The sequence below is a fragment of the Acinonyx jubatus genome, chromosome B1 (assembly GCF_027475565.1).
Source record: "Acinonyx jubatus isolate Ajub_Pintada_27869175 chromosome B1, VMU_Ajub_asm_v1.0, whole genome shotgun sequence".
NCBI lineage: Eukaryota > Metazoa > Chordata > Mammalia > Carnivora > Felidae > Acinonyx > Acinonyx jubatus.
Window position 1 is genome coordinate 164,449,425 of NC_069382.1, and position 121,896 is coordinate 164,571,320.

Here is a 121,896-nt window from a genome sequence, read left to right on the forward strand (position 1 = left end):
TCAGGGAAAGTGACAGAGAGCATTCACTGTCATGAACTAGGACACGCTACTGCAAGAAAGAAAGGATGTCACAGTAGCTGCCATGGTCCCTAAACACATATTCTTTGCTTAGTTCAAAGGAGACTGTCATACCACCAACTGGTTTTATAAATGAGGTTCACTTTTGTAATTCAATCTGCTTCTCATTCCTGACTCCTATGTTTACTGCAAGTTTACCAGGAATAAATAAAAGAAACCCAGTTTTATCACCCTGATATTTGAAGGCTTTCCCAAGTCTTCCCCATTTCATATCCTGACCCATATTTCTCAACCCTCTCTTAAATTTAGCCTGTGCTGGTATCCAAGTGACCTCTGTGCTGTCCACAAACATACTCTGCCCTCCTTTGTTTCTTCACCCTCATTCACCTCTTTGCTGTCTGCCTGTGCTTCTTGCTCATAATCTTGACTCTTCCAAAATCTTACCGGTCCTCCAAGTCATGACTCCTGTATCCAACAACTCCAGAAACTTACTATGATTTTTCTTTTTCTTAAATTTCCTCTCCACATTGTATCTCACTCTTGTCACTTATTCCACTCTGCCTTCTACTGAAGTTTTCATCTGTTGCCAAGGGTGGGGAGTGGTGACCCGGGGACAGGGGAAATAGGTAAAGATGGTCAAAGGGTACAAATTTTGAGTTATGAGGTGAATAAGTACTGGGGATGTTATGTACAGCATGGTGAGTTAACAATATTGTATTGTATATTTTGAAGTTGCTATAAGAGTAGTTTTAAAAAGTTCTGACCACAAAGAGCAAAAATTATAGCTCCGTGAGGTGACAGATTTATTAACTAATCTCATTGCGGTAACCGTTTTGCAGATGATATAAATATATCATCATTACATTGTACATCTTAAACTTATACAATGTTATATGTCAATTATAATCTGAATAAAGTTGAGGAAAACATATTTTAATAAAAAATAAAAGGTTTTATTTGTTTTATCCTTAACTTCCTTATACACTTCCTGAGGATACATGAATTTACTCTTTTTCAATATAGAGTCACCAAGAGTAGGAAGTGTACCGGATGAGTGAGATTAGAGCTTTGCCTCTGCCAATAAAAAGTTCAGTTTTTATCTGTTTCACTTAACAGTCTATACACTTCCACAGAATACATCATTTGAAGGAAATGTTCTGTCAATTTAAAAAATGTTCAAAAATTTTACTTACTTTTTCATCCTCCCCATTCCAAACACAATCCCTATCCCTTGGTGGTGGGTAGAAATATATATGAGCTAAAATTAGTAAGATGATTAAAATTGTTCTCTACCTGCCAGAATGTAACAATAAAAGGATATCAAGTATGAGAAAGCTCATATCAAATCAACAGACATATATTATGGATTGCAAAATCATTTGCTGAAAAAACAGAAGTGGCAACTCAGCAGAAAAGCAAGTACTTAAGGTGATTGCCAGTGATGAGTTCCACTTGTATCAAACAGTTATAGAGAAGCATGATCAGAACTTACTAAAATGATTAGAACTTCTTAAAATAAGTAGTGAACTGAGATGTGAGCAAGTACTAAATTGTAGTGCATATTCACCCCTGAGCTCTTTACCTAAACAAATAACCATAACTATATGGTATAATTGTATACCACTTACGTCCTCTATTTTTGCTTTACCCACTATGGCAGGCAAAATAATGTGTCCCCAAAGATGTCCATACCCTGATCTCTAGGACCTGTGAATATGTTATGTTACATGACAAGTGGGTTACAGTTGCAGATGGATTGAAGATTGCTAATCAGCCAAAATTACAATAAGAAAATTATCCTGGATTATCCAGGTGGGTCAATGTAATCATAAGGGCCCCTCAAATGGGGAAGAGGGAAGCACTGGGGTCAGAACCAAAGACATAGCATCATGAGAGAGACTCTGCCGGCTGTGAAGGTTGAAAGAGGCCATGAGCCAAGGAATCCAGGAAATCTGGAGAAGCTGGGAAAGACAAGAAAATGGATTCTCCTGTGGAACCTCCAAGGAAGAAATGTAGCCCTGCCAATACTTCAATTTTAACTCCGTGAGACCCCACTTCATACTTTGAACTCCCAAACCTATAAGATAATACATCTGTGTTGTTTTAAGCTATTAAGTTTGTGGCAATTTTTAACAGCAGCAATAGGAAACTAATATTCCCGTGAAAATTATTCTAACCTTACCCAAAGTGCAGAAATCCTCCCTTATCAAATATCTTTTCCTATTTCAATCACTTGTCAGTACTCCCAAACTATCTTTATTTGGAAGATGATAATTATAATCTGATGAGATAGTGACGTTTTCTATAAATTGCTTTGTCAAAACAATTACTAGGAAAGATATTGCCGAAGACTTAATGAATATTTAAGTCATAATTATACACCTATTTTAATTAATGTCATTCAGACACAAATTTAGAATCAAAATATATTTTAGACCCTCAAATAGCACACAATTTTTATTAGATATTTTATTTTTGAGACAACAAACCTCCTGTTTTTTGTTGTGAGTTTATCTCTTCTCTAAAAACAAACTATTTAAGAAAATTAGGCATTGTGTGTTTGATCTTCCAATAATAGGTATGTGAGTGAAGCATAAAAGAAGAAGGAGAATAAAGGTGTTATCTCACTTCTAACACAATTTCACCAAGATAGTAAAAATGTGTTTAGGTGTCTATGAAAGTCAAACACAGTTGGGAACCGGCAGAACTCAAAGTAATATTCATGGGTATACAGATTGCTTTTATTTCAAAAATTCTCTCATTTCAGTAACTTTTAAAAAAGTATGAGACTCTTTTTATCTAAACAATGAAAAATTCATCACCAGATAAGATCTGGCAATGTACTATGAGTCCCTCTAAACCTCAGTTTTTCTATATGAGTTTACCAGGCCACCCCCCACATGGATAAGTTCTGAGGATCAAATGAGATACTGTATTTAAAGCAACTTGTAATGTGCCAAATCACTTTTCCCCCCTCAGTTCCTACTATAGGTCAAACACCAAGACAGGCACACAAACAAGAATTAGACAATAACTGAACAATTAATATACAATATAAGACACAGAATGCTATGAGGATCCATGGCTAACACAAATTGGAAGGGGGATGGTGAGGTATTTCCATTCCTGGGAAATCAGAGTGCCTGCTGTTTGCCAGGTACTATGCATACTGTTTCATGCATATTATATCATTTAATCTTCACGATAAACCAATGAGGTAGTGTTATTTTCTCTTTTAACTGATGAGAAAGATAAGGGTTATGTAAAAATATGCTAACTAATTTTTCCAAGGCCCAAGAAAAATGAAGGATAAGTCATAGGTCATTCATTGTTTTCATGGATTTATCATTGAGCACCTACTGTGTATGAGACATGTTCCAGATCCTGAGGTTACAGTAGTGAAGACAAAAGATAAAAATACCTACATTTGAGAAACTTATATTATAGAAAGGGAAACAGAAAATGAACAAGATAAAAAGTACATATATACACATATATATGTGTATATATATATATATATACATATACATATATATACTTTTTATCTTGTTCATTTTGTTTTATATTATTATATTTTGTATTACACTATATATATATATATATATATAATAGATCATGATAAATGCCAATGAAAATAAATGAAACATGGAAATAAAATAGAAGAAAGTGAGATTGAAATTTTGATTAAGATAATCAACAAATTCCTCATGTTGAACATGTTAAATTTGACATACTTGTTAGGTATCCAAGTATATATATTGTTAGGCATCCAAGTATATATATTATATATATAATATATATACTTGTTAGGCATCCAAGTATATTTGTTGAGTAGGCAGTGAATATACAAGAGAAGGCAACACTGGAGTAATTGCTTAAAGGCAGTGAAGGAATTGGACTTGCAGACATTGAAGGGAAAAGTATCTAAGGAAGAATAAACAGCAAACAGAAAGGTGCTGAGATGGCAGGTTGGTGTGGCTAAAGCCAAGTGGGAGGGGGGAAGAACAACAGTAGATGAAATCTGGATGGTAATGGTGGAGAGGGGCAGCTCCTATACTTCATAGTCAGTTCTTTGGCATTTGTTCCTGACTACAAAAATTGGGTTTTGATCCTGGGAAGACATGTTTTAACAGGATCACTTTGGAGAAGTCAAACACAATCTGAAGAGAGGAAGGAGAGAGGCAGGTGAGAACATGTCTTCAATAGCCTAGGCATCAGAATGTAAAGCCTTGTGTTAGCAACACAGAAGTGGCAAGATATCTCAACATAGTATTTCAAAATAGAGCCAACAGGATTTGCAGATGGACTGAATATGGGGTACAGGAAAAAGAGAAGAATCAAAAATAGCAACAAGATTTGAAGCTTGAGCAACCAGAAAGATAAGTTGCCATTAGTCTTTGGGAGAAAGAGGTTTGGTGGGAAATACCAGGAGCTTAGATTTGGATATGGTAAATTTGATATTATATGTACTTGTCAAGTAGGAAGTTGTATATGCCAGATTGGAGTTTAGTGGAAAGACTCTGGGCTGGACAAATAGATTTGCAAGCCATTGACATTCAAATTTAATTCTAGATCAGTTTGATTCCTAAACCCAGCTCCTAACTGTTGAAAGCAATTTTCCATTGCATTTCTACATGTCTCATATCACCTTTTTAAGGATGTTTACACACCCTACATCCTTAGAAACTGGAGAGAGTGTCTCTCTTCAGGTTGAAAGGCTGATTTGTTTCCTGATCAAGATAATTAATGTCTCCCTTGGAAGCAAAGATTGAACAGATTGGCCTGCAGCTTGGAACTCCCTTGTAACTGGTTTCCTAAACTCAGTGTTCCTCAGCTGTGACACAAACCCATTGTATGCACGATGTCTACCAAGACCTGTTTTGCATCACCCACAGGTGATTAAGGGAGCACAGGAGGGACCAATGCAGTCATGAAGTTTGTGCTGTCTGATGCCCCATGAGTAATAAACTGTCTTGATCCACTTAAGCTCAGTGTTTCTGTACTGACCAAATTTATGGAAATGTAGGAACCAGGTCAGCCTATCAACTGAAGTAGTGGCTGCTGTCTAAGGGCTGTTTGACCACTTAACCATAACTATTAAGTAAGAAAAATCATTGAAAATTTTTGTAACAAGAGCAGAACCATGACCTGGCTTGAAGTTTGAAATTAAAATCCCTCTTGTACTGGAGAGAAAATTGGACTGGAAAAGACGAAACAAGAGTGGAAGAAGATAAATCAGTCAGATTGCTGTTGCAGCAATCCAAATAAAAAATTATAAAGGCTCAAATAAAGGTATTAACAAATGGATCTGAGAGAAAGGCACAGATTTAACAGACATTTTGGAACTAAGATCAATTGACATTCAAGTCATATTTTTACATCTTTGAGTTAGAATAATTTTAACTTTAAGTAAGAGAAAAATTAGGGATCCCTCACTTCTATAAAAAGAATGGTGATAGGCACAGTTGCTACATCCCTGTCAGAACTCTATTGACTTCTATATGCCTTGCTCAAGCAGCAGCTTGGAACATCACATCCTCAAACAGTAATGCCCATAACAGGAAGGAGAGAAAGGTCTTTCCCAGAAGCCTTAAAGTAGGTTTCCCCTCATGTTGCATTAATCAGATTGGGCCAAATGTCCATGCCTTAAATGCAAGTAAAGTTGAGAAAATGAAATCTGGCCCTTTTAGCCTCTATAATGGTAGGAAGGTTCTAATAGCAGTGAAAAGAAGCCTGAGATTGGCTATGGAGAGACAACCAATAGCGTCTTCCAGAGTGGCTGATTAGATATGGAGGCTGAGAAAGAAGAAATTAAAATAACTGCTTAGACACCTGGCTTGGACCATTGTCCAGATGGTACTGCCATTCACTGAACTAAGCAATGCAGGGAACACATTTTTTGAAGAACACATTTGAACACATTTGAATTTCTAGTTAGAAAGCCCCTAGCTCAGTTTCATAGGGGTCTAGAATTCAAGATTGAGAGTTAAGCTAGAGTTATAAGTTTGAGACAATATAACTGAAGTCACAGAGAAAAAGTGTTTGTCCAGAGACAGTGTGTGAATCAGTTAGAGAAGAGAGCCAAAGAGGAAATCTTGGAAAGAGAATCCCATTTGAGAGATGGAAAAGGAAGGTCCATGAAAGTAATAAAGAAAGCAGGAGAGATAAATATTTTAAGACGGAAGAGAGTTTGATGGTACTAAGTGCTTCCCAGAAATCAAGTAACATGAAGAGTGCCTACCAATATAAGCAACAAGTATGTCACAGTAACCTTTGCCAAGAAAGAAAAACACATAGTGGGGTAGTTAGAAAGAAATAGGGTTTTTAAAAGTTATTTCTTATGCTGTTATTTGTTTATGAGGGCAATGTAAGCCCACAGGAAGGAGCTGGAAGATAGGAGAGTATGAATGATCAATAATGGTAATACAATTGTAACATACAACAGCCAGGAAGTGTCTGTGCCTTGGATCACTGTAGAACAGCACAGTCACCTGCCAAAAACCTGGGATGGTCAGTAGAGCTCTCTCCTTCTCCCCACATATAAAATATTGAGAGTCACTTCTCAGTTCTACCTTTTGCTTTTTATCACTATTTTATATTATGAAGAATGCATATTTATTTATTAAGGTTAATTTTCTTACACTAATTTCCTTCAGTTCACTACTCCTAAAAATGGAGAAAAATGAAATTTAAGGAATATGCTAACCAAATAAAAGCCAATTCCTGTGGCAGTGATCTGAGACAGAGTCCCAGCTCATGTGGAAGAGTTGCTATTCACAAAACAAGATCCTAAAATTTTATATCACTCTATTTTACGTTTTTCTTTTTCTGTTCTCTGGTAAATCTTTAAAATATTATACATGAAAGTAGATACTAAGTTTTATATTATAGTAAATTTCAGTTTAATGGACTTTTTTATAGTCTCTATTTTCTGTTATGGCTATGCTTTAGAAGGTCAGCCAGAATGAGCTGCTATCTATAAAGAACAGCTGGAAAAAAACAAAACCCACACTATAAGAAAATGCTGCTATCAGCACAGCCTATTGGATATCAGGTTCAATCATGCCCTCTTGTGTATAAGTGGAGCATAGCAGCTCCCATTTTAAATTGAAAAATGATGAAAACTAACACCCACTACGTTGCAGGTTCTATGCTGGGTCCTATGCTGAGGATACACCTGTAGATAAGACCTACAAAGTCCTTATTTTCAAGGAGATTATTTAGGACGTATTTTAATTATTACAGAAGTGTAAATTCTATATGAAAATCTGTGTATGAAGGTTAAACATTTCATTATATGGTACAAATAGTTGTACCAGTTACAAAAGAAATATTGTCAATAATTTCTTAAGCCTACAATGTTAAATTATTGATTCAGTTTGGCCCTAAACTTTTCTCCTTAACTTCTAGTGATAAAAATTTCATAACACACTGACTTAGCATTATAGCTATTATTTACAAAGATATAATCTTCAATAAAGTACGTTGTGATGTTTAATTCTAAAGCTGTTATTTAATCTCAGCGTTAGTTGTCATTGAGAAGTCTCTCAGGCTATAATTTCACAGTTTATAATCCCAGGAAGACTTTCTTTATTATATTACCAACAAGAGACAATACTTTAGTCTATGTTATTAAAACTAAAATTCCCTAAATCTCATTATATGTTCTTACCATCTGCATTTTTATGAATCTTATCTAAAAAAACAAGAGAAATCTCAGTGCTGATATAAATTCAGCAAGGACAAAAGTCCTTGCTTTTATTAAAGGAATGGCCAATCAATTGTGATGGCTACATATTGATGACATATTATGTAGCCCAGAATTAACCTTCCTATAATGAATACAAATATAAGATACAAACCATGGCAGGCATATTTGGGAGAATTTGACTTTAATGAAGCATTTAAATCAATACTCATCCATTCTAGCTTTTGATTACACAAAGACTATTTTTTTCACCCTTAGCAGTTAAATCAGGAGATTGTGCTGTCATTCCTAAGTGGGAAGACCCACCAGGCATTTCTCATTTAATCAATTGCTCAATTCCTCTTACTCTTACTGTAAGAGTGTTGTCTTATTCTACTGCAATGTTTTGGGGGAGTATCTAGTTAAGGCTAGTCCTATGAGTGGTGACTTTAATGCTTCTTCGTGTATCAAAGCCCAAATGACCCCACATAAACTTAAATTCTAATTTAAAACAATGAGCCTGCTATGGAAACATAGCTTTAAATCAAGTTCCCCAGTCTCTCTTTACAACTAAATGACTGACTAAAACTCCCATTTACATTAAAATATCTAAATGCCCGCACTGCCCTCTCAGACCTTGTAAATTTTCTTTAAGAAATGAATGATATGAGCATTTTCCATTTTCCCTTAGGAATGCTTTTGCCCATCTTACTGTTTATATTTAAATATCTTGCTAAAATCATGAATGAAATCTTGTCAACTTTTAATGCTCCTGCAATGCCTGCTTTCTCTTTGGAGGTCTAAGTCTTGAACCAAAGAACTTAATTTGTGGAACATTTACTCCTGTGTGATGCAAAAGGGAAGACAACATCTCTGCTTGGAAGTCATGAAACCCACTTCAGCAGGTATTTCCAACAACTGTACAAGTTTTGTCATGTTTGAGTGTGGAGGGATCCATACATGATCACATTCTTTCTCCAATGCATTGCAACAGATGTATATCAGTTAGCAATTGCTATAACAATGATGTGAAATAAGCCACCACCATGCCCAATCATATTAGAAAAGGTGCAGATATAAGGGAAGATAGAGAATTGAAGCCATTTCTGCAATCAGTATGCCACAAGATATCCAGTAATAATGACCATAAAATTATCTCCTTTATGAATCAAATCAGACCTTACTTTTGCTTTAATTATAAACTCTAAAATTAAAACACACATGCATGCACACATAAACTTTCTGGATGCCCCCACCAACACTCATGAGCTCAATCATGCTAATTCCTATCTCTCCAGTTGCTACTTACAGCAAAAGATCATTCAAGATTTAGACTCACTTTCCATGTAAGAGCTTACAAATGTTTTCATGTAATAGGACACATTAAAAAAGATCATACACATACAGCACACTGAAGTAAACTAGAGGAGTTTTGAGGACATTTATGACAAACTACTGGAAAATTGTATTAACTTCTTTATATTACATAATTCAGAAAAGAAAATGGCATATATATAGCATTAAAAAAGATACTAAATTTTAATTTTGTATAAGACTTTCAAATAAAATCTTTTTTATTTTTATTGGCTGAGGAATTTGAACTTGATTCCATGAACATAACATGTTTTTTATTGATTTTTATGTTTAGCTATAAATAATCCCTGATAATGACTTTCTAATGAAGATGTCTCTGAAAGTTTAATAGTCACTTCTATAGGAAACAAATAGGTTGTAACACTGACAGAAGAAAATGTATTACTTTTCCACTAGCCACAGCAACTCACTTCTCAGCATTAGACAGAATTGGAGTAATAAAATTTCATTAAATGGTATTTCAAGGATCCAACCATTCTTTAGAACTAGCTGAGATGGATTCAGAGAGATCTGATTCACCTTTCTGATTTACACACAAAAAAATGGACAAAATGTACAAAATAACAGCTCTCAAAACACTGCACATTACTCAATGAAGGACAGTAATCCTGGAGTAATGGGAAACAGTGAGCCCTGAGATTGTCCCAGCTTAATGCCTGGAGAAAATTCCCACAATGTAACACAAGGAAACAGAATTCAGGCAGAGACTCATGGTCTCTTTGTATTCAGGAGAGAGAGTTGGGAGTCCAAGAAAGCCATTGTAGCCACAGGTGGTAAGGCAGATTACCAAAGAACAGCAAAATGCACAGAGAACTCAAAAGATCTCTGGAATGTTCCCAGAATATTTAGTTCAGTACCAATCAGTACAAACTTGTGAGGAAACTACCCGAAGCTGAGAACCACCTGAAAGGATTAGAGGGAACCAGGTCTGAAGCATACATAGGAACAGACATAGTTCCTGTTTCCACAACTAGAATAGAAATATCATAATTCATGAGGTAAGGTTATAATACTAATAAGGTTCTTGCCTTACAAGTAGGGGAAATTAACTTTAGTAAAACCCCTGCTCTATTCCTACCTTAGAAAGCTTAAAAGCAAGACCCAAAGGGAGGAAACTATTTCTAAGTAGCTTAGCCATGTCCCAGAACAAATCTCAAAGATAGTTTTAGACAATAGTAATAACCAGCACACATGATGTGAAAGTCAAATAAAAATTACCAAGAATGCAAATAAACAGGAAAATAGGAACCATAATAAGGAGAAAAATCAATCAATTGAAAGAGAACCAGATATAACACAAGTGATAAACTTAGACAAGGAAATTAAAGCAGTTATTAGACTTATATTCCACATGTTCAAGAAACTAAAGATTGAAGATGTTAAGTAGAAACATGGAAAATATAAAAAAACCCTCAAACCAAATGTTTAGATATAAAATCTACAATGTCCAAATTGGAAAATACCCTGCATTTTGTTAGTTCACAATACATGTCATAACAGACTTAAGAAGTTGAAAACATACCAAGCATCTTCTCCAACCATAATGGACTAAAACTAGAAATCATAACAGAAGGAAAATTCACAAATATTTGGACATTAAACAATACCTTCCTGAATAATAAAGAGACCAAAGAAGAAATAAAAAGAGAAGTCAAAAAATATCTTGAGACAAATGAAAATGAAAACACAACATACCAAAACACATGGGATGCAACACAAGGAGTTCTAAGAAGGATGTATATAGTCAAAAATGCCTATATTAGAAAAGAAAAAAGTTCTCAAATTTACAACCTAACTTTACACCCCAAAAGAACTGGAAAAAGAAGAATAAATCGAGCACAAAGTTAGCAGAAGGAATGAAATAATAAGTTCAGGTATTTACCTGAACATAATAAAGGCCATATACGATAAACCACATGCTAACATCATATTCAATGGTAAAAACTGGAAGCTTTTTTTCTAAGATCAGAAACAACACAAGGATGCCTACTCTCACTACTTCTAAACATAATACTGGAAGTCCTAGCAAGAGCAATTAGGCAAGAAAAAGAAATAAAAGGCTTCCAAATTTTAAAGGAAAAAGGAAATTATCTCTGTTTGCAGATGACCTCATTTTATATGCAGAAAACTCTAAAGATACCACAAACTGTCAAAACTAATAAATGAATTCAGTGAAGTTATAGGATATAACACCAAAATATAAAAATTAGTTGTATATCTTTACATTAATAAAGAACTATCCAAAAAGGGAAATTAACAATCCCATTCTCAATATTATCAAAAAGAATAAAATAATTAGGAATAAATTTAACCAAGCAGGTGAAAGACACACATTTTAAACTACGATAGACTGATGAAAGAAGACAAAAACAAATGGAAAGACATCTCATGTTAATGGACTGGAAGATGTAGTATTGTTAAAATGTCCAGACAACCTGGGGTACCTGGGTGGCTCAGTTGGTTGAGTGGCTGAATTTGGCTCAGGTCATGATCTCATGGTTCCTGAGTTCCAGCCCCACTTTGGAGATGACCATGTGGAGCCTGCTTGGGATTCTCCTTCTCTTCTTTCTCTGCCCCACCACCATTTACACTTTCTCTCTTTCTCAAAATAAACTTTAAAAAAAATCCATACAACCCAAAGCAATGTATAGATTCAATGCTATACTCATCCAAATCCCAATGGCATTTTTTATAGAAATAGAAAAAAAAAACAATCCTGGGGTGCCTGGGTGGCTCAGTCAGTTGAGTGTTGGACCACACTCAAGTCATGATCTTGCAGTTTGTGAGTTCCAGCCCCACTCTGAGCTGAGAGCTCAGAGTTTGGAGCCTGCATCAGTTTCTGTGTTTCCCTCTTTCTCTGCCCCGCCCCCTCTCACAAATAAATAAACATTAAAAAATAAAAATAAAGCAAAACAAACAAAAACAATCCTAAAATTCATATTAGACCACAATGTCTCCAAATAGCCAGAGCAATAAGAAAAAGAACAATCCTGGAGGCATCACACCTCCCAATTTCAAAATGTAATACAAAATTATAGTAATTAAAATAGTTTGGAACTGGTATAAGATAGTTATATAGGCAAATGAAACAGAATAGAGAGCCAGGAAAAAAGCCTATTCATACATCACACAGTCAACTGATCTTTAATAAAGGAACCAAGAAACAACAATGGGGAAAGAATAGTCTTTTCAACAAATGATGCTGGGAAAGCTGGATATCCACATGCAAAATCAAAATTTGACACAAAAATCAACTCCAAATAGATTCAAGACTTAAATTTAAAATTTAAAATTGTAAAACTCCTGTAAGAAAACACATAGGAAAAGCTTCTTGACATTGGTTTGGCGATGATTTCTTGGATATACCAAAAACACAGGCAAAAAAAACAAAACAAAACAAGCAGGACTCTATCAACCCCAGAATTTCTAGACAGAAAAGGAAATAATCAACAGAATAAAAAGACAGTCTAAAGAATGGGGGGAAATATCTGCAAACCAATTATCTGATAAGAAGCTAATATGCAAAATATATAAGGAACGCCAACAACTCTATAATTAGATAACAAATAACTCACTTAAATAATGAGCAATAGATTTGCATAGACATTTCTCCAAAGAAGACACAGAAACAGGCAATGTGAAAATGTGCTCAATATCACTAATCATGAGGAAAATGCATATCAAAACCATAATGTGATATCATGTTATACCAGTTAGGATGGCTTTACCCACAAATAAACAATATAACAAATGTTAGTAAGAGTGTAGAGAAATTGGAACTTTTGGACACTGTTGGTGTGAAGTAAAATAGTCCAGCCACTATGGAAACAGTATGCAGATTCTTCAAAAACTTGAAATATAACTACCATCTGATCCAATGATCTCACTTCTGGATATATATCCAAAAGAACAGAGATCAGAATCTCAAAGAGATAGCTGCAGTCCCAAGTTCATTGCAGCACTATTCAGAATACCTCAAATAAAAAACTAACCTAAAGGTTCATCAACAGATGAATGGATTAAAAATGTGATATATACATACAATGGAATAGCACTGAGTCTTGCAATGAAGGAAATTCTGCCTGTGCAATGACATGAATGAACCTGAGGCACATAATGCTAAAAAAGTTAAGCCAGTAACAGAAGGGCAAATACTGCCTGGCTCTACTTTATATGAGGTGTCTAAAATAGCCAAACTCATAGAAGCTGCCTACCAAAGGCTGGGGACAGGAGGAAATGGCAACGTTTTTTTGTTTAATGTTAAGATTTCAGTTATACAAGATAAATAGGTTCTAGAGATGCACTGTGTAATATACTGTGTATAATATTAAAAAATTATTAAGAGGGTAGAATTCACATTAACTGTTCTAACCACACAAAAAACTAGGGAGCAGGGAAGAAAATTTTTAAAGGTGATGGAATGTTTATTTCCTTGATGGTGATGATGGTTTCATGGGTGTATGCATATACCCAGACGTATCAAATTGTGTACATTAGATATGTGCAGTTTTCGGATATCACTCATACCTCAATCAATGTAGTTCTTTTTTAAAGAAACAAAACATAAATACATGGATAGGTTAAAAGTAAAAGAATGGAAAATACTTACCATTTGAACACTAATGAAAAGAAAGTTAGAATGGTGATATTAATGTCAAAGAGATAGGAGAGCAAAGAGTACCACTGTGGATAAAGAAGATCCTTTCATAATGACAAAGTGGTCTATTCACACATTCTAGGTAGTTTCACTATAAGCATTTTCACCACATAACTAATTGGCCATAAGGCAATTTTGCTGTAAAAGATAAAATCATAAAAAAATAAAAAGTCATTCATTAAAAAAGACATAATGAAACACAAAAAGTAACAAATTAAAAAGACTTGTGAAATATGAAATATTTGAATATACTTAAATGTGTGTAGATTCATGTCAATGTTGTGCAAATAAGCACCGATTTTATTTTGGTGCATTGTAACTAAGCACTTTTCTTCAAAGTCTTTCATTCATAGTACTATACATTTTTTTTTTTTTGCTTGTTAATTTGTCTTCTTTTTCAGCATCACATTTTTTTTTCTTTTTTTAGCTCAAATTTCTTCCTTCATTAAGAGAGGTATCAGTTTCCAGATACTAGGATGCATATTTGTAACTTGAGTGTTGTATTGTGCTGTGAAAGTCTTCAATGCTATTGTTTGCTCTTGGCATATTGTCATATGTCCATTAATGGGTGTTGCAAAGGTCTATGGAAAATGTGAGTTCACAGGGTGCCTGGGTGATGTGGTCAGTTAAGCATCTAACTCTTGATTTTGCCTCAGGTCATTATCTCACGATTTGTGAAATCGAGCCCCATTTCAGGCTCTCTCTCTCTCAAAAATAAATAAACAGTAAAAAAAAAAAAAAGTGAGATCGACACTCTGTTCTACTATACAGATCATTATAAGGGTTCAGATTTTTATCATACAAAAATGGGAGTAGTGTGCTAATAGAGAAATGAAATGAAACCAAACTTCAACCAGTTGATGAAACCAAACTGTCAACCAGTTCTTTTTTTTTTTTTTTATCTTTTATGGAAAAATTTCCTTATGGCCAATTCACTGCAATTATTAGTTATGCAGTGAAAATGTGTGGGCATGCCTATGGAAAAGATGCTTACTGTGGAAATACTGGACATGCCTTGAAAAAAGCCACTGAAAGTCCTGTCTGTATCTTGTCAAACTCAGAATTCCCCTCTAGGGCTACAGCTAGTCCTGGGGGGAAAGAGCATTTGTCAAAAACTTCACAGCCAAGTGTTTAGTAGCTTCTGGTTGAAAGACCATGACCAAGAAAAACCATGCCCAAGCCAGGTTTGTCTCAGCAATGCAAGGTATATTTAACATTCAAAAATCAATCACTATGATTCATCAACAGACTAAAATGGAAAACCACACCATTGTTTCAATAGATACAGGGAGTATTTGGTAAAAACCTAATGTCCATTCTTGATTTAAAAAAAATAATAAAAACTATCAGCCTTAGTGAAATGCCTGATACTAGAGCTGGGGCAGGTAAAATACAAAATGAGCCTAATCTTTCTATGTCTGAATCTTTGTTTCTACAATACAGTCCTTGCCATTCTACCTCTTCCTAAAACACAATCTGTTAGTCTCTTACCGCATTCATAAAGTTTACATGGCTCCCCACTGACTACAGTATAAAGTCTAAGTCCTATGCATAGTCTACAAGGTACTTCATTTCATCTCCATCTCTCTCTCCAGATTCAATTTCTGCTAGTTAATGAAGTCGTTCAGAATTCCCTATGCATCCTTTTTCCATTTCTGTATGCATACCTTGTACAAGCTATTTCCTGGGCTTAAAAAGTCCTCCTCTGTATTCTCTTTCTGAAAAAAATCCAGCTTACCCTGATCTACTCCTGACCCAATTTCAACCTATATTTTACAGGCATATAGGACAATTTTTGTTTTACATACAAATTTGATCATGGTATACCCTACTAAAACATCCTGTAGCATACAGAAATCTCATAAGCTGTAAATTCCAATATGCCAGTATGACTTTTAATATATCTATGTAACCTATGTCTTTAATAAAACTTTTACTTAAAGCTTTCCCTCAAGCCCCATTCTCATGACAACAGGAAACTTAATTATTTTCAGGTTCACTAAATTGTCTTAGTATTTACTTAGTCATTTCAAATATAAATGTTGTCCTTTCTGAGTATCCCTCATCCCTACCTTTGATACAGGATGGCATCTAAGGTAGAGAGATCACTGGTGTTTACATCCATGGAGGCATATGTAACTGGTGTCATTTTCTCTTCTCTGCTATCCACTAAAATGATAGTCATCTCTACCTGTGTATTTTTAGTCTCTTAGTATATATCCCGATTGATACCTGCTGAAACATTTTTTGTCCGTTGGTCTCCATTGGCATGATCCATGTTAACTAAAATACCACTTCAGGCTCTATGTCAGCTAACCTCAGCTATACATCAGTTACTCAGGATTACAGGTATGACTGTTGCCTGATGCTTTTCTCAGTGCCCTGTAGTAGACCAGTGTTGTCATCAGGCACATTTTCCTGTCACTTACATAGCCACCTCTACTGTAATGCTCCTATACTACTGTAAATCTGTCACTTTCCTTGGGTGACAGCCTATTAAAATTTTTCTTCTAAACTCTTCATCCAAAGCCTTGGTTCAGGGGACCTTTATGTTGGGGCTTTATTTGGAGAAGACACAGATCCTTTCTATGCCCAGGTCATCCCCACACATAAAGGAATACCTTAATTATAGTCTCATGACCAAGAATACTTGGCCTTTTTAGGATTTACTGGGTGATTTCTATATTCCCACAAGACTTAGTTTACAGCAAGGACTGTGGTCTGTTTTACTCATGTTGGTGTCTGGCACATAATAGGGGGTTGGCAAGTATTTATTGAATGGACAAATAAATAATTCAAACGTCCCTGCCCTTGTCATAAGTAATTTTCCATTTAGTATTAGGTACTTTTCTTTTAATGAAAGTAACTTCTTGCTTTGATCTTGGTACAAAGAGAATGGCATATGGGTTGCAAGAGGTAAGAAACACCAACTTGAGAGAAAAGGAAGACAGGATATGATATAGGACAAATAAAGCACATTAATCATAGTCAGTACTTAGAGACAGAACTTATTTTTCTAGTGTCAGAAACACATAAAGAAGTAAAACCATTGGGAAAGAATACATTACACAAATATCTTTCTATGTTCTAATAATACTCCCTGAAAAGCTCTTTTTTATTAATTGAAGGTCTTTTTGACCACAATAGATGTACAATAGATTTTGTTAGATGACAAGTAGAGTACTGGGAAGGTGTCAAAATTTGCTTCTGTAAAACAAACTCAAGGCTCTAGTACTAAGAAATCTTGTCTTCTGATCAGTTCAGGAAAATCAGTTTCCTGATACCATTGAGAATGCAACACCCACTCTCACCTAAAGAATTTAAGCAAGGGGGCATCATTTGACTCTGAGAAACAGGCTGGATTAACAACCCATGTGCAGAACTTCAGATAAGTAGTTTACGGACAATTCATTTATCCTAATTTTGTCATGTCCAAGGAAACACTACCTTGAGTCTACCTGTCACCCCATGATTGTAGTCAGATTGTATTATTCCTAACAGCACCTAAACAGTGTTTCTAACGGGACATTAATAAGGCCACCCAACCTTCTTTTGAGTGATTGCTGTCTTAACAACAACTTCCCTATCCGTGCTTCCATCATTCCCCATCCTGAACAAAGATCTATGATACCCAGTTCATAGCTGATTCCACTTCCTCTACCCCTCTTAGAATGATTCAGCACAAGTCCATATCCTATTACAGTCTTGTAGGAGCCCAGGACAAGCCGCCTGGAAATGTACCACAGTGGTATATTAATTATTTTGAATTGAAGCTACTTGGGGAAAAATCTAGTGCAAGGATACTGAGACCCTCGTGTATCACCCCCAAAGCAGGAAACCACTCTGCCATACTCCTCCCTGTACTAAGAAATAAAAAGACACCTTTATCCCCAAAGATAGGGATTTTAAAGTAGAGAAAGCTGCAGAAATAATTCTTGTTACATTTTGACCAATCTACTACCTCAGCCCCTTAGTAAGCTCCCAAACACCTGTTTTCCTTATTCTGTAAATTCCTGACAATTTTATTGTGTTTGTCTAAAATGTATAAAAACTGCCTGACTTGGTCATTTCTTTGGGTCCCAATTTCTGTGCATGGGTAATAAAACTTTTATTTTTCCTCCTGTTATTCTTTGTCACAAAAATTGAATTCTTAAGCCAGCTAGCTGAAAGACTGTGAAGGGTAGAGGAAGAATTCTGCCCTACAGTGTCCTACAGCTTATTCCTATTGAGCCACTCCAAGGCTTCCCAAGGTATACGCTTCGCTTTTCTGCAACATGTAACAAACTTAACTTTGATGAGCTTATTGATAAAAGGCTCTTAGCTGTGCGTGCACAGTAAACATTCAATAGCTTAGGGATGAATTCATATTGCCATTATAAGCGACAACTTAAGTAATGCTTATGTATGAGCACTGCAGCCCTACATACTAAGTTTCATAAACCCAAAGAATCTACCTCAATTCAACCTCTGAGAGTTGATAAAAAGAATAGCGGCAAGGTGATGGCCCAGGAACCGGAGAGTCCCAAGTAGGATGGGGCTCCTGCCTCACGGAATTTGTCAGGACCTCAGCACAGCTCATCCCTAGAGAACTAGAGGCACGCGCATGCGCAGCACCCTCAAGCTGCGCTGCCGTTCCTTCAGCGCCTTGGGTTACATCCGGGTCTTTGGGCTTCGCGCTACTCTAGCCGGCTGGGGTCGCTCAGGGTTGCTGGGTGTTGGTTGTTTCCGCTGTTCCAACGTCGGAAGTGCGGGTGGGTGGGCAGACAGGTGAGTCGGGGCGGGGGGGGGGGGGCAAGAAGGGGAGTCGGGGCGGGGGGGGGGGCGGGTGGGTCGTTGCTCCCCCGAGTGGGATTTGTGCCGAGACGGGGACGCGCGGCCCGGCTGATTGGGGTCCCGGGAGCGTTGAGGCGGGGCGGAGGGTGGGCCGAGGCTGTTGGTGCACTCCGAAATTGGGCCTCCGGGAGGGGCTTCCTATCTTTGTTTCTCTGGCGGCTTTCTCCTGACACTTGTTAAAAATCAGTAACAGCCATCCTCATTTGTATTCCTTATAGTTTGCGGACAGATAGGGCCCAGCAGCCATGCAGTTGAGGTGGGTTTGCAGCCCTGGCCTTCCGGGCATGGACCTCAGCCTTCTCTGCTGCTTCTCCCCCATCAGGGATGCGGCTTCCGCGTCCTGCACTTAAGCGACCTTTTCAGGTCAGGTTGTAGGAAACAAGCACAGAGCAGGGATTTTGTAAATTTAGATGCTAGTGTAGATTCTAGACTAACTGCAGCCTAAGTCGTGTGGAAGTTCCCATCCAGCTCTGAAGTTCTGAGATTTGTATTCAGCTGCCCAGTCTCCAAGTTAATGCACATTCAGAATGAATCAGCACCAGAGGAAAATGAGGGAATGGAGGGGGGTGCCTTGTCATTTTTTGCGTGTTATCTGGATTTGATGTCGGAGAATTGCCCAGAGCCACAGCAGTTTGGATTGATGAGGATTGTCAAAAAACTGGCAAAAACACATTTTTTAATCTGCATTAATGTGGCAAAAGCATTCTGATTTCCTCCGCTTGGGAGGTTTTATTTGAGACTTTTGTAATGAACTCGGAGCTGTCTGAGGAGTTTAAAACAAACAAAACTTGCCTGTACCCGATCTAAGAGACTTAAGAACTTCTTTTAATGAGGTCGATTCCTGTGGTGTTTTTTTTGAAATTTAGCCTGATTTTAATAATCAACCTGTGAGATTTCTAAAAGTGCAGATTCCCTTGATCTCATTTCACATCTGTTGAAACACTGTGTCCAGGGAGAGGAGCCTGGGAAATCTAGATCTTTAAGGAGCATCCTAAGTGATTCTTACATAGCACATCTGGAGCATGGATCTTTCCGTCAGAAAGACCCTCTACCATTAATAGCTTTATAACTTAAGCAATAAATTTCTGAGTTGCAGTTTTCTGTATCTGAGAAAAGAGGATGATAATTTCTATCTCAGAGACTATTCAGTGATCCTAAGCCCTTTAATAATAGGGCCCATATCTAAATCATTTTTGTGACTACAGAACTTGGTGGTTGGCATTTAATAGGCCCTCACAAGTATGTTGAACTGAGAAAAAGAGATCGTATTCCCAGAAGACAGAAAACACTTGGAAAGCTCTAATGCCCTCCCTCCGTACCTTACAGTTTTTTTTTCCTTTTTATGAATAATGAGTATGCTGAATATTATTAGAAGTAAGTGTATCTCTTGATGGTCATACTTGTTAGAAGTAAGTATACCTCCTTATGGCCAGAAAATATTTCTGATTCTTGGTGTAACTTTGAAATTGTTTCTAGCATTAGATCATTAATGAATTTAAATACAGGCAGCGTCCATTTGTTGAAGTGAATTTATGACTTACTATGTACATTATTGTCTGTAAATGCTATTTGTCTCTTGTTACTGTGCCAGAATTCTATACCATAGTGATCATAATTTCTTGTTACTATTCCAGAATTCTGAATTATTTTGTTCTCAAGAATTTCATTCAGATTTCATATATTCACTGTATATGAGTTGTATATTCATATGAATTGTATTTTCATATGAATTGTATATTGTATATTCACCTACTATTCCCATTAATTTCAGGAATTTGATTTATTATCGTATGGAAAGTGTATGGGAACTCAGGATTGCTGAAGCCATTTGTAAAAGGATTGGTGTGGGTGACAGATCCATTTAAATATGAAACTAAGAATTAAATTCTGGAAACTATGATTATAGAACACAGTGTACATATTACAAATCTTGTCAATGTAAAAATAATACATTTTACAGAAATCAGGGGTTGTGAGGAAGTGTAAGAGTACAATTTTCATATCTCTCATGGTAGTAGGTCAGTCTACATTGTCTGAAGTGGAATCATAGTTTTTAAATGACTTCAATCTTTAATATTTATGCAGCATTTTGTCTTAACCTTAGAGTACTCTCTAAGGAACTAAAATTGCTTTTTTGTTTTTAAGGAACTAAAATTGCTTTTTTGTTTTTAAAGAACTAAAATTGCTTTTTATGAAGAATTTTTTTTCTTCAGAGATCAACAGTTTTAGTTCACTTTTTCTTTTGTTTAAATTCAGAAAGAATGAAGTGTTATGCTTTTTATTAAAAATGGCATGTCTATTATGATCTCATTATTAAAAATTATTTCTATACATTCTATTTATATGTGTGCATTAAATAGACATCTGGAATGTTATACGCGTAATGATAATAGTTTTTTATTTCTGAGTTAGGATTTGGGTTGATTTTTTTCTTCCTCTTGTACCTTTCTATATTGAAAGAAATTTTTAAGAAGTGCAGGCATAATTTTTATAAAAACATTTAACACAGAGATGTTTGGTTATTATGGTATTTACAGAGAAAGTTCTGGATTTTAGTAAGTAACCTAAAGGTTGCTGAGTAATCATTATTAACATTAACTTGCCTTTAAAAAACGAGAACTGCTTTGTTTGCCTTTAGGTTTGTTTCATGTTGCTTTATATAATATCTGTCAGGACAGTGTACTATGCTATCTTACAAAGACTAAAATTTGCCTTGATATGAATTCTTTGTCATTTAGTAACTATGTGACCTCAGTTACATTGTGTGAGCCCTTCTTCTCATCTAAAACTGGGTGTTGTAAATATTTACTTTAGAAGATTGTTGTATGCATTTAAATTACCTAGCCCACTCCCCAGAACCAATGTCTGTTCAAAAGAGAGCAGCTGTTATTGCTATTTTAAAAGTACGTATTGTATTTATATATATATATATACGCATGTCTTTCTTAAGTAATGTTCTTAAAGTCATTAGTATATTACATTTCTGTTTGAATATCTGCAAATTACTTAAAGTGTTCTACAATGGAATTTTCTCAGGTTAGAACTACGTGTCCTGGAAACTGTTCATCACCATAATGAGGCTCGTAATTCTTGATAACTATGACTTGGCTAGTGAATGGGCAGCCAAATACATCTGTAATCGCATCATTCAGTTCAAACCTGGACAGGACAGATATTTTACACTGGGTTTACCAACAGGTAATACACCATTTTTTCCATTTTAGATACTGAAGGTCATGGGATTGAAGGGTTTCCTTTAGTAAAATATGTTTCCCCTTTATTTCTTGCCATATCACTGATTGAACATGTTAGTGTATACAGCCAGAAATGTGTATATCTATCTAGTATCTATGTTTCATTATTGTTTCTTGTATGAAAATTGTATATCACTTACCACTCTAAAATGCAAAAGGAAATTTCTTGTATTAAAATTATACATCACTTGCATCTCCAAAATGCAAAAGGAAATATCCTAACTTAAGTGATGGTCATAGTATTTTTTGTACCTTTTTCTAGTAGTCTTTTGTTTTTAGGGATTTTTTTTTTTAATTCTCAAGTTAGTTAACATACGTACATACATGTAGTCTTGGCTTCAGGTAGTGATTGATCTCTTAAATATGACACCCAGTACTCATCCTGAAGAGTGTCCTCCTTAATGCCCGTTACCCATCAACCCTCAGTTCTCTGTTTTCAAGGGTCTCTTATGGTTTGCTTCCCTCTCTGTTTTTATCTTATTTTCCCTTCCGTTCCCCTATGTTCATCTCTGAAGTTTCTCAAATTTCGCATATGAGTGAAAACATATGAATCTTTCTCTGACCGACTTATTTCATTTAGCATAATACCCTCCTGACCCATTCACATTGTTGCATGTGGCAAGATTTCATTTGTTTTCATCGCCAAGTAGTATTCCATTCATCAGTTGATGGATATTTGTCCATCAGTGTATCCATTCATCAGTGGATGGATATTTGGACTCTTTCCATAATTTGGCTGTAGTTGATAGCACCGCTCTAAACATGGAGGAGTATATGCCCCTTCAAGTCAGCATTTTTGTATCCTTTGGATAAATACCAAGTAGTGCAATTGCTGGGTCTTAGGGTAGTTCTAGTTTTAATTTTTTAAGGAACCTCTACACTATTTTCCACCGTGGTTGCACCAGTTTGCGTTCCCACCAACAACAGTGCGAGAGGGTTCCCCTTTCTGCACTTCCTTGCCAACATCTGTTGTTTCCTGCGTTGTTAATTTTAGACATTCTGACAGGTATGAAATGATTTCTCACTGTGGTTTTGATTTGTATTTCCCTGATGATAAGTAATGTTGAGCATCTTTTCATGTGTCTGTTTGCCATCTGGATGTCTTTAGCAAAGTGTCAACTCATGTCTTCTGCCCATTTCTTGACTGGATTATTTGGTTTTTTGGGTGTTGAGTTTGGTAAGTTCTTTATAGATTTTGGATACTAATCCTTTATACGATATGTCATTTGCAGATGTCTTCTCCCTCTCTGTCAGTTGCCTTTTGGTTTTGCTGATTGTTTCCTTTGTTGTGCAGAAGCTTTTTGTCTTAATGAGGTCCCAGTAGTTCATTTTTGCTTGTATTCCCCTTGCGTCTGGAGACATGTCTAGTAAGAAGTTGCTGTGGCCGATGTTGAATGAGGTTTTTGCCTGTTTTCTCCTTTAGGAGTTTGATGGTTTCCTGTCTCACAGGTCTATCATCCATTTTGATTTATTTTTGTGTATGGTGTAAGAAAGTGGTCCAGCTTCATTCTTCTGCATGTCACTGTCCAGTTCTCCCAGCATCTTTTGCTAAAGACACTGTTTTTTTCCATTGGATACTCTTTCCTGCTTTGTCAAAGATTAGTTGGCCGTATATTTGTGGGTCCATTTCTGGTCTCTCTATTCTATTCCATTTATCTGTGTCTGTGTTTGTGCCAGCACCATACTGTCTTAATGATTACCGCTTTGTAATACAGGTTAAAGTCTGGGATTGTGATGCTTCCTGCTTTGGTTTTCTTTTTCAAAATTACTTTGGCTATTCAGGGTCTTTTGTAGTTCCATACAAATTTTAGGATTGTTTGTTGTAGCTCTGTGAACAATACTGTTTTTACTTTGATAGGGATTGCATTGAATGTGTAGATTGCTTTGGGTAGTTTTGACATTTTAACAATATTCTTGTGATCCAAGACCATGGAATGTTTTTCCATTTCTTTGTGTCCTTTTCAGTTTCTTTTATAAGCTTTCCATAGTTTTCAATGTACAGATCTTTTACCACTTTGGTTAGGTTTATTCCTAGGTATTGTATGGTTTTTGAGGGATATTGCTTTTCCTATTCATATAATTAGTAGAATTAGTCTTTTCAATAATCATTAAGAGGTACCAAAAGTATGTACTATTGTCTTTTCATTTCATCTTCTCTGCCTCATATACTTTTACTGTCTTATTAGCCCTTTACTATTTCTGTGTGTATTTTCTTTTTATTATAGAAGTATTAAGAGTGAAAAATTGAAGACTGATATGTTTTCATGACAATAAACATTAAGTATTAATTTCATGTTTTATTGTATTTAGTTCACTATTAAGGTTTTTCTTAAAAAATAACCAAGTAGTGTTATTGATCTCATGATCTCACTTAATTTGATATTGTTGACTTCCACAGCAAAGGGTATTGGACCTGGAATCAGAGCTGCTACTTTCTTGGTGACTGCAAGGCATATATTCCTCACCCCTGATCTTTGGTTTCCTTACCTTTAAGAAAGATGAGGCTATTAATAGCTGATAATGCTGTTTGAGGCACAGATAAGGTGGTGCTCGTTCCACTCCTTTGTGTACTTTAATACTATGTGAATTTAAGGTTCCCATAAGTGTGTCTTATTTAAAACAGTATTTTTTTCCTTCTGCTCCTTCCCCCATATGTGCTAACTACATAAAAGCTACAATCATAATTTTTTCCATTTGTATAATTTTCATGAAAGGTATTGTTTAGCTCATTCATTTGTTATTTTCCTTTTTGTCTTTGGTCCAGGCAAAGGAGGGTTTGTAAAAATTGTACACACCAGACTGGCCCCCTCAGCACCCACATTTTTGATACATGAGCCCCAGTGGTTGAATATGGCCTCTGTATCTGTTTGCTTACTGCAAACCAGGGCTACACTCAGGCTAGTTGCTTTGATTATTCTGTTTTAAATACGATGTATAACTAAACAGTAATTTTAGCTTGGGGGCAGGAAATCTTCAAAGTCATAAATGCAAGCAGTCCTAAACATGCTTTTGTGTGTTTAGATCTACAACTTTTGCTTTAGTTTTAGATAGTCTAACTGCCTAGTAGTGCACTTGCCAAGGAGTATTTTGGAAAACCTTTGTGGATGTTTTTCACTTTCCTCCTTCATTGACCATTGTCAGTGTTAATCATGCTCTCTTCTCCTCCTTGCTTTTGAAGTTTGAATATACATTTCTTTTTTTCTTTTCTTTTTTTTTTTTAAAGAGAGGGTATGAGTGGGGTAGGGTCAGAGAGAGACTAGAGAGAGAGAATCCAAAGCAGGCTCTGCATTGTTAGAATAGACACTGATGCAGGGCTCAAACTCACAAACCATGAGATCGTGACCCGAGCTGAAGTCAGACGCTTGACCAGCTGAGCCACCCAGGCAGCCCTGAGTATACATTTCTGTAATTGCAGACAGCAGTATTGTAATTCTCCCTCCACAAAGCACAGTTTCTGGGGAATATCTACTTGGTATTTATTGATGTGATCTTAACAAGCTTCACATGTAAGGGCCTGCATGCTTCCTGCCTCTCAAACTTATTCCCTGATTCTCTTACTCTGAATCATGATAGGATAATTAGACTGCTTATAGTTCAAAGAATAGACCTGAACTTGCTGGCTTTACTTTCACTCATGTTGCTAGTATATTAAGTAATGAAAACTATGTGAGCCTTGAAACCAGACAGAATCTCACTGCCATGTGATATTTGGCAAATTCCTTAATCTTTTTGACCCAATTCTTCAGTCCTCAAAATGGGAAAGATCCTGCCAATTTCCCAAGGTTGTGTGATTTACATAAGCTGATGTGTAAAAATACCAGTATAGCTAAGGGGTGTTTGGGTGGCTTAGTCAGTTAAACGTTCAACTTAGGCTCAAGTCATGATCTCATGGTTAGTGAGTTTGAGCCCCGCGTCAGGCTCTGTGCTGACAGCTCAGAACCTGGAGCTTGCTTCAGATTCTGTATCTTTCTCTCTCTCTGCCCTTCTCCCACTTATGCTCTGTGCCCCTCTCTCAAAAAATGAATAAACACTAAAAGAAAATTTAAAAAAAAATACTAGTATAGCTATCATAAGGTAAGCATACAAATGTTATCTCTCAACCTCCTCCCTCTTTTTTCTGTTCTCAATTACAACTCAACCCTATCTTTGACTATTGGAATTCTACCCCTTCTTCAAGACTGATGAAATGTCATCTTGTTTAATCCTTCCTCTAACAAACAAAACTGTAATCTTTTCTTCTTTGATTTACAACAGTTCTGCAAACTTCTTATAGGTTATTTACAACATTTTTATTTGTTATGGTTATTTGTATTTGCCTAATCTTATCTTGTGAGTTTTTTTTAGGATAGAAACAGTTTTAATCTTTGTTTTATCTGAATCATAGTAAACACTTGATAATAATTATGTTAGTAAATTTTGCAAAGTGGGCACTAAAATGAAGTTTCTTTAACCAGTTCACTATGTACCATATATTTCATTATTTTTTTCTTCAGCCACTTTGATTAAAAACTAGAAAGTGAATGTGTTATTTTTTGTCATCACCATTGTGACTTTTTTTTTTTTTTTTTAGTTTTTTTTAACGTTTATTTATTATTGAGAGACAGAGACAGAGAGTGAGCAGGGGAGGAGCAGAGAGAGAGGGAGACACAGAATCTGAAGCAGGTTCCAGGCTCTGAGCTCTCAGCACAGAGCCCAGCACAGTGCTCCAACTCACAAACCACGACAAGATCATGACCTGAGCCGAAGTCGGAGGTTTAACTGACTGAGCCACCCAGGCGCTTCTCTTTTTTTTTTTTTTTTTTATTAAAAAATTTTTTAATGTTTGTTTATTTTTGAGAGAGAGGAAGAGTTGAGTGAGAGAGGGACAGAGAGAGAGAGGGAGACACGGAATCCAAAGCAGACTCCAGGCTCTGAGCTGTCAGCACAGAGCCCCAGGTGGGGCTCAAACAGAAAACCCTGAGATCATGACCTAAACAGAAGTTGGACACTCAACCGACTGAGCCATCCAGGTGCCCCAACTTCTTACTTTTTTTATTCATATATTCTTAAATTAAGGAAGGAATCCTATAATTATTCTCCTGACACCGAAACAAACACAGATTTGTTTATGCTTCTAGAAAGGAAGAAAAAAAAAAGCAATTTATCCATCTATTAGATAAGTTTTATATTAGAGGGCCATAGTTCTTAGAGATGGAATTATAAAATTTGACCATTAAATTATTAGAGTTGAAAACAGTATGTTTTCTTTAGTTTTAAGAAATTCTTTTAGACTTCTGTTCTCTGAACCTATACGATGTATTATTTGCAGCCACTTGTATTATTCTTTCATCTCAAGTGAAAGGCAGTCTTTTTACTACTCTAGAATTCGCTTTGTATTTTTTTTTGTTATAGACTGATTACTTCTGTCATATTCTGTCTGCCACTTTAGCAGAAATTTTGTGTGCATGCTGGTTTTTGTTTTGTTTTTTGTATAATTTGTTTTATGATGATGAATAGATTAGGAATTAATCAATACTCCAGCTAGGATTGGGAGGGCCAGGTCACTTGTTAAGGATGCAGTCAATCTACCCTTCCAATTTGTAGTTAAAATGAAAAAATACAGCAATTTTAAAAACAGAGGCTGTCTTCAAGTGGCTTAATTTATTTTTCTTTATTGTCCATGTCATGTAGCACTATAAAACTGATTTCAATTTTATAAAACCTGTAAAAGAATCACATTTATAAAACAATAAAATCAAGACTCAGATGAAGTATCCAAACCCAAGATCCCATTTCCCAGAAGTCATTTTACTTTATACATTTTAGCTAATACATGCTGAAGATAACACAAAATAAGACACAGAACCTCCAGTTAAAATCATAAAGGCTAAAGTTCCTCAATGAGTTCTTGCCAAGTTCTGAGTCTATTTTGAAAGTGGAGGCAATACTTAAATTTAGCTCTGGTTTCCTTTTTGATTTCATTAAATGGTCAACTTGACCTATTTATATATCATTCATGCTACAAATCCTTCTCTAAAAAAGCTTTTTCTCAAAAGGTGGGGTGTTTATTTTTCTTTTAATTCACATATGCTTCCTAGAAGTTTCTAATCTTGGAGTATCCATTATTTCCAAATATTCAACAACTCTAGAATCATTTTCCAAACTATAATTTCTTTTGACAGATTTCTAGTTTTCTTTAGCAAATTCTACTTTACTAAGCCTTAAGGTACTTTGCAAATGTGTGTATAATTCAAAAAATATTTGTTAATTGAATATGTATTTAAATGAATAATGGTTTCCCTAGTAGATTAGAAATAGAGAATATCATTAACAGAATACAGTTAATAAAAATATTTTAAAAATATATTTTTCATGTTAAGTTAGAAAATGGAATCTTTATCTGTTTTAGGGAGTACACCATTAGGATGTTATAAAAAACTAATAGAATATCACAAGAATGGAGACCTTTCTTTTAAATATGTGAAGACCTTTAACATGGATGAATATGTAGGTAAGCTGTGTTTGAATATATTATTTGAATATGTTAAATAAAAAGAATATAGTTTGAGAATTAATACATTATTTGAATTTATGTTTTGAATGTAATATGACTATTTCTAGAAGATAACGTACTGCCTTTTGGTGCGGTTGGGAGTTTATATTAAAAACATCTATATTTTTGGGGGGGCGCCTGGGTGGCCCATTCGGTTAAGCATCCAGCTTCGGCTTGGGTCATGATCTCACGGTTCGTGAGTATGAGCCTGAAGTCAGGCTCTGTGCTGACAGCTCAGAGCCTGGAACCTGCTTCTGATTCTGTGTCTCCCTCTCTCTCGGCCCCTCCCTTGCTTGTGCTCAGTCAGTCTCTCTCTCAAAAATAAATAAAAACATTAAAAAAATATATTTTTGTGATGCCAGCATGATATAGCAGAAGGAATATGGGACTAGAAATCAGAAGATCTATATTCATCTCGGGCTCTGCCACTCATCAGCCATGCAGCTTTGAGCCAGTCCCTTCACAGTTCTTACTCTTTTTTTTTTCTTTTTCATATTTTATTATTTATTTATGAGAGAGAGTACAAGCAGGGGAGGTGCAGAGGGAGGGGGACAGAGGATCCAAAGCGGACTCTGCGCTGACAGCAGAGATCCCAGTGCAGGGGATCTCTGAAACTCATGAGAAACTCATGAACCATGAGATCATGACCTGAGCTGAAGTCGGATGCTTAACCCACTGAGCCACCCAGGGTTGCCTCCCCCCGCCCCTCTTTGCTTTTTCCTTAAGGCAGAGTTAAAACTGGTTTTGTGGAGATGGATTGAGTACCATGTATGTAAAAGTAATTAGTAAAATAAAGATTTTTCAGATATAAATGTATTTATATTTATGGCTGTGAAGATTTTATGATTCATTGTTAACTTGCTTAACAGGGAACACAAGAATACATTTTTAATGATAGCCCAAGTGATAGTCAAAGAACTGTTAGGATTCAGTATACTTTGCATGCATGCAGGAAGAATAGATTAGAAACATAGACCAACATTTCAGAGGTATGGCAGATTAATTTCTGTGGAGCTTAACACAAATCAGTTCCATTGGTAAAATTTTCTGTGTTTGAGAAGTGAAGTACGGTGATTAAATGCATGTGAACTAGACTTCTGTGTTTGAATTCCAGCCTCTCTGTGAGCTGTGTGACCTTGGGAAAGTTTACTTAATTTTTCTGTGCTTTTGATGTTCATCTATAAAATAGGAATGATAACAGTATTTCCATAGATGTTGTACAAATTATTTGAACTGATACATACATGTAAGGTGGTTAATACAATGTCTGGAATATAATGAGCATATATTCCACATAAAAATGCCTTTAAATTGAATATGGTTGTAGAAAAGTTATATATTTTAAATAGCATCTGTGGCTTAATCAGAAAAGCAAACTTTGGATTTATTCCTAGAAATACTTACATTTTTATATATTAACTTTTAATTTAGGACTTCCCAGAAATCATCCTGAAAGCTACCATTCTTATATGTGGAATAACTTTTTTAAGCATATTGATATAGATCCAAATAATGCTCATATCCTTGATGGGAATGCTGCAGATTTACAAGCAGAATGTGATGCTTTTGAAAAAAAAATAAAAGAAGCTGGAGGAATTGACCTTTTTGTTGGAGGTATGTAAAACATTTTGTCATTACTCTTACCTTTGTGTGATGCGGGGAACACCTGTAACTGTCTATAATATCCGTACTGATTTTTATTTTTTATTTTCATCAACAGTAATCTTAAGGTTCTAAGTTAGAATTGTTTAAATTATGTCTTGAGAAATAAGTCCCAATGCCTGCTAAACTTTTCTATTATCTGTTTAGAATTCACAATTAATCACATCTTACAAAATGCATGCTGTTTCTTTAACTAAATACTATTTTTACCTTTTACAATTTCTTTACAATTCCAGCCCAGCTTTCTTACCAAATTACAGGGTTGAGTCTCTAAAAGTTTGCATGTGGAACAGATAGATTTTAGCATTTCTGTACTGATCACTTAAATGGCTTCATCTCACTTAAAAAGTCAGTTAAGAATGATATAAGACTTTATCATCACCCTTTAGTTAATATGAACTAAGCTGTATAATTATCTTTATAAACTCCAAATAAATAAATGTTTAATTGGTTAAACTCCACTTAAAATATGTATATATGTATGTATACATATATGTGTATATACATATATATACACACAAACATACATATATAATATATACACATGCACATGCATGCACATGTGTGTGCATGACGTACCATTGAAAATAGGAGGAATGTTTTTTCTTTAATGTTTATTTATTTTGAGAGAGAGAAAGTGTGCCCACTCGCGTGCATGCGAGTAGGGAAGGGAGAGGGGCAGAGAGAGGGTGAGCGAGAATTCTAAGTGGTGGAGCCTGATGTGGGCCTGGATCTCATGACTGCAAGATAATGACCTGAGCCAAGCCAATATCAAGTGTTGGACGCTCAGCCAACTGAGCCACCAAGGTGCTCCAGAAGTGTCTTTCTTTGTAATGACAACATGGTTTTCTGTAATTATTATGAAGCCTCTGGGACAGCTAATTAATTACCATAAGAATAACATCAACTAAACTGGAGCTAAAATTGATTTGTGCCAGAGTTTTTATTATGCAATTAAACATGCCAAAGCTCTAAGGTAACATTAAGTTCTCTGGATATATCTTATATTTAATTTACTAGAAGATTGCTTAAAAGTACATGAATTAGATCTTTAGTAGAGCTGTATGTTGACGTTAATTTATGGTTGAGGTGGCCAAGTATGGTTGAGATGGTTGATTGCCCTTGGGGAAAATTTGGGTATTACAGTCAGGCATAAATTTGCATTCTGTTTTGGCCACTTATTATCTATATGACTTTGAGAAATTTATTGAAGTTCAGTATAATTAAGTCATTTGTAAAACAGGAATTAATATTAACCATTCCAAAACTTGTGAGAACTAACTATTTTATAACATGTAAAACGTCTTGCATAGTGGTTGGTACATCAGTCTTCTCTTTCTGAACTGTAGATGCTGAAATAATTGTTCCGTAGTTTATTGAATTTCCTGCTTTTTTACCGGGTTACTTCTAAGCGTATTGAGTGAGATGGAAATTTTCTCTTTGAGGAAATTTTTATCTCCACATCGCAGAGCCGGTATCATTTACTTTCTTTTATAGATGGGATGGTTGTTCTCTGAGAAAGAATCCAAGCTAGGCTGTTTTGCTTTTCAAAATTGAAAGTTATCTATGTTTTAATAAAATTTGCTAATATTTCAGTATTCCTGGAAAGCATTTGCATTCCAGTTTTGTCCATATGGCTTAATTCTGAGATAATTACCATTTGTACTTGTCAGTATCAAGACTAAGGCAGTTTGTATTGGGGAATGTTGAAGGAATGCATTACCCATGCATTCTTCATATTTTCTAAACTACATACCAAAATCAAGTAGAATTACTATAATGTATACCTAATTACTGTAATATAATTATACATAATGTGTCTATATTTTAGTTATATCAAGACATATTTGCACTCATTTACCGTCATACAAAAAGACATGGTAGTTATTAGAGGTTCATTATTAAACATGGCTTAATGAAAAATATCTTGTTTACTTTTTCATTTGAGTATCTTTTTTCCTGTTAATTTATTTGCCTTACATAAGGATCCATGTGACAAATCCCTTGGGGATTCAATGCTAGGAAATAGAATTTACTGGGGTTGGGGGGAGAACATAAGAACTAAACTCCATTTTCTTTTTCTGTCCGCTTCTCAGAAAGCATTTATAACTTAAAGTGATGTGTAAGGTTGAATGTCCCTTGTCAAAGATTTTTATTTTTTTAGGTTTATTTATTTATTTTGAGAGAGAGAGAGAGAGTGGGGGAGGGGCAGAGAGAGAGGGAGAGAGAATCCCAGGCAGGCTCTGTGCTGTCAGCTCAGAGTCCGACGTGGGGCTCAATCCCACGGCCCATGAGATCATGACCTGAGCTGAAACCAGGAGCGGATGCTTAACCGACTGAGCCACCCAGGTGCTCGTATCAAAGATTTCTAGTAGGACTTTCTTCTTTCCCCATAGCTTTAAGTCATTTCTCATTTCTTTTTAGATTTTGGTATATTACCTTACTATAAGTCACCTTAGTTTTCCATTTGGAACAGATAGAGTATAAATTATAGTTATTTATGTTTATGACTGACTCTTACTTCTAGAAAGAACCTGTTTTCTAAACAATTTTTGTTCTTAAGCTTCCTGTAGTCATTCTCCCCTGACATATATATATATATGTATATAAAAAGATGATTTCCTTCCTCTTACATTAACATCTTCACTGTAGTCATGTCATGGTCCATTCAAAGGACATAATTACTCTGTGTATACAGGGAGGAGGGTTAGCTTATTGCATTTTCTTTGAACTTTTTCCTATTTGGGGGTACCCTATTATTGGATGTATACTCATGAAAGAATCTCATTTGATTCTTTGCTTTTGTTGATCTAGGTTTGTTATTGGATTTTCAAGATGAGGCTTGGTATCTGGGTCTTATCACTTACCCTTCTTTTGTTCCAGGGTTTGTTGGTTAATAAAAACACTTAAGAACTGAGCCAAATGGGATCAAAATAACAGCCTTAATAAAGGTAAAGTTGGATTAGAGATTTCAGGTTGGGCTTGAGGCCAAAATGGGTTTTCCTATTCCTTACACCTGAATTTGAAATAGTAGGATAAGAAGAGCTTAAGACTATCAACACATCATTTCTTACTCCTGGTAAATAGAATAGGAATTCCCTTTCCTCAGTAGAAAGGAAAAAAGGAAAATGTATAATCTCTGAAGTTCTCATTCTTTCTGTGACGACAGATTTGTTAAGAGAAAGAGCAAAGTGTGTCGTGCAATCCCTTACCTACCCCCAGCAATAAAATATACAAATATGAAATTTTATAAATAAACTAAGGTATTACTAACTTTAAAATTATTTTAAGGTACTGTTTTTTAAAAAATAAAAATAAGACAGTGGGGAAAACTTTAACCTTCTTCTTTGGTTACATGATTAGATTCTTTGGTTTGAAAGTAACTGTGACTTATTTTGGGACCAAAAGTGAATTAATTGGAATGATTCTAGGCTAACTCACAGAATTTGGAGATGGGTTGAAACAGCCAAGTCTTTGGAAGAACAAGAATGAAGGAGCCTGAGATCTCCAAAGTAGGAACTCATGGACCCTCTCCTGCAGTGCTATCATCAAATACCTCAGCTCTAGATACCTTTTTTCTTTTCTGCATCCTTGCTCAATTTTCAGAATTTCCTGAGAGAAATTCTGATTGTTTCAGCTGGGGACAAGTATTTATCACTAGACCACAATCATCCTCCCTCAGAGAGATATAGAGTAGATTAAGGTCCCCTCCATTGTGAGGGAAGCAGAGCAGTGTAGGAGGAGGAGGGAGAAAGTATACTGAGCATACCAAAGAATAGCAACCATCTGTTCATCTCTTCAGCCATTATTTATTGAGGGCCTCCTATGTGTCCTGTATTGTTCTAAGAGGTAAGGATACAGTAATTAAGTAAGTAAGTAAGGTTATAGAGAGAGAGTCCTTACTCCAGTGAAATTTACATTCTACCCCACAGAACTTTAGGGACATAGGAAAGGCATGTAATCTAGATCCTGAGGTTTTAGAGATATTTCATAAAGGTGCTAATGTATTAGGTTGACTTAAATACTGAGAATTTGCCATGGTTGTTACATTTCATGATTATTTTAAAGAAAGTTTTGTAAAGCTTTATGAAACATTCTGAACACTTTTAAAATATATCAGGAAGCTCAATTTGATAGTTACTCTTGGTTAGTAAGGGGCTGTATTGACACTACTGATAATTTCAGCCGTACTGTACACTTTTGTATGACCCACATCACCACTGACAACACTGGTGTTGATCCTTGAGGACTTCCTATTTTTTCTGGAACTTTTATTTTCATGGTTCTATCCTTTCTTCTTTATACATAAATAGAAAAATGTAAATATTTGCACCGATGTACACTTAAGAGGAGAAACAGAACAATTTTACCAATCTAGAGAGAAATTCATATTTTTAATTTAAAAATTTTATTAACAAGCAGATATACACTAATGGAAAAAGTCCATACATATTAACCACATGTAGGTCAGACTTTAGGTCACCACATTAAAAATTTCTAGAGTGTAGTGCTTTGGTAGCTTATATCTGCTCCCTTAGATTTCATTTCTTCCATCAAAACCAGGTTATTTGTTGTCATTTTTGCTTTGTTGTAACCTGGGAGAAATTGGTTAGACTTGTAGGTTAAGAGGTTAAGAGTCAGTAAAATACACATATCTATCATTAAAGTTAATATGAAGAATATAAATGTAACAGATATTTTGACTCAGAACGTATGAGCTTATTTTTTCATTGAGGTTGTCAGAAATCTATTAGAGTACCCATGTGTAAAACTTGATTTATTCATGCTATAGAGATTCTTCATTTTACAAAAAGATTCGCTTCCAATTTCATTCAAATAAGGAATGTCATGTTCCCATCTATTATTTAGAGGCGATCCTAGAATATTAGAACTGTCAGTATGTCTGTTTAAAGCAGTGTTTTCAAGTTGTAGTTGTCACCCATTATTAAGTCATGAAATCAATATAGTCATTCACATTTAGCATTTCCCTTTTGTGTGTTTTGCTAATGAAATAGAATTAAATAGAATGGCTCCTAGCAGGGGTAAGTATTGTTTCATGCGTTCTTGTTTTTAATTACTTTGGTTTGTGTTTATGTGTTTACATGTGTACTACTAGATTGCAGTGTCAAATATATTTCTAGTCAGAAAAGTCTGAAGCAAACTACTGCCCAGTATTATCCATTCTAGACATTTTTGTAAGTGAGGAAACTGCTACAGGGAGGTCCAGTAGTTAATTGCCCCATCTAGACTAGAACCAAGCCAAGTTAAAGTATTAAACACCACTGTGTTAGGCATCAGAAGATTTAGATTTCAGTTTTGTCTCAGTATTTACTAAATTGTTATCTTGAATAAGTCATGTATTACGCTTGAATGCCAGAGTTTCTTTGTTTATTTTTGAGAGAGTGCAAGTGGGAGAAGCTTGCACTCAAAACAAAGCGTTGAGCTCAAAAACAGGTGGGGAGATGAGGCAAATAGATAGGCCTAATAAGACTATCTTAAAGATTTTTAAATATGTGTTGTTGAGATGCAAAAAATGCTTTATAAACTGTGAAGTGTTATGCTGATATAAGGTAATACTTAATTTTACTGCTATTACAATCGTTCTTGCTCAGTGCTAAGCATGTGGAAAACATTGAAATACTTGTTGAATCAAATACAGGAACAAATATTTTCATGCAGCATTAGATATTCGGCTATCAAATAAAACAAGGTGAGCGTGTTTATGACTTTGCTCTTTAAAACAACTTGAACTTTGGGAAACCTTATTTACTTTATGTGTATATGTGTATGTATACTTCTTTTAAAAGGAATTGGTCCAGATGGCCATATCGCTTTCAATGAGCCAGGATCCAGTTTAGTGTCAAGGACAAGATTAAAGACTCTAGCGATGGACACCATTTTGGCAAATGCTAAATATTTTGATGGAGATTTATCGAAGGTGCCAACTATGGCTCTAACAGTTGGCGTGGGGACAGTGATGGATGCAAGAGAAGTAAGAATTAAATATTCTTTGATGTCTATAGATTTTGGAGGAAATACAGCACCAAATAAGTGATATTTTGGTTACATCCTATTCACAATGTAAATTGTTACCTAGCTTTCAGTAGCTTCTGTAAGTCTCATTGCAGTGTTTAAAATTTAACTAAATTAAGTTTTTGTAGCTTATGTAAACTAAGAATTAGGTACCATCCCTTTTGGAGTACTGCTTCATGTGCCTATTCCTTGCGTTACAGTTTGAGTTTCTAAAATTATACTGATCAAATGGTCTGTTTCTAAGTGAAATAATCTGGTGAAAGGACTATGAGGCTAGTTACAGCCCTAGGCTGTAGATAATTTTGGAGGCTTGGGATAATTCAGTGTAAAGTACATCTTGACTGTAGGAGGATAGCCAGTTAGTTTCCAACAGAAAAAGAACCCGTCTAAGGCTGGATCTGTTCTAAATTTGGTATACTTAAAAAGACAAGAACTCTGCACAGAACTTCCCTCCTTTTTAATTTTTTTTTAAAGAACCATCATGTTTTTTAAAGTTTATTTATTTATTTTGAGAGAGAGAATCCTAAGCAGCCTCTGTACTGTCTACACAGAGCCTGACATGGGCTTGCACCCACAAACTGCAAGATCATGACCTGAGCCAAAATCAAGAGTCAGACACTTAACCAACTGAGCCACCAGGCGCCCCTAATTTTTTAATTTTTAATTGGGCTTTCATTTCCTTCCCTGAGAATAAGAGAAAAAATTATAGTCAGCTCATGATTCTAAGTGGCTACATTATATGGAAATTCCTTTCTTTTGTGGCAACAAGATGGGATAGGTTTTGAGTAAAGTGTACAGAAAAGTTATGATGAGTAAGTAAATGATCTTAATGTAAATATGTCTAGACTTTAACGTACACCTAGCAACTGTCATTCAAAATGTAGTTTTTCATGTGGAAGTTATCACTTCCACTATATGAAGAAAGGCCTTTCAAGGATTGAAATTTTATAAGTTGAAAAAAGATTTTAGAGCAATTGTATTTCTAAAATATGGAAGTTATACAAATAGATTTCTTCCATTTAATCAGATTAAAGTTATAACGTACTTACATTAATTCTTAGAATGACCAGAGGGTTGTTCAAGTATTGATTTTCTTTTGGTCAGTTTTTCCAACAAGATTTTATGATGCCACTCACTCACCTCACAATTTTCACTCCTAGCATGATTATAAATCATTATGGCAGAACTATTGTAGGACTCTTATTTTCCCAGGGGCCTTAGTACTTTGATTTTTATAGCATTCTTTTGAAATAAATATCATGTCATGGTACTTAATGATTTTCTTATGTTTAATTTTAAGGAGCTTAATGTACAGATTTTCATTTGCCAGTGGTATTAGCTGTGATGTAAGCTGCTCTTCAATTTCAGTTTCATTAAGAACAAATACATTTAAGGAGTGCCTGACTGGCTTGGTCAGTAGAGCATGCGACTCTAGTCTCAGGGTTGTGAGTGCAAGCCCCACGTTGGGTGTAGAGATTACTTAAAAATAAAATATTTAAAAAAATACACTTAAGGGCGCCTGGGTGGCTCAATCGGTTAAGCGTCCGACTTCGGCTCGGGTCACGATCTCGCAGTTTGCGAGTTAGAGCCCTGTGTCAGGCTCTGTGCTGACAGCTCAGAGCCTGGAGCCTGCTTTGGATTCTGTGTCTCCTTCTCTCTGCCCATCTCCTGCTTTGTGCTCTTTCTCTGTCTCTCAAAAATAAATAAATAAATAAATAAATAAATAAATAAATAAATAAATAAAATAAATAAATGTAAAAAAAAAATTAAAAAATTAAAAAATACACTTAATAGAACTTTGAATCAATGTATGGGGCAGATGCTACTGTTAAATGGGAAGTACATTTGAATAGGAAAGTATATTCCTAAGTAGTTAATTAGTTCATCACTAAGCAGCGTCATTTTGGCAACTTGGTTAATGAAGACCTCTGTACACACCTGGAGGTGACACCCTGGAAGTTATTACAGGTTTCTTTAAGATTGGGAATTGTCAACTAGATAAGGAACCACACCCGTCACTACTTTATCACTCTTTCCTTGGCTTGAGGCCTTCACACTAATGGTGTGTGTGAAATGCTCTACTTTTCTGGACCTTGCTTAGGTGAAATGGCACCTTGCAGTTTTCAACATTCAGAAACCCCTTTCTTAACCATAATCCTCATAATCAGAGTTACTTTTTTCTATTTTCTCTCAGACCATTTTTCTTTTCCTTTATTTGCACTTTTCACAATTTCTGATTGTTCTTGTATGTTTACTGGTTTAATATCTTTTTTCTTACTAACTTACAATCCTGTGAGTTTATAGGTCATATATATCTAATACCTTACAATGCCTGCAATATAATAAGTATTTAATAACTTTGGGGAATAGTTTTAATGCATTATGTTCATGATTCATGTTAGACAAGGTTAGTTCTATCCACAGCTTGGTTATTTACTTGAACCATCAGATCTGATTTTTATTGACTGTTGGCTCTATGTCAAAAGCTAAATCTGCCTTCAAAGGATTCAAATTTGTTTTTACTGAGGTATATTTAAAGATATTGTCATATGTTCTAAAGGTAATTCAAAAGAAAAGATAAATTTTTTTCACCGTTGTAACATTTATATTTGTTATATATTATTGTAATGCATTAGATATTTATTCTTAAGATGACATAAGAAAAACTAATAAAACTTAAAAATCTGCTTTTGATTTTGTTGCTTTACTGGAAATCACTGACGTCACCAATGATTTCTTCATTGCTAAAACTGGCATCTTCTCTGCAGTTCTGGTCCAACTGGGTGTCTTTTCAACATCTACGACTGTTGACCAGTCCTTCCATCATAAAACTCCAGCATTCTTCTTTCTTTCTGAGCATTCCTTCTCAGTCTGCTTCCCAGGCTGTTCTTCCTTCATCTGCGTCTTGAATATTGTTGTTCCCTAGGGTTTCATCCTGGAACTGTATATCCACTCTGCATGCTTTAGAGCATGACTTTTTTTTTTTTTTTAAATAAGTCAACAGCAGTAACTTTTTGTAACATTCTTTTTGTAGTTTTATTACTATTCCAAAAAGATAAAGTACTCTCAGTACAGTAATAATAATACATATCTTTATCTTAACTTTCTGAAGGTTCAAGTTTCATATTTCCAACTTCTAGCTGACATCGAGATGTTTAAAGACTCCTTATATACTTACACTGTCCAAAATTTAAATTTATCTTTCTACCAAATTTGCCTTTCTCTTCTGAATATTCCCTCTCTTGGTGAATAACAGCACTCACCATGAAGATTATCTGAGCTTGAAACATGGGTCATTCTCAGCATCTTCTCTACATCTAATGAGTCACCAAATTCCAACTATTTAATAAACTACTTAAAGGTAAATAAGGATCCTGCCCTCCCTCCATCACCACTGCCTATTAAGCCTATATCAGTTTTTTCAAGAATTATTACAAACCCATTTTAAATCATGGCGATATCCATTCTTTATCACGTTCTATGTGTTACAGTCTGAATTATTTTTTTCAAAACCATAGTTCAGTTTATTACTTACCTATGTAATTAAGAGTCTCTGATGCCCTATTATTCTATCAAAAAATGAAGCCTAGCCTCTCTGCCATAACAAGATTCTGTATTATCAGATCTCCACCAGTGTTCAAGCATTTCCTTTCATTTTCCTATACTCCAGCCTTATCAAATTTCTCGCTTTTTACTGACCACCCCATAACTGTCTGACATGCCCCCTGTGTGGAGCTTTCCTGCTTATCTTTAAAGACTTGGTTTCAGATAGGAGCTACTCTAAAGCTTTTTCATGTGAGAAATACTTTCCTTGAGAATACTGGAGTGCGTACAGTAAAACTAATCACATATCACTATCAAATTACATTCCGAGAGCAACATTTTTTTCATTTCTTCTAGATATATCTCCTTAATTCTCAGTTAAAGGTTATGTACGTCTTAGGCTTGCACACACACTAATGAGTAATTCTTCATCCCACACCGGACTTTCAGCAGCTTCCTTTCATTTCACTCTTTTCATAATACTGTGTATTTACCCTTACTCATTGGTAAATGTTTGTCTTTGTTTTTTCACAGTATACATTCAACATAGAAATTTGTTGCCACTTCTCCCATTACTATTTTACATTATTTGCTTCAGTAATGACAGTTAGCTCATATTGTCTAATTGGCAGACCTTTTAACAGTTTCCTTATTTCTCAAGAGACAATCTAATGTAGTTAAGGATATAGACCCTGGAATAAGACTTGTTTATATCTTAGTCTTACAGGAATATTGGGCAAGTTACAGAATATCTTCTATTTCATTTTCTGTAAAATGTGAATAAGAACAGTATCTCATGCTGTTGTTTTGAGGAGATAAATGAGGTAATTCAAGGAAAGTGCTAAGTTCAGTGTTTGAACTTTGTAACCACCAAATCATATTTTGACGGTGTCTTAAAATAAAACTTGAGAAAGTATCCTTTATGCCGTAATCACTAGATTTAAGAAAGCATGAAAGAAACTTGGTAGAGACTTCTCAGGTGTTAGTCTAAGGACTTCTGCCAGATTGCTTAATAATCACTTAGGGGACCCTGGTTCCTGGGTCCTAACTCCAAACGTTATAAATTGAAAGACAGGATGAAACAAAGAACCTGTATTTTTTTTTTAATGCCTCTATAACACATGTATTACTCTTAAGAAACAAAACACTGGTTAATAATATCCAGCAGGGAAAACTAATTAACAAATCTGTTAATCTGTGTTATGCTTACCTTATTATATCAAATACAGTTTTTTAAAAAAACAAAAGCTTTTATGTGATGATGCTATAATGAATTTTCCACTAGCCTAGATCTTTATACTTAAGAACAAGAAATCTCAATAAGAACATTTGTAGAAATTCATACATATCTCTCAGTTCATGGGCTCTAATAGTAATGAGTATGTATAGCTTCAAAATGAAAAGTATTAAATCTTGGTAAAATAAATATAGTATCTGTTTCATTAATCTTTAATTTCTTCCTAGTTTAGAAGTGTGGTTTTAAAATAGGCAAAGCAGAATTTTTATGATGTTACAATATTTTTGAATTAAAACCACCTTAATATTCATTTTTTAGTTAACCATTACAATGAAAAAAAATCATGTTTGAAAGATTACATATATTGTTTAGATTAACTTATAAAATAGAATTGATTTAGTGCTAAAAATGGTAGGGATTTATTCTGATGCATAGCCACTTTGATTTGCACATGTTCTTTGAATTATAGGTTGTAGGAATTGGGTTTTTTCTATAGTTCATAAGGGTATTCTCAGTCATGTGTGCTTGAAGGGCAGTTCTTGCATTTAAGTAGACCCCTAATCCTTTTTTTAAATCTAGTTTTTGTTTCAAGACAACTTTAGATAGCACATGTTCAATGAAATAGTCTTTAGGCTTCTTTCTCTTACTTTCAAAGTAATATCTACTGTATTGCTTGTCTGGACTAGAGCAATTGGTATATCATTCTTGGTTATATAAATTCTTTGCTGACTTGTAATTCTGCTTTTGCAAAACAGCCCTTTTCTTTCTTCTTCATTCTCCCAGGGCTCTTCTGCACGTCAGTATTTAATATATTAATAACTATATGCATTATGGTATATTCAGTAATACTCATTATAGAGATAATATTTTACTTTCATAAACCAGAAGAGAGATACAGTTTATGCTTTCCTTTTATCTTGAACAGAAATAAAACTCTTGAACTGTGAAGAAATATGTAGCTATTTATTTTTGTTTTGCCTTCAGAAAAATATTGGTGCTAGCATCTTTGTTTCTTAAAAAAAAAAAAAGCTTTTTCGTCATTTGAAACATGTTTTAAGAATTAATATGTAATGGTCATGATTTTCCAGGTAATGATCCTCATAACAGGTGCACACAAGGCATTTGCTCTCTACAAAGCAATAGAAGAAGGAGTAAACCACATGTGGACTGTTTCCGCTTTCCAGCAGCATCCCCGAACTATTTTTGTGTGTGATGAAGATGCTACTTTAGAATTAAGAGTTAAAACTGTGAAATACTTTAAAGGTGAGCATTGAAATTTCAGAAGCAGATTGTGAGAATGTTCCATTATAGATGACAGTTAAAACTTAATGAGACTGTGGAGTTACATCCTGCACTGTGCCTATTGAAAACTGGCTTTTTACCAACACACTAGCCAGTTTTTTTTTGTTTTTTTTTTTTAAGGAAAATAGAAAAGTCTCACTGCAGATAATAGTTGCTTTCAGAATATTTTCCTATTTTTTTCATGAAGAGAATCTCTTCAATCTGTATTTTCAGTGAACAATATTTTTCTTGAATCCAAATTTAATAAAATATTTACTTTCATAATTGTATATGCAAAATTAACCCAAAAGGAAATGTATATATGTTCTGATTTTTCCATTGTTTCCCTGTTCCATCTCCCTCGCCAAGCTATGTTTAAAATAGAACCTAATCAGCAGATAGGTTGGGTCACCCACTATCTCATCTAATCTTCACAAATTCAAATTATTCCCATGTAGTTATAATGGTTCTGCGTCAACAGTATGGAATAAACTCTGCAAGTAAGCAGGGTTTGACTGCCCAGACTTCTGCATGTAGATTTTCCTTTTGACTCTTCCTGCAGTCTAGTTCAGTAATTCTTAAACCTTGCTGTACCAGGTTTTATATATGAAACCACAAGTGCTTGATGTAATGGGTGATTTAACAGGTTTTCAAGGACTATACTGTTCAGAACCCGTTCTCTGCTTAAGAGTGAATTCCACATATACACATAAAAAGCTGTATAAATAGGTGCTCTTTATAAAGTACCTGTAGCTGATACGAAAATATAACTGATCATATATATAGAGACACACATGTCAGTAATTCACAAAGTATGTAGTTATGTGTAATACTGTTATTACATGAATGAATATGTATTTTTAATTTTCTTACTCTAGTAACTAGGTATTTAACATGTATTAGAAAAAATATACTGAGCCAATCAAACCTATATTTCATGAATATAATTGCTTTGACAGGGCTAAAGAAGTTACCATATTTTATTGCCTCTAAGACACATCTTTTTTCATCTGTTTTGTCTGAAACTGGGATGTGTTTAAAATTCGTGTCACTGTCAGTTACCTGGTAGCATTTTTTTTCTTAATGGTACATAAAATAATGTGTGTCTTATAGTCTTCAGTATCTCATTCATGAAATATAGTATGTAACTTAAATTATGTCAATTTAAAGGAAATTTTTAAATTAACTCCATAGTTCATGTAAATGTGTGAATGTGGCAGAAATCTTGAAGGTGATGCACAAATGATGGAAGTTGGATGAACAGTAAACAAACACAATTTTGATGTTTATATGGTTTGTATTTGTACTTAACTGTTGTGAGCATTTTCCTATTTTACTAAATATTCTTCAAAAGTAAATTTAATGACTATATAATAGTCAAGTAGATGTATCATAATTCACTTAAACATTTCCTTATTATTTCCAGTATTTATATTTTCAAAGTTATTTATTTATTTTTTTTTTGCCAAGCCACACAGAAATCAAATTAAACTGAAAAATTTCTGTTTAATAAGTTGAGAGGTAAAAGCGGAAATATCTGTCATGAGTTGTGAATATGACAGAGCTCTTGGATGGAGTTTTACCCATGTATGTAGTCTTTTGGATTTCATTACAAATACTAGACTCCTTGAAAAAATTAACAGGAGGAATCCCCATTATCCACATATTTTATTTAATGCCGGTTTTAAGGAGATTCTTTTTAACATTCTCGTATTTTAATATATCAGCAATCCTCAAACCCCTGTGCTTATTAGACTTTGTCCATTTGTTTTTTACAGAAAAAGTTTACATTTTATGTGAAGTAAATATTTAATACTCAATAGCCTATAATAATTAAATGACCAGTCACTATTCTAAATGGATTATACTTGATTTACTTAATTTGCACAATTCTATGAAGTGGATACTCTTATATAATCCCATTTATAGATGAGTTAACAGGCTTAACAGAGATATTGTCACCCAAAGTCAGTTTGTATGTGGGTAGAGCGGGTTAAGTGATACCACGCTTATCTGGAGTCTAGGCTTTTGTCCACTCTTATACTGCCTCATAGAATAGGTATAAATTGGCTGTCTAAACCATATTTCTGTTTGTTTGGGTTTTCATACTGTAACAACTGCTTCCAAAAGCAATTTTAGTTTTTCATACTAAAATAATTGTTTCCGACCTATTTTAAAGGTAATTTAAAACAGACAGGAGGTAGGTGATTATATATACTTTGTTCTTTTAATTCATCTATCAGATTGTAAGCTCTTCTGAAACATCTTGAAGTGTAGACTATGAGAAAATCACCACACTGCTCTTTTGAAGACACTGTATTTTGTACCTCAGGGCAGCTGCATATATTTCTGAAGAGGTTCAGGGTATCAGCTTCAGTCAGGGTGCCTCCAATATGGAGAAAAATGGAATTGAGATCTTGTTCAGGTTATATCAGACCTCATTTCATAGTACGGTATTTTAATACAGGGTAGAACTGAATATTCATAGAGTTATGCATATTCAAATGTAGTTTTATATATTTTCCATATCTTCATTGAGTTATTCTATCACTTCAAGATGTACTGGAGAATATGAATCTTGTGGTTACCATCTATAATTCTTCATATTGTGTTCACATCACTACTCTTTCTTCTACCATCACTAAAAAGTGCCTAAAAGGGTTCTAATTATTTAGCTCTCTATGAAAATCTAGGTTAACTGCATCTAAAATAAAAATCATTAGTTAATGGAAGTTTATTTCAGTATACAGGTATACCTTTTAAAAGATAGCAGTAAATCACAGGAAAATATAGTTTAACATTGAATGTTTTCTGATTTGTTTTTGCTAATTTTATATAAAACTTATTTTATGTTAAGAGAATATATTTTCAAGACATCATCATCATAGTGAACATTTTTTTGGCTTCATCCTTTGTAGGCCCTGCTCCAATAGATTGACAGAGGTCGAATGAGTTCAGATTGAGCCAAAACCATAAAACTGACATTTAGAATCTATGACATTTCACTTCTTCTGGCAACATGTCAGGAAGTCTATACGTTTTAGTATTCAATTTATTTTTGTCTGTTAGTGATTTAAATAGCAATGATTTGTTTCTATCAAATTCTTGTATTGAAAGTTGTCAGTTTAACCTTAGGTCATAGTAAATTCTTTGTGTCCTCCAAAATGCAAGTAATAAAATTTTCAAAATAATTTCTAGTTTGGAAAACAGCCTTAAGTTTAAAAGTTACAGCCAATATACAGTTAAATCTTATAGAGTTGAACTTTATTTTGTTTTGTGTTTTAAATCTCTAATGTATTATCTCCATGATCAAAGCTGTAAGTAAATGATAGATGAATTGTATCAAGTAGAATGAACCTTATTATAGCTACTTCTCCATAAGAGAATACATCTTCTAAACAAAGTGGCTAAAATTACCTTTGTCTTTATTGTTCCCTCTCCTCCTGGCTTTCTCTAGTCCCCATTTTACTGCTCTTTACATATTGGTTGTTGAATTAAACTTTTCAGTTAAATCCTATTTTAAATAGGAGATATCATCTGATAGTTTTTATTAGCAAATATTTCTTCTGCACTATACACATTACCTTTTAGTGTATATTTTTGGTAAACATAAAGTATATTTACCAATTAGTGTCATCAGCCAAGGGGCTTAAGTGCCTTCAAATACATAGTCTCCCATAGTGTTAGCAAAAAGAAATGTAACAAGTATCCCTATCTGCAAGTAGGTGACTCAGTATCATAAAAAGTTGGCTCATTAAGTGATTTGAGAAAATAAAATGTATCTCATTAAAATAAAAGCTCCAGAGGTGGGGACTTAAGTTTTGTTCACTGCATTATTTCACTGTCTAGAAGTCTGCTTGGTATACTGGAGGCATTTGATAAATGGTGGGTAGTCAGATAGGTAGATAGATGGGAGAACACAAGACTATGAAACCATCTAAGCACTGAATTCTATAAATATCCCCATGAAGTCCAAAGGATATTAAATAAGGAGAGAGTTAAATAGCATAGTTTAACTTCTAACTTGATAGGATTCAAAGCCCCAGAAAATGGATAGTAGCATTTAGATTGGGAGGAAATGGCAAAAGCAATAGCACAAATGTAAGGAAGAGCTAACAAAGCAGCAGAAAAAGTTCCTGTTAATAGAACAGAGAACCATTAAAGTGTATTGATAAAATAGGGCTAGATTATACTTTTTTTTTTTAATCTCTACACCCAACGTATGGCTTGAACTAAACCCTGAAATCAATACTCACCTGCTCTTCCCAACTGAGCTAGCCAGGCAGATTATACTCCAAAAATTTTAAAGCAAAATGGAAGGTAGGGGTTAAGAGCAAAAAGAAAAACCAGGGTTCATGTCATGGCTCTTCACTTTCTGGGTCATGGGCCACTTTGAAAATCTGGTGAAGAGACTGTCCTCAGAAAAAAATGCACACATGCTCACACACATTCGTATATTAATGTGGGAGATTCAAAGACTCCTTGAACCGTCTCTAGCTCTGTTACATCCTAAGAGTTGGGGCTGTACTTGATTTCTGCCAGGTGGGCAGCTTCCAATTCTCAGCACTTGGGAGTCAGAGATGGCTCAGTACTGACTGCTCTATTTTTTCTTGTATTCTAAGTTTAACTCTTTTGTTAACGTTTAAATATGGATTGTCCAACTTTTTTTTTTTTAATGTTTATTTATTTTTGAGACAGAGAGAGACAGAGTGCAAGTGGGGAAGGGGCAGAAAGAGAGGGAGACACAGAATCTGAAACAGGCTCCAGGCTCTGAGCTGTCAGCACAGAGCCCGACGCGGGGCTCAAACCCACGAACCGTGAGATCACGACCTGAGCCGAAGTCGGACGCTTAACCGACTGCGCCACCTAGGCGCCCCGGGATTGTCCAACTTTTCAATAGTACCTTGGATTTTTTTTCACTAACTTCCTTCAGTGTGGCTTATTACTGTAAACACACACGCCAAAATAATGGAAAATAACTTGCCAGATGAATGAATGGGGTAATACTATCCTAGTGTAACAACAGTTCTGTCCCTAGCTGGAGTCTGGTAGAGGAAATGCCAGAGGATCAAATTCAACACACTTACAGATATAATTAAAGTGTATTCATCAAGTCAGTATTCACATTTGTTATTTTTGTCATACTGAAGCTCTGAAGACAAGAACTGCTTCTACTTCTGGTTACTCCCAAAGCATCTGTACACATCCTAGATCTACAGCTCCATAAATACTGTAAATTGCTGTTTGCTAGGTAGTTACAACTAACCATTATAGAACATTTCTATTTTCATTTTTCAATAAAACTTTATTCTGTATCAGACAGGAAATGATATACTTATTGTGTCTTATAAGCTCTTCTATTTTCTAAAGTAAATGAGATACAATTCAAAATTAAAAATAAAACTAGAACTGTGCTTTTTTTCTTTAAGGTTTAATGCATGTGCACAATAAACTTGTGGATCCACTATACAGTATGAAAGAAGGAAATTGAAGGAGATTGGAGCAAAATTCTGCTTGAATGAACAGAACACTTTTATAAGTAGATGAATTTTCAGCTATGCAATATGATAAAACATGGGGATTTTTTGAAGACTGTCATTTTTGAAGTCCAATACCTATATGTTAAACATTCCATATTTACAATGTGTCCATTTTATACTAAGGTTTAGGAGAAGTAGTTGGCTCTCACAAATAGCTGTTATTGTAAAGTACAGAAGCCACACAGCCACTCTATAAAACAGTGCAGAAATGAAATGTCTGTTTAAAAATTTCAAGTCATTTTAAATGTGAAGAATATACATCAAGTATCATTCATATGAATCTGGTGGCATTCTCAAGAATTTTATTTTTTAATCACATAAAGACACTCCACCTTTCAGATATCAAAAAATCATTGCAAACCTTTAGTTTTGGAATGTAATCTTTGTATTTTCTGTGCATCCCACACAAGCTTTTCTGCACGTGGTTGCCTTAGCCCCTTCCTGCAGTGGCATCTGGACATGAAAAGTCCTGCTGTATATTGTTGGAACAGAAAATCTGAAGAAATGACAGTGCCTAAAAGTACAGTTTACGTCCTTTTGGAAAGTATGTATAAGTGCATGATTTTTGTGCACCACCTTCTACAGCACTTTTTTTACAAATGTGCTCTTATTTTTATTTAATGACTTGGGTTCATGCTTTTAATAAGTATTTTGGCAATTATGAACTTTATACCTAGCAACACTCTTAAGGAAATTCTTTTGAAGACAATTTTCTGATTATTGTTAAACTTCATAAATGATAGCTTTATTCCTTACTTATATGTCTAAAAAGATAACATGATAAAGTATATATAAAAGGAATTACTGTAAACTATTTTAGATTGCCATTAACAACTTGCATCATTAAACTGCAAATAAAACTATATTGTTTTCTATCTTTAATTCAAATAAAGCTTATAATAAACAAATGCTATCTAAATTTTATTTCCAGAAGTGAAACTGAATACACACATCTGAGAGATTCCAACATTAATAGTTGTATTGAGCCTGCATTTATTTTTGTTTGTTGCCATCATACATTTGGGGAGATCTGAGTGAAAAGGCAATGATTCTACCTATAATTTCTTAGTCACTCCTTGGGGAATAAAAAATGCTCCCTTCTGCATATTTTGCACCTAGAAGAACATTATTTAACATACTTAATTAAGCATACCTTAATTGAAATGTGACTGAAACGTATTAACAATAAAAATTAAACAAAAATAAATATAACGTTTAAAATAAAATATGCTCCTTTAATTACAGGTAATGCAGTTATAATAACCTTAAGTGTTACAAATGGTCTTTAAGTGACTAGTATGTCAGTATAATCTTCCAGTCACACACCTGGTAATAAAATTGTACCGTTTACTACAAACAATCTTAACTAAGAATGTCCTAGTATTATAGTGAAATAGCTAAAGATACCTGTTTTAGTACATGGTTCAGTAGTTAACTTTTGTGCTTTAAATGGCATAGCTGAGACACAGTTTAGAAGATCTTACCATCACTGCCCCTGATGTTAGGTGCTGGTTTTAGGTTCAGGTCCTCAAGCAAACTGATTTCTGGTGACTCTAGCTCCCTAGCTCAGAGGCCAAGCTGCTGCTAAATAAAGAACTAAGAAGGCTAATAGATATTTCCACAAGGCAATAAAATCTGGTAGCTAAGAACTGGTGGGGTTTGGATAAAGAAACCACTGTTTAAATCCTAGCTCTGTCAATGACACTGGCAATGTGGGAGTCTGAGCTTCTTGCCCTGTAAGATAGGATGGTAATAGTATCTATATCTTGACTGTGTGTAGACTGAATGACGCAATGCCTATGGAGCTCAGCTCAGTGGCTGTCACATATTAAACTCAATAAATGGTGGCTATTCTAATACTCATTTACATTATTGTAGTATCTGCAAAAATCTTAGTATAGCAAGGTCCTATCAGGGATACACTTAGAAGGCACACAACTCTAAACCATGAAAATCATCTGTTTGGTAGAGTGACTAGGGGAGAGAACTTAAGCTTATATTAAAAAATTTGAAAAATATATTTTATTACTTTAAGTAAAATTGCTTCCTAAAAAGAGGTTAAAGGAAGAAAATTAAATGTGTCCAAATTCTATGCCTACTAATAAAATACAAATATTACATAGTACACACATGGTGTATACTTCATGTCAGGTACCAACTTCTTTCTCCTGAAAGTAATGGTAGAACAGAACACTCTGTATTAGAAATTATATGTAAATGCTCTTCTAGTTTCAAATATACTGCCATTTTCCAAAATACTGTTACAGAATTTCATATTTCATCTGTTCTAATACAGCTAGAAGAGATAGGAAAGATATCTAAGTTTATATAAGGATGAAATCACAGGTAATTAACTTCTATACACAATTTTAATAAATCCTATCTTCTGTAGAATTACTTCATAATGTAATAACCTTAGTATAACATGTATCAATAGTCTTATCCCCAAAAGACATTTACGTCATTCAGTACATTCAAGGTAGAGGACAAAATTAAATAGCTAAGTTATTTCTCTTACTGTAATACCATCTGCCTTCTCATTTGTTCATTAACTTGGTAAACATGGTAGTTAAAAGGACATATTTTAAAGCATGACAACCATTTACTGCCTGTGTGACTTCAACTAAATTACTTAACTAAAGCTCAAATTTTCAATTATGAAATCTAGCAATTAATATTATTAATACTGCTGCTAATACCAAATACCCATCATTTTACACCAAATGCATTTTAATTATAAATTTAAGACAGTTCCTACCCTTAATTTTAATTTAGATGTGTATATAAATTGTCTAGTTCCAAATATTTATAAAAATTTTAACAAAAACTAAACAGCGCCTGTCCAGCTAGTATGCTATTTGACTTTATTTAATAACTCCTATAAATCTAAATTTATCCAGCTAACAATAAATTGATAAGGTGATTTTGAGAATATCTTGGGGTTGAACTAGAGAGAATCTTAAGTATGGGGCCTTTCAGTGTAAGAAAAATACTCATGGGGCATCTGGGGGGCTGAGTCAGTTAAGCATCCAACTCTTGATTTCAGCTCAGGTTATGATCTCAGTTTGGTTCGTGAGATGGGGCCCCATGTGAGGCTCTGCCCCAACAATAAGGATCCTGCTCAGGATTTTCTCCCTCCCTTTCTCTCTGTCCCTTCCCTGCTCATGTGTGCTTGCTCTCTCAAAATAAACTTAAAAAAAAATATGCGTGAAAACAAAATAGTTAAGATTCACTAAGTACATACTATTGTGTCATACACTCTTCTGAATATTCTAAGCATACTGATATAATCTTCCCAACAACCTATGGAGGTAAATAATAGTATAATCCTGATTTTACTAAAGAGTAAACAGAGATTAAGTAACAATCTACCTTGCCAGTTGAGTGGCGGAACAGAAGTTTGAAACCAGACAATATGGCTTCAGAATCCAAGCTCTTATCCACCTACTACTTCCTTTTCAAAGAAAAGCTAATAGGTTATTTTTGTTTATTTTTGAGGGGGCGGGGGTGGGGAATGAGTGGGGAAGGGGCAGAGAGAGAAAGAGAATCCCAAGCAGGTTTTGAGTCGCTAGCACAGAGCCCAATGTGGGGCTCGAACTCACAAACCGTGGGATCATGACCTGAACCGAAATCAAGAGTAGGACACTTAACCGACTGAGTTACCCAGGTGCCCCTGCTAATAGGTTATTTAAACCCAAAAACCCTGAAAGCAACAAGCAAGTTTTATAATTTTCACTCTGTTGTCAACATATACAGTTACTAAGAAAAAAGGTACACAAATTTTAATTTATGAAAATTCATTATATTTTTTTTCCAGCAATTACTTATCAGATTGTGTCTTTAGAACTTTTATAAAAGCATCTCTTGGAACTTCAATGTTGCCAACTTTCCTCAGTTTTTTCTTTCCTTCTGCTTGTCTCTTCAAAAGTTTCATTTTTCGGGTAATATCACCACCATACTGAAAAATATTTTTGAAAATTTGAAGTCCAACAAATTACTCCATAGAAAATTAATCATACAATTACATACAGACATCAACACAACTACAATAACCTTACAATTATTACCCATGAGATACACATCTGCAGTTACCTTTCTAATCCTTTCATAGATCTTAATTTAACACCTTCTCAAAGAATGATAAAGGCTTTATTTATATTTTGGATGAGATGAAACTCACCAATGAAATCTAGTACTATGTTATGCATGTCAAAGAAGAATTATCAATCCTCTTACTGATTCAAGTCTTGAAATTTTGCATCATTTATCTATAGTCCAATAAACTCACATAGGCACAAATGTGCCAGTCCCTATGCTAAGGATTTAGAAAAGGCATTTACTGGTTAACTCTCATAACTGAGTTAAGAAAACGTTTTAACAGAAAAGACACCTCAACAAAGCAATGTAAGAGAGGTGGATTTCAAACTGCCATACTCTTCCCACAGTCATTGTCTTCAAAATCTCTCCTTGGAAATTATGTCAATAATGTTATCCTGATCTTAACTGTTACAAAATACTATCTTACACAGTACTTAACATAAGGAAATTTTTATAAATAAGATGGAATAAGAATGTTATCAAAATGAATATGTTAGACAACCTGAGATTTACCTATTTAAAAAGAAAACTAGGGGACCCTGTGTGGCTTAGTCGGTTAAGCGTCCAACTTCGGCTCAGGTCATGATCTCATGGTTGGTGGGTTTGAGCCCCACGTCCAGCTCTGGGCTGAAAGCTCAGAGCCTGGAGCCTGCTTCAAATTTTGTCTCCTTCTCTCTCTGCCCCTCCCCTGCTCACACTCTTTCTCTCAAAAATAAATAAACATTAAAAAAAAACAACAACAAAAACCTAGAGATGAAATAGAAAGTTATTGTAAAAACAATGGAAACCAATATATTTATACTGCTTTTGACTTTAAACCCATAAAATAGATCTATTATTCAAAGTAGAATACAGGTAGATACGTACACATTTTGCCAAAACATTTTTCCTATAGGCTTTCACACTGTAAAAGAGGAAATTTTATATAAGAATTACATAATTTCATTACACTCTTTAAAAGTACTTTATTTTCAAAAACAATCTCTCCTTTACTAAAGATTTAAATGATCATGTTATACGTAACTAAAATTAGCTCAAATGCTCTTGTATCTATTTGGGTGTATTTGACATAAAATAGAAAATGAATTCAGCATGAACATCAACATAAATTTTATTAAGAATAAAAAAAGGTCAAGGCTTGTGTGTAGTCTTGATTAGGCCAAATTCAAGCCTTAATTATATGACCTTAATTATAAGAATTATACAAAGTAATTTCTGGCTCAACCTGAAACTACTACTAAGCACTACTACCAAAAAATTTAAAAATGGTTATCATCGCATCACTAACTCTACAAAATGTGGGTTAAGAGTGACTAGGAATATAAAGAATATATTATTTTTATAAAACTCTTTTCTGGGAAAACTAAATAATTTTAATATATCCACTCAAGCAGTTATAAACTAATCTTTCTATAGTGCTTCTAAAAGGATAAGAATTAAGAAATTTCTATAGCATTTGGTAGAAGACAGGAAATTTGAAAAAAGCTCCATTTATATATATTCGTAGGATATAAAAATCTATTTTTTTCCTTTAAGGTATTCTACTTCAACACACTTACGTTAGAATTATTTGATATTTTAAATTGCACTTTCCAGGATGTTCCCTGGTTATCAATTCCTGACCAATCTCTGGGTATTCATGAAACTCAAAACAATTAACTAAAGCAAAATTGCATTAGGAAAGAAAAATTCGTTACAAATACAAATAAAATTTATCCAAAAACTATATAAAAATGGTGGTTGTCACTTCACCACTACTGACACATGCAAGTTTGGGTTTAAACTACAACTGAATAGCAATTTCCAGCTAAGGAAAGACTTCTGATTTCCCAGAAGTCAAGGAAAGAAATATGCTACCAGATAGTTCTTGCACTTACTGTTACTAGAACAGCTTATTCCATGTCCCAATTTATAGATCACATATCATAAAAAAGATCAGTTTCCTACATAAATTAGCCTATTTTCCATGTCTACTGAATCACATAATCAATCTACAATGCAAAGCTTAATACATTAGCATTCTTCTCTCATCTTTCTGATTTATAATTCTGCTAACTCTGAGGAAGTAATATTAAATGCTTTAAGTAAAAATCATAATTTAATTTTGTCTTTTGGAAGAATATCTCCAACAATTCTTTTTTTTCCAAACTTCTTCAAAAGTTTCAGTTGCTAGTAGTTTATACACTATTCCTAACTCAGGAAATTCAGTAGTCAGTAGTCATTCAGTAAAATGAGTGGAAATAAAGCAATTCCTCAAACCAATGTCCATTATGTTAATAATTATACATAATATAGCTTAAAATGTTAAATTTAAGTAAATCATTATAACAGTCATCACTTAATTAAACGGAATTAAAAACCAGTTTAGTATTTCCCCAAGTAGGAATAAAGCTTAGGCCAATGAGAAGTTAAATTTTTCAGTATTATTTCATTCTTAAGTCATATCATTTCTAACCATTTATCATTTCTAAAACAGGGAACAAAAATGAATTTCAACTCACGTTTCTCTTGCAATGATTTTACTTCCAATAGCAGCTTGAATTGCTATCTCAAACAGTTGCCTAGGAAGAGAATCCTTCAGACGTTCACATATGGCTTTGCCAACAGAGTGTGCTTTGTCTCTGAGAGAGAAAATGCAACTATTACACATCCTAAATACAAACATTTAAAGTAGCTTTCTAGGGGTGCCTGGGTGGCTCAGTAGGTTAAGGGTCCAGTGTCAGCTCAAGTCATGATCTCATGGTTCACGGGTTCAAGCTCTGAGCCCTGCATCGGGTTTTGCGCGGACAGTGTGGATCCTGCTTCAGATTCTTTGTCTCCCTCTCTCTCTGTCCCTCCCCTGCTTGTGCAAGCTCTCTGCCCCTCCCCAGCTCATGCTCGCTCTCTCAAAACTAAAAATAATAACAAAGTAGCTTTCTAGCCTATATGTATAATAAACATAAAGGTGATTTCTTTCTTTTTTTTTGGATTAATCCATTTCTTGTTTTAAGTAGACGCCACGCCCAGTGTGGAGACCAATACGGGGCTTGAACTCACAACCTGAGCTGAGGAGATCAAGAGTTAAGAGACTGACCTTGGGGCACCTGGGTGTCTCAGTCGGTTGAGCTTCCAACTTTGGCTCAGGTCATGATCTTGCAGTTCACAAGTTTCAGCCCCACATTGGGCTCTGGGCTGACAGCTCAGAGCTTGGAGCCTGCTTCGAATTCTCTGTCTCCCTCTCTCTGTCCCTCCCCTGCTTGCACTCTCTCTCTCAAAAAAAAATAAATAAATAAATAAAAATAAAAAAGAGAGAGACTGAGCCACCCAGGTGCCCAGTAAAGGTGATTTCTTCAGGAGGTTCAAATGGAACTCATCTGTCATAAACATCGCTTCTCTCTGAATGATAGGACTTTTCTGACTGCAAAAATAACATGACCTATTACAGAAAATCTAGAAAAACATACATAAAAACCATTCCCCTCACCCATAGAAAACCAATGTTAAACATTTTAGAATCTCTGTGTTAAACATATATCCGTCCAGCTATTTTTCTGCATACATATTTGTTATTTTACAGTTTGGAACATAATGTATATATGTTTGGCTTTTTATTTAGTAGGCATTTTTGTCACTTAACAGTACTCCACAATATAGTTTTAGAATGGTTTAACATAACATGATTATTAAACAAGTGCTCCATTATTTTTATCAATCTGCTATTTGTTCAATGTGTAAGGTATTTCATTTTTCATTATTAAAAATTTTTTATGAAGATAAAAACTTGTTCTCAATTTTAAACCTATCATGAAGTTTAAAAATCATTTATTTTGTCCTATTTTGGTAAGGAAAACATTTCTTTCCATGACACTATCCTTTTTTACTATAATTCTCTTCTTTCATATTTAATAGTTTGGAAAAAAGAAGCATGGAAAAAGAATGGAAGGAGAAGCTAGTACAAGGAAATTTAATTAATTACTTTTAAGTTTTCAAAATGTCATTGTCAAATAAAAATGATCAATAATTTAAAAACATGTCAAAAGTGGTTACTTTCACATTCCATGAATGCTAATTTCTATTCAACTTACTTGTGAACAATAGTTACCAGCTCCTCTACAATATTTCCGTTCAGCAGAATATCCATTTTTACAAGTTCTGCAGTCTGGTAGCCTGCATCTTCATAATCAAAACTATGAAGGAAAAATATCCAAGTGGTAGATAAACGTTATACTTCCCAACAGATTATTTCTCTTTGCAAAACATCTTTTTTCTTCCCCTATCCTCCACCCAACTTTCTATCAAAATATTAAACACACATTTCACATAAACAAATCTAAATGACCAGAGTGAGAAACAAACTCCCTCATCTTTTCACATTTATGAAATGAGAGGCAAAAGCAAGGGGAACATGCTTTATGGGGGAAAGGAAAATAAATTGGTAAGCCAGTCTAGGAAAATGGGACAATGAAGGCAAATGTCACATTCTTCCCAATGTTTCCTCCCAACAGCTGCTTGCTGGCTGTAGACAATAGTATATATTAATTCTCAGAATTTCACTAAGTTTGGGTTTCTGTTTAGTTTTCTGTTGCCAGTTAAATAAATGTTATGGCTTTGATAAAGAGTCATCATAAATAAGACTTTCGGACTTCATATATTGCTATTCAGTTTGAATCTGCTTTTTTAGGGATGAAATGAATTAATACATATAAAGCATTTGAACAGTACCTAATACAAAAAAAACAAAACAAAACAAAAAAAACAAAAAAAAACACAAGCTATTTAGAACAGAGCCTAGCTTAGCACATAGAAGCACTTGGTTAGCATCAGCTGTTTACTATTAAACAATATGGTCAAAGCTTATCATGCCAATTAAAACAGAGTTAACTTACAAAACTGAGGTCTAATGAGAAAGAAAACTTTAATTATGCTTGCATGTCTTTTCAGTTATGGATAAGAACGTGGATAGTCCTAAACTGTCTTAACTGGAAAACGAACTCATGCCTAGAGTTGCAAATGTTTGGTTTCTAAAGCTTTTAGCAGGAAGGTGACAAGTTGATACTCATACTCTCTAAAACCAGATTATTATCAAGTTTTGCTAAATCCTTTTTCTTCAACAAACATTATTAAGCATTTATTATATACCATCATAAGTACTATGCAGAACACAAACAGAGGTAAGAAGACCTAGACATAGTCCCTAGATATCACCTGTTTACAACTTTAAAAATGTTCTGTGCTCCAAAAATTTACAATTTCTTCACTCACTTTTTCAAAAGAAGCCATTATACAAATGTCTGTATTTCTGAGCAAGCCCAATGGAAATCTAACCTCTATTCAAAATATTCATTCAAGTGTACCACTGGAATGAAGGAAACACATTTAGAATTCCAAAAGGCTACTTGGGGTTTGAGGGCAAACAGGTCTATCAAAGTAAGTGTCAGAAGCAGCTTCAATATAGTCTTTATATAAGAAAGGAATTTCCTCTTCTGACCCAGCTGCAGAAGATTCTTGTCACTTGGTTTAAGAGAAATTGTTCCTAATCTCAATCCATGAGAAGCCGATAACCTAGGCTATGATGGATTTTTTTTTAAGTAAGGAATTGACTGCATATAAAAAAGATACATTTTGAACATAAGAATTACCTCAATTCTGGAAACTGGCATTATTTTATTTTTACACAGTTCAAAATTAAACATGTTCTCTCATTTAATCTGAAATTTAAGTTTCTAAACTAAAAGATTTTGAGATCACTTAATTCACACAGTGATGTATCCAAATGCAAACTACAATTGACAGGCTTTTGTTTAAAATGTTATTTATAACCACTTAGCTTAGTGATCTTTTAATTACAGTAATTGTTTAATAACATGCTGCCTCAATTCATTTTAGTTTAAATCCCATTGCCACTTATTTAAGTTCTTGTCTGAAAGAAGACAAAGAAGAAAAATATTGGGTGACAAAGCAGAAAAAATAATTTCTCAATACAAACGCACACAAAGAATACTCCTTTGTATCAAGGGTTATAATGACTTTTTCATTAAAAAGCTCCTTTCATAAAGCTAAATTTCCAGGTCACTGTAGCATGTTCTTTGAGTATTGTAATTTTTCTTTGAATGTGTTTTTTACAGATGTGAATATTCATTTTCCCTTCTACTCCCCCAGCATATTCTATATTTTCTTTGTATTCCAATATATTTATATTCCAGTAATTTATATATTTATAATTAAGTTAAATATATTAAATTTATTTTATATTTAAATAATTTATAATTTAAATAATTAAACTTAAATCTATACAAATTAAATGTATATATATATTTATAAAAATATATTTATATTCCAGTAATTTAAGATTTCAGGATACTCAGGGCATCTAGAGTTATCTACCCCAATATAAACTATTCCCAAAATGCTATGCATTGAGTTGTTACTTAGTATTAAATCTTCCTTCACTTCTAGAGGGCTGTTCCTCCATGTACTCCTGGGGATGAGACCATGGTTTTCACAATGTGGATCACTTATTCCAGGGAAGAACAAGTTATTAAAGTGTTCACAGATACAAGGGCACACCGACCACTTTTTACAGACTAAATATGTACTTCTGTTTTCCAAATGTACAGAGGTGCTCTTAGGATTACATAACTACAAATACATATTAAATGTGCCACTGAGATCACAGTAGCTTTTTTTTTTAATGTTTTATTTATTTTTGAGAGAGAGAAACTGAGTATGAGCAGGGGAGGGGCAGAGAGAGAATGAAACACAGAATCTGAAGCAGGCTCTAGGCTCCGAGCTGTCAGCAAAGAGCCCGACACGGGGCTCAAATTTACGAACCTCATGACCTGAGCCAAAGTTGGACACTTAACTGAGCCACCCGGGCACTCCATCATAGTAGCTTCTTGAAATTACATATAATTCTAAGGGACTGGGGGAGTACACTCTTTTTATCAAGGGGATACTACAATATTTTTTTTTTTTTCCTAAAAGCAGGGTAATAGCTTGATGAATCAAAGGAACTCATTCTTCCATAAGCAAATTATGAGTACTCCCTAACACTTACAAGGTTGCTCCAAGACTTTCTATCCTTAGAGTGGTTTCTCAACTATCCTCAAGAGAGCAGAGATTATTAAATAAATAGAGTATTAGAATACTCATGCTGGTCAATATTTCAAACGAATTGTCCAGGTATCTCAATTTCTCATTAAATTTTTACCTAGCATATCCAGAAGACAGGGATTTCAAAGAATCATAAAAATCCACCACAATTTCATTCAAAGGGAAAATATATTTAAGCATAACTCTATTTTGATCAATAAATATCATATTCTTCTGAACTGCTCTTCGAGCCTAAAAAAGAAAAAAAATGTGTTTAATGATAACCTATTTAAATGGTTTAAAATGAATATAGAAAGAGGCTGATTACCAATTTAAAAATTTCCTTACAAATCCTAATAAAGAGTGGCAAAATGAAGGAATATTTCTTTAATGGTCTACTAGAATTCTGAAAACAATACTTATAATACAGAGGACTATTTTGTATATAACATATTTATTACTAAAGCTTTTAATCCTTTGTCTTTATCTAAGAATTTTATCTTTTTAAAATTACATAGTATGCAAAAATAAACCAAATGCAATTATAGATAAAGTAAAAGTTCTAATTTCTTGGTTTACAAATAAAAAAACTTAGGCCCAAAGAAATTAAGTGACTGACCAAAGTTTTCTAGTTTGTGAATACAGAATTAAAGTGCAAGTCCACTAGTAATCATTTTAGAATTCTTTCCAATAAAGGTCAGAGTATTTCAATAGGTTTGTTTTGAGGACTGTGATTTGTGGATTAAGTCATTTATTACAATGTGGCAAAAACTTGAGTCAAAAGTCTCAAATATTATAGTTATCCTTCAAACTATCCTCAATTTCAAGTACTAAAAAGGCTAAATTATTCTTTCAGCTAGTCAGTATAAATAAGCATCAAGTTTCTTTCCTTTGCTAAACTATCAACTCAGTAAATTAAGACAGATGATCAAAATTGCAATTCTATTTTCTCTTACTTAAAATCACTGATTTTAAAAGTATAGATATCTATACACCTCTCTCTTTATATATACACATGTAGATAAGACCTTTGTGAAAATTTCTTATAAATTCAATGTGCTCTGCAGAAGGAAGCCTTTCAAAACCTGAGCAGGAACCAGTTAGGGAGGACTAAATTTACTTTTATATTAAATTGTATTACATTTATACCTGGCAAAGCATCATTACTTTCCCAGTATATTCATCTGGTGTGATAATGGTACCCAAAACAACTGGCTCCAAATATTCTGTTACTTTTGATTTTTCAGGGAATTGTGCAGGATTGATGATTGTAATTTCCTTTTCTCTGTAATCCTAAAAATAAGAAAACCACCAACAGCTAATCAAGATCTTAATAATTACATTTGAAAGTTTTCAATTTTTACAGTATATGCTAGCATTTATTTTGTTATTGCACTTGTTGAATAAAAACAAAATAATTCCTCAAGGTTAGACTATTACCTTAACATGCTTTATATTTTAAAACTATCAAATTATAACCACTTAGTAACAATTTTTCATAAGTAATATATTGTGTTCATCGACATTTACTAAACACATGTCATGTACCACTTAGAAATAGTATGATGTAAAAGTACATTTTAATCTGCCCATTATAAGGCATTAGCTTCCTAAGTTAATTTTGTTGGAAGATATTTACAGATGCCAATGTTAAAATTTGTTTAGAATGAATATATTGCCACTTAGATGGAATACAGTATTGTCTCTATCATTAACCTGAAATCTAAAATTTCCTACAGCCAGATAGCAATAAATGCTTCACTTTTCATAAGATAAACTACTTATGATCAAAATTATATTCTTCATTTTTGTGCTAGATTTTGAACAGTATTTAAATTACTAATTCTACTTTTTACTCTCAGTAACAGGCTAATATTGACAATATACAGATTTTTATCAGGTTAAGAAAAATACTGCATGGATTAGTTAAGCGGCTTCTTTATCATTAGTCATAAGGTAATTCAATTTTTAATGTCTACTAATCAAGAAATAGCTCACATAATAGCTACTCAGCTAATGGTGTACTAAAAAGTTTCTCTTGCATTCCGCATACACACACACACACACACACACACACACACACACACACGTATTTAGTTTTCCCATGTATGCTGGTTCACAACAGTACCTTTATCAATTTTGCTGATGAAAGAACAGCTTTATATGGAACAGTAGGGGTTGTCAAAATTACAGAAGCATTATATTCTTGTTCTAGTCGCTGGTTGAAAACTTCCATGTGCAAAAGTCCAAGAAATCCCAACCTGGGGGAGAAAAAGCCAAGCTCCAAATATCTGTCTCAGGGGTCTAGTTCCTTTGATGAACATAGTCTTACTTTGTGGAGGAAGGGTAGAATCAAAAGTCATTCAAGCAATTCACATCATAATTAAATGCTGTTATTAAATAGGATTCAAAATTTCCATTGGGATTCTATTTAAAATTGCTATAAAACTTACCCACAGGACATGAATACAGGGTGAAATAGGCAGATGGTTGTTTTAGTTAGCTTTACACTAACAAGAACTTATCCTCAGTAATCAAATGTACAGGAGCAATAAACCACTTAAACTTCATTTTTCAATAAAAATCTGACACTACGGTGTAATAGAATCTTACCTCCAGCCAGCACCTAAGGCAAGGCTACTATCTCGATGAACCGTCACACTGGAATCATTTATAGTCAGTTTTTCTATAGCACTCTTCAGATTATTATATTCAGATTGGTCTATAGGGTACATTCCTGAGGACACAATGATTTCTAGTTATCACATGTGAAAATATGCCTAAAAGCTAAATATACAATGCTTCCAAGATCAAAATTAATCATTTACCTTTTAAATTACTTCCCTATATTTCACTGACCACAAGAACTGGCATGCTAAAAAAACTGAATGTTAAGTTACATTGGCTTTAAATATCTTTAAGTTTCAAAGCCTTATGAATTTACAACTGGATTCACACTCCAAGTGATTTTTTTATGTGTTTGCACAAATATAATTAAAATAAAGAAGAACCATGAAAATTAAACCTATTGTAAGAAAAATATATTTCAAGAAACAAAAGTTAAAGACATTCCACAGCTACAAATGAAACTCCATTAGTAGATAAAAAAACAAGTAAAAATAAAAACTACACCAAATCCTTAATTCTTCAGGGCAGATAATCTATTAAAACCAAAGATATGATTGACTTTGCCTAAAAGTGGGCATAAACAAACTTCCTACTTCCCAGTGCAAGATCCTAAATGGAGAAAACCAAACGCTAGATACCCAGCATAGAGTAACTTAATGACGTCCAATCAGGTGTTTCTTTTTCAAACGTCTGTAATACCACACAGTAGTAAAAGGTTGTGAAGTTATACACAGGAGGGGTAACACTATCCCCACTATCCACTATCTACACTAGCACTGTACAATATATATTTTTTTAAGTTTATTTATTTTGAGGTGGGGAAGGGGCAGACAGAGAAGGAGACAGAATCTCAAGCAGGCTATACGCTCAGCATGAAGCCTGATAAGGGGCTTGATCTCATAAACAACGAAATCAGGACCTGAGTGGACATCAAGAGTCAGATGCTCAACCAACTGAGCCACCTAAGCACCCTCAGCACTGCACAGTATTAAAGAAAGTCCAACTAACAGGAAGGCACTCAGTAAATGTCCACTGATAATTAGTGATAAAAACATCCTAATGAGAAAAATATTCCAGGGGCTCATGGATGGTTCAGTTAGTTAAGCATCCCACTGTTGATTTTGGCTCAGGTCATGATCTCCCAGTTTGCGAGTCCAAGCCCCGTGTCAGACTCAGCACTGGCAGGCAAAGCCTCACTCTCACTCACTCTCTGACCCTCCCCTACTCATGTTCTCTCTCTCCCACTGCCACCAGCAAAAAGTAAATAAATACACTTAAAAAAAAAAAAAGAGAGAAATATTCCAAATGTAATGACTTACTCTCTAGGAAAACAAGAAGGAGATTCATATTACTATGCTCTTTCATATATCAGGTAGCTTATTTCTTAAGTGCTTGTATTTTTTAAGTTCTAAAAGTTTAGGAAATGATTTCCTACATAAAGTTTCACTACACATATGAAATTAACTAATACACACGAATAGCACACAAAAAATCTAAAAGCAGCAGAGAATTCTAGTTCAGCTGTTATTTAAAATGAGTATTTCTAGTAATTTTTATTTCAGTTTACACAACAAATTGGCCCTCATCCTTTGAATTTGTGAGCTCCTCACCTGCAAATACCATTGGTTTCGCTGATTTAAACCCAGGCAAGGGCTCCACTGGTTGTTTATGTAAATACAATGTATCTCCTATTTGTGCTTCAGTGACATCTTTCATCCCAGCAATCAGATAGCCCACCTGTCCTGCATATCTAAATAAAATTATTATATGGAAATATTGACTGCTTTAGTGTTTCAAATGCAAACTCATAATTAGCTCTACCTTTCCAGGAAATTATTACACTTTCCAAACAAAACCTTGTCTAATTCAAAGTAAGTATTACATATCACAATTCTCAATGCTAAGGATTGTCAGCAAAAAAAACATACCATGCTTTACAATCCATTATCAAGGACCTCTGCAACACAACAAGTCTATGGTCTTCTTCATGACTGTGCCCACCTTTGCAAATTAAACAACAGCTTCTAAAATATAATGTAAACACAGTAAAACTAAGTGCAAAAACACCAAATGCTTCCTATAGTGTAAAACACTACTTTATTAGTGAATTGTATCACAAATGTACGTAAAAAAAAAAAAAAAAAAAAAATAGATTTTTAACCAAGCAGAAAAATGTGAACTCTTAAATAAATCTGACATCAATTTGACGTTCCTCTTATAGGAAAAGAGCAGATCCCAAAATTTCAGTTTTTACCTTAGTTCCGGTTCTTTTTTTTTTTTTAAGAAAATTTCCTACATGATAACAAACTAATTTACATTTAGGATAAAGTACCAAAATCTTTAGTGAAGATACAGTAATAGTCAATGTTATGATCTATATGATGTAACTGAGACCCCAATTTGAGTAAAATTAAAATAGATTTTATGACTAGGGGGGTTCTGGGTGGCTCAGTCAGCTGAGTGTCCGACTTTGGCTCAGGTCATTATCTCATGGCTCGGGGGTTCGAGTTCTGCATCTGGCTCTGAGTCTGACAACTCAGAACCTGAAGCCTGCTCCCAATTCTGTCTCCCTCACTCTCTGCCCTTCCCCCGCTCATGTCCTGTCTCGCTCTCTCTCTCAAAAATAAATAAACATTAAAAAGAAACTTAAGGGGCGCCTGGGTGGCTCAGTAGGTTAAGCATCCAACTTCAGCTCAGGTCATGATCTCACAGCTCGTGAGTTCGAGCCCCGCGTCGGGCTCTGTGCTGACAGCTCGGAGCCTGGAGCCTGCTTTGGATTCTGTGTCTCCCTCTCTCTCTCTACCCCTCCTCCGCTCATGCTCTGTCTCTATCTCAAAAATAAATAAACATTAAAAAAAAAAAGAAACTTAAAAAGAATAAAAATAAAATAGATTTTATGACTCAATTAAAAAATGTAACGAGCAAAATAGTGCTAGTTTTAGACATACAAGATTAAATGATCAAGTGTGACTATATACCCACTTAATTTACTACCTTAATTTTTACAGATGAGGAAACAAAGACCTTAGAATGCTCCAAGTATGTACCAGGTGATTTATCCCATCAGTACCCAGAATACTGATGGAGTAGGCAGGCAAATATTTGTAAGTGAACTCAGAATTCAGTTTTTCGCTAAACCTCACATGCCATGGATCCCAATCAAAGTTTTACCATGAATTCCATACTAAAGAAAAGAATTACCAAATTTTCTTCACTACTTTTATGTTGAAAAATCTAATTATAAAAAATTAAGTATCAAAACTGATACCCAGTATAATGTGGATATATATGGGTGACAGAACCATCTCTTTCACTGTCTCATCAAATATATCAATATAGGATCCAATGTGCACTAGGATCATAAAATTTGTCACAACTAGTCAAAAGGAATAAAAATACATCAAATTTATACTGTCCTTCACACATGAAATTCCTTTTGCCAAAGCATTTAATATTTAATTGCATTTAATGGTAAGTTTTTTGTGTTGTTTTTTTTTTGTCTGAGTTACGAAATTGGGACTAAGGATACCAATCTAAGAAAGGCAGAGATAGAAACACATACAAATGTATTTTAATTACTATTGTAGATTACTTACAGTTTATGTGCTGGCTGCTCATTAGGATTCAGAACTCCTACTTCATTAACTTCATGTATCTTTTTAGTATGTGCAGATACAATTTTATCTCCTTTGGAAACCACTCCATCAAATAACGCTACATTGGCTATCACGCCCCTATACTGGTCAAAGGTGGAGTCAAATACCAAAGCTCTCAGGGGGTTTATGCGATGTACTTTGGGACTATTAAAAATAAGGAAAAACACACACACATAACAAATTTAAAATCTTAATAAAATGTCTATTTTCAACTCAAATATTATGCTTAATTTACTCTTATACCTGAGAAAAGCTGATAACTGTCAAGATAAAAACATCTTCCCATAAAGTACAATGCCTATTTTTAAATCAATTTTAATTCAACCTTAAGTTTTAAATGAATGACTGTCTTAAAATGATTTATGAGGGGATGCCTCATAAATCAACTGAGGGGCTCAGTTGATTAAGTGCCTGAGTTCAGCTCAGGTCATGATATCACAGTTAGTGGGGCTCATGGGATTGAGCCCTGAGTCAGGCTCACAGCATGAAACATGCTTAGGATTCTCTATCCTTCTTTTTCTGCCCTTCCCCAGCTGGCATGCACCCTCTAATTTTTTATTTCTAAAAAAATAGGGGCACCTAAGTGGTTTAGTCGGTTAAGCGTCCAACTTTGGCACAGGTCAAGACCTCACAGCTCAGGAGTTCGAGCCCCAGGTCAGGCTCTGTGCTGAAAGCTCAGAGCCTGGGGCCTGCTTTGCATTCTGTGTCTCCCTCTCTCTCTGTTCCTCCCCTGTTTGTGCTGTCTCAAAAATAAGTAAACATTAAAAAAATGGTAATAAAATTAAATAAATAACAAATAAATAAATAACTTATCCTCTCCAACCACAAGAATGGGCTAATCTAAAATAACACATGGGTGGCACCTGGGGGCACCTGGGTGGCTCAGTCGGTTAAGCGTCTGACTTCGGCTCAGGTCATGATCTCGCGGTCCGGAGCTCGAGCCCTGCGTCAGCCTCTGTGCTGACCACTCAGAGCCTGGAGCCTGTTTCAGATTCTGTGTCTCCCTCTCTCTCTGACCCTCCCCCGTTCATGCTCTGTCTCTCTCTGTCTCAAAAATAAATAAACGTTAAAAAAAAAAAATTTCAAAGAACACATCAGACTGACAGTCTTTATACCATTAAAGACAAACAAACTATAGAAAAATAGCAAAATACTTACGGAGGTATTCTTTCAATGACTGCCTGAAGAACTCTTTCAACATTTGTTCCAAGTTTAGCAGAAATCTAAATTTAAAAAAATAAGCATTTAAAGACTATTTTTCTACCTGGTGACTGAGTTTTATGGTCAGAAAAAAGAAAGAATTCTAACAGTTATCAATTTAAAGAAAGTAGTAAAAGGAAGCACAAAACTTATACTATACGTCAAGTGTCCTTCCATTACAGTTGGGTGACTCTACAGTTCTTTAATTAAATTACAAAAGCATTCTGATTATGGTATTGAAAGAACAGTGGTGTAAGAGTTTTAAAATATCTGAGTAGTTATGACTCTGTATGGAATGCATGACTTTGACCAATACGTATTTCTTTGAGCTGCAAGTTCCTCATCTAATAAATGATTATTTATATTTTTCCTAAATCTCAAGATTGTCACGTGAAGAGAATAAACAATATATGTGGATGATAAGTATGGCATTCCACCTAAAACACCACAATTTGTTAAACGAATATCCATGACAACACCTGTCTTATTCAATTATTTACTATGCTTACTTCTTTCTTTACTTATTAAATGACTGTCTCCCCAAGGAGAATGTAAATACAATGAGACATTTTTCTCAGAGAGATGCTATGATGCAGAGTAACTTAGGGAGGCCTCTCTGATGAACTGAGACAGGGGTCTTACCTATTCTGCTCACTGCTGTGCTCCTAGCTGACACCTACCAAATAAGTACCTGAATAAATTTTGTAAAGATGCATTAAAATCAGAATAGTTGATTACACTTTAATAAAACATAACCCAAGTTATGAAACCATAATTCCAGGACTGCTTTATGAGGTCCCTCTTTATAATAAAAAACATTCAATTCTGTGTATGTGTATCTGTCTCTAAGGGAAAAAAAAATACTGCTTTTCAGTTATTACATTGTTGTATGTAGTCAACCACTGTGTTAAGGGTAAATAGATAAAAAACAGTTATCACCTGAAATATGCCTTTTCAAAAATCAAACAAGACTGAAAGTGGAAGCTAAACATTACATTGTTGCACTAACATAGTTACTACACAAGCACTAGCACAGCAGTTTGGTTGTGGCTATTCAACACTTAAATCATCATTTGAAAATGAAAATTCAAATTGAAACTAGTATCAACTTGGGGCACCTGGGTGGCTCAGTCGGTTAAGCATACAACTTCTGATTTTGGTTCAGGTCATGATCTCGCAGTTGGGGAGACAGAGCCCCAGGTTGGGCTCCACAGAGCATGAAGCTTGCTTGAGATTCTCTGTCTCTCTCTGCCTCTCCCCGACTTGTAACACATACAAATGTCTTAAAATTGGTTTGAAGCTGCTCATCAAAGGAAGTATTTCCATAGGGACAAAATGGCTAACAAGAAATACTACTGCAATCAATTGCAGAAGGCCTACATTTTAGTCCTGGCACATTAGCTCTCTAGATCTTACTCTTAAGAATGGGATAAAATCTTTGACCCTTAGTTCTTTCAACTGTATCTCAAGTGGGACGCCTCGGTGGCTCAGTCAGTTAAGCATCTGACTTTGGCTCAGGTCATGATCTCACAGCTTGTGAGTTAGAGCCCCACACTGGGCACTGTGCTGTCAGCTCAGAGCTGAAGCCTGCTTCAGATTCTGTGTCCCTCTCTCTCTCTGCCCCTCCCCCCCAAAAAACTAACATTAAAAAAACATTCTTACAACTGTATCACAAGAAAATTCCTATCTGTCATAACCACGTAACAAGGATTTCTGGGAGGATCAAATGAAATATGAAGAACTTTGTAAAACTATGAAAACTTTATATAATGATGGACTCTCAAATACTATGAAATTTCACTAGGCCAATACGAGATTTTTAAAAGTATAACTATGTCTTCACAAAAAAAAGGGGGGGGGGGTATCTTACCTTAATACATTCATCACCTGGAATATCAAACACTTTTTCAATTTGTTTTTCAACACTTTCAGGATCAGCATTCTTCAGATCGATCTTTAAAAAAAAAATCATTATGCCTTACTTAATGCAGTAAAAATAAAATGTATTACATATTAATAGTATTTGGAAATATTTAAAAGCATACTTATAAGCTCATTGATCCCTCTATTTTTCTTTTCAAAAGGGTTAAAATAACCTAGATACAGGCAATACAATTTTAACAAGTATAGCCATTGAAAAACAAAGGGCAGATAGCAGGATGTGCAAAAAATTTAGGCAGCTGGCAACTCAAGTCAGGAGAAGTGTTCAGTAACAATTTGTCAACCAAACTGTAAACTGACTTTATAAGTTAGATATAACTTATGGCAACAAACTGTCTTACCTGTAAGGCAACTTTGCCTCTTTTAAATTTAACTCCAATATCAAAAAATTCAACTAAATGCAATGCAGATTTTTAAATTAAGATTCTTTATTAGTTTTAAAACATAAAAGTTAAGGTTTAATAACAGTGCTCAGTTTAGCACTTGTTATGTTTCATGTATTACATTATTTCCCCGAAGATTATAAGTGCCTTTTCTTTTCCTATCCATGCTTTATTTTTTTTATATTTATTTTTGACAGAGACAGCATGAGTCAAGGAGAGTCAAAAAGAGGGGTAAACACAGAATCCAAAGAAGGCTCTAGGCTCTGAGCTGTCAGCACAGAGCCCGACAGAGGGCTCAAACTCACAAACCATGAGATCATGACCTGAGTGGAAGTGGGAAACTTAACTTACTGAGCCACCCAGGCACCCTTCCTATCTATGCTTTAGTGTAACAGACATATTTTGGCTGTCCTGCCTGTATTCCTTTCCTGCAGAAATAGCCCTCAATCCCTCCATGTAATTCAGGGAGACTGTCTTCTAAACTACATGTAAGGATACAGGAATTTGAGCTTCAATTCTATTCTGTGCAAATTCAAAGAAGTAAATCCTACTAATATATTTAATATAGAGTTGAAGATCCCTCATATAAAAATAGTATACCAAATAATCAAACACTAAATTTACTTTTAGAAGGTAAAATAGTAAACAGCATTGTTGTCTCACTGGAATTACCTTGTTTATAACTGGAATTACCGATAGCTGTGCTTCAAAGGCAAGAAAGAAGTTTGCTACAGTTTGGGCTTGAATACCCTAGAAATAATAAGACACAAGATACTGATATGACCATCTACCAACTATCATAAAACTTGTAATATAATACCATCCCACACATTTTCCCCAAAAGCAGAGGTATAAACTATGGTATCTATACTTCCATGCATCTGGATGATTCCTTGTGAAAATTCCTTTCATTTCAGGAAACGTTTATTGGAGGACACTGTTAGGACTAGGGACAAAAACGTGAAACATGAACCCTAAAAGCTTACCAAAGAACACATTCATGTAGTGCAGTTTATAAAACCCAGTACTATACATATAAGGTAGGCCTTGACCTTCCCTGAAAAGATCAAGAATGGTCTAACACAACAAAGACCTTCGGGTTTAGAATGAAAAGTTTATGAGAAGCTGAAATACATCAAAAGCTTACTTTAAATAGTATATCACAACTCTTACATCATCACTCAATATGTTTTTATGTTTATCTTTATACCACAAAAGAACTTAGTAATGTTATTGGCATGTTTCTTTAAACCTAACATTTCCCAAATTATTACCTTAAAATTATCCAAAATGACTTCTAAAATAAATTCATTTTCAAGGTCTGCTAAAAATTAGTATTAAAACCCCAAATTAAGAACTACTACAAACTGAGTTTTTGGAAGGATAAATCTCTTAACAGTTCTGATCAGCATAGAATGTTTAAAATATGGACTAGTCCATTCCAGACTGCTTTAGTGCAATAAAACTTCAAATTAACAGGACCAAAGCATATGATTTTGGTTAACTAATACAATAAATCTTATTTTCAAGCGTAAAAATTCTATTTCCAAAACATATTTTAAGGAAAATCTCTTGAACAACCAAGGAGCACGTCACACCACATAAAATTAAAAGTACCTACCTCATTTGCATCAACCACAAGTAAAACACCCTGGCATGCAGAGAGGGACCTGGATACTTCATAACTAAAATCCACATGGCCCTGAGGAACAAAAATCATTGATACTTCTGAAGTTAGCCATAATTATTTTTTTATGCCAAACCTACTGACTCCTCTTGATAGAAAGTTAATAGGTTTCTTTTTTTAGTGGATGCTTGTGAAACAAGTTACTCAAACATAAGAATACTGAGGAAACAAAAAGCAAAGTTAAATGTTTATTTAATGTTCAGTTCAAAAACTGAACAAGGATTTGTTTGCACTCTTAATACAAGGCTGACTTTAGTAATAAAGACAAAATTAATTCTCAACTTACCGGTGTATCAATGAGATTTAAAAGGTACTGCTTCCCTTCCCAATTATAGAAAAGAGATGCTGTCTGTGCTTTAACAGTGATTCCTCTTTCTCGCTCCACTTGTAATTTGTCAAGAACCTGCTTATTATTTTTTGTTTTATCAATTGTGCCTATAAATAGAAATAGTTATTGGTACTTCTAAGAGCTTTTAAAAAGACACAATACTGGATACAAAATTAAACCAGTTGGGGCACTTGGGTGGCTTAGTCAGTTAAATATCCAACTCTTCATTTCAGCTCAGGTCATGATCTCACAGTTTGTGAATCCCCACTTGGGATTCTCTCTCTCCCTCTCTCTGCCCCTCCCCTGCTCAAGCTCTTTCTTTCTTTCAAAACAAATAAATAAACACTAAAAGTTTTTTTAATAAAAATTAAATTAAAATAAAACTTCAAAAAGCATGGTAAAAATAATGATTAATCACTCATGGCCATTTATAAATTGAAAATACCTGTTAGTTCCAGAAGCCTGTCAGCTAAAGTACTTTTGCCATGATCCACATGTGCAATGATACTGAAATTTCTAATATTTTCAACAGAGAATCTAGACATGTCAATTTTTTCCTAGAAAGAAGAGAGAAATGAAACATTTATGAGTATACATTTTGCATGATAGGAAACAAATATACTAATTCAAAAATGTTCCTTTTGTCTTCTTTGAACAATTTCATTTATAACATTTATATTATTCCTCTGACAACAAAGAGATATACAGCTAAACTCTTATTACAAACAATTGATTAAAATAGCACTCATCAAATACATGAGTTTCATTGTTAAGGTGATAACTTAGCTAATTAAGAGTCCCTTATAAATATTCCCACCACTGAGAAAATGATTTTCATGAATGAAGAACCCAAGACACCTAGAGCTCCTGAAAAAGCTTGGAGCAAGCACCTTGTCTAACAAAACCTCTTGAGGCCAAAAACAAAAACATACAAACAAAAGCTACAGAAATGTTTTAAGGAGAAAAAAAAGGAAATTCTTTGCCCTCATAATACATTTAACCAGCAATCATATCTAGTTAAAAACCTGTGCTCCTAATATTATCTTCAAAAGTTCTATTTAAATAAATTTTTGTTGTTGTTGTTTGGCAACTTATTTGGACAGAGAAAAAAGTTTTAACATCCGCAAAAAAATCTCAAAAAACAAACAATAAAAACTCTTATCACTTAAAATTTAAAAACATTTTAGAATGTGACTCCTGAGTTTTAGTTGCATACATCATCTTTAATGCTTTAGGAAGACTCACTGCAACCTGCTAAAAGTGGGTATACAAGTAGAGTATGTCTGGTTTTTTGTACCCTAAATACTTTATTTTTCCAATCAAATCTGTATTTCATAACCAGCATTAAAAATAGGAAAATTACATTGAAATCCACAATACTCGTGACCTTTATAAATGTTCTAATACAAAGCAGACAACGAAGGTGCAACTTACATGTGAAAGAAATTCTAAGAAAAAAACTAAACCTAATTTTTTTGCCCAGTGGATTCCTCCTCCCCCTCATCTTTCAACTGGCATTCAATTAAAAAGATATACAGGGCAATACCACTTTTAAGAACTTGAAATTGCAACATAAATTCATTTTACATTCCCCACGCATTTTAGAAAAGGGCAATTAATCATATTTAAGTCTTATTTTTTCCAATTACTCGTAACTTGCATCCAGTTACTCTACTTCTCTGCCTACACTGTATCTCTTCATAGTTATCAAACAGTGCCTTCTCCACCACAAGAACAAAGGCTCAGAAAACAAGTTTGTTTGGGATCACATAAAATAAACAATAGTTACCCACATTACAAACTAGGAAAGTCAGAACGTGACTTGTCCAAGGTCACATTGGGGAGTGGTGGAGGATTCAGAACCCAGAGCGCACCTGGAGCTCTCAGCTTTGCCGCCTTTAAAGAATCGCAACCTGCGTCCACAGGTAGTTTAGGAAGCCCTTCACGCTTCCAAATTCGCCAGGAGCGCCCTCCCAAGTTTTAAAACAGAGTTAATTAGAGCCGAATGGCGGTCACCTTGCGCTCAGCCGAGGTGTAGAGCCTGTCCCAAGCCCTGAACTCGGCAGGGGCCCCACGGGTCGGCGTGGGAAGAGGCTCCAGGCGGCCCCGCTGTGCGGTCCCTGCGGCCCACACTGCCAGCGCGCGGCCGTGCGACCAGCCCCGACCCACAAGAGTCCACATCCCTTCGCGCGACGGAGGCGTCAGGTCTGCACCTCGAGACAGTTCTGCGCCATCGCCGGTAGCGCGATTTCCTACAAGATGCCCCCGGCTAAGATCCGGCGAAAAAGACCTAAACCGTTTCACACCCGCGGAGAAGAAAAGCTGCTGGGGACAACTCCGCCCAACTAGTGACTCCGGTGCGACACAGGGGACGCAGCGCCGCCGTTCGGCGCCTGCACGTCGCCCGACGTCGTGACGCCGGCGTGCCTCCGCGCGGGGCTGTAAGGGAGTCACGTGAGGGGAAGCGCTCTCCAGCAGTGTCAGTCTGTAGCTCGAAACAGCGTTGACATTTAGCTTCCTATCAAATGGCAAATAATATTGCAACTGTTTTTGAAAGTCTGAAAGTCGAAATAGAGTCCCCGTGTTGTTAGTGATATTGCTAATATTTTAGTGCACCTGTAAGGAAACGGGTGGTAAAATTGATTGCAATAATGTATCCTGGGAAAGTTTGGGACAGGAGAGAAGGTGAAAAAAAGTTACACACTGAACTCCCAGAAGTCTCCATCATCTTCAAGTTACGATGTCAACAAATACTGACCTTGCAGAGGGCAGAACTCTGGCTAAGTAAGGTGGGTGGTAATGATAAGAGATAATGAGACCAGTGTCTGTCCCCCACTATCACCTTTGAGCTTTTTTGGACTATCTAGTGTTCGATACAGAGGAATGGTAACAGCAGCTGTGTTGAGTTCACCGTTGTATTGGTTCTAGTTTGTTCTTGGACTCCTATTAATTAACCAAAACAGTACTTGTTACAACACTAATTACTACTATCACCTTTGTTAGAGAATAAACTTTACAGGTACCTTGAAGTACAATGAACATGATAATTCATGATGCTTTACAGAAATCAGTGTTGCCCAAACAGCAGTAATTTGAATATTATTCTCATTGATTTCACCATATCTTTATACTCCTTTTATATACTTAATATTTTTCTTTAAATCAAATTACCTTTGATACTTAATTTATTTTAAAAGAAAAATTTGTATCATTACTATAAATAGAAAAAGCAGAATGACTTGTCATAAATTAAAACAGTAAAAATAAGTGTAATTAATTTTTTTTAAAATGTGATTCAATGCTAACATCTTACCTGTGAAAGCCTCTGAATCTCTCTTGATTGAAAACGTGGATTAGCAGGCATTACAGAAGAATTTAGAAACAGCACTAAACAAACATTTTTCTCCTTGACTTAATTAGCAGTATTGAAATAAAATTGGAAGAATTTTCTCTGTATGATTCAGTGTTCTGGATGCCATGTCTGTCTCACCTAAAGTCATCTTGGTACCTCCATTTAGTCCCACATTCTGGGAACACTGCAATATCTTATGGGGTTGATGCTGCATTCCTAAACCCACGGATGTGTATTCCTTAGAAAAATACTCACTGAGCATTTGTTGTGTCAGGTACTGGACTTGATATGGGAACTCGAAGAAATTAAGCAAACTGTCTGAAATCACATAATAGGTAAATGGAAAAATCTGTATTTGAAACCAAAGCTCATCCCTCTGCAATATCTTTGACAGCACAAGTTTATTTAGTTTTCAATCTGGGGAGAAAGGGAAGGTTGAGTCAATAAAGTTTCAAAGTGGAGGTATATTATCCTCTGAGCCTGGAAGGATAAAAAGTTTTACTATAGTTTAACCAAGCAGAGGGATTGTGGACAGCATAATTGTACCCACTATGTTCCCAGTACTACTCTACACAACTTTGTTTTTATCAACTTGTTTAAGCCTTACAGGGCCCTGGAATGCAGGTATTCTTGTGACTATTTTTTACAGACATCTGAGAAAAATGTGGCTTTTTAAGAAACTTCCCACAGTTACACAGTTAGTGATGAAGTGGGCTATGACCCCAAACAGTCTAACTCCAGAGTCTGCACCCTTAACCATTCCATTAAAGTCTGTTGAGCAAGGGAAAATAAGTAAAAACATATGAACTATTGAATTCATGGTCGGTAGAGGGAAATGGGCAAGACTTGGGACAGTGGCATTTTGAGGCAAGGACTTCTGAAGAACTCACATAATTAAAATCTGACATAAATCAAGAATCCTCTCCCCCGTGAATAACTATATCATAGGGAGATTACATCCTTAGTATTACATCAGTTGGTTACATTGGATTGGTTACATCAATCCACAACTATTGTATTTATGTATACTGTATACATGTATTTTAAAACATGTTCAAAGGGCTTCTCAGTGTGGTAGGGCTGCCATAACAAAGTACCACGGACTGGTTGGCTTAAACAATAGAAGTGCATTTTCTCATAGCTCTGGAGTCTAGAAGTCAGAGATCAAGGTGTCAGCAGGGATGGTTTCTCCTGAGGCCTCCTCTCTCCTTGGATAATAGGTGATTGTCTTCTCCCTGTTTCTGCATGGCCTTCCCTCTGTACCTCTTTGTGTCCTTATCTCCTCTTATAAGCACACCAGTCATTTTAGATTTGGACCAACCCTAAAAACCTCATTCTAAATTACCTCTTTAAAGATCTGATCCTCAAACAGAGTCACATTCTGAGGTGTACTGGGGTTAGAACATCAACATATGAATTTGGAGGTGGGGGAGGGGCAATTTAGCCCATAATAAAGGGAGTAATAAATAAAATCCTAATACGTAAATAATTCTAGCACCTCTAAATTTGCTTCAAAGTTACTGTGAAGCATTTTAACCCTAGCATACTGTTAATAATGTTTAGGATGACATCACAGCAGTCCTCACAAGCACATGCACAACTTTAAAAGCGTATTTAGGGGACGTTAACAAAGGACCTCCAATACTGTTAGGCAGCTAAAATGGTGCCACCGTGTGTCTCCAGTGAAAACTACAGCTTAGAATTCATTTTTTAAGTCAGTTTTTAAAATCTGTGATAATTTTTAGAGTTTCGTGTATTTTCGAATTAGGGCTTTATGAATACTTTCATATTACAAAATCGAAGTTATTTGAGGAAAAAGGGAGAAAAGTGGCAGGAGTTATGTGTGGAAAAAACAATTTCAGTCAAGTTGGTGAAGAACTTTGAAAAAGGTCTTGCTAGTTAGCATTTCACCATTTTCCTGCCCAGAAGCTATTGTACTGTATGCAAGGAAATAACACATCAGGTTTTTGTTTTCAGAAGCCTATTGTAACAATGGTGTGTAAGTAGACTGAAGAGGAAAGCAAATGAAGTGATGAGAGAGAAATGGAGACAGAGAGAGGGGAGGCTCCGATTTTTATAATCTAGGTGAGACACGCTAAAGGCCTGAATGAGTCACTGGCAGAGAACAGGGATGAAAGAGTAATTGGTGGGTATTTTGGAGACAGAATTAACAGGGTTAATTTGATGTAGAAAGAGGTAGGAGTCCAGGATGACTTCACATTTTCTAGCTTTGGTATATTGGAAAATGAATTGATGTTTACTAGAATGTGACACTTAGATATTCAGTATCTAACAGGTGCTTGGGAAAAAAGTTCAGGGCTAGAATTTTGCAAACCATACATAAAAAGATGATGACAACCACTGTGGGAGTTTTTGAAGTCAGAGGGTAGTAAATAAACTAGTTGAGAAAATAACTTGACACACTAGGATACTCTTTTGTTAAATGAGAGAAACAGTTCACAGTCATGGAATAGTATGTGAGGTGCGCATTTACATTTTTTTTAGAAATTCCGGTAAGTATCCAAAAGCACAGTATTAATTCAGGGTTGCAAAAATGAAATACATGTGGTTATGGTACTGAAAGGATTCACCATCAAGGGAAGAAAGTCATTATATGAAAGATAATTGTATTACAATATTGTAATTGCTATGATAGAAATGTGGATAGGTTGTTGCAGGAGAACGGAAGGGAGGCACCTTTCATAGTCAGGGAGTGGAGGTCTCAGAAGAGTCTTCATGTGAAAGTGAATTTATACACACTTATAAGGACTTAGTATGTGCCACATATTCCTCTAAGGATTTTATAAATACTCTCTCAATTAATCTTCAATACAACTCTATAATCAGTATTATATCCCCTATATTAGAGATGGGGAAACTGAGGCTTTAGCAGGTTAAATAGTTTGTTTGAATCCACATACATAGTATGTAACAAAGGGACATTCAAACACTACTCTGATAGATTTCAAAATCATTCCATCGGCCACAAAATTATGCCACCTAAGTTGGTGTTCCGATCCTAGCTAGGCTGATAATTCAAAGTGGAGCGTGGCATTCCAGATCCTATGTGAGGAAAGGCATGATACATGTAGGAAACTTCTAGCACTTCTAGGTTGAAGGAGTTTAGAATTCAGAAAGAGATGAAGCTTGAAAAGAAATCAGAAGCTAGACCATGGAAGGAGGAGTGTGGCCTTCATGTTGTAGGTGGTTACAGCCACTGCTGGTTTGGAAAGGTTTTAGGCAAGGGGAGTAACATGGCTAGATAGTGTTTCATGTAGGTCGATCTGACAGCTGCTTGAAGGCAGGTTAGAAGTTAGGTTTGAGCGATAAATGATGATGGCTTATTAGGGCAGTGGTAGGGTAGGGATGGAGAAGAAATAAATTTGACTAAAAGATAAAATTGGCCTGCCTTGAAAAGAGAATTGAATATGAAAAAGGCAACTTTTAGAACACCAAAGTAAAAAAAAAAAAAAAAAAAAAAAAAAATTTCCTATTTCACACTTGAAGTGTATCAACTGGTCTGTGGTTTTCATTCATCACAGATATCATCTATTGGTTTAGAAGATTAAGAATACAAGGGAAGAGGCACCATTTTGTTTTGTTTTGCCCCAGTGAGACTCTTGTGACTGCCTTTACAATTCAACTGCTTCATGGTGTATTAGTCTTTATGATTTAAAAAAAAAAAAAGTTGGGAGTGGGGCGCCTGGGTGGCTCAGTCGGTTAAGCATCCAACTCTTGATTTCAGCTCAAGTCGTGGTCTCACAGTTCATGGGTTTGAGCCCCACGTACCACTCCATGTTGACAGTGCAGAGCTTGCTTGGGATTCTTTCTTGCTCTCTCTCTGCCTCCCTCCCCTGCTTGCACTCTCTCTCCCAAAATAAATAAACTTATAAGAGAAAAAAAAAAAACCACCTTAAAAGCAAAGCTTCTGGTTCACAAATTCCTCCATGAAACTTATTGATTCAGGGATTTAGAAATAACTGAAATGACTTGTCTTTGGATTCCTATATTTATTGTTTGGGTATACAAAAACCTGTTTGATGACCTAGCCTAATGTCTTGACCTGCTGAAATGATATAGTACTCATGCACCAAATTATGTCACACATGAATAGCCTGGCTGCTGTGTCCTTCAGGCATGTAGCTTTCATAACTACAAGGGAATGCTCAACAATGGCTGTACTCTTTGGAATATCATATATTTGGGAGCACAGATCTTCACTAGTAAAACTATGAAAGCTATGTCTTTTTCCAAAAGCTATATCAGTGAACATTTGTATTTTACTTAAAGAAAATACTGAATTAAACATTTTAATCGATTTTGTTATAAAAAGTTAAATTCCTAAATAAGTAATTTATTATGGATGTTAATGTGTAATTTTTATCCTCCTAAAATATGGGGGGGCATAAGGTTGGAAGTGCAAGTGTTATGCCCAGAATTCGTGATCTCCAAGACCACCAGGGAGCCGAGTCCGATGCAAAAGCAAAAAGCTGGAGCTCAATCCCCTACCTGCACCAACGCAGCAGTGAGATGCGAGGGGGGGGGGGGGGGGAGCGAGTTTCAAAAGCACAAAGGTTTTATTGGGGCCTAGGGGCAGTTGGTGAGGTAATGGCTGTGGCCTCAGCCGATTAGCTGGGGAAGGGTCGGAGTCCTGTTACGCAGGTCGCCAGGTGTGTTTTGATCAGGAAGTTTGAATGGGTGAGCAAGAGGTTAATCAAGGGGAGGAGGCGTGGTCAAGGTGAGGGACACAGAACAAGGTGGAGTCGGCCGGCGTAGGCCCGCCCTTTCACAAGCACCATGCTCAACGTGTGGCTTGAGCTCACAACCTTGAAATTAAGACTCATGTGCTCTCTGCCCCAAGATTAGAAGTGTTAAAGAGAGTATCAGAACCCAAACTGTACAGCAATAGCTAAGTGAAGGTTACTGCAGTGTTTCTCCCAGAGAATGTGCTGTCATTCTGGTCAGAACCACGTGGCCCTCAAACCTCAGCAGGGTGTTCTCCCAAAGAAAAACTAGGTGCTGACAGTAAATGAAACAATGGTGGATATTGGTGTTAATAAATGTCTCTATAGGCATTAAAGGATTAGTAAACAATCCTGGAGAGTGCACGTCTAAGAGCAAGAATGCCAAGGAAAAATAGATTTTTATTCCTTAAGGGAATTAATTTTTTGTGACTTCATTTGTCTTTTAGAAAATCACTTTAGCATCTGCGTCTTACCTACGTTATTTTTTGCTTCTCTGATTTTCTTTTGTAAATTATTATTTGTACAGTGCTGATTATTTTTCCTCTTCTAATTTCTCTGACTTTTATCATTAGTTTTAGATTCATTAAACAGCTCATAAATATTCATTTATTTCAAAGTGCGTTACCATAGGGAGTATCATTCAGTTTTGTGCTCATTTCTCTTTGGCAGTTGTGGAATTTTTTTTTAATCTTTATTTGTTTATTTGAGAGACAGAGGGAGGGAGAGGGAGGGGCAGAGAGAGAGGAGAGAGAGAACCCCAAGCAGGCTCCACACTATCAGCCCATGACCCAACTCAATGCTCAATCCCATGAACTGTGAGATCATGACCTGAGCCGTAATATAGAGTCAGATGCTTGAGTGACTGAGCTGAGCCACCGAGATGCCCCTGTTGTGGAGCATTTTTTTATTTCTTTCTTGCTCTGAAGGAAAGGAATTGTCACTTCTAGAGTAACGAATATGAGGAATACTTTTTTTTTTCCTAGTTTTATTTATTTATTTATATTTGAATTTACATCCAAATTAGTTAGCATATAGTGCAACAATGATTTCAGGAGTAGATTCCTTAGTGCCCCTTACCCATTTAACCCATCCCCCCTTGAACAACCCCTCCCATAACCCTCAGTTTGTTCTCCATATTTATGTGTCTCTTCTGTTTTTTCCCCCTCCCTGTTTTTATATTATTTTTGTTTCCCTTCCCTTATGTTCATCTGTTTTGTCTCTTAACGGCCTCATGTGAGTGAAGTCATATGATTTTTGTCTTTCTCTGACTAATTTCACTTAGCATAATACCCTCCAGTTCCATCCACATAGTTGCAAATGGCAAGATTTCATTCTTTTTGATTGCCAAGTAATACTCCATTGTGTATATGTATGTATGTATGTGTATATATATATATATATATATATACCACATCTTCTTTATGCATTCATCCAGCGATGGACATTTGAGCTCTTTCCATACTTTGGCTATTGTTGATAGTTCTGCTATAAACATGGGGGTGCATGTGTCCCTTCGAAATAGCACACCTGTATCCTTTTGATAAATGCCTAGTAATGCAATTGCTGGTTCATAGGGTAGTTCTATTTTTAGTTTTTTGAGGAACCTCCATACTGTTTTCCAGAGTGGCTGCACCAGCTTGCATCCCCACTAACAATGCAAAAGAGATCCTCTTTTTCACATCCTCACCAACATCTGTTGTTGCCTGAGTTGTTAATGTGAGCCACTCTGACAGGTGTAAGGTGGTAACTCACTGATGATGAGTGATGTTGAGCATTTTTTTATGTGTCAGCTGGCCATCTGGATGTCTTCTATGGAGAAATGTCTATTCATGTCTTTTGCCCATTTCTTCACTGGATTCTTTGTTTTTTGGGTGTTGAGTTTGATAAGTTCTTTATAGATTTAGGATACTAACCCTTTATCTGATATGTCATTTGCAAATATCTTCTCCCATTCTGTCGGTTGCCTTTTAGTTTTTCTGATTGTTTCCTTCACTGTGCAGAAGCTTTTTATTTTGATGAGGTCCCAGTAGTTCATTTTTGCTTTTGTTTCCCTTGCCTCTGGAGACATGTTGAATAAGAAGTTGCTGCGGCCAAGATCGAAGAGGTTTTTGCCTGCTTTCTCCTCGAGGATGTTGATGGCTTCCTGTCTTACATTGAGGTCTTTCATCCATTTTGAGTTTATTTTTGTGTATGGTGTAAGAAAGTGGTCCAGGTTCATTCTTCTGCAAGTTCCTGTCCAGTTTTCCCAGCACCACTTGCTGAAGAGACTGTCTTTATTCCATTGGATATTCTTTCCTGCTTGGTCAAAGATTAGTTAGCCATATGTTTGTGGGTCCGTTTCTGGGTTCTCTATTCTGTTCCATTGATCTGACTGTTCTTGTGCGGGTACCACACTGTCTTGATGATTACAGCTTTGTAGTATACCTTGAAGTCTGGGGTTGTGATGCCTCCTGCTTTTGGTTTTCAAGATTGGTTTGGCTATTTGGGGTCTTTTCTGGTTCCATACAAATTTTAGGATAATTTGTTCTGGCTCTGTGAAGAATGCTGGTGTTATTTTGATAGGGATTGCATTGACTATGTAGATTGCTTTGGATATTATTGACATTTTAACAATATTTGTTCTTCCTATCCAGGAGCATGGAATCTGTTTCCATTTTTTTGTGTCTTCTTCAATTTCTTTCATAAGCTTTCTATAGTTTTCAGTGTATAGATTTTTCACCTCTTTGGTTAGATTTATTCCTAGGTATTTTATGGTTTTTTGTGTGAGGAATAAATACTTTTAAAGTTGAACTAGGAATATGAAAAAACAAGTGTCCAAAAAAAAAAAAAAAAAGCCTAGAGGCTCTACTTGAAAGAATCTCTGTGGATTGCAGAGGATTTAAGTTTGCAATAAAATGTGTGAGCAGAAATTGTTGCACATTCAGGCTGTACATCCAACAACGTTGCATTAAAGATTATAGTCTCTTACCAGAAGCTTCTGGAGTGGCCACATCAAGAATGTAGCGTCTTTTTAGATGCACTTATTTGCAATATTTTAGTAGTTATGGGAGGTGTTTTTATACATCATATAATCCAAAAACTTCATTTTATTGATAAAAAATGGAGATCCAGGGAAGCTAAGTAAATTGCCTGAGGTCAAATGGGGGAAGAAGCCATCTTACATTATTGTATGTATGCTGTGTGTGTCTGGAGGAAATGATGACTAGGGAAATCTCTGAGACAAAACTCTGTGGTGGTCTTAGTGAAGGAATTTGATACTGTCCTTCCCTCTAGAAAAAGGTGAGCTGTAGGTCCTCTGGTATCATGTAGGTTTTGTTGGATGAATCTCATATCTCCCATTTCCCTTCTTCATTATAACAGATGATTTAGGGAGAAATAGCATGAGTGTCTGACATCTAGAAGACACATTATAGTAGATAATGTTTTGCCTTGCCAGATGAATTATATGACTTTCTTAGAAAAGGAGAATTTCATAAAATTGGCATGATTTTTATGAAGATGAGTTTTGTTCGTTTAATTAGTTGGTTTTTGTTTTTTTTTAAGAACTAACAAAAAAGCAGTTTTACTGAAAAGGATCTTTTATTATCTATTGTTACAGAGCAACACACATTCATTATCTCATAGTTTCTGGGTCAAGAAACCTCACATGGCTTATTTGGGTCCCCTGTTTTCACAGACTATGACAAGGCTGCAATGAAGGTGTTTGAACTAGGAATCTCATCTGAACTAGCATCTCATCTGAAGTTGCAGCCAGAGAAGGGTCTGTCACCAGGCTCACTCAGTGACTGTTGGCAGCATTCAGATTGGGTTGACTGAGATCCTCACTTCTTACCTGTCTATTTACTGGAGCCCTCCCAGTTACATGCCTCCTGGGCCTCTCCCACAATGCAGCTCATATCATCAAAGTGTGCAAGCCATGCAGACAATAGATAGAGTCTCCCAACAAGACAGAAGTCACAATCATTTGTAACTTAATCGTGGCCATTACACCCCATGACCATTGTCATATTTTACTGATTAGAACCAAGCTACTTGTCCAGATTACACTCAAGGAAAGGTATTATACAAAACATGAACACCAGGATGCTGGTATCAATCAGAACCATATAAGATGCTTCCTACAACAACTGTAAAGCAAGCTTTCCAATAAGATCTCTCAATATCACTATTATTCTGTGAGAACTATAGTATGATATCCACAGCCTAAAATTCACAGCTTTAACAGTTGCTTGGCAGGATATTTCCATATAAAAACACTGTCCTGCAACCCTTGGAGATCACTGGTCTTTAATGTGTTCATAGTTTTGCTTTTTCTAAATATCATATGGTTGGAATTATAGAGTATATAACCTTTCCAGATTAACTTCTTTCACCGTGTAATATATATTTAAGTTTCCTGCATATCTTTTCATGACTTGATAACTCCTTTCTCTTTAGTGCTGCATATTTCATTGTATGGATGTATCACAGTTTATCCATTTGCCTACTGAAGAACCTGTTGGTTGCTTCCAAGTTTTGGCAGTTATGAAGTTGCTATAAACATCAACGTGTAGCTTTGTTATAGACATACATTTTTCAATTCCTTTGTGTAAATGCCAAGGAGTGTGATACGTCTATTTCTTAATAGAAATGTTTGTCATTAATATTTGCTAAGCAATTAATTTATCACTATGTTATGCTAATTACTGTGAGCTATTACTGTTTCTAACTTCATGTATATAGGAACATATATGTAAAACATATATAACACTGTAATATATGTATTTAACTAAAACGAACTCATGTAAGTTCTAAAGGCTATTACATGATTTGAGGAATATATGTAAAATGGTCAGTCCTGAAAATCAATTCTGCCAAATGAATTTGAGAGTATATTTCTTTTTTTAAATGTTGGTTTATTTATTTATTTATTTATTTATTTGGAGACAATGAGTGGGGGAGGGGCAGAAAGAGGAAGAGAATCTTAAGCAGGCTCCACACTCAGCATGGAGCCTGACACGGGTCTTGATCCCATGACTCTGGGATCTTGACCTGAGCCAAAATCAAGAGTCAACTGCTCAACCAACTGAGCCACCCAGGTGCCATCTTCCTCACTAATTTACTACCCTAAGCCCAGACTTCTTTGTCTCATCAATTCTTCACAAATCTATTTTTTTTGGCTTATGTCAATTTAATTATTAGACCAACCAAAGCATCTGGAAGGAAGAAGAGAATTTTCTGCCCCTATACCAATTCCACACACCAAATCATGTTCTACTTATTTATTGCTGTATTACAAACCACTCCAAAATGTAGTGGCTTAAAATAAGAACCATTCCTTTTGCTTATCTATCTGCAGTTTGGGCAGGACTTGGCAGGGATGAGTTCTTTCTGTTTCCTGATAACTGTGGCCTCAACTGGGATGACTGGAAAAGCTGGAGACTTGAAATGCCCAACATCTCTTTTTCTTTTGGTTACAGGACCTCTCCATGTGGTGTCTTCACACAGCCTCTCCAGCATGACAGCCTCAGGATAGCTGGTCTTATTATATGGCAAGTGGTCCAAGAACGAGTGTTGCAAGAGACCCGAGCAGAAGCTCAATAGCTTCTTCTTTATTACCCAACTCTGAGAATCTGAGAACACCACTTCTACCACATTTTATTGGTTAAGCAAGGCACTAAGGCCAGCCCATATCCAAGGTGAAGAGAAATAGATCCCACTTCTTAATAAGAGGAGTGTCAAAGAATTTGCAGTTATCCTTCATGGGCCTCAAACCACAAAGTGTTCAGTTGCAGAGGTGTATCATGATTTATTTAACTAGTCCCTTAGACATTCAGGCCAGTAGGAGATTTTACTTTATGTGTGTCCCTGATTACATTCTTAGGATAAATTCTTTCCATTGGATTTGATAAGTCAGGTAACATACAAGTTTTATAATGTGTTTCAATGCCTAATTACCTGCTATGGATTTTTAAATACAATGTACAGTAAAATAAACTCTTAAGAGAGTTCTGATTGCCTTCATATTTACTAAAACTAGATGTTTTCACTTAATTTTGTCTATGTTAATTTGATGGGTCAAAGTTAATTCTAATTTTAGTTTAAAATTATTAATACTTTAAATTTTTGCCTGTTATTAATTGCTCATTTCTTTGCTATTCTTTTCTCTTTCATTTTAATCTCTTTGTCCTTTTCTTCTGAATTAGAAGGTAATATCTTAAGTGTATTCTCTACAGCCCTGATTAAAATTTCTGAACTATCATTTATACTCTATCATTTCCATTGAGGATTTAAATTATTCTGTTTTACTAAATGGCTTCTTTACATGCTTCCTAAATAACCCAACTCCTTTTTGGTATCAGCTTCCTCCTCTTATGTTTTGTTCTAATTTGTTGTCTTCTCATTTAATCTGTTCTCTGACTTTGACTTTGAAGACATGTGTGATCTTGTGAGGAAAATTTAAGTTAAACACAAATCCAGTCCATTACTCTATTTAGTGGGCATTTATAAACCACAATATGTTGCTGTCCTGCAAAAGGGAAGGGATGAAAACGGGCACTCCTGTCAACCCCTCTAAGCTGTGGGCTCCGACTCTTCCCTCAAAACCTCACTAACACTGCAGATGAGCCCTGGAAAAGAAGGAGGGTACAGTATAGATTTGTATACAAAATACTGGTAAAGCTTAATGTTTGTTTTTCATTGGATAAGAATAAATACAAATGGTAGTTCTTCTGTTGGATTTTTATAGTAGGCTGGATCATCAGATTATTCAGCGAAAGTACTGTGTGACATGAAAAGCTCTATTCCCCCAATATAAATTGTCACTAAATACCTCTTATCTTTGACACTACCAATAGCCGCATAGAGGGGAGACGGTAGTTCCAGGATGCATCAACCTTGACAATCAACAACTTCCACCCCAGTGCTACTGCTGCAACTCCTCTTCATGGTATTCCCCAACACCGAGCCTCCTTCTCACTAGAAGAAGCCTTCTTTAAGTATGTATCAGCATACAAGCAGGTGGCCAGATTTTGCCACTGGCACTCAAGCAGAATCCTGGGGTCCCTGGGGCGGCTCAGTCAGTTAAGCGTCAGACTCTTGATTTTTGGCTCACAGTTGATGAGATCTGGCACCGCATCAGCCTCTGCACTGATAGTGTGGATCCTGCTTGGAATTCTCTCCCCCTCTCCCCCCCATGTATTCTCTCCCCCCTTCCTCACTCTCTCAAAAATAAATAGACATTGGGAAAAAAAAAAAAAAAAAAGCAGAATCCTTACCATAATGGCATGGCTGCTTTTTCTTCTAATATGTATAAAGCCGATGACTCCAAGGATCTCAGGAATCTACCTCCTTCTTTTCATATGAATGACTGTTGTCCTGCGTGATGCGAAGAATGTGATAGAAGTCATTTTTCTCACTGCAGACTCATCAAGTTTATCATAGAAATTCTACCCAGATGCTGGCAGTAGGCTGATTCCAAACATCACTTTTTCTAAACCCCCATGAGCATCTTGTTTAGAAATTGTGGGGCAACTTTCTAGCCTAGTGCCATTTTAAACCAAAGACCCAAAATATTTTTAAAAAAGAAACAAAATTGTATTAAAGATATTGTTTTGTCATTAAGTACACTAATTTGCCTAGCTCAAGTTTGTGAATGAAAATATAAATACTTCAAAGTACAGAGTTGTTTGTAAAAGGACACCTATATATTAAGGCAATGCTTGACTAAATGTCCACTAAATTAAAAATTTAAGCTGTAGGTAATGAATGATATCCTAGTGCCAAAAAGTGGAGCTACTGTTTTATGAAATAGAATTTCTATGTTAAGAATTGCATTTAAATATATATATGTATATATACATATATATGTATATACACGTACACACATATACATATATTTATATATATATATAAAATATTTGGTCAATTTTTCAAACTGCTGCAACTCCTTTTACCCACTCAGTGTGATGGAATACCTTGAAAACATTTAATGCTACAATTGCAAAGGTAGAATTATGGCAGAGCATGGGATAGATTTTGCCTTTCATTGCTGAAAGAAATATAGATAAAATATGCTTGCATCATTACTGATTGGTATCTGAGAGAGTTTAATCAAAATAATAAGTGGTATACTGGCAAGAAAGTCCATTCTTAGTCTGTCATTAAAATCTTTATTTCTTTCTAAAAAATAAGAGATAAAAGTTGAAGTAATCTTTCATGTGTAATCACTATTTGTGTACATAAGATACCCATCACTTTCTTTTAGTGAGATGGATTTTTTCATGTAGATTTATGTAATAGCAAAGAAGAATTCATTAATAAATATTTATGTGGTGAATTACTATAAATATTGGACAGAGAGTGAATATAGTTACCTGTTATTCTCCAACTTTATTTCCACCTAGAAGCATAATCATAACAGATAATATTACTGAGCATTTACTATTTGCTCCACATTGTGTTAATTATTCCTGTTACAAAAGCCTGTATAATTTAACTCATGTTTTATACACAAATTTATTTATACTCACACATATATACTAATGTGTGTTACATATGTGTATTCATTTTAATAACTTAGGTATATTATAAAACATGGAAAAATAAAATGAATTTGATAAGATAAAATAAATAGTCCTTAACAGGTAGGTATAAATTCTATGCATTTTTTTTTTGAGAGAGAGAGAGAGAGAGAGAGAGAGAGAGAGGGGCAGATAAGGGGACGGGGGACAGAGGATTTGACTCGGGCTCCTTGCTGACAGCAGTGAGCCCAGTGTGGGGCTTGAGCTCACAAACTGTGAGATCATGACCTGAGCCGAAGTCAAACGCTCAACTGACTGAGCCACCTAGGTGTCCCTAATTGTATTCTTATTTTTCAGATGAGAGAACTAAAGATCCAGGTGGTTAGATACCTTGTGGAGGAATTTACGTAATTAGTAGGAAAGATTTCCTATAAAAATTAACTTTATTGGTCTGCTAAATGTATATAAATTGGATTTTGTTATTACATTTTAAAAAGATTTCATAATAATATGGTTACTAAGAATGTATAATTCAACTACTACTCACATCAACTTTCATAATTTCGGATGCAAATTATCTTTTTGCTAGTGTTTAATTATTACCAAACTAAAAACCTCATGCGTTCAGTAATAATTCTGCTCGATTCCATTTTTTCTCAGACAAAAGTGGAAGCTAACAAGAAATAGCCAAATTGGAACACAACAATAAATTATGACAACGTTAATGAGGGAAAACCTTGTAGTTCTATCTTCTTGCATAGAACACATTGAGCTCTTTAAAATTCATGCATTGGAACAGAATTTTATGCCCATTTTCATTTGACTATGTAATATTCAGGGCTGTGGTTTCAGACTTATAAAATAGAAGCAGCATGGTTTTTAATGGGAACATGATCAGAAACAGATCTTAGGTGGTATTAACAAAAGGAGCATGTAGAGAATACTGACCAAAATATAGTTTTTAAAAGAGTAATGGAAATAAACTAAAAAAACAAAAACAAAAACAGGAGTCTGCTGGGTGCCTCAGTCAATTAAGTGCCCGACTCTTGGTTTTGGCTCAGGTCATGATCTCATAGTTGGTGAGCCAGCTTGGGATTCTCTCTCTCTCTTTCTCTTGCTCTCTGCCCCTCCCCCACACTCCCTCGCTCCTGCACAGGTGCTCTCCCTCAAAATAAATAAACTAAAAAGAAAGTAATGGAACACAGATTGTATCATATTATTTCTACCTTAATAAGAATAGTAATTTATGGTTACAATGGAATCATTGTACACTAAATTGCAATACAGACTGCCAAAATTAAGTAATTACTTGATAAACACTGGTAACAAACAATCCATTTCTTTGTCTGCAGGGGTAGAAAATGATGATACGTTTTTCTCGAAGTTGTTCAGTGGCAGCTCTGTTCTGCCAATATTTTTTGAAGGCTGCACATAAATATCATTTAGTGTTTCCAAAAAGGTACGTTTCTAACAACAGTATTTTGGACAGCCACAGACAGTCTTTTGGGAGAAACAGTTTGAGAAATGAAGGAAAACAGGGCTGGATGTGAGAATTGGTGGTCCAAGCTAGGTTCTGTCACATATTAGGTGTGTGAGTTTGCAAGAGTCATGTAGCTTTCTGAGCCTCTGTTTTTATACCAAAGGATCACAGTAAGGATGTCATAATCTTATGTGATTCTTAAACTGATACACACCATTAGAAATCCTGGGCTCTAAGTATGCAAATTTAAAAGTAGTGATTGTTATCCATCCATCTAAGTATTTATCTTCTAATTTAACACATACATGTTTGCCTAATTGTCAGATACAGGGTGAATTGTTTCAGGTAAAACTGTTGATCATCTCACAATCTCTTTAACACCTGACAGATCACCAGAAACAGAGTAAGAAATTATGGATGAAAATTCTCCTTATTCCCACTGTTAATTGCAGTCAGAAGCAACCAAAGAGACCCCTCCACCCCCCCTACCCCCCCCCCCCGATTTTGGCAAGTCACTATGCCATTAAAGGTACAATTTCAATAGTCTTTACGATGTAAACTTATTACAATCTACCAATGTGATATTTTAAAAGGGACATCTCACTTTTTTGTGTTTTTTTTTAATGTTTATTTATTTTTGGGAGAGAGAGCAGGAGCAGGGAAGGGGTAGAGAGAAAAGGAGTCACAGAATCCGAAGCAGCCTCCAGGATCTGAGCACAGATCTGTCTTCCAGATCTGTCCGCACAGAATCTGACATCAGGCTCCATCTCACAAACTGCGAGATCATGACCTGAGCCAAAGTCGGACATTCAACCGACTGAGCCATCCGGGTGCCCCATCACTTTTTCAAGTAATTACAAACAGAAGTCTAAGTGGGAGAACATGGTGGCTTAACCTATAGTGATAGTGGAGATGGAGAGAATTGGTTAGTGGAAGATATATTTTAGAGGTAGAATCTGTAGCATTCATTGAAGAATTAGATGATTTCAGAGTTAAGTGAGTAAATGGTTTGCAATTCCATTTCTTGGAATGGAGGAGAGAGTATTCAGTTGGGGAGTGTAGAGATTTTTAAAAACGAGTTTGGCTAAAATCGGTTATGGCTATGAGATAACAAATGGTCTGGGACTGTGAAGAAAGGTGAGCGCTGTGTATGACTTCAGGAACTGTCTATACAGAGATGATGTATAGGGCCAAGGAAATGGATAAGATCACCTTAGGAGAGAGTTTAGAGAGAGAAGAGAGGAAAGGGAGGGAAGGATGGAGGGAGAGAGAATGGGAAAAGAGGAAAGGAAAGGAAAATAATTGCAAGCAGAACATAGTGCTCTTTGCATCAGGTAAGAACTTTTTTCATATTATCCCATTTTTTTGATCACTCAGAACCCAGAAATAATTACTTAAGTAGTTGAATTTAAAATAATTAACTGATGAAACTGTGACTATTTATAATATTGATTTAAATGTTCTCTCTGGGCATCTGGATGGCTCAGTTGGTTAAGCATATGACTTTGGCTTAGGTCATGATTTCACAGTTTGTAAGTTCGAGCCCCATATTGGGCTCTCTGCTGTCAACACAGAGCTCATTTTGGATTCTCTGTCTCTCTCTCTCTCTCTCCCTCTCTCTCTCAAAAATAAATAAACATTAAAAAATAAATAAAAAATAAAATAAGCTTTCTCTCTCTGTATTGGAGATATGTATGTATATATACAAATACTCTATATATTAGATGATTCATTAATGGAAAAAAATTTAAATGCATATTTTATGCACATACAATGTTACATTTATAAGAGTAGCTTCACAGTATTCTGGCATATGTATTAATGGTTCATTAATGCAGTTACCAGGAGAATGAAGTCATTTGGTTTATAAATGTTTCATGGCTTATAGTTCACTTGAGGCTTAGATTAATTTCATTTTTATATGCCATTTTTGGTCTATGTATTTCTGCAGTTCATTTAATCAGCTGGTTTTTCATGAAGGAAAACTAACTTGAAAAGCACAAAATCACATAATAAGTTTAAATTTTAAATGGACTAAAATTGAAAATGTTATCTTTGGTAAACTTGTCAGTGAATTTATATGTCAGAAAAAAGAATACACTCTGAGTCCTTGCTGTTACAGGAGGGAACTTGCGTTCTCACACAAAGAACTTTGAAAGAAGGAATAGAAAGCATGATGATCTAAATTTGGCTACTATATAACAATTTGGCCTTTTCCTATGGCATTAATACATTAGTACGAGGAAGCTGTCAGAATTCTGATGTCAGAAATCATCTTCAACAATTGTCCCTCTCTTTCCCCTCCTTTTCAGTAGAAGTTGAACCCTAACAAATCTTTCCACATCTTTTCAACCTGTTCAGTCCTAGCTCCCTGGGACCTTATCCACTTAGAACAGCTTATCATTTCCCCAGAATGAACTTACTTACATGCCTGCTTCACCCTTGGCCCCTCCAATTCATCCTTCCCTCAGCTGCCAAGAATCTTCTATCAGTTTCTCCCATGCCCACTGCTGTCCTAGTCCAAGCCACCTGTGCCTCATGCCTGTGTTACTGCCACAACATCCTCCTAAACAATTTCTGCAAAAACAGATCATATCATCCCATTGCCTAAAATCCTGCAGTGGCATTCCACTTCAAGTTTAATACAATCTAGACTCCTTACCATGTCCTCTATGATCTGGCCTCTGCCTATGCCACTGACTTCGTTCCATCTCCTTCAACTTTTCTCTAATTCAAAATGACTACCACCTGGCTCACTTTCTAAACCACAAACTGCAAAATTCCTTGCCACCTCAGAGAACTGGCTTTAAATCCTCTTCACATAGTCTTTCAAATGGCTTCTTAACAACCAAGTCTCAATCCAAATGACCTTTTCAAGATGCATTCACTGAATACCGAATCCCTCTCCCCTTTGCACTTTCCATCTTAATGGCATATGCTAACTTCTTGATAGAGTTCAGTTGATTCCTGAAATTATCTTGGATAATAATGTGGGCTCTGAGCTTAGCATAACAGGTTTCAAACATTGGCTCTTCCACCTGCTAGCTTCCACCAAGGAAAGGTATTTAATGTCTATTTCTTTTCCTCTAAAATGGGATAATAATACTTCATAAGCTCGTTGCAAGACCTAAATGATTTAAACCTAAAGTTCATAGAACAATGCCTTGCTAGTCATTTTTATTTATTGCAGATACAGTAGAATCTATACTAAACTATATCTCTTTAAAATACAGAGTCTAGTCTGTCCACTTCTGTATGACATCTGGAACACAGTCTGGCATTAAAGAGTAGATCCTCAATAAACGTGTGAGCTACTGTTACCTAAGTAGAGACCTAATAAAGGGCAGCTCTGATCAGAGAAATTCAAACTCCGAATGTTTTAAAATAGTGTGGGGAAAAATTATTTATTTACCATTCTTGCCTTTGGCTCTAGTTGAAAATTTCTAACTGCCAAATATATTTACCCTTGAACACCAGATTTCAGTTACTGAGGTCTGGATACATGTGAAGTCTCAGTCCTAAAAAGAGAAATCAGCATGAAGCAGATCGTAAACGAACTTGACCTCCAGCCATGAAGTTGATATTAGAAACAAAACCACCAGGTCCAGATAGAATTGGGGAGTATTAGCCAGGTTACCTGGGTCAGAACTAGGGAGAAGGTTCCTGGATATGACCTGCAGACATAGAGGGAACCAACCCAGGTAGCTTCTCGGGATGGAAATGGGTCTGATGCTTTCCAGTGGTCAGGATTGGCTCAGAAATGGTCAGGATTGGCTCAGAACATGCCCTGCAAATAAGCACTACTGGATCACATTAGTGTATCCGTGATGGGCTCTGCTGGAGAAGTAAGAGAGAGGGAAGAAATCAGATTACAGGGAGCTTTCCTAAATGTTGCTTATATAAATTGGTTCAGATGTGGATAAAATTGACAACACCCCATTTTCCGATTGTTGCTAAGATTGCTAGTTAAGGTATGTAGCATGTATTGATTTTTACTGCTTATCATTAGGAAATCGTGACTAGGTTAAACATGTTATATAGGCCATGAAGCAGGAGGATTATTACAGCCTCTTGTTTGCCTCAAATTAATGATCTTAAATCAGAGTTTGATGGCACATGTACACAGGAAAATTGAATCTACCTTTTCACCTTATCAAATTGTATGTCCCTATACCATTCACTGTGTTTGTAAACTTTAACAAGTTCTATAAGATACTGGATACTGTGTTTGGCCTTGGCAGGCTTTTTTTTTTTTTTTTTTTTTTTTGGCTGTAGCACCTGCTCAGAGTGTCAGAGTACAAATTTAGAAACCTATAGAGAGCCCGAGGGTCATCATTTCAGGAACTGATTTGTTACAAATTTCTCAAGTGAAACTACATTGCCTGGAAGACCTCTTGACATAAACAATACAAAGGTATGTGTCTAATCCTCCTGAAAAACTTGGCATTTAAACAAAACACGAAGCTGAGTTACATAAGGACTCCAATACCAATGGTCATGTTACATAAAGTGTTGCATGTTAGGAAACCTTAGTGTATTCTCCTATGAAATTACTCTCTATGCTGCATAATAACTTGTTTTCATGGACTGAGAAAGTTATGCTGTTAAATTTTAAGACCTTTAAATTATAAGTTGTTAAAAGATTTAATATTCTTCTAGTCTCAATTTTGGTTTACATAATTCATAGCTACTTTTATGCATATTACTAATGAAAAATTTTGATATATGAAGTCAGATGTATGAATTGCTACATCTAATTTTAGAAAAGCTTTCTGTATTTCTACCAAACTGAAAACAATTTGATGTATTTGACAATTACTTGAATATTTGTGAGTAATGAAGCCCTTTAGAGCTAAGGCTGTTTATACAATTTCATTCAAAACTTATTAATAGCAGTATTCTATAAGTTATTATATTGTGTGGATTGCTCCTCCTGATATTTAAATTCACTCCTTGAAATAAAATGTTTTTCAAAGAAAAATAAAGATTAAAATGTTGAGTTGAATAACCCTATCTGTCCACTGGAAAAGATTCTTCATTCTGTAGTTTTTATCCAAAGAGCCACTATTTGCTATTGCTTTCTTCCCCACCTTTTTCTCCTTTCAAGTCTTTCTTCCTCCCTCTGGTATTTCTAGCCATTCGGTCTAAATCAAGATCACACACTCTACTTTGCTCCCTAAGTGAGTGGAAACTATATAGAAAGTGTGTATAGAAAGACAGACTCCTCCCTTAGCAGAACTGAGCCTTTCTCCCTTTTGCTCAGCCAGAAGCCTAGGAGTAGCAGGAGAGGCAGAAGAAAAAGAAAAAAATGTTCCAAATACATTTAAGGAATTGGAAAGCAGAACTAGGAAACTGGTTTGTAGGATTTGGGTGTTTTGTTGTTTGTTTGTTTGTTTGGCAGTTGGGTTGGGAAGGCTATTAACACACTCCAAAACTCTAAGGAAAATGAAACTCAAATAGAATTATCAGTCATTTGTTTTCTGGCTTTACAACATGGTTGCATGCATTTAAAATGAGGAACTAACATTGTTTAAGAGAAAATCTAGATGTATACCAATTTTAAAACTTTTTCTTTTAAATCGCTAAGAATGAAGAATTTGATGAAAAATGCTAGTTCTTTCACATCAAAGTCAGTTTGGTCGAAGTCAGAGTCCTAGTGAGTGGAAAAAAAAATTCAGAAAAGTTCATTGAAGATACACATTTTTAAATGACTTTCTAAATACATTTCCACCCCCTTCCCCAATACTTAATTTAACCCATCCAAAGAATACGTTACTCTCTAACAGGAATCCAGCCATAATAACATCATCAGTTAATCCTTGCTAAATATCTCAAAAGAAATTTTACAGACTCAAAATTCCCAGTAAAAAACATTCTTATTTTTCAGGATGTCAAACTTGGGACAATTTGACTCTGATTTTTACCAATCTAATTATACTATTGATAATCAGGACCAGAGTTCTGAAGATTCTAATGCCTATGGAAATCTTTATGGATCTAGACAGTAAGTATGCTTTCACTTTAAGAAGTCATAATATTTTAACAAGGGAGGGCTTCCTTGGGGAAAGCCAAAGCTCTCTCCAGCATATCTTGGTAAAATACCCGAGAAGAAATGCCAGGAAAGGTCAGGGAAATTAATTCACTTCACTGCAGGCCCATTTATAGGTGGGTGGCTTGTCTCCTGTTTTCAAAATATCACTTAACAGGGAGCCTGAATACAGGCCCTGGACAGAACAGAAAACAATTTTCATTTTACATGATATTTTCTGGGACACTGATCAAGAAGTAGATTTTATTTAATTAATAAACATGTATCAAGTGCCTGCTTGTGTGTTAGGAATTAAGAAGGATGCTACGGACCCAAAGATTAAAAAAAAAAAAAAAAAGTCCATAATCTTTTCCCTCATAAAATTTAGGAATTTATGTTGTAGAGAGGGCAATTAAATATGCAATTATAATACAGTGTGAAAGCTCTTAAATGGAATTAAAATACACATATTTCAGAATGTGTTAGTTATTTGAGTTGACGGTTTAACTTGAGTTGAAAATTAAAAAGACAAGAATTTAGTATTTACCCTCACTAAGGTAAATAGGGCAAGAGCATTTAGGGTAAGAAGAATTTGTTTCAAGTTTTGGCTCTATCCTTTGTTCTTTGTGATATTGGGAAACACTTTAACTTCCCTGAGTATCTTAAAGTGAGAAATAAGGGCATTAATAATACCTATTTCATGAAATTATCATGAAGAAGAGTTGTGATAATGTGTAGGAAATTGTGTTGTATGGTAGAACCATAAAATAAATATTAGTTTTTCTGTGACTATAGCTTGTCACATCAATGGACACTTTATTGTCTAAAGTCATTTAATCTTATTGTATTTGTTTTTACAGTTGCTTCTTTGGATGTTCTTTTGTGAGTCTAGATTAGGGAATTGTGAGAGGCGTCAGACCTTTCAACTTTCAAGATATCTAAAAGTTATTGAACTCTTACTGTGTGTTAGGTACTGTTGTGAACTGTACATGAGTTAGATTATTGGATCTCCAAACAATCCTGAGATGAGTGCTTTTATTTTTCCCCACTTTACTTATTTTTCCCCTGTTTTACTTATGAGAAAACAAGGACCCAGAGAAATCCAGGAACTTTTCCAAGGTCACACAACTAGTAAGAAATAGGGTTTGGATTTTAGTCCAAGGTTATTGATTAGACCCATAACTAAGGTGGGCACACAATTTATTATAAAATCAAGACATTTTTAAGAGTAAAATGCATGCCATTAATAATAATTGTGGTACAATGGGATTAAAACTGGACCATCTTAGGTGAACTGGGATATGTGGTCACTGTTTCATTCCAGCAAGTTTAGGCCAAATATAACCTCATAAGAAATATTTTTAGTTTATTAATTCTTGAGTGTATTTTTCTAAAAGCAGATAAGTATCATGAAAGATCCAGATGAAGGAGGAAAAGATAGAATAAATGCAACAGACAGTGGGTATGCCCAGAACAACTTAGAAATTGTTTCCACTGGATGATCAGTCCCGAAGACAGACAGATAGGTGCTGTTTTCTACCTACTCCTGCTGAACCACTTCTCTAAGGCAATGGGGAAAGGTATTGGTATAAAATGTTTTTAAAACTGTTGAAGTTTAATATCTGGAGTTTTATCTCATTCACATCCCTATTCTATGTTATCCAGCTTCAGTCAGGTTACCATAAGCATTCCTTAAAATGAAAACCAATCTATACCACTCCCTCCCTCCTTCTCTCTCTGTGAATATTATCATTAGGCAAATTAGGATATTTAAAAAATATTTATAAGAAAAAAAGGACAAAAGGATAAAGCTATAGAATTGGCTGTATCATTGCAGAATCTACAAAAAATAACTTGATTTTATTTAATTTATGATTTACACTTTGGAAGGCCAAGAAAAAGTGTTTGGTGTCAGAAAAGTGTTAATCAGGCAGAGAGAGTAGCTTGAACATTAAAGTATTATAGGATGGTAACTCAAAATACATAATCCACAGTGAGAGCCATCTGATAGGATTTTTCTGCTGTGTTCTCCTATTTTAGTGACAGAAACGAGTCACCTTCTGTTTATTTTCTCCTTTCTCTTCTCCAGTTGTAATAAAACACCTGGGTAGTATCTACAGTCTACATTTTCAGACTAAACTAAAAAGCCTGATAAAAGTGAAACAAAGCTTTCTCCTTATGCAGGGACTCATGGACCACAGCTTTCTTCCCGCCAACACCACCCAATTTTCTTTCTTCATTTGATTACATATGTCAACATTGCCCAGAAATCAAGATGACAAAGAGATGGAAATTAACATAACCACATGAGAAAACTTAAGATTATATTGTATTAGGTTGATGGCCTGGCCTGCTTCAGTTGCTTAGCATTTAAATCCAGGTCTTGATTTGGCTGCAGTAACATTTAAATTCCAGTCCACACTTCAAGTCTCAGGAATTAGAAAAGGGCATATTAGGTATGGTAGTTTTATGAGGTACATAAAATATGGAGTCAAGTCAGCGACTTACTAGTGTACATCAAACTCCAGAGATTTGATCTTTTATTCATACAGTGAATTGTTCAGTTAAAATACACCCCAAATCACAGTAAAGATGCTGACCATCCTGGCAAAAGACACAGGAATCCAGGGGATAGCTATAATCAGTTAGTCTCCTTCTCTCTGTCTCTGTTCACCCCTTCCCCCATTAATGGAAACTTGTTTTAAAAAGCTTGCTCAATGGCATACTCATCTGAAAGCTGGTTGACTATGCTTACTAAGACAATAAAGATATTTGTATTTAAGACAAAGTTTCTTATTTGAGAATGAACAAGGATTTTTCTCATCTTAAAAAACTATTCAGTCAGGGGCGCCTGGGTGGGTCAGTCAGTTAAATTTCCGACTTCGGCTCAGGTCATGATCTCAAGGTTCGTGAGTTCAAGCCCCACATCGGGCTCTGTGCTGACAGATCAGAGTCTGGAGCCTGCTTCAGATTCTGTGTCTCCCCTTCTCTCTGCCCCTTCCACACTCATGCTCTCTCTCTCTCAAAAATAAGTAAACATTAAAAAATATATATTTTAAACTATTTAATCATTCAGATAGGCATTGTTTCCAATCACCTCTCACCAGTTATCTAGGCCATATTTTCCCACTATATTTTTCTTTTTTTTTTTTAAATAGAAAATCTATTCAAATTATTTAGAGCAAGAAAGAGCTACTTCTGCGGAAAAGGTGACAACTAGACAATTCCCTCTGAATGTTTTAGTAGGGCTTTAACAGATGGACTGAACCTCAGCTTTTCTGAATCCCCAGACCTGATCTTCCTCTAGTATCTCTAACATAGTTAGTGGTACTGCTGGTGGCACAAAGTCACTGTGCACCCAACAGCTCAGCCAGAATCCGGGAATGTGGTATAAGTCGACTCCCCTGCCCCCATTCCTTAAACCACACCACCATCCAACTGATCCTGTATATTTTGTACTGACCGAGATTATTTGTTTGTTTAGTTAGTTAGTTAGTTAGTTAGTTTATTTATCTATTTTGAGAGAGACAGAAACAGTGCAAGTGGGGGAGGGCCAGAGAGAGAGAATCCCAAGCCGGCTCCACACTGCCAGCAAGAGCCCAATGAGGGGCTCAAACCCACGAAGCCATGAGATCATGACCTGAACCGAAACCAAGAGTTGGACAGTTAACCGACTGAGCCACCCAGGTGCCCCTGTTCTTACCAAGGGTATTTAGAATGCCTCATTTTACTGGCTCAACTGGAGACTTACATAGATAAAATGATTCTGGGAGTACAGACCAATGTGTTTTTTTTTTTTGTTTTTTTTTTTTTTGTTTTTTTAACCAGCAGGGTATTTTCATTGTAGATCTGTGATATTGTTGTCTCAGGCTATTTCAGGTGATAGTATTACAAATTCTGAAACCTTCATTGTCTCAGGTCTTTGGAAGCATGCTGTGTCATCTGGCTCTATGAAATATACCCATATCTGAATATTAGTTAAATGTGCAGTTAGACTTCCAATGAATTGTACTTACCTGTTGATACATTTTTTACCACCTGATTTATACTCTAACTCTCCATATGGCACTGGGAGTTAGCTCAACATCTACATGCCTTCTGGATCAAACTGACAAAGTAAAGCAGCTCAGATGACTGTTGTAATGAAGTCCATACCTACAGTTTTGGAAAAATGAAACTTAGTAAAATACGTAGCTAGTGACTGTGTAACAGGATGCAGAAAACATATTGCTGGAATCACAAGAAATTATTACTGAGTCTTTTTTTTTAATGTATTTTTTTTTTGAGAGAGAGAAACAGAGTGTGAGAAGGGGAGGGGTAGAGAGAAAGGAAGACACAGAATCTGAAGCAGGCTCCAGGCTCTGAGCTGTCAGCACAGAGCCTGATGTGGGGCTTGATCCCATGAACCACAAGACCATGTCCTGAGCCGAAGTTGGACGTTCAACCGGCTGAGCAACCAAGCACCCCTTACTGAATATTTTACCAATGATCTTCTATTTTTATATTGCAAGGTGAATGTTAAGTCCTGTTTCCTCAGAGGTAAAATATTTTCCCCAGCTGGAGACCATGCCTTAACATGACATCATCCATCTGGAGACTAGTTGGAAGTTTATAAACCCAGGTATGGGTGGTGAAAAAGGAATTACTGAAGAGATGGTGAAGATACAGAGGATTTTTATATAGACCAGGTGTGTGGCCATTGCTTTATTGCTTAGAGACAGATGTTTTGGCATGCATGTAGTGGAGATTCTCCTGGTAGGAAACACAAGACTGGTGGGGTGTTGGTGAAGTCAGTTTGGGTGTTCCAAGGAAGCCAAAATGGTGAAAAGCTAAAGGTGATTAGCACAGAAAGCCTCCTGGCCTCCTATTAATGTTGTTTTCTTTGAGAAAGACACAACTATTTACAAATAGAGAAGGAGCTGTTCCAGGATGTGTGGAAGGAGTCTAGAATGCGTTAGTGTAAGCCTCAGGAAGAAAACAGCATACAAATACTTAGCTAATGCTTATTGATCATGTTTTGGGTGCCCAATATTATTCTAAGTGCTTTACTTATTTCAGCTAATTTAATTCACAATAACCTTATGAGTTCCATTATTGTTATTATTCTATTATACAGCACTTTTTTTATGGCTTGGGTATATTGGTAGAAGAACATTGAGCCCTGTTCAGCTTTGGTATTGACTAATTTTTTTTTAAATTGCTTCTTAATTGGTTCATACTTTTTGAGGTATAATTGGCATACAATGTTATATTAGTTTGAGGTGTACAATGCAGTGATTAGATAATTCTATACATTAAACTATGCTCATCAGGATAAGTGTAGTTACCATCTGTTACCATGTGTTCTTACAATGTTAATGAGTATATTCCCCATGCTTTACTTGTCATTCCCGTGACTTATTTATTTTATAACTGGAAGTTTGTAGGTTTGAATCCCCATCACCTATTTTGCCCATCCCCCAACCTCCTCCCCTCTGGTAACCACTACTTTGTACCATGAGTTCTATTATTATGCTCATTTTACAGATGAGAAAACTGAGGCACAGATGTGACGGAATTTTCCTAAGATAAAGAGACTGGGACTTGAACACAGGATTTTACTCCAGAGGCATGTTTGCTAACCACTCTACTTGGTTTGGAATAAATTCTATCATTAGATTATTTCTGCAAGAGAAATGTAATCCCATGCAGTCAGGAAACAAAAGAAGAGTCATGTGACTAGAATGTTGCCAGTGGTTCTAAAGGGATTTTTTGCAGTCATCTGACAGTTGTTTTAACTTTTTATTTAAGTATTTATTTTTACAGGAAGAAGAGATGCCTGCTAACAAAGTTAATGTTTAAACTCTACCAGCCGGAGTCCAGTGTTTTCTTGGTCTAATTTAGTTGACATTTGTTTCATCTGGAATAATGTGCTGAGTTAGAAATCATCAAAATTTCAATATGCATCTTCTCATAGAGCTAATTAAGATGCTGTGTAATCAAGGAGAAGAGGAATATTTTGTTGATACACTCTGCACAACTCCCATTGCTATATGGACTGTAGATAGGATAGACCCTTACCGTCTTAACTATTGGTTACACTAATTTAACTCATACAATTGCCTTTAATAGGTTAATAATTCAGTGCTATGGGCTTAATAAAGCAATTAGGAAATTGTCCAGTCCATTCTCCTTGAATGACTTTCATGAAAGGATACTGTAGGCTTCAAAGATGTCACTGAAAATATGAGAATTTTGTTAGCATAGCCATCAGAGTTAGCACCATCTAATATAAAAGGATAATGCTAGAAAATGTGGGATTAAGTGTACATTCAATATATATGATTAAGAGTACACTTATGATGAGCACTGAGTAATGTATAGAGTTGTTGAGTCACTGTAGTATACACTATATGGTTACATGAAATTAATATAACACTATGTTAACTATGGAATTAAAATAAAATACTTAATAAAAGAAAAAAGGATGTATGGTTAAATAAAATTAGCAACTTTAAGAAAAAGGGCATGAGAATTGGGTTATGTACAGAGTTTGTTGGGTAGAACTGTGAACTAATAATGCAACTATATTGGTATCGCTTAGATTTTATTGAGATGTAGGGTTAAATCTCAGAGTCAACATGTACAAAGTTATAAAAAGAGAGAATTTTAAATCAGATAGTGATAGGAGGTGACTATGGTAATTTTTGTTAGATAAAAGGTTTTGAGGTTTCCTTTGTAGGACATATTTTGAAATTATACTTTCTTAAACAAGTGGTGGGAAAATTTTAGTATTATGCCAAGGACAACAGAGGCCAAGCTCCTGATGAAGAAATTTTCTGGATGAAGGAGCAGAGAGGGAGGAAAAAAAAGGGGATGGGATTTAGGTGGTAATGGGCTCTTTTTTTTTTTTTTTTTTGGGCAAAATGTTTTTCTCTTTGCAGGGATTGGGTCAAGGTAGCCAGCCACCTATGCCAAATTTCCCCCCATTCATGGAGATTGCTTTACAGGGAGTAATTGTAAAAGTTACCTTTCCTCAAGCCTGGTTAATCACACCTGGGTATGGGTTTTAGTGAGGCCAGGACAGTTTGTCAGTGAAATAATCTTGGTTAGATGCTGGTCCATTAAGTCCACTCTATTTTCCCCTTTTATTCTACATTAAAAACTGTATAGATCAAGGGGGGCTTTCATCAACCAGCATGCCCTTCAGATTATTATAATTCATTTCTACCAGTACTTTAAAAAAAAGTTTCTTTATTTTGAGAGAGCACACATGTGAGCAGGAGAGGGGCAGAGAGAGAGGGAGAGAGAATCCCAAAGAGGCTCCATGTGGACACAGCACGGATCTCACAAACCGTGAGATAATGACCTGAGCCAAAATCAGTCGCTGCTTAACCCACTGAGCCAGACGGGCACCCCTTTGCCAGTAATTTTGATAGTGCGTCTATTTTGGTGAGAAAAGAAAAAAAAAAAAGATTAAGAATATGCCTCATGGCTAAGTGAACAGTAACAGTAATCAACATATGCTGTTGGGGATTCGAGAAGTATTGCACGAGGTCCTGGCCCTAAGGAGCTCACAGCTGAGTTAACGAATGATTAAATGCATGTATCTTTATTTTGGCAGCTTTTTTTTTTTTTCCCCAGAGAAGGTTATTTTCTCTGTCAGACTTACTTGTATAAGGAAAGTTAAATATGTTATTCTTAGACTTCATATTAAGATTAATGTTGGAAGGAAAGTACCAAAATCCATTCTGTAAATATTTTAACACAAAGAGATCAGGGAGCTGCAAAGTTCAGAATCCTGGGCTTTATTTTTAGCTTAACCTAAGGGGCTCTGATGAAAGAAACTTAAACATGTTAATAAGGACAGCTCTTTATGTGTCTCCCCCTTCCTTCAGGTAAAAACAATTTTAAATGATCAAATAACCTCATATAACTCTTTTTCCCTTCCTTCTTTTCTCTAGCTCTAGTAAGTTATGTACTAAGAGCGTTGTTTTCCAACTTTCTCATACAAATGGTGAAATAAAAAACAAAAGCATGGTCAAAGAAGTATTGAAACATGATGTTTCAACAAAACTCAATTGCACATTTGGAAAGAAGGACATTAACCCAGCCATAGAATCCTTTTAGTGAGTTATTCAAAGATAATTCAGTTGGCAGTAATTGTCTGGGAATGGCCAGAGCTAGAAAGTCAGTTTATATATTTGTTTTTTCATATGAATTGACTATACCATTAAAATTGTGAATTTTACCCATTGCTTCCACAGATTTGTAGGAAATGTCATGTTTGGTGATTGCCCCTGAACAAAGTGAAAAAACAACATCGTATCAATGGGCAGAGATGCTGGGACAGTTTCATTTAGGAGTCCAACACCAGCAGTGCTGCTGTGTGACCATGGACAAGTCCTTCAGTCTCCATGAACCTCTATTTCTTTACCCGTAAAATGGGATTAAAGTTACAATTTCTACCTTACAGAGTATTAATTATGTGGGAAAATGTGAGGGAAAGTGTCCAGCACTTGTACATAATCAATAAATATTAGTTGGTATGGGGATCTTTCTTCTAGAACCTTCTCACGACCAGTTACTTCATTTGTTTTTATGAAAGTTAAATTTTAAGCAAGTTCTGTCTTTCATGGGTAAGTACTCATAAAAATTAGGAGAACTCATAGAAGAAAAATTGTAGCTTCCTTCAGTGATTTGTCATGATACACTCTCTGTATATATATAAATCAGTATTCTCCTTTCTCTAGACAGCAAGCCAGTGAGCAACCCCAGGCTGCCTTTGTCCCACAAGAGATGCTCATGTCATCGGGTTACGAGGGACAATTTTTTCAGCCAGCATCCAACCCGGATTATTATTCACAATCTTCTTACATTGACAGTTTTGATGAAGAGCCTCCTTTGCTAGAAGATAAGTTAAGGGAATGCTATTAATGTGTGTACAGCTAGAAGAATAATAGCAATAATCAGCACATAATGTGCACTGTCAGCATGCTGTATACTGTGTTTTATGTGTGATTATCCCATGTTTAAACAAGAGTCTGCCAAACAAAGGTGCTTAAACCGTTAAAAGTTTGTCTCGTGTGTGTGGAGGGGGGGTGAACTGGAAGTAAATCTGTACTATTGCCACACTATTACTGCTGTTATTAAATGTTTCTTCAGTGTGTTAGAGTGCAGACTCCCTTACCATGTGTAGACAATAGTGAACATGTCTTTTAGCAGAGTGGTTATAGCAATGACCCTTTCCACCCCAGTTAACTTGTATCTTCTGCTGTGATGCCTGGGAGCCAAGGGGGTAGTTTCTCAATATTCTTTTATTGTCATGGATACAACCCATTTTTCTTCTTTCCTGGGTCATATGAGTCCCCTCATCTCAGCTAGGTATGGCTAAGTGGGGAGGAATAGGATTCCAGTAAATAGCACTGTTCATGGCAGGAAACCAGTGGACCCTTGCAGTTGAAGGTCTCAGGGATTTCAAGGGATGTTCCAGCCATTGATTTTTTTTTTTTTTTTTCAGCCACACTACATCTGCTGCTTTTTGCCCTTGAAGAAAATCAACATATGCTAGAAGCATAGAGGCTAGAAAACTAAAACTCAAGTAGATTTAAATTTAACCACAGGGAAATACTAATAGGTTAACTATTATGCTCTAACCCCTTTATATGTAGTCAAGTGAAAAGGGATAAATTAAAATTCCCAATATTTTACATCAAAAGATAAGTGTTTGTCTCGTATAAACACAGCCAACCACTTGGCATTAAAGCATTCCCTCTTTGTCTTCAAAATTCAAAAAGGGTGAAAGATTTAAACCACTTAGAAAAGCATAGGGGCACATAGGTGGCTCAGTCAGTTGGGCATCCGACTTCCACTCAGGTCATGGTCTTGTGGTTCATGGGTTCAGGCCCTGCGTTGGGCTCTATGCTGACAGCTCAGAACCTGGAGCCTGCTTTAGATTCTGTTTCTCCCTCTCGCTCTGCCCCTACCCCACTCGCCTCTGTCTCTCTCTCTCAAAATTAAACATTAAAATAAGAAGTTTTAAAAGAAAAGCACAGAAAATTATGTAATAGTTTTGTTGGCTCTTTAGAAGCCAGTTAGATTTGGGAATCAGTTATGTTTAACCAATTCATTCTAGTTTGCCTCTGAAATAGTAATCAACACATGAAAGTTATAAGCTATCCTCATTACACATTTTCTTTGATTCCACCAACATATCTACTTAAAAAAAAAACTATCAGTTGTGTTGTTATAAAAGTTATCTATATTCAACATAGAAATTTTAAAAATACAGAAACATATGAATAAAATTATGAGAACCACCTAAAATTTTGTCTGTATGACATAACTACCATTAATGATTTGATGTATTTTCTTCCAGCCTTTATCCTATTTTTCTGAGTGTGTGTGTGTGTGTGTGCGTGTGTGTGTGTGTGTGTGTATAAAATGCATTTATGTATGGGGCGCCTGGATGGCTCAGTCAGTAAAGCGTCCAACTTCGGCTGAAGTCATGATCTCACAGCTTGTGAGTTCGAGCCTGGCATTGGGCTCTGTGGTGACAGCTCAGAGCCTGGAGCCTGCTTCTGATTCTGTGTCCCTCTCTCACTCTGCCCTTCCCCACTTGTGCTTTCTCTCTCTCTCTCAAGAATAAATGAAACATTAAAAAAATTAAAATGCATATATGTAAATATTTTACGTATGTATGTGTATATTTAAGTATATATGTTTAAAGTGAAATGCTATATTTTTGAATATGTATTTATGAATACTCAAAAATGAAAGTTAGATCATACAATGGCTATAAAGTTTTGTACTTTTTAAAATGTTTATTTATTTTTGAGAGAGAGACAGAATGCAAACCGATGAGGGGCAGACAGAGAGGGAGACACAGAATCCGAAGCAGGCTCCAGGTTCTGAGCTGTCAGCACAGAGCCTGACACAGGGCTTGAACTCACAAACCGCAAGTTTATAACCTGAGCCAAAGTCGGACACTTAACTGGCTGAGCCACCCAGGTGCCCCATAAAATTTTGTACTTTTTAAAGTTATCTTATATCAAAAGCATTTCTCTACATGCATTCTTTAAAGTCATTGAATATTACTTCAAAATATGATTTAGAATGGCTTAATAATATTTTGTCATATAAAAGTACTATAATTTAAACTCACCTAAAGGTTGCTCATTATAGTAAATAAGTCTTTGTTGAACACCATAGTGAATAACTTTGACCTCTACAGAGTTGTCCTTGGATTGGTTCTGTAACTGGGATTACTGGATCAAAAGGTACTTACATTGTCAAACTGATCTAGAAAAAGGATGACCTACTACACCATCATCATAGAACATGAGATGTCTTAGTTAATTTGATGGGCAAAAAGGAGTGCTTTGTAGTTCTTAGTTACTAGAAATGTTAGACATGTTTTTCCATGTTTATTGACTGTTCTTCCTGTTTTTCATGTTGTCAGATTTCTTATTGGAATCTTAAGATTTTTCCTTTCCTTGTTTATTTATAGGGATATTTGCATGTTTTTATTATTTTTATTTTTTTATTATTTAAAAACATTTTTTAACATTTATTGTTGAGACAGAGTGAGACCCAGCACGAGTGGGGGAAGGGCGGAGAGAGGCGGGGTGCCAGGGGAGACACAGAATCCAAGGCAGGCTCCAGGCTCTGAGCTGTCAGCACAGAGCCCTAAGCGGGGCTCAAACTCACGGACTGCAAGATCATGACCTGAACCGAAGTTGGATGCTTAACTGACTGAGCCACCCAGGTGCCCCTAGGGATATTTGTATGTTAAGGATATTTAATGATTGCTTGGAATATGTGTTGCAAACATTTTTTTTTTCCTAGATGGTGTTTGCCATCTAATTTGCTAATAGGAAATTAAAGCATATTGGAATTTTAATATTTATGTTTTCAAGTCCACAATATTTTTCTTGGTAAATTTTCTTTCTGATTGCTCTTTTGTTTATAATGTGTTTCTCCAGCTCTGAGTACTGTTTGTATCCTCTTGTTTATTCTTAATTTTTTTAATGATCTTTTTTTGTTTTGCACCTAAATTTTTGATTCAATAAAAATTATTTTATGTTTGTGTGTGAAGTAGGATTCAGCCTTATTTTTTCTTTAATGATTAACCAATTTTTCCTATAACATTCATTGAAAATAATCTTTTCTACTTGTCTAAATGTATCTATTGTGGTATTCTAAACTCTAATGCATCCTTCCTTTATGTCTTCTCAAATTAAAATAGGAAATACCCTAGATTTCCTCTCCCACCTTATGCAGCTTAGAGAAAATTCTTAGATTTTTTTTTTCTTTTTGTGATTATCCCCACCGAATTGCTAGGGTATTAGAAGAGATTGCACCTAATATAATTCGGCATTTTGAATCTGTGAAATTTCTAGACTCTGATTCAATATGTTCCTCAGGCTGGGTGACTGAAAGCTTTCAGCTTCATCTGTCTCAAAGATATGTAAAAACCGTAGGCAGGGTTTCTAGGATAAGGTGATAAATGGTGTTCGCTAGTTTTTATTGAGCATACACCAAAACAGCCTATCACATTATGAAGCTATAATAATTAACAACCCTTGCACAAAATATGTTATTTGAAAATGTGCTTGTTTATTCCTTAAATACTTTGTTATCTAAAAGACTCATTTGGTGGTTTTATGTAAGAATGATAACTTTTGCAATTTGATAATGTACAATTAATATGTTAACAAATGTATCTCGAAGAGTAATAGTCAATTCAAGTCTGTCAAACCAGAAGAATTACTGTGATATTCGGTACTTATATATGTAGCACAGCCTGATGTTTATATTTGAAAGGCCAGTGCCACAATTTGCATACAAAACAAAGATATTAATTCATTTTTATAGCATATATATCATATACTTTACTACCACTAGATGACAGCAAAACAATAAACTTTACATTCAAATTTCACAACAGCTTCATCTTTTATATGTATAACAAGGTATTATATTAGGATATCTACAATTAATAAATACTTATAATCTCATTTGCATACATTGAAATAAATTTGGAAACAAAATGTTATGGGGAAACAAAATGTTATATTTTGGTAGAAAACACATAAACTCTTTTTTGGTATGACAGAATGTAGCAGGTCTTATGTTCATTCACTGGGTTAATGACTCGATGTTGAAACATGTGCAGAAGTTAATTATGCCATAAAATAAATGTCTAAAATCAGTAATAATGTCTCATAAAGCATTTTTCATCGGAGTTTCCTCAGGAATAATTGTTATGCTTTTTGAGGAAAAAAAGGTATTTTGAATTAAAGGGCACTTTGTTGTAAATACTGAAAACATATTGCTAACATAAATGTCTTAATTGAAAATATAGTTTGAAAACAACATAAGGCTTAGATGAAATTAATTTAAATTATAATATTTCTCAAATTTTAAAATCTGCTAATTTAAAAAATCATAGTAGACATTCTAACCTCATTTTAAGCTCATCTTCTCCAAAGTGTATGTTCATTAAGAAATATATAAATAACAGTGTGATAGCAAAAAGGATGCAACATGGAAGTTGAAACGCACATGATTTACTCACCATTAACCAGTCAAATTCTTTTCAAACTAGGGATAGCAACTGTCAACCTGACTGTCAAATGAGTGAAAAAATATCCTTATTATCCCAGTGTAGACCAATGTCTGGCCAACCTTTTGAAAATGTCTAGGTCCCTGTTAGAGCAAGACCCCTCTTATGTCATGGAAGTCATTAAAAGTCCATCTGGTATTCTGTGTATAGAATGTCAGATATGCAACATGTTAGGTGTTATGTGCTGCTGTAAAAGAAGTTGAACTATGCCCTATATGTGATCAAAGACAGTTACTAAATCCTAGGAAGGGAAGTTGAATGCCATGTACAGATGATTTAGGGAGAGAATCCTTCACATGGGAGAATTGAACTTAATTAAAAAAAATACAGCTATTATGAAATGAGATGCACATTGAGAACCATAGCTATATTATTAAAACTAAAGGGTTTTTTTTTTGGCTTTTGTTTTTTGTTTGTTTGTTTTGTATGTGGTATGTGTGTGTGGGCAGGCATGTGCACTTGCCTTTATACCAGTCTCTTCCTACTTTTCCCACCCTCAGCCCCTAGCAACCACTTTTCTACTCTGTTTCTATGCATTTGACTTCTTTTCTCCTTGATTTTAGAATCCACATATAAGTGATTCTGTACAGTATTTGTCTTTGTCATAATGCCCTCAAGGCCCATCTATGTTGTTGCAAATGGCAGGGTTTCCTTCTTTCTCATAAATGAATATTCCGTTGTATGTATGTATCACGTATGATCATATGTATGATAGATCTATCCATTCATCCATTGACGGACACTTAGATTGTGTCCATATCTTGGGTATTGTGAAAAATGTTGCATTGATCATGGGAGCATAGATCTCTTTGAGATACTGTTATCATTGCCTTTGGATATATATCCAGAAGTGGGATTGCTGGATCAAATGGTAGTTCTATTTTTTTTTCTTTTTTCTTTTTTCTTTGTTTAAAATGGCCAGGTTCAGTGTTCAGGTCATAGCCTCTCTCTGCCATGCATTGCTACCCTGGGGATGTATCCACTGGGCTCCTTGCTGTAGCTACTGCCTCCAGGAGCCCGTGCCCTCCAGCTGTAGGTAGACCTGTGGCCAGCCTGGCCTGGTGAGCAGCCACAGTGGGAGCAGTGGGAACGCCAGAGCCCTATTTTCCTTTTTTTTTTTTAATTGTTGAGGAACCTCCATACTGTTTTCCACAGTGGCTGCATGAATCTACATTCCCACCAACAATGCAGAAGGGTTCCCTTTTCCCCACATCCTCACAAACACGTGTTATTTCTAATCTTTCTGATAATAGCATTCTATTATCAAATAGATAATAGGTGTTAGGTGATACCTTTTTGTGGCTTTAATTTGAATTTCCCTGGTGGTTAGTGATATTGAGCACCTTGTCATGTACCTGTTGGCCATTTGCATGCATGTCCTCTTAGGAAAAATGTCTATTCAGATCCTCTGCCAAGTTTTTAATTAGATTGCTTGTTTTAGGGAGGAAAGCATGGGGTCTTGCATCAGATTTCTGTTACTAGCTCTGTGGCTTTGGACAAATTACTTAATATTTCAAAACCTCAGCTACCTGATGCACAAAATAGGAATAAAATAATAGTACTAGCTTCATTACATGTCTGAGAGACCAATGTGTACAAATCTTGTACAGCTCACAGCAAAATTCAGTGAAAGCATTCAATAAAAAAAAAAATTAACTCTTTTTAGTTGAAATGCATGTTCTTTACTGTATTTTATTTCTAGTTTTTCTGGGTCCCAGCCTTATTCTTATTCAAATTTATAATGATACAAGCAGGGTAACCAGCTTGATTATTGGTTCTTAAATAGTAAAGCCATGTTCTTCTCCTTTTATAATGTTTTTTTTTTTCTACTCAGGATACATCTTAAAGTTTATAGAGGTGATGAGAAAAGAAACTAATGTGGTGTAAATATTTATTTCTGTATTCAGTGAATGTTGAATGGCTGGGTGGATTTATTTTGTTTTGTTTTTTAAATAAAAATGATGTAAGAGAATCAGGATCTAGCAGAAGAGTCTGTGAGGTGGCAGTCAAAATTATTTGAAAACAAGGTATTGGGGAAAAATAGATATTTCTAAATGAGTTTGGACTTATGGACACTGAGCCCCACAGATTTTGGATATTTTATTCTACCACCACCACTCATGAAAGGGAAAGGTTAACTTGTCTCAAGAATTTAATCCGTGAGTACATAAACTCAACCACAATAGCACTGACCTTATTAAAATATGGGTGCAAGAAGGAGTCATTCCACTTTCTCCTCTGTGGAGTTTTAGGCAGTTAGCGTAGAATTACTCTTCTCATCAGGCAGGGCGGAAGTAAAATCCCAGATCTGGGCTAAATATCTTTAGTTTAGATAATGCTGCTAATTGAAAAATTATACCATGTTTGGTATAAGCATGATATGATTTCAGAAGTATTATCAAGGGAAAATAGGGAAAAAGGAAATATGTAAATAGGCAATAGAATAGTACCTTTGGTCTGTTAGCTACCATTTTATTTTTTTTACTGTATAACATCTGTTTCGCAATATTCAGACTTTAAGCTTATATTTAGTGCATAAGGCAGGGAAATTTTTTCTGTGATGTAATTATTTATCTAAAATATATCTTTTAACTCATTGGGAACAAAAAAAATCTTTTTTTGTTATTTTTGTTTTTGAATTACTATATATGACATAGAACTTTAGATTTTGAAAATACAACGATCAAAGTGCTAAGTAAATTAATCAGATATGTTAAATTTAATTAGATAATATTATTCATATTTATAAAATGTTATAGTACCTCTTTTTTTTTCTTTTTGCAGAACTTGGAATTAATTTTAATCACATATGGCAAAAAACTTTGACCGTGTTAAACCCACTGAAGCCAGCAGATGGCAGCATTATGAATGAAACGGACCTCACTGGGCCCATCCTGTTTTGTGTCACTCTGGGAGCCACCTTGCTTCTGGTAATAGACAGCAGCAAGCACCAGATTTTAATGTGTGCCCTTCCAAATGTTGTTTTTGAAGCCAAATAGACTGGCTTTGTTAATACAGAAGAAAATGTGTTACTTTTTAAAGTGCAAATTGTTTAATTCATCACTACTTTTTTTTTTTTTTTTTTGGTGAGAGAGATGTGGTTAATTGAATCATAGTGACAAAGTAAAACTACCCTCAAATATTACAACAGATAACATATAAATGTAAGAATTTCAAAACTCAAATCATTGAGCAAATTTTCAACAAAGCAAGAGATCCTTTATGACTTTCTTGTTACTAAGATTGTCAATCTGAAAACGTTAAAGGAACACATGGATTTGGGAAATACAGGCCCAAATTTTATTTCTTGTTTTCTGTGACATTTCTGTCATGACACCACAGAGATCCCTTCTCTTTGCTCATAATTTTCTTCGCTGGGGTGTATCTCTAGATTTCAAATAGTCTGTGAGGTATGAGATGAGTCTCCTTGTTTCGGGTTAGGTTATTATGGATATATTAACTTGCAATGATAACCAATAATTTGTTTATTCAATCTGTATATTTCTTTATTATTTTGGTTTTCTGCTTTTTATGAAGGCATTTTTCTCCCCTGACTTTACCATTTGTCTTATGTATCGACCACTTTCATTCTTTAAATCTGGGAGTGATGAAATTGAGTCACCAGAGAAGTAAAGAAAAACGTATTTCCACCTAAATTAAGTTTAGAAGCCATTCTAGCTGATAATTTAGAAAAATGTTTCATTTAAAAAAAGGAAGAAAAAGAGAAAATGAGAAAATGAGAAAAGGCCTATGATTTTAAACAAAGGAGGTAATGACCATAAGTTAAAAAGGGGATGAAAAAGATAGTCATGCCAGTCTGAAAAGTATAGTTTCATTAAGGAGCAAAGAGATAAACTTGGCAGGAGAAAGAATACAGGAAATTAAAGATTCTGGGGAAAGCCCTTAAAATAACGATTTAGTCCACTTCTCCCTCTTACAGCTATACACTTTCCATAATTGGTTTTCCTCACTGTAGCCACAGTTCTCAAAAGTAGATGTAAAATGTATTTGCAACTAAGTAAATTTTTACTTTTTATTTATTAATTGACTTTATACCAATCAAAATACTGATAGAAATCTAGTTTCTAGATTTCTAGAATGACACATGACGATGTGGTCACATCATATTTATCCAATATGCTAGTATTTACTGATAGCATCTTATTTCTTCCTTTGAACTACAGCAACTGAAAGTACTCAAGTACTCTGGAAATCAAACACTAGATCAGCTAGAGTTTTAATTAAGTCTCCAACTTCCCTTCCATCTTTGTCACAGTAATTTGATAATCTTAGCTACGCTAGGTAAGACTACATCAATTAATCAAACAGTCAGAAACAATCCATTTAATATATTAACCCATATTTTCTTTTTCAAGTGATTTATAATATAACAGCTGTTTGTTTTCCTGTAGAAAATATTACCATTACCATCCCTCAAAGGAAAGCATTAATTCCATTAAGATCTTTCTGGGGTGCATAATATTAATTAGAATTATTTAAATATCCTCTTTTTTTGTTTTGTTTTGTTTTAAGTACAAAGCAATATAGGCAAAGAACTCAACTGGAAGTGAGAAAATTGGATCTACCCCTAACTTAGCCTCTAGGTATGATCTTGAACCTTTTGTTCCCTATTTCTAGGCCTTCCTTTCTTCATTTTGAAGGTGAAAAAGGTTTATAAAATATTTCTTAAGGTTCCATTCAGTTCTAAAATTTTGGGAGAATATGTGAAAATGCATATTTCTGAAACTTTTAGGCAGACATTTTCATTTTAATTTTACCATTAGATGTGTTTACTTCAGAACTGGTTCTGATACATGTAGAACCATAATGACCACCACCAACAAAAAATTACCCAAGTGTATATTAATGAAGTCAGATTTCACTCAGAATCCATTTGAGGCTAAGCTAACCCTGCCCTGGATATTTAATGTTAAAATGTAAAGGAGAATTCTGTGGGCTGGTATATGCATTGTACTAGAGAAAGCAAAACTAAATCCAAAGCAATATTCCACTTGTTCATTCATGGTCACATACTTATCACTTTTATAATCTATGTGGACCTAAGGCATGACACAGTATCTTCTGTGGACTTTCTTCATGTAGAAGGAGGCAAACCAAAAAAGACAGCTTCAAATAGTTATTATAAACTTAGTTTTACTTATTCTTCCTCTCAAAACTATTTTCACCCCCCAAACAAGGAAGATGAGTGGCTCATCTATGGCTACATTTAATTTTTCTGGTAGGTCTAAGAGTATGATCTAGAAAAGGACCATGCATGACCGATGTAAAAGCATAATGAGAAGAATAGTATTTCAAATCAAGATACAGTAATGAGGGTGGAAAAGGAGGACCTGAAAAGTTTTGAGGTTAAAAATAAAGGGAACATTTATTTTCCATTTCAGTTACAAGCCCTTTTTAGAGTTTGAAACAAATCTAAAAAATGACAGTGGCCCCTGCCAAATGGAATTACAGCTTAAATTGGATAAACTAACAGGAAAAGAGATGAAGAGAGAAGTCAGCAATTGATATCCAAAGGGGCAATTTTACTATCGATTAGTTTTATCCACCTTCTATTCACCACCCCCCCCCACCATTTATAAAACTTCTTGGGGTCAGGAAGGTATACTTCTTGTTCTTTGGATGTGGGGAAGTTGCCTGTCACCATTACAACTTTCCTACCTCAGCGCTATCTCATCCCAATCAAAATATTAAGTAGAATCTTTCTCTAATACATGAAAGTGATTTGAAATTGTCACTATTTTCCAAGTGAAGCAAAATCACCCAATAGAGCAATGCATAACTGATGGGGTTCTTTAAACATGTCTGCTAGCATTATTAGCATTATTTCACAAAAGAGCCAAAAACGCAAAAGGTCCTCAGTAAGAACTTATTACAGCTAATGCAAGAGAGAATTCTGCAAGCATAGCCCCAGGGACATTTTGTGAAAGGACTTACTTGGTAGTGACCAATCTCCCCAACTGTGCTGAGGAAGAAGAACTCAAAATCGCTAGATAGTTTTGAACATTAATATGGTCATAACACTGTCCACTAATTAATTATGAAGTAAATACCTTTTTACTCTGTAAGACATAAAGACTTTATAGATAACAGCCGTGGAAAAGAAAACATGACATCTAAAAAGCTCACTCTCTGAACTTACCAGATCCTTATTGTTTTGCATAATTCCCACAAAAACCAGAGTCAGTCTATTTAATATTTATCTGGAATTTCTAACCAGCTTAATGTAAATATAAAAATTAAATGTGTTTCTTTCCTGGAGCTTTGGCATCCTCAGGTAGCCAACATTAAAATATCCCCTGTTGAATCAGTAGGAGACTGTGACATTCCCTGGGTGAGTTTAATGGCAATATTTCTGCCCCCAGTCCATAGTGCCTTGTGGGAGATGGCTGTTTTTATGAGTCCTCAGAAAAATCAGTGTTGTATCCTGAACACTACTGACTTTCTTTAACAGTACGTAATTTATGATTCATTGTCAGTTGGTTCAACAAACCAGCTTCTCATGAAGTATGGTCAGTTAAACTGGTAATAGGACTTATGAAAACAAAGGATTCTGTGGTCAAATAAGTTTGGGATATGCTAGGTTAAATACGGTTAAGCAAGTCCCATTATTTTAAGACTTGTTAGAGCTCCTATAGATATCCAGGATCTACTTTCAGAGCCAGAGTTCCTAGGTTCAAAGCCAACTTGTACCACTTAACATTATTTTACTTTGGGCAAGTTACATTACTTTGGTGCATCTTAGTTTCCTCATGTATAAAATGAATGTAATAATGGTACCTATCTCATAAAGTTGTTGTAAGAATTAAATAAGCTAATAGGCATGATATGCTTAGAATAGGTCCTAACATAGTAAATCCTATAGGTATTAGCTGACATTAATAATTTGCCTTGTAAAATCTTCAAGACTAAATCGGATTTTTTCATTAATTTATTCATTCATTTAATTATTCAACAAATAGGGGGAGAAAATATATTCTTACTTATGTCTGGTACTTCTAATAGATGATCTATGATTTAAAAAAAACAACTAGGAATTTCTCATCTTCTCTGTGGCATGCTTATGCCTCCCCAAGTATAGTCGGGGATGTTTGTTTTCAGGACCTGAATTCATATGACAGCCACCGTTTTCTTCTGGAACTCCCAGTCTCCGATGACATGGAACGGTGTTGAACTGACTGATTCTAAAATGCTCTCTGCTTTGCTGATATTCCAATTTCCACCTGATGTTCCTTGTGTGTTCTAATGGTTTTCTTCCCATCCTTTCAGGCAGGAAAAGTTCAGTTTGGTTATGTGTACGGCATGAGTGCCATAGGTTGCCTAGGGATTCACACCTTACTGAACTTGATGAGCTCTTCAGGGGCGTCTTACGGCTGCGTGGCAAGTGTACTGGGTTACTGCCTGCTCCCCATGGTCATCCTGTCCAGCTGCTCTATCTTCTTTTCACTGCAGTAAGTGCCTGTGTGTGCTGACTGCCCCCACGTGCACAGTCATCTGTGAAGCTTGCCACACCAGTGGAACAGTTAACCTCTTTCGGATCTTTTTGGTAGTGGAATGGGGGAAACTATTAACGGCTACAGACAGACCCAGGAAAGTAGGTCAGTTTGGGCTCAGGCACTGTTCCTATTTGGATGATTTAAATAATAAATTCAACCAAGTTATCTTTGAAACTGGCACTTTGTAAGTTGTCACATTCTTCAATATGAACTATTGTCCGGGGTGCTCTAACAACTGCAGGAAATTCACTTGTTTGATTTTGGAAGAGTGAGTGCCTGGTGAACACTGACAAATTGCTTCAGTTCCCAAGTACTCTGCCTTCTAGGCAGGAAGCAACTGTTCTTTCTCAGCTGAGCTCCTTGCAGTGGAAAATTCCCAGGAACCCTGATGAGGATATTTATGCTAGAGAACTTTATAGCATATATGTTCAGCCAATAGATTTTTTTCTTTTTTTACTTCCTGGGCAGATAGTATTTGCAATTCAAAACTATTAATGAGGATCCAGTAGGTATTTTTCTTCTGGGCACTTTCCCAGGGGATAGCACATCACTACCACTGGTTGGGGAGAGCAAGTAATTACATAGTCCTTTGTCCCCTACATGCCCTGAACCCAATAAATGTTTGCCATCAGTGCTCATTCTTCCATATCCAAAGGAGGCACAATTTGCATTTTTTTCTTGGATGATGCACATTTTAGGTTTAACACTATATTGGATAGTATATTACATGAAGAATTTACCAATGCCAAAGGTAGGCATTTTAGGAGAGCATTTAATAGTTTTGTTTAGATATCTCATATAGTTTTTTTTTTCAGAACATTATTGAGAATGACTGAGTTGGAAATGTTTCTTTGTTTTAATATGGTTTTATTTTTAATTTTTGTCAATGTTTGTTTTTGAGAGAAAGAGAAAGAGAGAGAGAGATGGAGTGCAAGCAGGGGAGGGGCAAGAGAGAGAGGAAGACACAGAATCCAAAGGAGGCTCCAGGCTCTGAGCTGTCAGCACAGAGCCCGAACTCAGGAACTGCAAGATTATGACCTGAGCTGAAGTCAGATGCTCAACTGACTAAGTCAACCAGGCGCCTCAATATGGTCTCATTAAAAAAAATATATATATTTTAAAAAAATTTTTTTTCAACGTTTATTTATTTTTGGGACAGAGAGAGACAGAGCATGAACGGGGGAGGGGCAGAGAGAGAGAGAGACACAGAATCGGAAATAGGCTCCAGGCTCTGAGCCATCAGCCCAGAGCCTGATGCGGGGCTCGAACTCATGGACCGCGAGATCGTGACCTGGCTGAAGTCGGACGCTTAACCGACTGCGCCACCCAGGCGACCCAAAAAAAATATATATTTTTAATGCTGATTTATTTTTGAGAGAGAGAGAGAGAGAGAGAGACAGAGAGAGAGAGACAGAGTGTGAGTGGGGGAGTGGCAGAGAGAGAGGGAGACAGAATCCAAAGCAGGCTCCAGGCTCCACGCTATCAGTGCAGAGCCTGATGTGGAGCTTGAACCCATGAACCGTGAAATCATGACCTGAGCCGAAGTTGGATGCTTAACCAACTGAGCCACCCAGGCTCTCCAATATGGTTTAATTTTTAAAGTGTCATTCTTGAGACTAGCTTAGAGCAAACAGTTTATCAACAAGTATTCAACATTAAAGAAAGAAATGTAACAGAAAATGGACACCTTGACTGTGTAAATACAATGTGAGTTACAGGTATACTTACTGAGTTTTATCCATGGAAAAATGCCCCTTTTTGTATATCATGTTCTTTAGCAAGCTTTCCCATTTATTAAGTTGTTTGGTTTAGACAGTTGACAAGTTAATACAGAGTTTAGTCCTGCAACTTCTGTTCTGTTTAATGCTTTTACCAAAGAATGCTATAATGATATACCATTTAAAAAATTTAAGTTTAAAACATTATTTCCAGCAAAGTTGAGGTTTGGGGCATCTGACTCCAGATTATTAGGGGAAGAAAATAAAACTGAAATATTTTGATTTTGAGAATCATCAGAAGTCTGGACTTTTTTTCATTAGATTTTCATTCTGAATTATAAAGGACGATTTAGAAATCTTTTAAATTATATTAAAGGAGAGTAAACTCTCTGACCCCGAGGACTGTTAAACTGAATTTTCCCTTTTGGGCATATTACTATATCACTCAAATCAATCATATATATAATTTTATACTTTTGTTCATAAAAACCTGTATATTAGATCAACCTATAAATTACTCCTAATAGATATTAATTAAACCAAGGGATATAATATTCATTCGAGAGCATTTTAAATGCTTTTGGTTTATTTATAATCTAAGGCATTATAAGCTACATTGTAGTTTTCACTTATTTTTCTTTGGTTCAGTTTTGAAACGTAAGTATTTTTGTCTTTCTTGCAAATAGTAAACAAAATTCTCAACTTCAGCATACCAGGATCGAGTGAGACTGCAGTTCGATGGTGAAAGGAGCTATGTGCCAGTAGGAATTAGGAGATCTTGACCTAATGCCCATTTTACATGCAATTTTCCTCGTGTCACTTCACTGATCTAAAGCTGGGGACTAGAGATCTCCTGATCTTTCCTAGCTCTTATAGCTTATTTTTCTAAATAACGCATTCTGTTTTGCACATATGGAAAGAAATTCACTCTTTACTATCCACACCTCCTCTTTTATCCCCAAGGTGGCTAGACTTAGCCTTATTTGCCCATTTCTTCCTAAAGAGCCAATTGCCTCCACGGTTATTTTTGAAGATACCAACTTGAACAAATGCATTCCAATATTCTAAAAGACCCACAATACACCTACAAAAAGAATCTTCAGAGAAGAGGTGGGAGGCCACATACATATATGTGTTCCCTCCTTGAATTATGTCAGGCTTTGCTGTCTCAGATAGGAACCTGAGAAGTGGACCCAGGAGCAGTGACCGGGCACCCTACTGGAGTGCAAATCCAGTTGTCTTTCTGCTCACACCGGGAATAAATTTGGGAAGAAAGTGTGGGAAAAGGAATCTGTAATTATAAAAGAAGACCCTAAACATAATTTATATAAAAGGTTTTCAGGAACTCGGATGTGAATGTTGACAGATGAGAGTGACTGCAGGTGAATTTTTGTATTTCTATTAGTTTAAGCTTTACCAAAACACAAAATGTTTACCTCCGACGGGGAATTTGACTCACAGATTTTCAAGCTGGGCAAGGCCTTTGAGATCATACCGTTCCTCATCCTCATTTTACAAATGGAGAAAGTAGTTATAAATATTGTACCAAGGACATTTCAGAAGCAGCTCTGATTCAATAATCTCTTTTTCCTCTTGACATAAGGTAATCATCTCTTTTGTCTTTGCTATAGGGGCACCTTTGGAACTGTGTTGGCACTGGTCATCGTTGGCTGGTGTAGTCTCTCAGCTTCCAAAATCTTCATTTCAGCCTTGAACATGGAAGGACAGCAGCTTCTCATTGCCTACCCTTGTGCCTTACTTTATGGACTTTTTGCCCTCCTCACAGTTTTCTGAGGAGTATTTGAGATGATGTTTCAAGATTCTATTTGTTTCCTGTTCACATTATCCTGGAAATGTGTTAGCATTCATATTTGGTGATGCGATTTCTGCTTTATTACTATTGAGAGAATAATAAGCAAAGTGACAAAACAGCACTTAAGAATGGTGCTCTAATAACTTGTTTGGTTTGAATGATGTTTTTGCTTTTTGCTTTGATACATTAAAACATTTTAAAATACGGGGCGCCTGGGTGGCGCAGTCGGTTAAGCGTCCGACTTCAGCCAGGTCACGATCTCGCGGTCTGTGAGTTCGAGCCCCGCGTCGGGCTCTGGGCTGATGGCTCAGAGCCTGGAGCCTGTTTCCGATTCTGTGTCTCCCTCTCTCTCTGCCCCTCTCTGTTCATGCTCTGTCTCTCTCTGTCCCAAAAAATAGATAAATGTTGGGAAAAAAAATTAAAAAAAAACATTTTAAAATACTTTAAAATAAAAGGGGATATTGTTGTTATGGATGGACCCTGCCTTTCTCAACGGATCTATTTTTAAGAAATTTTATGTACATAAAATCATTTAATGACTGCACAAAGCAAATCAATGGTGAGCCTTTTGAGACACATTCACGACAATTCAAGCTATATTCACATGGTGAAGGTCATACTGTCCAGTACCTTTGGAGAATTTCAGGGGAGGGTTATATAGGGTTTTATTTACCTGAGAACTCAAAGAACCTCCTGTTTTTCAATTCATTTACTGTAACAACTGTTTTTTGGTCCCATTTGAACAATCCACTAATTCACCACTTTTCAAGCCTTCACTTCCTTCTTTCTTGGTTTAGATGCCATGGTCCATTATCATAATTTCTTTCTCTCATGTGTCCTCAGTAACCTTACCATTTGCTCTCTAAGTATATAAATGTGATGAGAGGAAATCCCACTTGTCTCACTTTAATTATATTTCTATATCCTAAATGGCTCCACAGTTCTGCCTTTTGAATCCTACTACATTACCCTGCTGCATTTGTTTTTACACCTTCCGAGATGATTATATCACACCATTTCTTCACTGCTTACATCTCCAATACTCCTTCCTCATTTCTCACTCTTGGTTGATGACCTTTCTTCACATTTTATTGAAAAATTAAAACATCCAGAAGAAAAGTGCTGCATCTTCCTACCACCAGATCTAACAGCCTACATGCAGCTTTGCATATATATGTATATATGTGTGTGTGTGCGTGTGTGTGTATATATGTACATACAGAGTGTGTACACACACACAAGCGTATTCTACATTCCCTCCTGACACAGTCTCCTCTCTTCACAGCCAGCCTTTCCACCTATGTAACTAATGTTTTCCTCTTGATCTGTTTAAATTCTGACTCCAATTCCAGTGTGTAGGGGTTTATCCCACTCCACCAAGCAATGTTCCAACACCAGCTGGAGCCTTCCAATTTGACTCAGTTCTGACACTATCCACCTGGCGAGAGTGTCAGATCCCATGGGTTATAGGCTCAGTCCCACAAGTCTGCTCTCAGCCCCCATTTCAGATGCCAATTGCAATTCCAGGTTGTCACCTCTGTTTCTGACAAACTGGTTATAGATTAGAGGTTCCAATGATCTCCTCCTTGGGTTTGATTAATTTTGCTGAGCCAGCTCACAGAACCCAGAGAAACATTGTACTTACTAGATTTACCAGTTTATTATAAAAGGATATAACTGAGGAACAGCCAGGAGGAACAGATGCAAGGAATAAGGAAAGGACACCGAGCCCAGGTGCTCTCTCAAGGCGTGTCATTGTCTCAGTAACTCCACAGGTTCACCAACCCAGAAGCTCCCTGATCCTTTTGAGTTTTTATGGAGGGTTCATTACATAAGCATGATTGATTCAGTCACCGGCCATTGGTATTGAATTCATTCTCCAGTCCCTCTTTCCTCCCAGGAGCCTGGGGAATGGGAAGGACTGAGAGTTCAACTCTCTGTTCACAGGTTTGGTTCCCTTGGCATCCAGGCCCCAGTCTGGGGGCCTCTCCAAAAGTCACCTTATTAACATAACAAAAGACATCTTTAGGAAATTTCAAGGGTTTTAGGAGTTTTGTAAGGAAACAGGGGTAAAGACCAAATGTATATTTCATATGAGAAATTACGGTTTCATACCTGTCATTCATATCAGAACATAAACATGTCTCATTATCTCTTATCTTTAAATAAAAATCCTTTGAGGGGCGCCTGGGTGGCTCAGTCAGTTGGGTGTCTGACTTTGGCTCGGGTCATGATCTCACACTCCGTGGGTTCGAGCCCCGCTTAGGGCTCTGTGCTGACAGCTCAGAGCCTGGAGCCTGCTTTGGATTCTGTGTCTTCCCCTCTCTCTGCCCCTCCCCTACTCATGCTCTGTCTCTCTCTGTCTCAAAAATAAATAAGAGCATTTAAAAATTAAACAATAAATAAAAATCCTTTGATTCACTATCATTTTCCAGTTATGACCCATTTCTGTAATAAAAATCTTTGAAAGAAGTGTCTGTCGTTTCTCCCACCACC

General features: G+C 35.5%; 3 protein-coding genes and 1 long non-coding RNA gene across 9 annotated transcripts; 3 read left to right on the plus strand and 1 right to left on the minus strand.

Moving 5' to 3' along the window:
• Positions 1–18,362: 18,362 nt before the first annotated feature.
• GNPDA2 (glucosamine-6-phosphate deaminase 2) lies at positions 18,363–48,559 on the plus strand. Of its 2 annotated transcripts, XM_027056317.2 has the most exons (7): positions 18,363–18,503; positions 21,606–21,767; positions 28,212–28,313; positions 29,787–29,969; positions 35,825–36,009; positions 41,919–42,093; positions 47,541–48,559. In XM_027056317.2, the coding sequence occupies exons 2-7, from the start codon at positions 21,644–21,646 to the stop codon at positions 47,600–47,602; spliced, it is 831 nt and encodes a 276-aa protein (XP_026912118.1). In that variant the 5' UTR covers positions 18,363–18,503; positions 21,606–21,643; the 3' UTR covers positions 47,603–48,559. The 2 variants fall into 2 exon arrangements, with proteins under 2 accessions (XP_026912118.1, XP_053073385.1); XM_053217410.1 differs by lacking the exon at positions 21,606–21,767 and having other exon boundaries at positions 18,387–18,503.
• A 2,569-nt stretch (positions 48,560–51,128) lies between these two features.
• On the minus strand, positions 51,129–73,033 carry GUF1 (GTP binding elongation factor GUF1). Of its 5 annotated transcripts, none has more exons than XM_053217408.1 (18): positions 72,660–72,832; positions 71,089–71,200; positions 70,602–70,750; positions 70,250–70,330; positions 69,301–69,378; positions 68,175–68,258; positions 66,263–66,327; positions 65,045–65,248; positions 63,059–63,198; positions 61,434–61,557; positions 60,949–61,081; positions 59,970–60,113; positions 58,939–59,072; positions 55,814–55,915; positions 54,823–54,996; positions 54,251–54,370; positions 52,617–52,653; positions 51,129–51,609 (listed from the first exon to the last, which is right to left on the minus strand). In XM_053217408.1, exons 1-18 carry the CDS (start codon positions 72,822–72,824, stop codon positions 51,472–51,474), a joined length of 2,184 nt encoding a protein of 727 aa, XP_053073383.1. In that variant the 5' UTR covers positions 72,825–72,832; the 3' UTR covers positions 51,129–51,471. The 5 variants fall into 5 exon arrangements, 4 of the variants coding, with proteins under 4 accessions (XP_053073383.1, XP_053073382.1, XP_014940232.1 ...); XM_053217407.1 differs by lacking the exon at positions 72,660–72,832 and adding an exon at positions 72,518–72,653; XM_015084746.3 differs by lacking the exon at positions 54,823–54,996 and having other exon boundaries at positions 72,660–72,999.
• Positions 73,024–89,209, plus strand: LOC113602979 (uncharacterized). Its single transcript, XR_003424575.2, has 4 exons — positions 73,024–73,432; positions 84,200–84,418; positions 85,577–85,717; positions 88,594–89,209. It is a non-coding gene; the product is annotated as an uncharacterized LOC113602979 (long non-coding RNA).
• Positions 89,210–92,980: 3,771 nt separating this feature from the next.
• On the plus strand, positions 92,981–119,779 carry YIPF7 (Yip1 domain family member 7). Its single transcript, XM_053217411.1, has 6 exons — positions 92,981–93,135; positions 94,609–94,725; positions 103,482–103,640; positions 111,138–111,285; positions 115,643–115,824; positions 119,219–119,779. The coding sequence occupies exons 2-6, from the start codon at positions 94,610–94,612 to the stop codon at positions 119,379–119,381; spliced, it is 768 nt and encodes a 255-aa protein (XP_053073386.1). The 5' UTR covers positions 92,981–93,135; position 94,609; the 3' UTR covers positions 119,382–119,779.
• Positions 119,780–121,896: the final 2,117 nt, after the last annotated feature.

Bases quoted from the DNA above. Each gene is read 5' to 3' on its own strand.
- GNPDA2 (XM_027056317.2), top strand. From the start codon at position 21,644: ATGAGGCTCGTAATTCTTGATAACTATGACTTGGCTAGTGAATGGGCA. The intron at 29,970-35,824 runs GTATGTAAAACA...TTCTTTTAAAAG, and splicing joins AATTGACCTTTTTGTTGGAG to GAATTGGTCCAGATGGCCAT. The intron at 42,094-47,540 runs GTGAGCATTGAA...TTTTTCTTTAAG, and splicing joins AACTGTGAAATACTTTAAAG to GTTTAATGCATGTGCACAAT.
- YIPF7 (XM_053217411.1), top strand. From the start codon at position 94,610: ATGTCAAACTTGGGACAATTTGACTCTGATTTTTACCAATCTAATTAT. The intron at 103,641-111,137 runs AGATAAGTTAAG...TTTTCTTTTTGC, and splicing joins GAAGAGCCTCCTTTGCTAGA to AGAACTTGGAATTAATTTTA. The intron at 111,286-115,642 runs GTAATAGACAGC...CCATCCTTTCAG, and splicing joins TGGGAGCCACCTTGCTTCTG to GCAGGAAAAGTTCAGTTTGG.
- GUF1 (XM_053217408.1), bottom strand. From the start codon at position 72,824: ATGTGGACTCTTGTGGGTCGGGGCTGGTCGCACGGCCGCGCGCTGGCA. The intron at 70,751-71,088 runs GTATTTTCAATT...TTCTATTTATAG, and splicing joins CAGGCTTCTGGAACTAACAG to GCACAATTGATAAAACAAAA. The intron at 68,259-69,300 runs GTAATTCCAGTG...TTTTTTTTAAAG, and splicing joins TAATTCCAGTTATAAACAAG to ATCGATCTGAAGAATGCTGA.